Below are 132,971 nucleotides of genomic sequence, written 5' to 3'. Positions count from 1 at the left end.
GCTGGCCCCAAATCAAAATTGACTGGTTGTGGGGGCGATAATAGCAGAGTTCTGAAACGTGCCCTAAAGTAGGGCTTCAATACCCAAGGCTAAGTTAGGGAGAGAGGCGCACGCGCACACACACAAACTCTCTCTACGTGAACAATTAAAGGGTCTTGGGTGCGTATGTGAAAGTCCCTGCATTTTGGCGTGCTCATCTGCTGCATTTTGGATTACTCATCTGCATGTGGTATAATAAGCCACCAGTAACTATACTAAGACTGCAAATCCACATTGCAAAGCAAATACAAATTTACGATTCAAAAAGGGAAATGCTATCAGCACTCCTGTATTTTGATGATCGCAATCCTGACTTTATTAAAATGTAAGGTATGGCCCGTACCATAGGTTGATCCAAACCGTCCATTAGATGGGTCAGAGCATAAATAGGTTGTGCCCAAAAATCATTTTCATAAGTTGATCCTAACCCTCCGATCTATAGAGGGTTATGGTCAACCCTCTAATATTCAGTCCCTCTAATGGATGGTTTGGATCAACCCTCTAATATTCAGTCCCTCTAATGGACGGTTTGGATTAACCCTCTAATATTAAGTCCCTCTATAGATCGGAGGGGAAATGACTTTTGGGGCAAAACCTATTTTGGCTGTGGCCCATCATCTAATGGACGGTTTGGATCATCCTACGGTGTGTGCCATCAAAAATATGATTTCTAGAGCTTCTGGAGCTCTTTTTGATTCATTATTTTGTTCTTTCATTCTAGTGTACGTTATGCAGAAACAGAGGCTAGCCTTCTCATCAAGCTTGTGTAATTCAAAGGGTGATTTGGGTCCATCATCATTAATGCATTACGCTGATAGATCAGCCAATTATAGATAGGGCTGCAACATGTTTGGGCTCGGCTCGTTAAAAGCTCGGCTCGGGCTCGTTCGTTTACTAAACGAGCCAAATCCGGGCCCAAATATTAGGCTCGCGAAATAAACGAGCCGAACTTGAGCTTTTTAGGCTCGGTTCATAAACGAGCTGAGCCGAGCTTTAAAGCTTGGATTATGTTTGCTTTTTTTATATAAAATAAAAGAATGTGGGTTGTTTTTCACAAATGAAAGTTTGGTCGAGTGGTTAAGGCGCTAGATTTAGAGAGGGCTTGGGTTCAAATCCCACATATGTATGTTTTTATCATTCTTGAGACGAGCCGAGCTTTCTCGAATATTTTACGAGCTGAGCCAAGCCGAGCTTTTTCGAAAACTAAACGAGCCGAGCCGAACACGAGCCTTCATAAAAACTAAACGAGCCGAGCTCAAACACCTCAAAGCTCGGCTCGGCTCATTTGCAGCCCTAACTATAGAGGGTTAGGATCAACCTATGGAAATTATTTTTGGGGCACAACTTATTTAGCGTGCGGATCATCCTATTATTAAAGATTTTTCAAAATCAAGTGTTTTGTGGTCAAAACAAATTTTGGAAAATATTTTCTTTTAGTTGTTTTGGGAAAGGAAAAACTATTCTTTGAAAAAGTTGCATTTTGCTTTTGCTTTTGGAAAGAGTGAAGAAGTGCATTGAAAAGATAGTCCCACATTGCTCCGGAGAAAAGTTGGAGATGGGCATATATTGGTTCACCCATTCATTTCTTTTGTTTGTGTGCACGTGGGGTCTTAGCCATGGGTCGAACCGCAGGACGGCACCGTCCGCGCACTCGCGGCGTGGGCAATGGGCGATTGGAGCCTTTAATTTTTTCAGATTTGATCTCTACCGTTGGATCTAGACGATTGTGGATCGGTCTAGTGGGTGGGCTGAATAGGTCATAGGCCCATCAAGCCCAGTGCCGAATAGTTTGGTTGGTTTGGGCTTTGATTCGAGCCTAACGGTCGGCCCAGCGGGCCCAGTACTCCAACGGTCAGTGGGTGCGATCCATTGGATTGTGTCCCTTCCCCCAACGGTCAAGAATTTAGGGGGTGCGATCTGTATCGTAGATGGATCATCTAACGGTTACAGGGGAGGATGGGATTTTAAATATCCCAGCAGTCACTCCAGGATTGATCTGGATCATTGAATCGGGTATGGGCGCGATCTAACAGCTAGAATTCAAACCGAACTGGAAAGACACTATTCATTTCTGGACAAATTCTAAAACTTCCAGCGTCGTCAAATATAGTAGGACATTCCTACTGGCTTCATTGTTATGTTCGCGGATCCCCTTAGCACACTTCTAGTGGGGGCGAAATATGTCTTAAGGAAAGCGATTTCGCGCCTTGAAGCAAACCGGTTACTATTCTTTATTCTCCAACAGATTCAAATTATCTCCAACACCTATGGTGCGTGCCACACCGTACTTTTTAATAAAGTGAGGAGTGCTATCATCAAAATATGGTTTCTAGAGCTTTTAATAAAGTGAGGAGTGCGATCATCAAAATATGGTTTCTAGAGCTTTAATCATCAAAATATGGTTTCTAAAGCTTTCCTTTTATTCATTATTTTTGCATTCTTTTGTTCTTATATTCTAGTGTACACTATGCAGAAACAGAGGCTAGCCTTGTCATCTAGCTTGTGTAATTCAAAGGGTGATTTGGGTCTATCATCATCAGTGCATTACGCCGATATATCAGCCAATTGTGAGGCCGTCATTGTATCTTGTAGTCAATTTTGTAGAAACCCAGTGCACACCTGTTTTTCAACTGATGTGGAGAAAAATTTCTTATGAAAATTAAAGCTACAATTGTAATGTGCTTATTCTACATCTTCATCCACCACAATTATTTTCCACCGAGAGAACCATCACCTTTTCATAAATAACCAAATGGTTACATTTGAAAGGGATGTAGAAAATATATGTTGAATGTTGACCAAAACAATCTTTTTAATGGTACACATTTATATTTGAGATTATTTTCAAATAAAAAACAAGTTAATTTTTTAGAATATTAACAACCTTTAGACGATAAATTTCATTCAAGAAACATTTTGGCACGTTGAGGAAGAGAAGAATGAATCATTATCTGACACACAACCTCCAAGTGACTAGTATTAGATCAGACACGAACAAAATGAGGTGCTACATTTCAAATCACAAGCAATGGGCCTGCGCCATTTGTACCTTATCAGACTCTGTTGAGCATTATATGTCAATGCACATGTCCAAGCTAGAAGACACAAACCTGATAATACTTGGCCAGTCTTTGGCCGTTTTGAAGTAAAACAGAGCTGAGTTGTTACATGGCCAAGGAAGACGTGCCGAATCTTTCAAACACAACCTATAATTAATAAATTTCAAACAAGACAATAGCATATAGCTAGTGGTCAACGATGGCTTATGTTTATATGTGGTAGGCGCATAGGTGTTGGTCAGATGTGCAAAAGGAAAATCGTGCAGATTAATGGTCACCTACCAATCTTTCGAGAAGATGATAACAAGGCCCACTAATACTTAGTGAGATAGTTCTAACTTCTAACCCCATATCTCTCTCTCTCTCTCTCTCTCTCTCTCTCTCTCTCTCTCTCTCTCTCTGCAACAAGTAGAAGAAAAAACTAAAGCATATTAAAGATGAAACGTGCAACAGTGACAAGTTTAAATGGTGTGATGATGAATCCTCATTGACGAAGAGGGAAATGGTTTTTATCCACGTTTTAAAGGTTTCTCTAAGAGGTCTAACATTGTCAGTAGAGGAGGGTTTTAAAATTACCCCAAAATCAACGAGATATCACCGTCTTAGCTTTTGTGATGCAACATGTATTTTGACTACGATATTTGAAGTTGATATCTCAGCAAGAAAGTCAAACCAACTTCCCATAAATTCACGTGGTTCGACTCCTCCTCTCATCTCCTTCCCACGAGAGTAAGGTATGAGAGAAAACTGGCTATCTTTATTAGGATCTTGATCAATAAGGAGATCGAGTTTACGAGAGCACTAAAAAAAAGCACCTTAATGTAGAACACAATTTTGAGTCCAATAATCAGTTTTTTAACTCATAATCAATTTTCAAGAACCAGCAGGAACATGCAGTATCACCTAATGAAAGATCATGCTAATAAATTAGGTGTTCAATCCAAGTTTGATAAAAGATTATATCTAAATACTGATACTCTGTTACGTAACAAGCTCATAAATTTAAGCACTCAATTTTTAACTGTCTATTTTTTTATCCCATAGTGGGATTTGCTAGCAGAAGCCATTTCGCGGATTGCCTGCTGCATTTGAGAGCAGCCACATAGGCTCACTTTTCAGCAGATTTTGTCTTCATTAACTAGGTGGCTGCTTTCACATGCAACCACACTAGCAAATCCCTCAAAGCACATATTATTGCATGAATCACGCTCACTGTTGCTTGTCAAGATTAAAGGGAATCTCTTATCTTTTTTCTTTCCTTTTTTGTTTTGTGAATGGTATGTTCAGAAATGGCAGGAAATCTCTCATCTTTATACTTGGCCATCATGGAATGTGATTCCATTGAAAAACCAAGAACTATTAATTGAGTATTTTCAATGACGTATTAGATTTATATTCTCAACTAAATATAAACACAAAACTATAGAGTTATCTCTAAAACGTAAAATATTAATTTCTTATGTCTAACAAAGAACTAATTTTCAGAAACACACACAAGCATGAGCCGGGTGGGCCGTGCCGGGTCTGGTTGTGGTTGTCGTGGGTGCAGGTGTAGGTGCCGGGTGTGGGTTTGGGTTTTCATAAAAAAAAAAAAAAAAGATTTTTCATAAAAAATAATTTATGTAAATAGTAGTAAATCAGAATTGTAAAGAGAAGTTTTGTTGAATCGACATTTCATTAGAATTAAATACCCATGAGGAGAAGACGATGTAGTTCAGAATACTAGTCTGATGGGTCCACCATAAATTATGGTGCACTATGTAAAGATCGATCAAGGAAAATGCTACAAAGAAAAGTCTTTGTTATGCTACTTCCTGAAAGGTACTTATTTCGCACAACTTCTACGTGATCATATCTGAAGGTGCACGTCTTATCGAATAGTGATAGACCATTATCCAACAAGCTAGGATTAGGGTTCTTTCTTCTTCTAATTTCTTTTGTTAAGTAGTGATTAAATGTCTGACCTCTACGTTGCCTTAACCAATCGAGCTAGAGGCTCAACCCCTTCTTTAAGGTTCTTCTAACAAAAGATAATTAAATTATTGATCATTTATAGCCCTTTATCTTATGCAGGGTGAGATCATGTGGGTCGACTCGTAATGTTCTATAAGATGAACCCTCTCAAATTTACGCACATGCACTCAAAAGTGTCTTTTACCATTGACCATAAAAGTGACTTTGTGTGTCTAGTTGTTCCCTCCACTCATCATATATCCGACTGGCACCATTGTAAGTGAGCAGTGTGGCCCACATCCATTGGACGGATTATGTTCACATGTCTCACGATGTGTACCAATATAGATTAATATTGTTAGATCATTGTCATCACCATCGTCATCTTTCTGGCCAACAACACATATAGAGGACATGGGCAGCTATAGAGAGGTAGAGGGTTTTGGCATGGAGAATATCCAGTGCCCATAAACTCACGTGGTGAAGATCAGCTGTCCAGTTCCTCAACGTGATGGAAATCCCATTTTATTTTTGCTGGGTATGATGTCGGCAACCCATCACAAATACCCAAAACCCTCCCTTTTTTCCCCTCACATAATCCACAGTGGTCTGCCTTTATTACCCATAGATTTTCAGCACTATTTGGGCTCCTAATAAATTAAACCAGTCTCCCCTCCATGTCGACCTGTCTACCTCAACAAAATTAAAAAAAACCCGACAAAACTCACTCTCTTAAGTTTGAACATTAATGAAAGAGAAAAACCCCACACACACACACATAACACGTTCTCCCTTTACGTCCTATTCACAGTAGTAGGAATTCAAAGAGAAGATTCTTCCACTGCCTTACAAACCTGAAATTCACACAACTCTTTTTTTTTTTTTACTATTTTAAGTCTCTCTTTTTCTCTCTCTTTCACATGTGTATAAATTGAGATGCATATTCAATAAGCTAACTATTATCGTACGCAAACGTACTTTTATTTGCATTCTTTCTTCGAAGCCAACACTTGAGATATGGATAGCCTACAAGATTGGCCTGAACCGATTATCCGAGTTCAGTCCTTGTCTGAAAGTGGCACCACTCAGATACCCAACTGCTACGTTAAGCCGATCTCTGACCGGCCGAAGGACGGTTTAAGGGACGGATTAAGTGGTGATAATATCCCACTTGTGGATCTTTCTGGTATTGATAGTGAGGGGATTATGCGTCAGATATCTGCGGCTTGCCGTGACTGGGGATTCTTCCAAGTGATCAATCATGGAGTGAGCCCAGACCTGATTCGAAGGACGAGGGAGGTTTGGAAGGAGTTCTTTTACCTTCCAACTGAGCAAAAGCAAGTTTATGCTAACACACCTAAGACTTATGAAGGCTATGGAAGCCGCCTTGGTGTGGAGAAGGGCGCTATACTTGATTGGGGGGACTACTACTTTCTTAATTTCCTCCCTCTAGCTGTCAGAAACACTGGCAAATGGCCTGCCATTCCTGCTTCTTGCAGGTGAATTGAACCTCCTCTTTCTCTATTTCTTGTATAATTCCTCTATGAGTAGGAGTTTCACATACTTTATATTGTAATCAAACGTATATCGATTTCCAATCCACATATGTGAGATTAGATTTGATTAAGGTGCTGGATTAACCAACTAGACTAATGGGGGACTTGGGTTAGATTAGTATGTTTCCATCTTTATCTCTTTCCACAATTAATGTTTATCTTTCTATGTTTATCCTTTGAGTGTTTGTATCATTAGGCTCATTGTAATTCATGCAAGATTAGTGCAATTCTCTTAATTTTATCATTTTTGAACTTTTTTTTTTTGCTTGACGAATTTAGATTAATCCATATGAAAATCATGGGGTGAATGATTGTAAAACTAGCATTTAGAATTGTGTTTGGATTTCTAGAGCAATTCTCTTATTGGGTTTCTCTTGTTTTGATTGATTCTTATTTTTATTCTTCATTTCAACGTCCCCCATTATCAAAATTCTGATTTAAGATTGGTTTCTTTGGGGAATTGTTTGGATACAGGGATATTATTGAAGAGTACAACCAGGAATTGGTGAAGCTCGGTGGGACACTAATGAAGTTGTTATCCAAAGGTCTCGGATTAGACGAGGGGTATCTGTCGAATGCATTTGGAGGTGAGGATGTAGGGTCTTGCTTTAGGGTGAATTTCTACCCCAAGTGCCCACAGCCCGATCTTACGCTCGGTCTCTCCTCGCATTCGGACCCCGGTGGCCTCACCATTCTCCTGCCGGACGACCGTGTCAAAGGCCTTCAAGTTCGAAGAGGCGATGCTTGGGTAACCGTTCAAACCTCTCCAAATGCGTTCATAGTCAACGTTGGTGACCAGATTCAGGTCTCTCTCTCTCTCTCAAGAGTATCTAGACCATAAGAAATGGGAGGCTAAGGTTCCATAATACATAGGAGATAATCTTTCTCACTCCCTCTCTCTATGTGTGTCTTTGTCGTGGGACCAATTGTAAACAATAATTCTACCACAGGTGTTGGGAACAAGCCAAAGAACACAACCCCTTTAGATCATCTTCATGTTATAAAGAAACTGCTGTTTTTTATTACTTGGGGTCGCTTTATATCAACTACCAAAAGCCAAGAGACAGGTCTGCATTAAAAACATATACATCCCTTCCATCCATTTCCATCCATATCTAGCACAGCCAACTGATCAATCATTTAGCCCACACATTTCCTTTGGGAGTCAGGAAATTTTGTCCTTTTATGTTTCTCTCATTTTTTGGGGATATTTTATTCCAACTAGTATGCTTTTGTCGACATTATTAACCCTTAATCTCTTGTCTTATTTGGGATATTTTATTCCAAATAGACTGCTTTTGTTTTTTCCCCCTCTCCAATTACTTCATTTCAATGTGAATGTGGACATGGGTGCATAGAGGACTTTTAGAGCTGCCCTCTTCTTATCTAGTATGAGTGTCCTTTTCGTTCTCTAGAAAAACAACACATAGACATTAATCTTTCATTTTCCCTCTTTCTTGTTTTTTGCTCATCCCTTTCAAATATCAAGTCAAGAAACAGGGTGGGCCCACAAATTTTGGGTGATCCTAAGCATTCATTTTAAAGGCCCATCATGGATGATCCAATGGAGAATGCCTAGGATCACCCAAAAAATGTGGGCCCACCATGTTACTTGTACTCAAGCGCATGAACTCTCTCTCTCTCTCTCTCTCTTATATATATATATATATATATATATATATATATATATATATATATATATATATATATATATATATATATATATATATACACACACACACATATATATAGATAACCTTTGCAGCTATTTTTATAATCCATATAGCCAAATTTACAAACTTTCTAGATTCATTTGACTAGTTCAAGATTAAGAAAAAAAAGGTAAAAAAGAGTTTATCTTGCTTCAATAATAACTAGTTTTACTTAATATTAGTGGCAGACACACATTGATTATTCACACAAAGGAATTCTTTATCATGTTAATGGGTAGTTAATTAATCACTAATTAGATTTGTGGCGGTTGTTTGGTCAACATCAGGTGCTGAGTAACGCGGCATACAAGAGCGTCGAGCACCGTGTTATTGTTAATTCATTCCAGGAGCGCCTATCCTTCGCTTTCTTTTACAACCCCAGGAGTGATCTACCAATAGGACCCATCCCAGAGCTCGTGACCCTGGATCGACCTGCACTGTATCAACCAATGACGTTCAACGAATACAGGCTCTACATCAGGCGTCGAGGCCCACGTGGTAAATCACAAGTGGAATCATTGATGGCTAGTCGTGAAACATCGTGACACATGTCTATTCGAGATATCGTTAACTAAGCTCTTTGTAAATCAGTAACAAGTCCCTTTTCATTTCTACAGTTGTAAACAACAGGTTTCATATTCATGTCATAGTAAGTGGCGGCATTGAATTTGGTGTGTGGTGAGTGAACCAATGTTTCAAAACACAGATGAGGGTCAGAATGCGGCCAAAGCAAATCCAAATCAACTTGGCACAGCACAGTCGAGTATTCGGTTTAATGCGGTCATAACACGGGAGAGTCAAAGGAGTTTTTATTGACTTTCTAGGACAAAATGCAAACTAGGACAAAAAATGTGGCCAAAGTAAAAGAATGCCGACTTGGGGGAGTTTTGAAAATAGAGTGAACCGCCCATGAAATAAATAAACCAATATATGTATTGAAGGGAATCAAATGTCTTTGCTAGACCTCTGTAATGGAATTTTTGCTTTGATTTTCTATGAATTTTCTCTTGCATTTTCCTTACAAATCTAAAGAAATGTCGTCCAATCTGTACTCTACAATCTGCTTCACTTAGAAGCTGTGACCCAAAGAGACATTATATATCTGCCCCTTTATTTACTATGGCCACGGCACTGCTTTGGATCCCCTATAGCCCAAAATACATCCGCACCACCCAATTTTAGCATAAAAATGGAGGAATGCTAAAGTGAAGGGTGCCTTTACAAAAACCCAGCTGCAAGGTCGCCCCATTGGATCTCTATCACCCAACTGCATCTATCATTTCCTTAATTTTGTGTTTTTCCAAGGAGGTTATAAATGTAATTGGGTGACGTGGATCCGATGAGATGCTCTTGCAACTAAGTTTTTGTGTCCTTCAGTCTACCATTTCTCCTTTAAAAAAACATGTGCGTATCACTTTTTGTTAGAAGTAAATGATAGTATACATCACCAGGTGGTTCGCATTGGTCAACTAACTATATATATTCTCTCTTGCAAAAGTTAGCAGCGAAATTGCTTAGCAAATCGCAAAATACTACAAGGACACGAGCAGGGTTAAAACTAGGGCTGCAACTTGGGTCGGGTTTTACCCAACCCGAAAGTAGGTTCATGTTTCCCGGGTTTCGGATCGAGCCGGGTCTACGATCCAAAAGCCCGCATGAATCTCGGGTCAAGTCAGGTTTGAAGGGGCCTGACCCGAGTTACTTAAGTTATTGTATGTATTTTTTTTTCCTAAAACTTTGTTACTTCAAAAGTGAAAACTTAAAAGTAAAACTCAAGCACGCACGCAATCACAGGAACTCTTTCCATCTTCTGTTCGTCCCCACCCCCTATAGCTCTAGGGTTTCAAGTTTCAACTAAATAGTTAATGCACTAAACAGTTTGTTGTTCATCTCATATGAGTATGATCATTTTCATTTGGTAATGCATCAATTTATTCTCTTTGGACTAGTTATTAGTTAATGCACTAAAGAGTTTGCCATGCTTGAGTTTTTCTACTTCTATGAGTTGAGTTGTCTTGCCAAACAAGAGTTTTCCTTAAAAAATTGCGTCAACGTAAAAAAACCCGATCCGACCTGACCCGAGATATTTCTCAGGTAGGCGTGGGTTCTTCAAAACCCGACCCACCCGACCCGAGTTGCAGCCCTAGTTAAAACAGGTACCCATATATGTATAGCCAAATTAAGCGGCGGATAAGCCTATATAGTTAGAGAAATGATATATTTGCCCCCTTTTCTTCCTAGGGCACCCCATATAGTGTAAAAGTAGTCATAAATACACTAGAGGGGCCTGGCTCGGGGAAGAAAAATGGGCGAATATGTCACTACACATAATTAATCTATAAATAAGTGGACCCAATGTGCTTATAGACATCTTTTGGTGAGTGGCTATAAATGGTGAAGAGCTTGTTGAAAGTTTTGGTCCGTTTGAAGTCGGTTTTTGTGAAAAAGAAAGAAACAAATTGGGAAAAATTTTAGTCAAACACGTGGGAAGTTATAATATTACGGGATTGTATTTTCCTTGAAAAGGTCACATAATTAAAAGACGCGAGCTGAAACAAAAAAATAAACAATATAGTGAGGCCCACCTATATAGAAATAGAGTTTTTATACGGTGCCCGACCGTAAAAATCTCAAGGGCTAGGTGGCAAACCACCTGCCCTTGGATTTTGATCCGGTCAAAACACCTTTTTTGAGTGTTTTGACCAGATCAAAATCCAAGGGCCGCCACCTAGCCCGTCTGATTTTTACAGTCGGGCATCATATAAATTCTCATAGACATAATCTAAACACACGCTCACATATCATAGAGACACCCGAATATGAATAGTAACACATTCTATAAACTAGAATAAGGTAAGGGGTTTTCATTGTTCATGGAGCATCTATGAATCTGTGGTTGGATCACCTGTCTCTAGATTATTCTATCCTCTTTAACATTTTCCCTAGTGTGATATAGCCCGTGCATCATCATCCTTTTTTTTTGTTTTATGCCATAGGGTATCCCCACCCCAGTTTTGTAGGGCGGGACTATTCCCTGGGGATGCGCGCAGTCACCCGGAGACCACGCGCACCGGGTAAACAAGGGGGATTCGAACGCTCGTCGCTAGGGAGCAAACCCATGACTTTACGAAAAAGAGCCACATCCTTCCGGGTTTGCATCATCATCCCTGAAGACCAGAAATATTATTATTTTGAATGAAAAGACCTAAATATATATTATTAATAATAATAAATAAACTATCACTCTAGACTATATAATGGGAAAACTTGAGTGGCACCAGAGGTCATTTAAAACCTTATAAATTTAAAATACCTTATAAATAATATAAATGAGAGTTGCAAGCAAAACAGGATCCCGTGCTGCAAAAAATGACGATGTCCTCGTGCAAACCAAAAGAAGAGTTTGTATCTCAGCAAGCTCCAAAAATCATGTGAAAAGTGCCTGATCAATATTCATTTCCCCCTTTCTTTCTTTCTTTTTTTCAGCACGGGATGCCGTTCCAGAAGTACAGTTTTCCAATGTAAATTTCATTGTATCAATTAAACACCAAACATAACAAGCAACTATATTGAATGAATCTATATATTTGTATATAATATATTATAATATGGTAATATGGTTTTTTCATTGACAAGGGCTTCTGTACCTCTATCCCCCACATCCTCTGTATTTTTTATGTGTTCCCATGACTGTCTCGGTCTTGGTTTTGCTTCAGTAAGAGAGTTGAATCATTTCAAAAATAAAGAAAATATTATAATATGGTTTAAATGTATGCAAATATTTACTCATAATCAAAATCAAAAGAAATTTTTTCAAAGGAAAAGAAAAGATCGAACAGGTGACTTTAGGACCATGCATGTCATATGTATACAACTAGACCGGTGCACCCGCGAGTACTATCGTATTGGAGTTGGTCTCACAATAATTGGCCGATCTTATAATGTTGGCCAAATTACGCTGTCCCTTGCAAAAGAATTGTTAAATTGTTAGGTATTGATCTTATACATGCAGTGTGCATGTAGCATCGGACCAATATTACATAGACAAGGTTAAACTTTGATGATTTTCTATTAATCTCGGATTATAGATCTCACACTCTAATAGGTCGGCTCATGGGGATCTGATATCATGAAAAATAATGCAAATTTCACCAATCTTGGAAGATTTTCATGAATCAAAATCAGTGCTTATAAAACACCAAAGAGATAAAAAGATAAGATTTTGGAAGATAAGGGCGCTGATATTTCCACACAATTCATTTGATGGGCCAAGCCTTTTGGGGGCACAACCCATTTACGTTATGGCCCATCAAATGGACGGCTCGGATCAACCTATGGTCTGGACGGTACACTTTATTTTCAAAAATATGGGTGGGGCCTAAATTGGGCCTTAATGTTACTATACGAACCACACCATAGGATGATCCAAAACATGGACGGCTTGGATCATCCTATGTTGTGGACGGTACGCTTCAATTTGAAAAAATATCGGTGGGGCCTACGATTGGGCCTTAATGTTACTGTACGACCAACTCCATAGGATTATCCAAACCATGGACGGCTTGGATCGTCCTATGTTGTGGACAGACCTTAATGTTACTTTACGACCAACTCCATAGAATGATCCAAACCATTCATTTGATGGGCCACAATGTAAATAGGTTGTGCCCCAAAAATCATTTCCATAGGATGATCACAACCCTACAATCTATAGAGGTTGCATAAGATGTAGTTTCTATTTAGATCGGAGGGTTAGGATCAGCCTATGGAAATGTTATTTTGGGACGCAACCTATTTATGTTTATGGCCCATCAAATGGACGGTTTGGATTATCCTATGGTGTGGTATCTGTTCCTGTTGTGTGTGGAGAGAGAGAGAGAGAGACAGGTCAAACGGTGGGAAAGTGGCATATACGTTAAATCCTAACTTTTAACGTTAGCCAGCCGTCAGGGGGGGCCTAGCCTACAGGCGGGGGGGATTTAACTTTTAACGTTAGCCAGCCGTCAGGCGCGCCGGGGCGGGGAAGTAGCCTACAGGGCGGGGTAGAAATATCAGCGCCCGAAGATAATCATAAACTAAGCTAGTTGTCTTGTCTAGTCTACTTGCCCCATCAAGCACTTAGGTGAGATCTCAATCAAACTAATGGTGAGCTTGAAATCTGACATAGTCAAACAATGATAACACATGCTATTCTATGTGGGGTCCATATATCGTTGATCATTGGCATCATGTAAGTTATTGTTTATTTTAGAACTACTAGACAAAAGTCACGAATAATGGTCAAAGACAATTTTCGGGTCCCACTAGGGAGAGGGTAGATCTGTATGTGAAATCAAGATTATTGACCTTGTAGGATATATGAAACTGAAATAGATCAACAGTCTCTAAAAGAGCTCAAGAGTGAAAAACTAAAATAACATGTTCTTAGTACATTCAGGTTGTAAAACTTGGACAAAATAGGAGAGCAACTGTGCGAATTGATTTTGACTGAAGCTTTGATGCATCTTCATTCTTCATCAACAAAATTAGAAGTTTATAAGGAAACATAAGTGAACATCTTTAGAGAATTGTTCACTTTTGTTTCCCTATAAATGATAGAGGGGGATTAGAAGTGACTTTATCTACTAAATTAATGATCATTTTCCATATTTTATTGAACATTTTGGGAGTATGATCTATGTCACTGTCCAAATTGGATGCGTGAAGGGATGGGTACCTAGCGTCACCACCAGGTCTTTGATGGTGGCACCGTGAACATACGATTGCACATGTCATGCCCAACAGACATAGTGTCCATCGCAGATGGTCTGTTGCATGCCAGACCAGCCACACAGGCTCACTTTACAACAGCTTTTGACTTCATTCATGAGGTGGCTCATCTGACATGCTACAGACCATTTGCGATGGATGCTAGCAAATCCCATTCAATTATGGTTAACACTTGTTATGCTGCTATATGATAGAATAACTTATCTTAGTCATTTAGGTAGAGACCTTAAGCAGACAGGTGGGTGTATATAACATGTATATACACATAATAGGTTCATATACATAGACCACCGAATTGGTACGTAGTTATATATTATTATAGGGTACAGATACTCTCTAAAGCTAAGAAGTCTACATTAATTATTATGTTATCTGTTATCAGTGTAAGTTTCAATTCACCAAAGAGTGCGGGTGGGATGGGGAACTATTAAGCATAGAGGGAAAGTGTGATTCGCTAGTGATAATGATGGGACCTAATGCTGTTCCTTTGAAAATGAGAGGGATACGTTAAGAAGAATGGGAACCTTAGCTTCTCTTTGGATTGCAAGAATTTTCTAGAAAATTTTGGAAAAGAAAAACTTCACCAAATTTTCTTACTTTTACATTGATTAATTAGAAATGAAGAATTGCTTGAACCACATCCAATCAAGTTTTATTTAAAGGGACTCTCAATTTATAATGCCTCTAAATAAGCTATAACTATGTCATTTCCCTCTAAATCGTGGAGACAAAAAAATCGTAGGAATTTTTTTTCACAAGAAATATTTTTCGTGCAATAAAAACAGACCCTAGTGAAATTTTCGTAATTCTCTAGTTTGCTGGGCCAAGGTGGATAGCATGTCGCGAGAAGCTAAACCCTTAAGTAGGGGTGCAACCTGATTTTGGCTTGGGTTAGGTTGGCATTTCCTTGGGTTGGGTTGGGAAAAGCCAACCCGGTTTAATTTTGGGTTAGGCTAGGTTTGAGGCCTTGGTAACCCGACCCGACCCTCCATCCTCTAATTTTATCTTTATTTTCTTTGGGTTTTTTTTTTCCCGTATTTTTCTGTTTGGCCTGAGGTGAACCCGAACCCAAACTAACTCAACCTGACCAGATTTCGGTTAGATGGGTTGGGTTAGGATTGAAAGATTTAGAAACGGGTTGGGTTAGGGTTGACCATCCTCAACCCGAGGCTTGGGTTGGGTAAGGTTAGGGTTGAGGGAATGCTATCTCAGGTTGGGCTAGGGTAGGCCTCAACTCGATCCAACTCGACCTGAGTTGCACGGTTGCACCCCCACCCTTAAGGAGTAGAGGCATCCACTCCGCTTTACCAGGAGTGCCCACTATGCAGGATGTCGTGAAGGTGACAAACAAGTGTGTAGTCGTTTGTCACCTTTTGATCGATCAAACAGTTGGGACGGACCGCCTTGTGTGCCATAAGATCTTTCTCGAGTTTCATGTCAATCTTTTTTAACCAGACTCAAGGTGGTCAAAAAGATTTTTTTTTTCTAGTATATAGTAATGGTTGTAGATGAATGCATCCACCCACAATAACACTGAAGTGGATGAATGTAAACGCATTCATTAGAGGAAAAAACGGCCATTTGATAATGTTCCAATTGATTGGCTCCAGTAATTTCTAAAGTCAATACACCTGATTACATGCATCTCTCAGACCTTGTTATACATCACATGTTTAATAGACTCTAGCTTTTGCCAACTTGTTGCCTTTATTATCTTTGAACTCGAACTCCTATGATTCCCCTTTAAAAAATTGTTGACAAGCCATGTTTATATCTTTTATTAGTAATTTTTTTTGGCCTGAGATGCCAAAGTTTCAACGTCCAGATATATATAGACTATATCTAGGGGTGTTAGTTGACCCAGTTGGTCAGATGGATCCAAAATGGACAGGATTTGGGCATGGTAGCTAAATCAGAAAGTGTCAATTGGATCCATATCTCAAGATCCGAAATTATTTTGGATTGTTACCTAGATGTAGCCACAAAGTCCGATAGAGAATCTTTGTAATATTCAAAACGGAAAAGGATATGGAGACCTAGAGTACCACCTAGCAGGGGACCTGCAATGAGAACATGACATGTGTTCATTTTTTTTTTTTACTTCTTGATGATTTCCCTAAATTTAAGGGCTGGCTTACATCACTTGTGATGTTGTCGTGTGAAATTATTTGTCCGGTCCTTTTTTAGGTCCTACTCTCGGTTTCCATAGCATTACTCATTTAAAAACCATCTCAACACTAGAAAAACCATTTTATTTATTTGTATTTTGTTTGGATGAAAAATCTTCTTCTTTTTCTTCTTCTTCTTCTCTTTCTCACAGTTTTTCCCCTACTCCCTCACCTAACCCGCGCTAATTGTGTACAAATGTAATGTAGGACCTAAGACGCTCTGAAGGACAGTCCTATTCAGATTGAATCATGATCAAGACTAAAAAAAGGATCCGAAAAGGACTCCAAAAAGGATTGGACCGATTAGGGATTCAAATAGATTGTGACCAAGATATAGGTGGATCCGAAGTAGATCTGTTGACAGCCCTAGCAATTTCGAACCCACCAAATATTCCACAATATTTTCAAATATTTAGGGGTGTTTATATCAATATAAATCGATATACTAGCTAGAGAAATTTAAAACCATGTATAGAAGAGGCAAAAAATGGTTCTTTTTGTTGTTTGAATTTTTGCAAAGTGAGTGTGTATATCCAAACTCAACGAATAGATTGATAGTATTCTTCTTCTTTTCTTCTAGAAATGAATATGTTATATGGCCACGAGGATTTTGATTGAACTATTAATTTGCAGGCCAGGCCAGGCCACATGCCTTACACACGCAACTGTGGGCCCACACAGGCCCATTTACTTGACATTATTGACTTGAGTTAGGCAATCCAGTGGACTAAGAGTCATTGTATTGAAAAAGATCAACGGTCTCAATCACTCGACAAATTTGTGCACGTGGGCAACTGTGATTACTCGTGTCTTGTCTATGTTTTAGTATACAGAGTTCTAGTGGGGGATGACCAAAACCTACATGTAGATGCATCCATTGTGGATTCTCTCTCGGACGCCCCTACCAATTAGAGTTCAGCCCTCTTTATTGGTGCTTCACTAACCTAAAGCATTTCAAGTGCATTTCTCAAGAATAATGATGTCAGTAGTACTGCTCCCTTGTTTCAATCACACCTCTCTTTGCTCATACTTGGAAAAGCTACAAGTTGCGAAGTGCCAACTACTACCAAGTTGGCAAGAAACTTGAAGCTTGAATTCTCAAAACTATCAAGTTGGCTACCAACTTTAAGTTTGAAAGATAAAAAGCCTACTGACCTACACAAAGATCTCTCTCTCTCTCTCTCTCTCTCTCTCACACACACACACACACACACACACACACACACACACACACACACCATAAGGAATTGGCATTCACTTTGGGGTGACCATTTCTTCTGTCAATCAGCTAAAGGTATAATTTCTACCTATTTTTTCTTTGTTAGGCATCCACTACCCTATAAGGAGATACCCACGATCCTCTAACGAGACACCTAGTACCCTTGAAGGAGATACCTAGTACCATAGGAAGAGGCACCCACTACCTTATAAGGAGATGCCCACTATCCTAGAATGAGACACCCACTACCTTAAAGGAGATACTAGCATTGGCGATATTGACCACCTTTCAGACACCCACTACCCCAGAAGGAGGCACATACTTCCATTCTTTGAAGGATACATTGCTCTAATAGGAGACTCAGAACACCCTGGAAGGACACACCCTAGGAGACTGTTGTGTATCAGACGACGATGCCTAGTTTTCAAACAATAATTGTTATCTCATATAGAGATTTTGATTTGTCTTTGTTTTTGGCGTAGTCTATGCAATGTTTCAGGGTAGTGGATGTCTCTTTCCATTCTAGGGTATTGTATTATCTTCTATTAGGGTAATATTTGTCAACGTATAAAGCAATGTATGTCTACTTTGAGAGTGTTGAAGTATAAAAGATTAAATAACATCAACTCTAATAGTTTAAGCTCTTGGATATGGTATAGAGATTGCCTCGTGACATGTCTTGGGTTCAAAACCCAACAACGTACTCCTTGATATTAAAAAAGGAAAAATTGCCAATGGAGGACATCAGAATACGAGAATTGCCAACAGAGGCACACTTTTGAAAAATTGTTAAAGAGGGACCAAATGGGGGTTATCAGGTCTCTAAAAGGAGTTATCAACCCTCTAAATGTGGTTATCGAACTCCCAAAACGGGGTTATCAACCCTCTTTAACAATTTTTCAAAAGTGTGTCCCCCATTGGCAATTTTTCCTATTAAAAACCCAACTACCCTGACACTATCCTAGGAGAAATGTTTACAGTTCGATATATCTTTGTCGCCTAGTGTTTGGCAGAAAGGTACCTGTTGAAGATACACACTACCTTGGAAGAACTTACACACTACCCTACGAGATTAGATACGGTTCATTTGTCTACGTCGATGACATTACCTTAAGATGTTCAAATCCAGCTCAAACCCTTTTAAGTATTCATCTTCTTTCTAAGAAATCTAACGTGATGAGTCTGGGGTCTTCCTTATTTTACTGGCACGCAGGTCTAGTAAGGCCGAGAGAGGTTTATTGGGATATTTTCTGGGGTATGTTATATCTAATGATGTCTGGATATCACCTTTGTTGTAAATAGGGCGTGCCAATTTATTCATGCATCTACCAATACCATGACTCACATGAAGTGGGTCAACTTCTTTTTGGCTTGGGTCCACTACCAACTTTTGATTATCTTTTAGGTGTATAACCTTACAAATTAGTGTACCAAAAATCAGCTGTACTGTCTCCAGGTCAAGTGAGAGAGTGTCTGGGTGCTCAATCTAATTCGAATTTTGGGTGCAATTTTTTGTGTAAACATGTATCTAAAATTGACAAAGAAATTACACCCACAATCTCATAGATTACACACTCAAACTAGCCCTTTGTGGTGCCAAAATCATGCAGAAAAAGCATGAGTTTAAATACATCTTACTAAGAAAGCATGAGTTTATATAGGACAACAATCTCAAATGAAGTATGTATAAAGATAAGTTAATAGATCTGAGAGATCCATGAAAATCCATCTCCGTCCAAGTTACCAGGGTTCAATGTCTTTGGATCAGACCCTTGACAGATATGGATCCAAGTCTGAGGCGAAAAGATATGTTCAGATTACAAAGCAGATGGATAATAATGATTTTTGCCCATAAATAGATAGCAGTTACTAAAAATCCGTGGTAATGAAGAGATGGAGCCATAATTTTCTGGTGCATGTTTTCATAGCAGTCTCACAAGCAGAGTGGTTACGAGAATTATAAGAAGCTGGACATTATAGGAGATTCACTGTTGTTAATAACTGGCCATGAGAACACACTTCCATGGTTAGAACTCGAAAATTGTCCTTTGGTTGTCTCTAAAAGTTTTTGCTGGTTAAATTCCAATCCATGTGACGGGACTTCTTCAAGCATCGGCTGGAAAGTCTTTTCGCCTACTCGCAGCCTCTTATGAGCTCGAAGTTCTTCAGAAGTTATATCTGTCTCTCTGGCATTGTGCAGGCCAACTACTGATGAATCCCCTAGTGACATCTGGGGACTTAAATTTCCAAGACTATAACTGTTTAATCTTTCAATTATGTCAATTTCTGACCCAGATCCATATTCCCTTATATTTGATTCAGATTCTTCACAAAGTGAAGGCAATGATATGGGAGAAGGTAACCTTCGAGGTTTGGAACCATTGCCAAAATTCCGATGTTCCTCTGCAATCTTCTCTAGGTAACTTCCTTGAGCTTCAATTCCAAACTTCAGATATTGCTGAACCTGCCAAAAATGATAAGCCAGTTATTCAACTCAAAATGCACCGAATAGTACGAAAAATATGAAATCATCATGCTGATGCTAGCATCTCAAAAATTTGGGTTTGGGTAGAAAAATTATTTATTTTTATTATTTTTTGAATCACAGGGTAGAAAATTTATCAGATTGGTTGTTTTGATTTATGGAAAATTTTAGCGATTTTTGTTTGAATCTTAAGAATTCGGCATGTGGTCCATGTGAAAAAGTGTACAGGGTTTTATTACCATTGAATTAATAATAAAGCACATTCCTTCAATTTATATGGTAGAAAGAAGAGAGATAGAGAGAAAAAAGCAGAAAGAGAGGGAAAAGAAGGGAGATGAAAGAATCTATACCTAACTTGGAACAAATAGTTCCAAACTATACATGGATATTTTTTTAAAACATAAATCTGATGTTCTCTTACTCTTCTCACGTTTTAATATCTATGTCAATGAGCCATCATGGCACTCATATCAAACAAATCAAAATGCAGTTTTCTTGTCCTCACACACCCTCTAGAAGTGATGGTGAAGGTGGGTACACCTCTCATACCTTCAAGGATTACTGCAATTTGCATGCTATTCTTCATCAGTTTTATTTCTCCCACACACTGTCTCAAAATGGCGTGACCAAATATAAGCACAAACAAGTCACTAAGACAGGCCTATCCGTGATGGTCCACTCTAGGACTCATTGACACCACTGGATAGAAGCATTTCATACAGCCACGCATGTCATCAATATCCTCTAATCATCAGTCCTATGGTTGTAGACTCCTACAGAACTTCTCATGAGACGAAATCCAAACTGTTACCTTCAATCATGGGACTGCATATGCTATGTTTGGGCACCTGCCTCTCAGCATAGGAAACTTTCTCACAAGGGTGTCACATGTATTCTAACCATAGTTGTCAAATTCTTACGACTTATACGAGTCAACTCCCGAGTCAAGTCGAGTCGTTGGGCTTTCGAGGCGAGTCGCATGGGTGGCCTCTGTTGAAGACTTGTCCGAGCCATCTGGTGACTTGAACAAGTCGCTGGGAGTCGACTCGCAAAATAAGACTCTTACGTGTCGAGTCGAGTCGAATCACTCGGCCTGGGCTTTATTGTTTTGATGGTTGGAAACTTGGAAGTTGGAACTAAGAACTTAATTATTTTTGTGCATGCAAGTTACAAGCACATAGTTTATTATATTTTTGGCAAAATGCTTTATCTATGTGCTATTGTGTTATATTTTTTACATGCTTCATCTTTTGATGGGATTTGCTAGTGTCCATCATAGAAGGCATTTCGTGGATGGGTTGTTGCATGTGAGAGTAGCCATGACGGCTCACTTTTCCGCATATTTTGTCTTCATTCACAAGGTGGCTGCTCTCACATGCAACAGCCCATCGGCAAAGTGCCTTCAGCGATGGACGCTAGCAAATCCCTCTTTTGATATATAATCATATTTTTTCTAACTAAATTTCCGGTTTGTCAAAAATCTTACGAGTCACGAGTCGAGTCGATCCATGAGTCATAAAATTAAGAAATCAAGTCACGAGTCGAGTCACGGGTTGACAACTATGATTCTAACAGTTACATGTGGTACTCATTTATTTGCTCTTAAATCCATTAATACTAAGACAATAGGAGTGCTACTCTGATTTCCATTCTCCTACTCTTACCTAAATGGAGCAAGCACATCAAGATTGACTATCATTTTGTGCACCGCCATTGCTAGACTGGGGTCCTTTTGTTGTGTTAGTTATGATCGAATCTTCAAATTATCGATCTCTATACAAAGAATCTACTACTGACACACTTTTAATCCATCCTTCAAGAATTCTAGATGTTAGCGTTTGATACATAATGAAATTTAGAGGGCAGGTGTTAGAGCAGAGGCATATATTGTTATATTATATATTTACAGGCTAGTTTTATCATTTGACCACTTAATGGTAGTATTCTTTAACCTTTTGTACGTAAGTACGAATGTGTAGGGCCCAATTGGATGGATCGATTATGTAGTGTTGTGATCATAAGATCAAGGTAAGGGAGATTGGGAGATACACAGCCAAAGGGCCCATGTAGAGCTCCACCAAAATACAAATGTTACACCAAAATAAAAGACTTTTTTATATATTTCAAAAACAACTTACAAGAGATTTGGCATTCTTTTCTCTTTTCCTTAGAATCTCTACACTTATTCTCCCTTGAACCTTTACGCTTGAAGCTTCTCTCCAAGCTTACTATCTCTGTTCTCTACACAAATCACTTCATTCTTAATAGACCCAAGAAGTCTTAAAATAGCTATCAAAAACAACTTACAAGAGATTTAGCATTCCTTTCTCTTTTTCTTAGAATCTCTACACTTATTCTCCCTTGAACCTTTACCTTTGAAGCTTCTCTCTAAGCTTACAATCTCTGTTCTCTACACCAATCACTTCGTACTTATAGACCCAAGACACTCTTAAAATAGCTATACACAAATCACTTCATACTTATAGACCCAAGACACTCTTAAAATAGCTAAATACATTAAACACCTCGTTGTAGTCCCCATCAATGAAGCATGGATACGGGTGCGGGTACGATACGATACGGGTACGTGGATATGTGATTTTAAAAAAAAATAGGATACGGGTACGCTAAATATAATATATTTTTATATTTTATTATAAATTTATAAAAATAAAAATATTACATATTTTGTTAAAGAATTCAAACAATTTAATTGGAGAACAATAAAAAAACAACACCACAACCAAAATCTAATATCACATCACCAAAATCTAATATTACTTCTAAGTAGGTTTTTAATTACGGGATATATATATATATATATATATATATATATATATGGGAAAGGTGTGCGTACTCGGTCGAGTAGATAAGCTTATCTACTCGGTCGGGTTAAAAACAGTGGGGGCCCACATTTTTGGGGTGATCCAAACCATTCATTTGAAAGGCCCTTACCTAGATAGGGTGTCCACAAAAGATCAGCCCCATAGGATCATCCTAACCCATGCAACAGTGGAGGGAAAAATGGGGAAAAATGGACAAACACAACATGTCCACAAATCTGCCCATTTTTCCCTCCACTGTTGGATGGGTTAGGATGATCCTATGGGGCTGATTTTTTGTGGACACCCTATCTAGGTAAGGGCCTTTCAAATGAATGGTTTGGATCACCCCAAAAATGTGGGCCCCTACTCTTTTTAACCCGACCGAGTAGATAAGCTTATCTACTTGACCGAGTACGCACACCTTTCCCTATATATATATATATATATATATATATATATATAGAGAGAGAGAGAGAGAGAGAGAGGAAAATGATTGTGAGCATGAAGCTCACATAGCTTATATGAGCTTGAGGGCCCAAACACATGGGTCCCACATTTTTTGTGGTGATCCAAGCCATTCATTTACAAGGCCCCATCATAGATAGGGTGTGTACCAAAAATCAGCTCCATTGGATCATCCTAACCCCTCCAAAAGCGGAAGGCAAAAATGGGCAGATTTGTGGCAAACGGTGTCTGTCCATTTTGCCCTCCACTTTTGGATGGGTTAGGATGATCCTATGGAGCTGATTTTTTGTACACACCCTATCTATGTAAGGGCCTTTCAAATGAATGCTTTGGATCATCCTAACAATGTGGGCCCACATGTGTTTGGGCCCTCAAACTCATATAAGCTATATGAGCTTCAAGCTCACAATCATTTTCCTCATATATATATATATATATATATATATAGAGAGAGAGAGAGAGAGAAAAGTGTAGCTACACATACGTGTAGCTAACTTAGCTACACCAACGGCTTAAAATACAGTAGGCCCCACATTGTTTGGGTGATGCAAACCATTCATTTGATGGGCCCTCATATAGATAGGGTATGCCCAAAAAATCAGCTCTATAGGATCATCCCAACCCTACGATTTGTGGAGGCAAAAATGGACGCGTAAAAACCTTCACAAATCTGTCCATTTTTGCCTCCACAGTTTGAAGGGTGGGGATGATCCTATGGAGCTGATTTTTTGGGCACACCCTATCAATGTGAGGGTCTATCAAATGAATGGTTTGGATCACCCAAACAATGTGGGCCCACTGTATTTTAAGCCGTTGGTGTAGCTAAGTTAGCTACACGTATGTGTAGCTTCACTTAACTCATATATATATATATATATATATATATATATATATATATATATATATGGGAAAGGTGTGCGTACTCGGTCGAGTAGATAAGCTTATCTACTCGGTCGGGTTAAAAACAGTGGGGGCCCACATTTTTGGGGTGATCCAAGCCATTCATTTGAAAGGCCCTTACCTAGATAGGGTGTCCACAAAAAATCAGCCCCATAGGATCATCCTAACCCATCCAACAGTGGAGGGAAAAATGGGCAGATTTGTGGACAAGCTGTGTTTGTCCATTTTTCCCCATTTTTCCCTCAACTGTTGCATGGGTTAGGATGATCCTATGGGGCTGATTTTTTGTCTTATCTACTCGGTCGGGTTAAAAACAGTGGGGGCCCACATTTTTGGGGTGATCCAAACCATTCATTTGAAAGGCCCTTACCTAGATAGGGTGTCCACAAAAAATCAGCCCCATAGGATCATCCTAACCCATCCAACAGTGGAGGGAAAAATGGGCAGATTTGTGGACAAGCTGTGTTTGTCCATTTTTTCCCATTTTCCCTCCACTGTTGCATGGGTTAGGATGATCCTATGGGGCTGATTTTTGGTGGACACCTTATCTAGGTAAGGGCCTTTCAAATGAATGGTTTGGATCACCCCAAAAATGTGGGCCCCCACTGTTTTTAACCCGACCGAGTAGATAAGCTTATCTACTCGACCGAGTACGCACACATTTCCCTATATATATATATATATATATAGAGGAAAGTGTTTCTACTCGGTCCCCTAGATAAGCTTATCTACTCCTCCCTTTAAAAAAATACAGTGGGCCCACGCTATTTGGATGATCCAAAGCATTCATTTGATAGGTCTTAACATAGATAGGGTGTGCCCAAAAAATCAGCACCAAAGGGTCATCCTAGCCCTTCGTTTTGTTGGGCACACCGTGTCCAAAATGGACGCATATAAACGTGGACGTTTATATGTGTCCATTCTGGGCACCACAAGGCACTACAAAACGAAGGGCTAGGATGACCCTTTGGTGCTGATTTTTTGGGCACACCCTATCTATGTTAAGACCTATCAAATGAATGCTTTGGATCATCCAAATAGCGTGGGCCCACTGTATTTTTTTAAAGGGAGGAGTAGATAAGCTTATCTAGGGGACCGAGTAGAAACACTTTCCTCATATATATATATATATATATATAATGAGAAAACGGTTTCTACACACAAGTGTAGATAAGTTATCTACATACTAGCTTAAAATACATTGCAGTCCCACATTGTTTGGGTGATCCAAACCATTCATTTGATTGGCCCTCACATAGATAGGGTGTCCACAAAAAATCAGCTCCATAGGATCATCCTAACCCTTCGAACCATAGAGGCAAAAAATGGACAAATTTGTGAAGGTTTATACACGTCCATTTTACCTCCACAAATTGTAGGGTTGGGATGATCCTATAGAGCTGATTTTTTGTGGACACCCTATCTATGTGAGGGCCAATCCAATGAATGGTTTGGATCACCTAAACAATATGCCCTCCATTGTATTTTAAGCTAGTGTGTAGATAACTTATCTACACTTGTGTGTAGAAACCGTTTTCTCATATATTATAGATATTTTGATCTATTCAAACCCCCCCTCCCCTTTGTTAATTGGGACAGCCCTTCTAATGTAAATCTGTAATTTTTTATTTAATTCAAACCGGGTGTGCACCCAATACGTACACAAACCCCCAAACTGAATTTTTGTTTTGTTTGATGTTTGAGTGCGCATACCTGGTACGCACCCAAAGAGTACCCAAGAGCACCCACACCCGATACACACCCGACACAGGTGCGTGGGCCTCCGGAGAGTACCCGTGCTTCTTAGGTCCCCATGAGTCCTTTAGAAAACCTAAGAAACATCATAGGAAGTCCACATTGACTCTTTGATATTATAGCCTAGACATTAAGGACTGTAGAAAACACAAAAGACTCTTACATTATCCGCACATTATAACTACCCTAGAAGTCTACAAAGACTTTTCACAAAACCATGCACATGGATTTTGATTTACAATCTCCAACACAATGTAATCAAGATTAGCAATTAATGAGATTCAAATTATTCCTCCCTAATAGTTTTAAATTTTTAATACCTTACTGAATATAAAACCTTCATATATAAATAATTACTACTTTAAGAAAACACATACAAACCCACTCAATTACATGAGCTGTTAATATGAAGAAAAGTTCATTTCATTCCAAAATAGTTGACATTTTTCAAAATTATTATTTTCTTTTTGTAGGATACTATCCAAGAACATAAAACGGGTGCATCGTTACTTTTAAAAGATTTAAAAATGCACATGTTTATGGGACTCACCTCAACTTGTTCATTTAATTGTTTCTGTATTTCCATCTGCATCTTTAAGGCTTCGTTTATCTGAACACCACTACAAAGAATATGGAAAACAGAATAAAAATCAAACATGAGTTAGAAAATAAGGAAATTTTTGGCATGGATAAAATATTAAGAATTTTCAAAAAACAGGATAATCCCAAAGCAGTTTCTACTGTTAATCATGGCAAACCAAATATTATGTACAGGTACGTACTGGCATGTAGGAGCAAGGCAACCAAACATACTATGTTCTTATCAGATACTCATGTGAAAAGATTCCAGCACCTCAAAAAAGGCAGCTCAAAGAATATGAATATATTGAAGTATGGGTACCATATACCATGAGTTCGATTCTTCATAGAATCCTCATAGAAAAAACCAATGTTTTGTACGATTAGTATGACCAGTCCAATGTGAAAAATCTAAAGAAAAAAAAACCTAGAGCAACTTCCCCAACCAGATCTATGAAAAAACAATTTCCTCGGTTTTTTCACAAAAAAAAACCCATCAAACTTCATTAAATAATTAAAAAAATCACGATAAATATCTATAAATGATGCTCTTTCAGATAGGTACTCCTCAGTGATCAAAACAACTTCATTTGTACTACTGCTGACCTCATTGTACGAACTTAGAACACCTATTTGACTTCTTTGCTCAATTAATACTTCAAAATGAAGATCTCTTCGAGGTGATAAAGGATTTATAGTTTGACTCTAAAATGAAGATATCTTCGAGGTAATGAAGATATCTTTGAGGTAATGAAGATCTCCTCTTAATTCATTAAATTAAGCCAATGAACATCAAATTACAAGGATGCTCCTTTAAATTAAACTTACAGTACTAACCCTAAACTAAGTATTACCGTACCATACACTCAACAGTTGAATTGCCTCCAAGTTCCACCAGCACTCTCTTTGAGAAGGATCAGTATCTAAAAGGGGATCACTCACAGTACCTGTGGTCTAAGAACCTAAAGCGGCATTAGCTCAGGAACATTTTGGGAGGCATAAGAAGGTAGAAGTGGAATGAATCATGAGGTAATAGTAATAGTCAGGAATTGGTAATCTCATGTACAGTATGCCTTTAAATGTGGCTATTGAGTTTCTTGCACACCTCACCTTAATAAAGGCCTAAAGCAATATAGCATACCTTTGAAAATTGTGTCCACTGATATGCTTGATTATAGGTGTTATTTTGCTGTGAATTTCAAAAAGGGTGCACAAATTCAAGAGTATTGGACTTCCCATCCCATGGCTGGTTAGGCACATAGAAGTTGAGATGGAATAAGCACAAAAAAGCAGGTTGAATTGGCTGAGACATAGTTGCAGAGACAAGAAAGGGGTGTGACTGTTGTCTTATGCCTAGGGATTCTAGGTGTTCATGTCTTTGTAAAACAGTAGTAGAGATGATGACAGGATTATCCAGATGTTTGCCAGATAAGTATCTATCTTAATATGACAATCAACTACGAAAAAATGGATAGATGTGAAGGTAAAAAATCTCATAATACTATGTATTATGGTAAATTGGTATTAACAAAGTACATAAAGATAGTTACTTATCTTTAACAAAATACATAAAGACAAATACACTAGAGAGTTACAATAGTACTCGTTGTTGTGAAAAATGAAAAATCGACAGAAAAATGGTAATCTATCGAAAAATGGCAATCTATCATTTAGTGGTATGAGTGTAACCAAAACAAATGTAGTTCTACGACAATCTTCTACTGAGGAAACTAAATCTCACGAGGTTACACTGAAATTGGGCAAAATTTCCGAAACCTTTCTCCTCTCAAGCCTTCCTCCTACAAGAATGAAGTTTGGGAAATGGTAAGATCCTGACCAGTCTGCATTAACTAGATATAAGTGGGAGACGTTAAGGCTTACTGTAGAAAGTTTCTGGAGTAAACATGGAAATCCTGTATTTCTGATAAAAAAACACAACATTAGTAAACACACGGCATCCTGAAACATAGTTAACAGAACCATTAACAGTCAACAGGTAAGTTTATGACATAGATAACTCCATAATGGATAAGGAGAAGACATTAGTAATGAGCATTGAAGTACCTGCAAGTGGCTTTTGACATGATAGATTGTCAATCCTGGCGTGGCCATGGTCTTCAAGATACCTTTAGGTGTTGCCCCTACCAAGCATTATAAGCATTTTGTAAGACTATTACATTTGCCCATGTATAACCAATGAGACAAAGGTTATGGGCTTTCTCAGATCCAAATTTAAAGAAATTTTAAGTAGCTTTAAAACCAGATCCAATTTTTACAAATATATCAGGAATCATAATAGTGATGCAAACTCATGCCAAATCTTGCCTTTAAAGGGACTTAAAAAAAGGTTGAGTTCATTACTTCAGTGTGATGTATGTGAACTGGCTAAACACCATCGTGTATCTTTCCATCCTAGTTTACAAAACAGGTTCAATTCAATATTCTATTATTCATACTGATGTGTGGGGACCCTCTCGTGTTACCTCTGTGTCGGGTATGAGAAGGTTTGTTGCCTCTGTGATGGGAACCGCCAGAGCTTGGAAATCTAAAACTAAACTTCGATGGGTCAAGCATTAGCAACCCTGGTCCAGTGGGAATAGAGGGCCTCCTTAGAGAAGGCCAATGGTTGACAAGATGGGCCTTCTTAGGCCCTATAGGGACGGCAGATTTGAACAAGGCAGAGATTAGAGAGGTCTGACAGGGTCTGAGGCTAACAGATAGCAGCTCAATAGATAGCAGCTCCTTAGATGCCCTGGTTGTAGAGGGGGACTCCCTCAATGTGATCAGATGGCTGAAGGGTAGTCTTTCCTCTCCTTGGTGATTTGCACATTAATGAAATCCAAGAGCAGTTGGCAGGATTGCCCATATCATACCAACATATCAGGAGGGCGGCTAATACTGAGGGCGTTAGGTTAGCCAGAGAGGGGATAAAAATGGGGAGGCTTGAGTTGTTTGACTTTTTGCCCCCTGAAAGCTTTCTCTTGTGTTCTTTCTTTTTCTTTTTCTAATGTATAGACCAGCTCAGTCGTTGGAGTGCTCCCTCTCTTGATTAATAAATTTTTTACCATTGTTGAGAGTCAGGGAGTGACACATCTTTGAACCTGTCATCATAATCCTCCACAAAATGGAATTATAGAAAGAAAGAAAAGATTATTTTTGAGACTAGTAAATCCCTTCTTATCGCCTTCATTGGTCTATATTGTTCTGTGACGAAACAGTCTAAACAAAGTGTTTATAACATGAAATGATACTCCTATTTTTAAATAGTTACGTAAAATTCCTGATTACCATCATTTTTTGTGGCCTTTGGCGGAGTTGCTTTGTATTACTCCCAAAAAATAGAAAAGATAACTTGGCTAATAAATCAGCTCAGTGTCCTTTCCTTTGGTATGCTCCTAATCAGAAAAGTTAATGGCGTTCTGATCCTGTCAAGAAGTACATGTTGCTCATCATGTTGTGTGTCTCTTCTAAGAAAATGTTTCATAAGTTTATGTTTTGAACCATGGCCCTTCTTTGGATATCCCAGTGACTTAGGTTTTGAATCTGCTCGTGATGATGTCTCTCTCACTTTAACAACAATATGATCACCTTTCCTTTCAACCAGTTCAACTGAAACATGTCATTAGATCTTAGCATAAGAACAATTTTACAGTGGGTGTTGACACATTTCTTTTCCTGTCTTGTCTTAAACCTTGTACTTAATCTCTCTTTATAAATATTCTGCGTCACAAACCCTACCTCATCTTTGTGAGAAAGAAAACTACTGAGAAGAGAAACGATTAGGTTTTACGTTCTGTGGCAGAGAGAAATTTTCTAAACATACAATCATGCTTTGACGAGCAAGTCTAGCAGATGGAAAGAGATGATTGAAGCACTGCACTGAAGTGTACTTTGTATTTTTTTAATATGAAACTAAACGAAAATAAAAATAAATACAAACGATTTGATTCAAATGTTGAGGGGGTAAGATCATTGTTCATGCTCTCAAGATGTGATTACTAATATCCTTTGACAGTCATATGGATCACATGTAAAACCATATGTCCGCACAACTGTATGGTTATGGGTTTCACCCCAAACAACAACATGTATTATTTTGATTGATGCTTGAAAGGGGTTCTTCCCATTATGTTAAACCTATTATGTTGGTGAGCTCCACCCAATGAATGCAAGCTGGATCAGGATCCCACTGCAGTGTTCAGTTTTCAAGTTGAAAACCGTAATTATATTTTACAGAAGAACTACTTCAATCTCTCATGTTAAATCTATTCAAACTTTCATTCAATGAAAGATTTTTGAATTCATTATTTTTTTAGAGTAAATGATTTGTGCATCAAGAAATTTTGATTTAATGCCCAAACTTTGCATCATCAGCAATATGCTTTCCAAAACTTTTTGATAATTTGAATCAATTTATCATGGTCAATAATCATATGTACGATCAACGGATGGAATGAGAAGTTTCTAAAAGTATAGCACCTTGGGGAATGCATGCAAGCATGTGATGATTCAGATGCGATATTGCAAACCAAGGGATGGAACGAAAAGTTTCTAAAATTGGTAGCACCTTAGGCTGTGCATGCTAGGTGAGTTTCCTTGCATATGCCTATTGCTGTGAGACTAATTTGGACAGAGAACTTCATTACCTAGTGTCCTCATAGGTTGGAATGTTGAGCTTTCTAGTTCCTTATGGAAGAAAACAGCATGCCTAGGTCTAAAAAGGGAAAAAAAACACCATCTTCCATCCAAGGCCAGGTTATCAAGAATTTTAGATCAGGGTTCAACCATATCAGAATTGCAGAAATAATTTAAAAAATGCATAAATTGTAGCAATAATATAGAATGAAAGAAGAAGAAAAATTCTTGAATCAATTGAACAAGAAGTCAAACAATCGATGATGGTCATAAACATATATTAGGACTCTATGAGAAATAGCTGTTGGATATGGACAGTTAAAGAGTGAAAGATATGCAAATTATAATTCACCAGAAACACAGTATTAGTCAAAAGCAGAGTATGGAAGGAAAACACACAGCCCCTGGAGCAAATCAAATGGGATTGAAGCTTACTATCAGCACCACCAAGCCGCTTTACAGCCTTCTCAAAACGATCACGTAGCTCATGTGTCCAACGCAAACGATGTTTCCCTGAATTTTCTAAATGACTTGGAACCATATCTGAATCAGAACTAACAACTTCTGAATTAGAAATTCCAATTTGGCTTAGACCCTCTGGAACATTCCTTTGAACACTATGTAGAACCATATTTGGAATTGCTAGATTTGCTTTAGAAGTTTCCAAGAAAGAGGAATTTCAGAACGCCGAATCAATCCCTACTCTCTTAGCAAGCCTGTAAATAAAATTGCCAGATTACAAAACTTATGTCCATGTTTTTATGGAGAGATCAAACGATAGGCATGATCAGCTAAAACACATTACTAGAAGAATATATATATTCACCAAAATGAAAAAAACTTCAGTTTGTAAGAAATGCAATTTCAGAAGCCAAAAGACTAGGTTTTTAACTTACTTTATTCCATTTTACCCTTGTCTAAGCCAAGAAAGAGGTCATTGCTCTTCATACCTACAGATAGACAGTACACAATCACAGTGTTTCAGTGTATATCATTTTAGTTTTTCACATCCAGTTAAGTCCCTCATTAAGGGAATTCTTTTACTTCTTTATGCTGATTCCCAATAAAAGTGGATGCCTCAATGGACGGAAGAACATAGAGATGCCTCTATGGTTGGGAGAACATGTCACGCTTTCTTTTCCTTCTTTCCTCTCCCTTCGTTTTACACGGCATCAAAGAACATCAGCAATCCCTAAGCCCTAAGGGTGAAACTCAAGATTAGGACACGGTACTTCAGATTTCTTTATCCTTTTTTAAACACTTTCACCTGATAAAGGTCACTGACTGGTTGTACGGCCGACATCATCATCTTTACGGCACAGCCCTTGAGAGGGCACTAAAACCCCTAGGGACTGGGTATATCTTGACTTTCCAAGTATTTTGGAGTTTTATCTGAAATTTTTCAAGTAGTTTTGAACAGCTGACTTGCTGATTAATTATTTTTATTGCCAAAAATTCAGATTCAATAGATCTTTGGATCTATACGCTCTTGGACATGAACTATTAAGTTTAATCCTCCTAGGAAGGATCGTTTCATATCAAAGAACCAAAGAAATATGGTCTCGCAGAGTTTGGATCAGATTTGAGACAGATGTGTTCCTCTCTCCCTTCAAAGTTGCCACCCTTCGTGCCGTTTGGTTTTCTAACACCCTTGTGATCCGTGTTATAAAGTACTATCCTTTCGGAGTTCTACCTACCAGTTCCTGTTTGAGAGGTAGGGGCAGTATATTGTTGTCTATAATGGTTGAAGACCAGTTCTCTAATGTCTCTTTGGATTCCCAAACATGAAAATTTTAAGCTCTAACTATTCAAAAAATCCTGGATTACTAACTACCACTATTTGATTGAATGAAATCAATTTTCTCCAATGGTCCAGAGCAGTGAATTTGTTTACTGGGAAACAACATTTTGTTACATTCATGGATCGATCAAAGCCCCGGTAGTTGGAAAATCCAAACATGGTAATTAGGAGTCCAATAACCTAATTTTCAAAAAAAAAAAAAAAGGAGTCTAATTAATAACCTATTGGACTATCAAGCCCCCGTGGGAATCTCAAGCTCTATCAACTCATAAAATCATGGATTACCAATATTCGGTTGAATGGAATCAATCTTCTCCAGTGGTCTAGAATGGTGAAGTTGTTTACTTTTGGGAAACAGATATTGGGTTATAACAACGAATCTAGCAATCCCTTGATTAGGAGTCCAATAACCTATTGGTTATGTCATGGATATTAAACTTTTTTTTTGAAAGGTGGGTATTGAACTTTATGGAACCTCGAGTTTCAGGGGGCATGTACTTTCAGGGTTTATCTGTTGTACTAGAAGATTTCATAGTTGCGCCAAGGTAAAAAAATCTATTCAGGAATAATATACGGATTTGTCTCGATTATGGGAAGAGTTGGTTTTCTATGAAGACGTGTATCTGCACAGGATGCCAAAAAACTTGAGAAACATCAAGAAAACAAAAGGATATTTGAACTATGTGCAAGCTTGAATGGGGAGTTTGAACCCATTCGATCACATATTATGGGAAATGATAAATGCGCCCCTTTTCATTACTTGTGACACCCAGCTACAGTGTATCTATGACTGCAAAGGGGCTGATGTACTTCACTTAAGGAATGAAGTGACCTGATTGCCACGTACATTGCAGCTGGGTGTCCCAAGTGATGAAATGGGGCGCATTTACCATTTCCCCATATTATTGGGAATCAGACATTACCCTCGATGAAGAGTGTGTATGCAATCCTCCAAATAAATGGACAAATGAATTGTGATGGATACATCTTCTATGAGTGATAGATCTACCCTAATCTATGATTTCAAGGGATCGGGAGGCAAATGAAGAGTGTGTGGAAGGAAGAATAACAATATAATCTATGATTTGTGGACACGGACACAAGTGTCGCATGTCGACACTGACATGGTGTCAGACGCGGCAAACTCCCAAAATTTAGAAACGGGAACACGGCTAAAATAGAAAGTATATGTAATCATAATTTGTCGATATGGATTCATGTGTCAAGTTTCAACACTGGATATGAGTTGTCTGACATGGCAACATCTAAAAATCTAAAAATGGTGACATATGCGTGCTCATAAAATTATTGATTATTACACAAATACGTGTCCACGCACCCACATTAACTCTAACACTAATAGAAATACATAGAAATACATTTAAAAGTGTCCAAAGGAGTGTGGACACGTGTGTTATGTCGGACACGGCAGGACACGTGTATCAACAATAAATTCAAAGTGTCGGTTAAATCATAGAATATAATCATGATAGTGGAGGTAGAGGTAAAGTTCAAGCGTTATGAGATAAGATGTGTTCCAAGTGCTTTGACAAATTTCCATATCATCTGTTCTTCTTCTCAAATGCCCATGGTGGCTTGGTGATGTATTCTAGGGCTAGTGACCATACGAGTGGTATGTCTCACCTTTTCTCGTCCCTAGAGTTCATGAAACATGTAACTAATGTTAGATTAGCTAGCATTATGACTTATGAGATAAGATGTGTTCCAAGTGCTTCAACAAATTTCCACATCACTTGTTCTTCTCAAATGCCCATGGTGGCTTGGTGATGTACTCTAGGGCTAGTGACCATATGAGTGGTACGACTCAACTTTTCTCGACCCTAAAGTTCATGAAACATGTAACTACTCTTAGATTAGCTAATGGAACCCTTACAAAAAATTTTGGTAAGGGAACCATTTGCATTTCTTCTCCACTAACTCTTTAGATTGTTCTTCACATTCCTAATCTATCCACTAATTTTCTTTTTATTAGTTCTCTAGCTAAAATGTTGAATTGTAGTGTAATCTTCTGCACTTCTAGCCGTGTATTCCAGGACCTATGGAAGAAGATGACAATTGGTGAAGAGAGTGAATTTGACAGACTGCACCTCACATTTTTAGTACATCAGTTGCTTTGCTAAGTAAAAATAAGGATGATCTCCATAGATGGCATTGCCAATTTGGCCACCCATCAATACTGAGTCTTATGTATTTGCTTCATAGTCTAACTCCAATTGACTGGGATAATTTTAACTTTCAGCCGTGTTTACTTTTAAACATCGTCATTCTAGGTATCCTAAGATTTTGAATAATTGTTGTCCTTTAGAATTTCAGTTAATAAATTTTGATGTTGATTGGAGACTTGGTCCATAATTTCGTACTCTAAATTTCTATAATAGTATGTGTGTTTCACTGATGATCCAATTCAAATGACATGGGTCATCTAATGAAAGATCAATTAGAGGTGCCAAACCTAGTCGAAAATTTTCAAGAATGGTTCAAAGACAATTTGGGTGCAACACCAAGATATTGCATTTTAATATTGGAGGTGAACACCTCTCCTGTGAGTTCCAAGTTTATTTGTGGAGTCATGGAATAGAATATCATTCCTCTTGTCAATAAATGGTGTAGATGTGAAGAAGCGATCTCACTTGTTGGATACCACTCACCTAAATGCAGATACCTTCCAATTTTGATACGGTAGGAGATTTGTAGATGCCCATTCTCTCAGTTGGTTGACATCTTCACTAAAGCACTTCCTAGGAACCAACATCGTTTCTTTCATCAAGCTAGGAATCCTCAACATCTATTTACAAGATTGAGGGGAAGTGTTAAGAGTGTATACACCACAATGATTCCAAGTATATCTTTTCAGTATTTCACTTTCATTTAAGTTCCTCATTAATGGCATTCTTGTAACTCCGTTCCTTAAGTTCATCACTCATTCTCCTACAGATTCCCAATGTACTCTTAATCATGAACTCCTTCCAACAATTTGTCACAACATTCTCTATCTTTGGTAGCATGTTTGATGCAGTCAAACTACTCTTAGTTGTTGAAGGCTTTGTCCGCCATTCTAAATGCTTAGCTTGGTTCCCCAAAAGTTCTTATGTTGATTTTCATCAAATTGAACCCCTTTTCCACCCCTCAGTTGGGTTGGTGCTTGAGTTCAACCTTTGAAAACTTTCAATTGATTGGTGGAATTCTCTAAAGGATTGTCTATCGGTGTGTCCTCAAGCAATCCTTGTTGCAAGAGCTGAATCTCGCAATTAACTCAGTCCATCTGTCTTGTCAAAATATCTAGTTGTGTTGTTAAGGAATTAACATTTTCAAAACATCGACTGACATTCTCTTGACCGCTACCAAATTTTCATGACCACGATTCCTCATAGCCATGTTATCAAACACAATTCCTAAGATTGAACTCCCTTACACGTTTTGAACTTAAATTCAACCCAAAATTACCTCAATAAATGACAAGGAGGAGAATAAGATGTAGTGTTGTCTCAAAGAGAAAACTGCAAAGAAATGAATAACAATCCTTGCATAAACTTCAAATTCGTAATTCATAAAAAACTCTCCTAAAAGAGTGTCTTACAACATATGTGTATATGAATGAGATATCATTTGACCATATGACTCAGTAAAGGAGTCAAGAAAGCGGTTTACACTTTAATAGAATATAGTCCGTCACCAATTGTACATTGATCCTCAACAATACAAGGTTCAGATTCATCAGGTCATCCATTATAACTCTAATGTGAATAAGGGCGGCCCAGTGCACGAGACTCCTGTCATTGCGGGGTCTGGGGAGGGCTATATGTATGCAGCCGTACCCCTGCTTTGCAGAGAGGATGTTTCCGTGTGAATATGATCATAAAAAAAATGGAATATGATCTCAAAAAATGGAAAATCATATAAACCATCATATTAACTCCAGTGCAGTGAGATGGGATCATAATATGATGAGGCGCACCTATATCGCACAAGAGAAGAGGGACCCATCAACCTAGAACTATGCAGTTGGATTGCCCTTGGGTGGAAATCCCCTCAAACCTGAAAATTCTCACCATATGATCATGAGCCAAAAGTAGACGGACCAAAGGGAATATAGACTGTCCACGTTAAATGGCCAAGCAAGCATGGATAGCATGGTTTAGGATCATCTGATATAGATGATTTTGGGGCACAGGCAATGCAAGGTGGGTCCCACCAGGAGACAACCCAGATCGATCAAAGTCAGGTCTCCAAACTCCAACCATGCAATTCAAGGCCTACCTCATTATATTCATTCCCCATCGAAAACCAAAATATCATGGTCAGCTATAATTTCTCCATAATCTAATACTACTATGAAATGAAAGACTATTTCGACTCTAAAATTCACAATCTAAAACACTAGAGCAATATCATCTCACAAAAACAAAATGGAAGAAAGTAAAGAGCTCATGTTCCCCATTTACAATTAACCAAGTCACACACCCACTCATGGTCCATTAAATATTATTGACAGAGCTTCAATCTTTGGTTTTAGAATTGAAGCCGAAAGTGTCTCATCAATTCAGAGAAGCTAACCAGGTTGTTGACTCTTTTGGCTAACCTCTCCCGTAAAGGAAAAGAGCACTATACATACTGGCATTGGAAGGACCTTCCTAGAAAGGTTAAGTCCACCTCAAGATGTGACTCTTTGGTCCTCCTCTTCTACTTCTTTTATTCATCAATCAAATTTCAGGTGTGGCCAGTTTCGTAGATAAATTCCGTGTAAAGAACGGAAAAACTAACAGGCCTACCAAAAATTAAAAACAAGTTCAAAAAAAAGAAACCCATTATGCAAATACGTGGAATACCTGGAACAGCCCAACAAATCCTGCAACAAGAGACAACCCCATCTTCACAAATGCCATGAAACCCAATAAGAAGAGCATGAAATAAATATTAGTACTAGTGTTGGTGGTGGAGGAGAGGAGCCAGCCTCCGTTGCATCCTAGAAAAGTTGCCAGCCTGTTCGTCGGGACTCGCTTTGATGTTGCCATCGAAGAAATAACTGTCGGATTGCCTCCTATTTTAACACTCTTAGCTTTCTTCGTCGAAGACTTGAATTCAAACGAGAAATTTATAGAAATTGTTTGGGTTTTTGTCGCGGAGAAAGAGTACGAGAAGAGGTTAACGATTCAGTGTGGGAAGCTTTTGTCTTCACTCGTTGCTCCTTTTTTCTGGCTGCATCTGTTTATATATAAAATAAATCATAAATCTTATAAACAAACTTACTTTGAGAACCGTTTATCTTCTGTTGATGGATCATCTATGTTGGAAAAAAATTGAGGGTACTGTTGTTGATAGAAAACATAAATTTGTTGTTTCAAGGCGTGATATCACTTTCCTTAAAGACAAGATTCGCCCCCACTAGTAGTGTGAAAAGGGGATCCGCGAATTGCCTCCAAGATACAATGAAGCCTAGTAGGGAAGCCCTACTAATGTTTGATGACGCGTAGCACTAGCGGAATCAAACCCGAAATACCCTTCTGAAATTTCAAGCCTTAGAGAAATTTCAAGATACTGTTTCTGCAGAAAAACAATATCTAGAACAGTAAACAAAAGAAAAACAATACGTAGAAATACTTGGGGATTTTGTAGGAGTGTAGAAGAGAGTGTAAAGTCTATCAGAATTGCCAATTCGTTTTCCTATATGAAATGACCGAATCCTGCACATTGTGTAGACCACCTGGTGTCTTTTCAGTGTGAAAAACACCTTTACAGGGGACCTTTCCAGAATATTTGAAATCTGACCGTTAGATCGCACCCATTGATATTGAACGGTCCTGATCGATCCTAGAGGTGACTTTTGGTTTGAGTAAAACCTCTCTCCAACCCAGTCATCATTAGATCAACCATCTATGGTGTGGATCGCACCCCCTTGGCACTTGACCGTTGGGAGAAGGGACAGAACCCATTTGATCACACTCTTTGACCGTTGGAGTTATGGGCCCGTTGGGCCGACCATTAGGCCCGAACCGAAGCCCAACCCAACACCTCTACAAGGCACCATTTCTAGATACTGTTTCTGTAGAAAAACAGTATCTAGAACAGTAAACAAAAGAAAAACAGTATGTAGAAATACTTGGGGATTTTGTAGGAGTGTAGAAGAGAGTGTAAAGTCTGTCAGAATTGCCAATTCGTTTTCCTATATGAAATGATCGAATTCTGCACATTTTGTAGACCACCTGGTGTCTTTTTAGTGTGAAAAACACCTCTACAGGGCACCTTTCCAGAATGTTTGAAATATGACCGTTAGATCGCATCCATTGATATTGAACGGTCCTGATCGATCCTAGAGGTGACTGTTGGTTTGAGTAAAACCTCTCTCCAACCCAGTCATCGTTAGATCAACCATCTATGGTGTGGATCACACCCCCTTGGCACTTGACCGTTGGGGGAAGGGACACAACTCATTTGATCGCACTCTTTGACCGTTGGAGTTATGGGCCCGTTGGGCCGACCATTAGGCCCGAACCGAAGCCCAACCCAACCGAACCAGTCGGCTTGATGGGCCTACGAACCATTTGACCCACCCATCCAACCGGTCCACCTTCATCTTGATCCAACGGTGCAGATCAAATCTGGAAAAATTAAAGGCTCCAATCGCTCCTCACGAGTTGCGTACGTGCAAAGTGCGCCTAAAAAAGCGCCACTATAGCCCATTGCCCATTGCCCATTGCCCACGCCGCGCGCGCGCGTGGGCGAACGGTGCGTTGCACCGTCCCGCGGGTCCAACCATGGGTTCAACCCAATGTGCAATCAAACAAGTATTAGAAAAGTGTAGTGCTCTATAAGCCCTTCTCTTTCCTTTCTCTCATCCGGTACGGGACTATCTTTTCAACTACACTTCTACATCCTTTTGTAAAAGCAAATCTTTCCGAGAAAACATTTTCTTTTTCCCAGACGCTTTTGATAAAACATTTTTCAAAACACTAAAACATGCAAAATACATGATTTTGAAAATCTAAAATCACTAACAATCTAACGATACTAGCTAGGTTGTGAAAGGGAATGTCTGAGGCAATTTCGCATAGTGCTAATTCTCTCATGAAAAAGGGTTCATATGAGGTGGCACTTCTCTCCCGAAAAAGAGGGTCTGCGCAAATGGCCTAGTTCAGTAGTTTGAGCTGGACTTACCTATGTCAGTTCGGATTTTGAATGAAATGTGTATTGGATCTTGCCCCAAGTATTTGGATCCAACCTAGATGCATTCTATTATCATTCTTCATAGCTATATCATGCTCATAGGGGCATGAACTATGTGTTTTCATTGGATTGGCCATAACCCAAAATGAACAAATTTCACAATGTTATTTTATGGCATTTCTTGCCATTGGATCTCTACTGTTACATGTTTATATTTTTCTACTTTTTAGATCTTAATCGGATAGGGATTAGACCATCTAAAGCGAGGTGTATCATATGAATAGGTTAGGTCAATCATGGTCAGCACTAAGAATGATTGTAATTATTAGGAAGCATGGTAGGTCATGTTTGGGTCCCTTAAAAAGTGTTAATTGAAAAAACAGAAATTATGCCTTTCAGTAACATCTATCAGTTATGGGAGAGAACCTTTTGTTATTGCTTTCTTTTCTTGTGTTTTTTATGGTCAGCAACTTCACTGCCAAGGTAACTTCTATAGGACCTGAGATAACCTTTTGCTTTTGGTTTCGTTCTTTCTTTTTTTCCCTCTTGTATCACAGAAAATTCGGAATAATTTCGGGAATCCACCACCTTGGTCTCTTGAATGATTCCCTCCTTTTTTTTTTTTTTGTGTTGCATTGGTTTCTTCCATAGGACACACGCTCCGCATTTGGGCAAATTTGCTTAATAGATTTAGGGACTCCTTAGTACCTACATTGCCCTGAATTAGACCAAGAAACTTTCGATATTCACCTCAATTTTCTTCTCAATCAATCTGCAGAGGTGGCTCGCACTATAAGGGTTCGGTTTCATCGTAACCATCTGATTGAAAAATGTCAGTTTTCTATAGGGAAATGATATTTTTCCTCCCCTTAAACGGATAAAATCCTCCCCCCCCCCCCTCTTACCTGTTTCTGTAAGAATGGTTCACGTTGAAGGGAGGGGATTTATCCGTCAGGGGGGGATATCATTCCCTTTTCTAAATACCATTAAAAAAAACAATAATAGTTTTCTCTATTTCTCATTGAAAATCGGTTACATCTGATGTTCCACGTCACCTTGTGTTTGCAATGGTAAGGTTCCTACTGAGCAGAAAGCATTGAAATGTTAGAGAGTATCCAGCAATTTCCACTGCATATTACTCAACAAAAGAGACCAATTCTCCAATGGAGCCAAGTCCATAATCTAACAAACCATACGAGCAACCAAGTTGTAACTATCAACGCATTTCAAAGTTTAGGGTGATTGACGTGGTGTGTATCAAGGACAGAATAATATTGTGGCAAACATACAATGCATTGTATTTACTCACAACATTGGAAGAACTAATCACATGTAATCATGGCTCCGAGAACATTGTAAGGCAGTTGAAAGGAGCCACTGATCAAACACCCATCTAAAACAATCAGGAAAAATGAGTCACCGTGATGATAGATGAACGAAACCCACCTTGCCTATTTTATCCCTCACTGCCCATATTTAGGGACCCGTCCTTCATCAATCTTATGCTGAGACTGTTAAACCTCCCTCTCGAGTAATGTCGAGAAGCCTTTCTCCAATCCGTTCCAGTTTTCATCATTGCTGCGAATTCATCGTAGCTAATTCTACCATCCTGCATTCCAAAACATCAACAAAACCATTAGTGTGTAGGTTTGCATGAGACAGAATTTGAAAGGACAATATCAAATGAAGATATATTATATGGTTCACCTTGTCAGTGTCTACTTCTTGGAAGATGTCGTCTGCCACGTCTGCAGAGTCGGCAGCTCCATCTTCCACCAAGGCTTCCCTGAGCTCTTCAAGCTCGATATAACCATTGCCATCTTTATCAAAGTATGAGAAGGCCTTGCGGAGATGCTCATCGTTGGCCATCCTCTGTAGATGAAGAGAAACAGCAATGAATTCTCCATAGTCCAGTGTTCCTTTCCCATTAGAATCTACCTGTTTGGAAAACCTTTGTCTGGTTAGAATCTGATCGGAAGGCTACTCAAACACTTGCCATTTGTTGTCAAGCAAGGAGTGTTTTTCAGATTCTAAAAGTTCGTAGAAATCTACAGATCTTTTTTTTTGAAAAGGTGAAATCTACAGATCTAGTAGACTCCAAATTCAATTCAGCACCACAATTACATGGATGAACCTTAACCAAATGAGAAGGGAGGAGTATGAATCCATATGGGCAGAGCTAGTCCAATCATGCTGACAAAATCAACCAGTCTAGCGCTCAAGGGGAAAGCTATGCATTCCCAAGTTCCTTGGAAATGCTGATAAAATCCACATGGACACCCTATGAAATACCATGTTACTGAGCGGTAGGTACCAAGTTTCAGGTCTAGATCAACCTAAACGGTAGCTGCCAAGTTTCAACCACTAGGACCAACTTGTTTAGGAAATTAAGGCAATAGATATGATGACATTGCAAAATTCATTACAATGGAGAATGGATCCTAGCTGAATTTGCATGCCTATGCACATGGATTTGTATTGTACAGAAGAGTATGCAGGGGGAAGTAGATTAACATTTGGCAAGCACCCACCAATCTGAGGTTCACAAAGAAATAAATTACATGATGCAAAAGCTCATGACAGGAAAACCCCATGCAGAAAGATAAATCTCCTTCAATTCTGTTCCAGTGGATAAATGACCTGCAGTTTTTAGTGGATAAACGACCTGCACAAGTGTGTGTTGGGGATCAATGAGAAATGGGATCACTTATTTGAAATAAAGAAATTTAGGGGGGCAAATAATTTAGAATTTTGTATGATAATAATGAAGAAACTGAAGGACGCTCTCCTCGTGCATGTGGGCAGGCGGGCGGGAGGGAGGGAGGCGTTGGGCGGGCGGGAGGGAGCGTGAATTGGCATCTTACAAGTTCTAATTTTGAAAACTGGCTTTGTTCAGCTATTCACTTCTAAGCTTCCAATTTTGGGCATTTATGACATCTACATTTTATAAATCTTATAAATTTGGTAAACCTTCTCACAGACAGCCAATGAAATTATAGATTCAAGAAGTCAAGAGGGTCAACCGGGCATGCTTCGTAGAATTGAAAACGGCATATGACCAGGTGGAGTGGGTTTCTAGACCATATCATGATGAGAATGGGATTTAGTGAGAAATGGAGAAGGTGGGTTAGAGAATGCATTTCACCTCCTCCTAGGGCGAATTTGGCAAGGCCTCTCATTCTCGCCTATGGAATCGGGTAGAAGCGGATTCACGAGAATCTGCGGAAGCGAATCTAAGTCACTCCGCAGAATCTCCTCAATTAGCCGTGCAAAAATGGGAAGTACTAGAAACGGACTATCGCGAGTCAAATATTTGAACAAGATTCTCGGAATTTTTTTTGTTTGTTTGTTTTCTTCATTTTTGCACCTACAAAATAGGTAGAATCCACTTTTAAGATGTTTGCCGAACATGCCCTTAGATGTTTGTAAATGGAAGCATGGTCAGTATCTTTGAAAGCACATGAGGGTTTAGCCAATGGTGGTGGATGACCTAAAACTTTGGATGAGCCAGGAAAAAGAATGTGATCTTGTAGAAGGCTTCAAGATTAGTTGGGCACTACTAATGACCTCAGCTAAAATTTCTGGACGACTTGCTGGATTTTGGTGAGGAGAGTGTGGATCAAGTGAAAAAGCATCCATATGAAATTGAGATTAGATGAGAAAGTGTTTGGGTTAAGATGAACATACAAAAAATTTAATTGTGGGACTTGATGTGGAGGAACCAATGCTAAAAGAAGAAATGGAGGACAAGGTTGGTTGCCAGGTTGATGGCTTCCCATTAATTTGAAAATCTTACCAATTGGGAGGTGTGTAAAATAAATAACAGGGAACAACATATTGAAGTATGGACATAGAAAACGGGTACATTGGAAAAGTGATTATGGGGACTTGAAGAAGAAAGGATGGCTAGCACAACATAATTCTACAAAGGGCATATGGAGAGGAGGATTGCAGGGCCTTTTCAAGAAAGATAGTCTAAGGGCATATGGTAGCATGATTCTAAAAGTCGGTCGAAACCGACTTGAAACAACTGACATGTTTCCGTTTCCATCCCCACCAAAACAAAATCCTTCGCTTGACATGTCTAGATTTTAGTAATGTTTCGGTCATGACGACCGAAATTTCGACCAAAGTTCATATAAAAGCTTATATGCACTTTGGGTTTCACATTTTTTTGCTTGGCAAGTGCTTATTTTATGTTTTTTGTTTGTTTCTTCAATTATGGCTCAAATGGATGCATTTGTACATGGATAGGAGCATGTATTTGCATCTTGATATATTTATGGTTTTGAAAACTGGGTAAAACAATATTTTCGAATAAAAACTAATCATATATGCATATTAGCTTCTCAGTTTATTATATCTTGTTTGATCAATCAATTGACGTAGTCAGATATTTTTTTTCATTTTGGAATTTAATTACTTAAGTATTTATGTTATAGAATCCTTTAAAAATAGAAAAAAACTATATTTTCAAAAAATTATAATATATATTTGTTATTATAGGTGCTACCAATCTTACCAAAAGCCATAGCTGGTGGAAAGGACGCAACCACTTTCTTTATAGAGTAGCACCATCGCAGGAAGGGACGGATTAATCGCACCCAGGTACGGTCTAAGCCCTCCCACAAGGGCCATTGTTGGCCCTAATAAGCCAACAATTACCCCCCCCCCTCCCCCCCCCTCCTCCTCCCACGATGACCCTAGTAAGTCTCGAACCTGCAACCTCACTCTGATACCACTTGTAGGATCGAGGCGCTAACTATCGAGCGCAACCACTTTCTTTATAGAGTAGCACCATCGCGGGACGGGCAGGGTTAATCACACCTTGGTACGATCTAAGCCCTCCGGGCACAAGGGGCATTGCTGGCCCCATAAGCCAACAATTATTTTATTGTTTATTAGAAAAAAAATCATCATATATGTTTGTTATTTTATTTTTTATTAGACTTTCCTTTAAATTCTGATCATTATATCATCCTTTCTTTATGAAATTAATGCATAGAGTGGTCTTTTTCCAACATTTTGGGTCATTTGAAGCATATGCTTAAGTGGTTATACATATTTCAGGTTAGAGTAGACCTTACTGTTCCAAACATGTACGACAATGTATGTCATTAGGTGTTTAATCTTGTTAAACCAGTATGGATTGTTGTATTGTTTATGTTATGATTTTTAAGTGTGTATTTGTACTTATTCTAGCATTTATGTAATTTCATCCTAAGTTTCTATCATTTGCATGCATTTCCATTAACACCCATAATTTTATAGGAATTCCACACAAAACTATGGCCGGAAACATTTCCATGGGGCCGACATGCATACCGAAACAGACATTTAAAACATAGTATGGCAGTCAGTGTATTCCACTTGTGACAAATCTTATGAGGCGATTATGTGGAGGGTGGGCAAAGGGTGGAGGGAATTACATTTTGGGCAGATGTAAGGTTAGTAGCAGTCCCATTATGCCACTCCTAAGCGAGCGTATATAACACAGTAGTTCTTAATCAGGGAAGGGTCAGAGAATGCTATATTTGTGTGGCTGGGTGGGTATGCGGGAGGTTGTAAGGGAGTTGAATGATTTAAGAACCTGAAGCAATTGGAGTTTGATTATTTGCCATTTTTATCCCCCATATCCATTGTGTGTGGTTATCGCCTTGTGTGCTTTCTATTAGATGATGACAATAAATTGAACATTGACAAGAAGCTAAAAGCATAGGAAGTTTAGACTTCCAAGTAAGATGCATAATGTTTATGATATGGAGGGGTCTGCAGATCATCTATTCATCCATTTTGTTGTGGAATTGAAGATTTGGTTGGCTATGTTTGAGTGTTTTGACATACATTGGTGGCACCTATTCTCTGTGGTTGAAAGGCTTCTTCGTAGAAAACAGAAGAATACTTGCTGGACAATTCCATGTAGTGTATGGAGTATTTAGAAAACCCCTATAGAACCCCCCACCCATGGAAAACTGACACTGGATGTTTAACTCTCGCGTATCGATTGGGCTTTAGTGAAGAAAGTCATATCTATGTGGTAATCATACTAAAAGTGGGTGGTAAGTAGGTGGGAGCTTGGCCCTTTAGGTGCCCTTCAAATAATGTTAAATTATTTTTAGGGGTAAAACAGGTCCAACAGGCATTGTTGGAGTTTCTAAGAATGCAACAGAGTAAGTAGTCAATGTGTATCCGGCTCGACTAGGATCCAAAACTCCAATAAGGTAAAATTCTATGCAATTCGACCAGCCTTCGAATTTTATTGGATGGGGACTAGCGGGCCAGTTATGGGGTATGATACCCACATACTTGTGTAGACTCTACAGCAGTGTTTAAAAATGCGGATTTGACACGGAACGCGGCCAAGAAAAATCCTTGTTGACTCGGCGCGGACGCGGCCAAGAACGCGGTTAACACGGTTGACAAGGTCATAACTAGGGAGAGTCAAAGGAGTTTATTGACTCTGTAAGGCAAAACGGTGAACGCGGATGTGGTGAAACGCAGAATGCGGCCGAGGTAAAAAGGAGTCGACTCGGGCGAGTTCCTTGCCGAGTCAAGGAGTTTTTAAACACCGCTCTACAGATACTCAAGTTGGATACTACATTGATACTTCTAGGGGTGCGACTCTGGTCGGGTTGGGTCGGGTTGAGGCCAACCCGAACCCCAACCTGACCCCAGTTCCAACCCGACGAGGTTCAACCCGACCCGACCCGAGGAACCCTTTTTGCCAACCCGACCCGACCCGAGCTCAACCTGACCGACCCGAGATTTTAAGCTTAAAAAATAAAAAAATATTAAAAATGCCGGGTTAACTCGGGTCGAGTTGCCCAAGCCCTCAACCCGAACCTGAACTCAACCCGGGTTGAGAAAACTCAACCCAACCCGACTTTTTTCCCAGAACCCGTCGGGTTCGGGTTGAGCCCGCCCGAGTTGCACCCCTAACTTCTCGTGGTCATAGTAAATGCCATGCTTCAAATGTGTCACTCTCTTCGAATTAACTATCAATACTTTGCTTGGTAATGTCACATATTTGCAATAATAGATTTGAGTCGGTGAGTTTTTAGATGCTATAGTATTAATTCCATCTTTAAGTTAAAACCTAGCTAAGTTTTTTTGTTTTTTTATGACATAGGGTCTCCCCACCCCGCTATGGACGGGACTAGTCGCTATGGATGCACACAAGCACCCGTAAACCACGTGCATCAGGTAACTCATAGGGGACTCGAACTCGGAACCTAGCTAAGTTTTATAATGCTTTATTTATGCATGTCTTGGGTCTTCATATCTCATATATGTGTCCGAGATTTAAGAAAATGTCGAGTTTGTATCTGCATTCCCACATTCATGTCTCTATCCATATTTGTAACTGGTATCATAGGTTATGAGTGTGAGGAATTAAGAAAATCTGCTCGAATGGTCAAAATCTAGCCCGAGTATCCAATTTTGGGTCCGTGGATCCTTGTTGTGAGGTAACCCTATCCCTTAAGCACACACCAAGCAGAGCTGATGAAATGATGGATAACCTTGCTAGGGAAGGACTTGACCACCTTAGCTGTCTGCTGAGAGATATTGATTGTAGAAAGTTAAGATGCGGAGATTTTAAGAAATGCAGTTGGTTTTTTACTGTTTGTTTAGTTTCCTTTGTGTATCAGAGCATCTTGTCACAAACTTATGAATTTCATCTATTATAATAATATAATCACCATTACCCTCTTAAAAATGCATCCGCATAAATCTTTCATGACTCATAGGAAAGACTCCATCCTCTCCCACGCCATGCTTCGACTTCTTATCTGTTCATGTTATCGTAAACCTATAAATAAAAATAAGAGAAGGAGATGTAAAACAAAAACAGCCCAATGCAAAAGTGGCAATACTACACCAATGCTCAAAGCCTCCCTAGCAAGACCATCTGTTGCTTCATTAGCACTTTGAGAAACATGAATGAAGGACAGAAAGTCTTATATTAAATCAAGGATCCCTGTAAAGAAGCTAGCTAATTTCCAGGGGGTAGCAATTGACCTTGAGGTATATTCTATACATCTTTTCTTCTTCCAAAGATTGACCTCAAAAGGCCATCCAATACAGTGGCTATTGTGGATGAAGATATCAACTAACGGAATACGGTGCACAAGATTTTTGGGTCAACTGTACTCTTCACCTTGTAAATGTATTATTTTCTGGAATCAACCAACCAGTTTCAAGGAGGTTTAACATTATCCTAGAATAGTTAGGTGTTTATTGGTTGTTAGAAATGGAGATAAGGTAAAGAGGAAGAAGAAGAGGAGTGGAAAAGATGGAGAGCGTCTCCACAAGGGCGCTCCCATGTAATATGGTGTATATATAGGTCCAAGTAGGGCAACATGATACAAAGGCTGTAATACCCCTCACAATAAAAGTAATAACTAAAACACGCTTACACACTCTTCAACACTCCCCCTCAAGCTGGTGTGGTGAATACATAATGAAAAACATAACAAAAAAAGAGGGCAATGGCTACAATGAATAAACAGCAAGATCAGTGGCCATCAGAAAAGAACAGCTCCCCCCTGAATCTGCACGACTGCGAGAGTGATCACAGCAGGGCCTCCTCCTGAATCAGTGCACGGATGACAAATCTGCATACCAAAGATCGAACAGAGACGCCTCGGTAGAGACAGCATTGAACCTCGAACAAAATAAGCACGCCCAAGGCGCTCATAGCAAAGAACGACGAAGCACCAAGAGCAGAGAGAAGGTGTACAACACATAGCTAATAGAAGGACAACCACTAGAAAGGTGAGAGATATCCAACCAATGACGGTGGACAACACCCGGAGAGAAAACAACCAACAACGGGGTCACAGACATCTGGAGAGACAACCAACCAACGATGGCAGAAAGCACATCGCCCGGAGAGACAACGGACTAATGATGGTGGACCGACCAACGACGGTGGAGAGCACGTCGCCCGGAGAGACAATCGACCAACGACGGCAGAGAGCATGTCGCCATGGTTTTAAATTTCGGATTTCGGTGGAGACCTTAGTTATTAATTCCGTTCCAGTGGGAACGGACTGGAATTCAATGGGTATATTTTTCGTTCCGGTCGGTTCCGGCCGGAATTCCGGCAGAAATCGGAATTCCGGGCAGAATAGGCGGAATGCCCTATTCCGGCCAGAATGGTCTGGAAAGGCGGAGAAATTAAAAAAAAAAAATCAAAAAAATTACTAAAATGCCATTAAGGCCGTTGGGGAGTGTATTTTACAGATTTGCCCTCGTTTTATGACCGTTTTATAGTTGTTGGGAGGGCATTTTTCGTCTTTTTCTAAAACAAATCGAAAAAATTACATAAATTCATTTATGGCTGTTGGGGAGTGTATTTTATACATTTGCCCTCATTTTGTGACCGATTTATAGTTAGGAGGGCATTTTTCATCTTTTTGCAAAAACAATAAAAAAAATTAAAAAAATCCCAAAAATTATAGAAATGCCATTATAGCTGTTGGGGACTGTTTTTTACACTTCTACCCTCATTTTATGACCATTTTATTGCTGTTGGGAGGGCATTTTGCGTCATTTTTCACCCCAAAAGCTATAAATAGCCCTCTAACCATTGTTTTTTCACAACTCATTTCCTCTTCAAATCTTCTCCTACAACTACAACTCTTTTATCTCCTACATTACATACAACTACATCTACTCCTCCTACAACTACAAAGATCATCTCAAAAGCTTTTATTATTCCAATTCCACTACAAGCTCAAGAAGATCAAAGGTTTTTTTTATGTCCTGCAACAACAAGCTCTACTATACTAAAGACAAGGGCTTCTCTTCTACAACCTAAGGCTTCTTCAACTTATTCTCTCATCCAAAAGGCGAAAGGAAAGTTAAAGCTTTATTTGATTTAATTTCCTTTCATTCCTTATTCTCTCTCTCCATTTCAACTTAAAATATGAGTTCTTCTGGAGGAGCCTCATCTATTGGTTCCGGACCCGCTAGATCGGATGACCCGACATGGGCTTATGGCCTAGTGATTCCGAGTAAAAAAAACTGTGTTAAATACAGCTTTTGTGAAAAACTCAAAAAGGGTGGAGGTATAACCCGGTTTAAAGAACATCTAGCGGGTGTTCCTGGCGATGTAGCAGCATGTAAAAAAGTCAATGCCGATGTAGAGAATGGCACAAATGTTAGGCGAAATGAGAAAAGAAAGGGCTAAGAAAAGTGCATCAAGGGTAGAGGGGGGTAGTTTTTATGCCACACCAGAAGAAGAAGATGTGGAGGGGGAGGGCGATGAGGACGACGAATCGATGGGACCACCTCAGCCTAGGAATAAGGGGAAAGCAGTTGTTGTAGAACCGAGTGGGGCAAAGAGGAAAAAGAAGGGTCTTGTAAGGGGTTTAAGAGATTTCTTTGCACCACGAGCAATCCCTGGATCCCAGCCAAGCATTAAGAGTGCTTTGACAACAAAAGAAACGCTTGATCGGACAAATATGGCAGTTGGCATGCTTTGTTATGATGCGAACCTGCCTTTCAACGTTGCTAATTCACCATATTGGCAGCCAATGTTTGATGCCATAAATGCAGTAGGCTCAGGTTATAAGGCGCCTTCTTTTCACGATTTACGGGGGGGGATATTGAAGAAAATTGTAGAAGATGTAAACAACTACTTAGGAGAAGTTAAGAATTCATGGAAAACTAGTGGCTGTTGCATTATGGCCGATGGATGAACAGACACCAAACAACGTGCCTTAATTAACTTTTTTGTGTATTGTCCTAAAGGAGTAGTTTTCCTTAAATCTGTTAATGCATCTAACGTAGTGAAGAATGCTAAGGCATTGTTTGCAATTTTTGATGAGATTGTTTTGGATGTAGGTCCGAAAAATGTGGTGCAGTTTATAACTGATAGTGAGCCAAGTTATAAAGCTGCTGGGAAGAAGTTAGAAATCAAATATGGCACATTCTTCTGGACTCAGTGTGCGGCCCATTGTTTAGACCTAATTTTAGAGGACTTGGGCAAACTGGATGTGTTTCCTCTCATAGGAAGCACAATTGACAGGGCTCGGAAGATTACGAGGTTTATCTACAATCACGCAGCTCTATTGAACTTGATAAGACAAAAATTCACGGGTGGGAGGGACTTGTGTCGTCCTGCGTGGACTAGATTTGCTACCAATTTAATTAGTATACAAAGTCTGGTGCTTCATAGGAAAGCCCTACAACAGATGTTCGTGTCTAATGAGTATGCTGCTAGTAGGTATATTCGACATGGATTGAGTGAAGAGATCGTGAGTACAGTGTTTGATAAACAATTTTGGGACAACTGCAAGCATATTCTAAACATCAGCGAGCCATTGGTGAGGGTGTTGCATTTGGTAGACCGGCAAGACAAACCGGCAATGGGTTACATATATGAGGCCATGGATAGGGCCAAAGAAAACATCAAGGCTAGGCTAAAGAACAAGAAGTCAGATTATACTCCCATCTGGAGGATTATTAACCAAAGATGGGACAAACAGCTTCACAGTCCCCTCCATGCAGCGGGATACTTTCTTAACCCTGCTCTCTTTTTCAGTCCTACTTTCTCCAAGCATCATGAAGTCACCCGAGGTTTGATTGAATGTATTTATCAACTAGTACATGATGAAGTTACGCAGGACACCATCACCAGTCAGATTGAGAACTATCGGGAGTCCACGGGCATGTTTGCAATGAAGATGGCAATTCGCCACCGAGGCAGATTGGGACCGGGTATATTGGTTTGTTCATTTAATTAAGTATATTTTATTTAAAATTTCCACAAGTAAATGCTTAACTATTATTGTTTACTTTACAGTTGCATGGTGGAATCAGTTTGGAAATGACGTCCCAGACTTACAAAGTTTCGCCGTCAGAATTCTCAGCCAAACCTGTAGTGCTACTGGATGTGAAAGGAACTGGAGCACTTTCGAGCACATCCACTCGGCAAAAAGAAACAGGTTGGAGCACCAGAGGTTGAATGACTTGGTATTTGTCCATTACAACCACAAGTTTCGAGAAAGGTATGCTACTTAATTGAATTGGAATTAATTTTCTCATATTTCACCACGTGCCTTTAAATTTTAAGTATTACTTACTAATTTACGTTGGACATTCTTTTCAGGGACTTAAACAGAAGATTTTCTACCACTAGCGGCCCACTGAGTATAGATCACCTAGATGTTATGATGGATTGGGTTGCGGAAGATGAAGATGTCATTCTGACGCCAGATGACATTGGATGGGAAAATATCGAAGCGCCTTCTAGAGTTGATGCGGCCGACGACGACGATGAGGACGCAAACCTTGAGGACACTCCTCCAAGAGGTGGTGGTGACGGCGATGATGAGGGCTACCAGTCGGTTGAGTATGATCATCCTCAACCAGATTCACCACCATTTTGATTTAGATTTAGAGATGATATGAGATGTGGCTAGCACTATGTATTTGGCTTTTGTTCTTCTATGTTCTACTTTTTTATGTCTTAGTTGTATTAAACTTTGGTTTTTAAGTAATAAATATGTCTTTTAGTTCATTTAAGTGTTTCTTACATTTTCTAACAATTTTTAATTTTTTTGAATTTTTTTCATATTTTTAACTATTTTTTTCGACCGGAACGGAAAGTTTCAACAGGAACGCCGAACGAAATGGCCGAAACACGGGCCAAAACGGGACGGCGACCGGAACGGAATTTATAACTAAGGTGGAGACTGAAACCAAAATTTGGTGAAATCCGGAATTTCGAGAATTTCAGTCCGAAATTTCGAAATAAATTAAATAATCTTTTTTAATTTTTACCAAATTTCGCCAAAATTTCGGATTTCGGTGGGCTCCGAAATCGGTACCGAAACTGAAATTTAAAACCTTGCATGTCGCTCGGAGAGACAACCAACCAACAACGGGGGACAACATCATCTGGAGAAAGAACCAACCAATGATGGTGGACAACACGTCGCCCAGAGAGATAACCAACCAACGACGGGGGACACCACGTCATCCAAAGAGAACGCCAACAAACGACGGTGGACAACAGGTCAACTGGGGCAAATAACCAACCAACGACCGGGGATACCACATTATCTGAAGAGAAAACCAACCAACGATGGTGGACATCATGTCGCCTGGGAAAGATAAGGCCGAAAGCAATGCTATTGACTAGGCATATAGCCGGACAATGAGAAGTGGATTGCAATGCAAACCACGATAAATGCGTAGAACTAAGCAAAGCAACAACACACACGTGTAGAAGCACCAACCAAGAACATGAAGAATGGACTAACCATAGAAGGAACTGCCAACAACACGCCAACAAAGAGGGCGAGACTACATCAACCCGGAGACGACAACAAGACAACAACAAACACCAAGCGTGGAAGGGTAACTAACAACAGGAAGAAACCGACCGACAAACCTACCGACAAATAGGGCGCTACTACAATAGCCCGAAGACAACGACAAGACAGAGTAGGAAGAACAACCACCAACTATGAAGACAAAATTACATCATGCAAGATACGACAACAAGACAACTCAATAACACTCCACCCATATAACTACATGAGGTCTACAACACTCCTCCTCAAGTCGAGGCCGAAGGCCTTCAACTTGCAATGAAAGAAGAACTCTCAAGGCATCATACCTCTCTCGGACATTTCATCGAACACTTGGTGTACACATTTGAGATCAAGACAAACGCCATAGAATACAAGGAATCTAGATAGAGAGAAACAAAGATTATGATGGAGTTGATGGGGAGATGAGATTAGGGGTTTTGGAAAAGTGTGGATGGAGATTTGGGATATGGAAGAATAGATTTGGAATTGAGATTAGGGGTTTTGGGGTATTGGATGGAGATTTGGATGGAAAAGTGTTAGGGATTAGGGTATTTGGGAATGGGAGTGAGGATAGATTTACAATGGGTTTTTGGATGGAGGGGTAAGGGATGGAGCATACACCAACAAGAGGGGATTTGGGGGTCTTGGATGGAGAGGAGGGATGGGATTTATGTGAATGGGGGAATACGGCAAGGAGAGAGGGGATGAGGGTTGCGCATGGGAGAGGAGGATTTTGTGTGTGTGTGTGTGTTTGTGTGTCGGGGGGCTGTTACCGCCGCAACAGCCGAAATAGGGTTTTATGCAAGGAAGGAGGGGTGAGGTTGTTTACGGCAACCCAAAAAAGAGGGTTGGGTGGCGCAACACTGATGAGAGAGAGAGAGAGAGAGAGAGAGATGCGCACAGAAAAATAGAGGGGAGAGAGATTGTAGGAATGAGAGAAAGATGAAGAATGGAGATGGACTCTTCTCCTTTTTCTTCCTTCCTAGGATCTTTGCTCTGATAGCATGTTAGAAATGGAGATAAGGTAAAGAGGAAGAAGAAGAGGAATGGAGAAGAGGAAGTGTCTCCACTAGGGAGCTCCCATGTAATATGATGTATCTATAGGCCCAACTGGGGCAACATGATAAAAAGATTGTAATACCCCCACAATACAAGTAATGACTAAACTACCCTCACACACGCTTCAACATTGGTAAATGTACTTCTTGGAAGGTCCCAGCACCCAATGTAATACTGACATTCCATTGAAGAAACAGCTGAGTTCCTACAATATACCTAGCATAGAAGACATGGCATCATCCTAGACACTATTCTGTTAAAGTATAAAAGATCAAATAGCGCCTTCTCCAATAGCTTATGCTTTTGGACTAATTGGTTGTTTCACATAGTATCAGACCAGTTCTGAGTTCAAATCTCCTTGATATTAAAAATCCACAGGTAATGGTCAACCAAAAAAAGAGGGGCCACATGTGCCACGTGTAGGCCAAGCCTAAAAAGGGGGGCCACACGTGAGGAGTGTTAAAGTATAAAAGATTAAATAATGCCTTCTCCAACAGCTTATGCTTTTGGGGTAATTGGTTGTTTCACATATTCAAAAGAGCATGACTTATTTTCTGGAACCATTTATGAATAATGAAACTTACAAAAATACCCTATGGTATATTATTCCTAGGATGAAGAATCACTGAATCAGACTAAATGAAAACATTCCATGAAAATTTGAACCGTGTACAGTGATGTATACAGAGTTAGATGGAATATACTCACAGCTTCTATAAACATCTGCACTTCAGACTCTGCAAGGTGGGAACCAAACTTTTGAAGTCCGGATTTCAGTTCTTCAAAGGAAACAACACCATCATTATCTGTATCCATCATCCTGAACATTTCTTTGATGTCTTCTACTTCTTCAGTCGATAAATGATCAGCTATTACCTATTAGCAAGTATCATTAGTAGTGATATTTCAAACACAAAATCCAAAATCACGTAAGCAGAAAAAGGTACACCACATGACTGGTCAACTGACCCTCAAAGCTCTCCTTTTGAACCTGTTCATCATTGAAAACTGTTTTAGTCTTGACTTGACAACATCTCCGAGAGGAACATTTGAAGCTTTCTTGGCATTTTGAAGCCAAGGGTGCTCTGCAGGTGGCAAAAGAGAATGCATTAGAGGAAACAGTATCTATAAGTAAAATTCTCCTGTATAACACATTATTGAAATAAACAAATTGGTGCTAATGTATATCACTAGTTCACGACTTTTTGTAGATCCATTAGGTATCAAGGACATTAATGTCATGTCTATACATTGGAATACGTTGTGGTCATCTAATGGATTCAACCATATTTATCAGGATGTTATATGGCTAATATTGTGGTCATTAAAGGAATCAACCAAGCTTATCAGGATGTTAGCTTTCCTTTGAATGCTATACTTGTTAATGCATATGGAAATCTTTCTTTTGTTTATATGAGTTTTTATATGGTAAACTCATGCACACGCGTGTAGGGGAAAAAAAAAACTAGTTGGGCCCCGACGTAGATAGGCCATTCGCCAAAAATCTTCTACATAAGATGATCTTAACCCACGGATCTGTGGAGGTTTCTATGGATCGGAGAGTTAGGATTATCCTACGGAGAAGATTTTAAGGGGCACGACCTATCTAAGTTGAGGCCCAAATTTTGAATGGTTTAGATCATCCAACAATGTGGGCCCCACTAGTTTTTTTCTACACTCGCATGTACGCGAGTTCACCATATGAAAACTTTTAATTATATATAAATAAGCTTATGTTCTTTGTTCCTAAACTTTACCTGAGAAATAGTAGTCTATTCTCTCTGAGTCCAAGCATAAAAGTCGCATTGTTAGACCGTTAAGACTCCACTCGTCAATATGTGTCATTACAGCTTCAAGTTTTTTTATTTTTTTGAATGGTAGCAGCTTCAAATTTTAAAACTCAAATCTGCCAAAATACACGGTTCCTGAAGAAATATAGGTTGGTAGAGCCACAATTACCTTGTACTCTGCTTCTGCACTGACCCTTGTGAATGTTGCATCCATGGTTTTAAATTTCGGCCGAAACCGAAATTTATACAGAAATTTCGGTAATTTCGGCCGAAATTACCGAAATTTCAAACCTTGGTTGCATCATTGTTTTCAATTATATAGGTTGCAATCATAAAACATCATCCTGAAACTGATCTATGTTTACATGATGTATTCAAATTAATAAGAGTGTGATAGCATTTACCTTCTTTGTTTTCACAAATTTGTAACCCCTTTACTGTAGCACGTATGGCATACATAGAATTCTCCTGGTTAGTTTTCAATTTTTTATAGTCAATGTGTGTATGATTACAAAATTTACTAGAAGTCGACAAAATCTCTTGCCTGAAAAAGGCATGACACCGAACATCTCCAACCAAACTTACAAAACTTTAGTTTTGGATTGTTAAGGAGATTAATACGCATTAATTTACTTCAAAGTTCAAATGCCCTTCTAAGGATGCTTTTTGGTCTCTCTAATTTCATCAATAACCACTAATGGTTTGTCAACAACAAAGTGCAAGCCAGTATAGGAGGCATGGTTTCCACACCATCAAAAGGTTTATCTCAAATTATGTTTTGATTTTTAGGACATTTTAAGAACAGAAGATACAGAAATAGAAAAAAATAAGGAAGATGCAACTCACAAAAATGTTGCATACGAACGAACATGTCCCCCTAGCCACAAACCATGGATCCAAAAGGAAACAGTAAAAGTAATGGCAAATGGGGCTATTCTTCAAACATGATTAATAGTATTTGCATGCACAAGGAACCCTCTTTTGCACAAGGAGAGGCTTTGCTAGGTTTTTGACCTCTTCATTTGATTGGGAAGTTTAAATAATATGCCCTTAAGTCATCGTAATTTTCATACTAAAATATGACAAGTAATTAGAGAAAAAGGAAAGATAGCAAAGAATGACTTGTTAAAAGCTAATCTGTTCTGTACATAATGCTTTGTTCCGAATGGAATGGGCTGGATAATATAAAAAAGTGGTGCATGGTGTTATATAGGTTTCTCTTCAAGTTCCTTTGCCAGTACAGAGCATTCTGCCTACCCGGACAGAAATGGATGTAATTGACAACGCATGACAGTGAAACTGCAAATACGATTTCAGTATGAAAACGAGCAAGTGAAAGAGACGAGCAATACCAAGCACTTGCTTTGCAGTTAATCTGAGTTTTGGGTCAGGCTCCAACATCTGTCGAACTAGATTCTTGGCAGTCTCTGAAATGCTGGGCCATGGATCTCGTTTAAAATCTATAAGTCCGCGAAGAATGGCCTGTGCGACACCTTGTTCTGATTCTGCATTTTAAAATCATAAGCTTGCCTCAGGAAGAAAGAAAATCATTTATTGATGAACAATATATATATATATGGGAAAATTGTTTCTGCGCTCGAGCCTCAAAAAAACAATGTGGGCCACTTTTTTTGGACGATCCAAAGCATTCATTTGGATGGTCCAAAGATAGATTGGGTGTGTACAAAAAATCAGCCCCATAGGATCATCCTGACCCTGCCACTTGTGGAGGTTAACATCTGTCCATTTTTATCCTCCACAAATGGCAGGGTTAGGATGATCCTATGGGGCTGATTTTTTGTACACACCCTATCTATGTAAGGGCCTATCAAATGAATGCTTTGGATCTATCAAAAAATGTGAACCCACACGATTTTTTAAGCTCGAGCGCAGAAACAATTTTCCCTATATATACATATTAGCCTACGCTAGAGCTTACAATACCCCATCTCCCATAGCTGTTTGACTCATCCAACCCATTCATTCTATAGCACCTCACATGGATAGGATGTTCCTAAGAAACCATCTCCATACCATAATCCTAACCATCCGATCTATAGGAGTGTAATTTCTAGCCATCCATTTTAAACCTCCACAAATCATAACCCTAACCATAACCCATAATCCTAACCATAACAATAACCATAATCCTAACTATAGCCTATAAAACTAATGGGTTGGATGAGTCAACCAACTATGTGAGATGGTGTTTGTGAGCTCTAGCTCACAAACAATATATATATATATATATATATATATATATATATATATATATATATATATATATATATATATATATATATCATTGAAGGCGAGATGATCCAAAAAAAGAAAGTACATGTAGTTACTAGAAATCCTAGATAGCATGGAATGGGAAAAGTAGCATCACAAAGGGATAGATGATAGCTTGAATTAAGACAACATTACCAGCCCAGAATGGAGGAACCCCGCATAATAATATGTAGAGAATAACTCCTGCACTCCATATATCTATTTCAGGTCCATAGCTCCGCTTGAGTACTTCTGGAGCCATGTAGTATGGACTTCCAACAATTTCAGAGAATCTTTCTCCTAGAATGTTAAGGAAATAAACATTAGAAACAATAACGTTTTATATACGATTCAACTTTCAGACTAAAAAATGCATATCAAAGAACAACCTCAAAAGGCTGTCAACAAACCGAATCAAACAGGAAAGCTAGTTAAGTCCAATATGAAGGTGTTGAGAAACAAATACAACTACATCATTGGGGATTGATATTCACATGCCCGTCATTCAATAACGTGGGAGCATGCCCACGCTTGTTGTCTTACAAGTTGTCATGGGTGGGGATGATAATATCTTCTGCAGCTGGTTAAAAAGTACATATCAAAAGATAAAAACAAAAAACAAAGAAAGGGCAAAACAAACCAGATCGTAGGATCAACCATGCTGACGAGATGATTGTCAGGTCAATCCCATACATCTCTCGTCTTCCTGGTTACAAAAGCCAATTCATGAGTTTCTCACAGAGTTGTGACTTCCCAAAGTGTATGACCTTTCTGTGAATCGGCCAAATTATGAAAAACATACAGACCAGACAATCCTAAGCATCTGACCGATCGGCATTTTTGACCCATTTTGTTTAAAACCGTCCATTTGATTAATAGAATTGGAAGGCGATAAAGAGACTTAAAAGAAAAACATGCCAAGGTCTTTCTGAGAAGAACATCTGGCATGCTCAATTATGCTTGTGAACCGCCACCCAATTACTTCAACCAATGCCTAGCTCTACACCCTGAGCATGCATCTTCAGTTCATCGAGGTCGTGAGCACCTTCACCCTGCTTGGCCCCCAGTACGTTACTCCCTTCCTTGGGAACTCCACTCTATTCGTTTCAGAGTGGATATGCAATACCTTGTAGGCCTTGGGCGAAGGATGTAAGACTAAGCACCATGCATGGAAGAAGCTTACGGCAACAATAATCTTTATAAGTTTTGTTTCTTTCTTTCTTTTGTTTCCTTTGCGTAAGAGTTTCTGACGTGAAGGCATAGAAAAAAGGACAGAGAAACATATTGTCAAATGGATGAAAAAGGATGGCAATTCTTAACATCCTCAACAACTTTCAACTTTCCTTAGTCTGCTCTCTTTTCAAGGCTAATATGTTGGGGGTTTTCTTTTTCCATTCATTTGGGTTGTATTGATATGAGATTTTTAATTTCATGTAGGTAGCATTGATTTTCTTTTTCTTAATTTGAGTTTCAGGGATATAAGGTCACCTATTTTCCTTTTGTTTTCTTATTTTCGAATCTTCTTTCCTGATTTCAGCTATCTTTGTTTTGGATGTTGTTGATTTGGATCTTCTCATTTGCATCATTTCTATTTACTTTGTTCTTTTTGTGTTTTAACATCGAACCTGGCTCCCTGAGCATGGTGTTTAAGCAGCAAGTTCAATATCCAAGATGGCATAGGTATCGACGCTCTAAAACGTTTTAACGTATTTGCAATCGCAGTAGGGGCAGTGGGTGGAGTGTGGCATTGAAGGTCGAGAAGCCGCCAACGGATGTACGTCACAGTAAGGTTGATGGATGAGAAGGCCAGGCCTCCCAACTGGATGTCAATTGCCTGCATGGATATAGTTTCCAATTGTGACATGTGAGCTTGGCCACAACTCCTGGGGCCCAAACGATCAAGTTACTCCTCTGCAAAGCAAAGGCATCTACCAGTGAGGCCAAGAAGCACCAAAACCATCACCACTAGTTTGTCCAACCATGGTTTTAAATTTCGGTTTCGGTTTCAATCGGCATGGAAATGAAAAGGTTTCATTTTAGGTTGGAAATTTCAGTCAAAATCATGTAGAATCGCGTAAATGTATAGAAACATATGAAAATGATAGACATTTACGATGAAACTTTAGGAAGTGATAGAATAAGCTGAAATACACTCACAAAACATCCCACAAGCAAAAAAACCTACCCATAATGGTTTAACAACATTGAACAACTAGTGACATGTGCAACACTGATGATTCAGTATAGAGGACATTTCACATGTAATTCATATATATATATATATATATATATATATATATATATATATATATATGAGAAAACGGTTACTACACACAAGTGTAGATAAGTTATCTACACGCTAGCTTAAAATACAGGGGAGGGCATATTGTTTGGGTGATCCAAACCTTAGAAGCAGGAACCTTCTCTCGGGGTGCCGCTCCCACCTCCGAACCTCTATAAGTCCCACTACCACAAACTTCCTTACATCAAACTCTTCCAACTCTTTAAAGACGCTAGCTTAAAATACAGGGGAGGGCATATTGTTTGGGTGATCCAAACCTTAGAAGCAGGAACCTTCTCTCGGGGTGCCGCTCCCACCTCCGAACCTCTATAAGTCCCACTACCACAAACTTCCTTACATCAAACTCTTCCAACTCTTTAAAGTACTTCATTGGAGCAAGCACAAAGGCTTGTTCATCTTCAGAAGGCACGACGAACGAGTGCACACAAATGAAGATGGTGAAGATGGTTAGAAATTAGCTTTTAGATGTACTCAAATTTTGAAAGATACATATCAAAATGGTTAGAAACTATTATTTTTTGATGTACTTGAAATTTGAAAGATATACAAAAAAAAAAAATATTACAAACACGCTCCCATGGCGCTCCTAAACTTAGACTCTTCTAGACCCCACGCTTCCCCGCCCCCGCTTCGTGCTTCTAAGATCCAAACCATTCATTTGATTGGCCCTCACATAGATAGGGTGTCCACAAAAAATCAGCTCCATAGCATCATCCCAACCCTACGATTTGTGGAGGTAAAATGGACTTGTATAAACCTTCACAAATCTGTCCATTTTTTGCTCCACGGTTTGAAGGGTTAGGATGATCCTATGAAGCTGATTTTCTGGGCACACCCTATCTATGTGAGGGCCCATCAAATGAATGCTTTGGATCACCCAAACAATGTGGGCCCCCACTGTATTTTAAGCTAGTGTGTAGATAACTTATCTGCACTTGTGTGTAAAAACCGCTCTCTCTCTCTCTCTCTCTCTCTCTCTCTCTCTCTCTCTCTCTCTATGTATATATATATATATATATATATATATATAAGAAAACGGTTTCTACACACTAGTGTAGATAAGTTATCTACACACTAGCTTAAAATACAGTGGGGGCCCACATTGTTTGGGTGATCCAAAGCATTCATTTGCTGGGCCCTCACATAGATAGGGTGTGCCGAAAAATCAGCTTCATAGGATCATCCTAACCCTTTGAACCATGGAGGCAAAAAATGGACAGATTTGTGAAGGTTTATACATGTCCATTTTACCTCCACAAATTGTAGGGTTGGGATGATCCTATGGAGCTGATTTTTTGTGGACACCCTATCTATGTGAGGGCCAATCAAATGAATGGTTTGGATCACCCAAACAATATGCCCTCCACTGTATTTTAAGCTAGTGTGTAGATAACTTATCTACACTTGTGTGTAGAAACCGTTCTCTCTCTCTCTCTCTCTCTCTCTCTCTCTCTCTCTCTCTCTCTCTCTATATATATATATATATATATATATATATATATATATATATATATATATATATAGAGAGAGAGAGAGAGAAAGAGAATGATTACACACACACACACACACACACACACACACATATATATATATATATATACGAGGAAAGGGTTCCTGCACTCGAGTGTAGAAAACAAGAGTGGGCCCGCATTTTGGGGGTGATCCAAAGCATTCATTTTGAAGGCCCCATCATGGATGGGGTGTGCACCAAAAATCGGCTCCATTGGATCATCCTAACCCTTCCATTTGTGGAGGCAAAAATGGACAGATATTGATAGGCTTATCTGCGCTCGAGTGTAGAAAACAGGGTGGGCTCACATTTTGGGAGTGATCCAAAGCATTCATTTGGAAGACCCCATCAAGGATGGGGTGTGTACCAAAAATAAGCTCCATTGGATCATCCTAACCCTTCCATTTGTGGAGGGAAAAAAATGGGCAGATACTGATAAGCTTATCTACGCTCGAGTGTAGAAAACGGGGTGGGCCCACATTTTGGGAGTGATCCAAAGCATTCATTTGGAAGGCCCCATCATGGATGGGGTGTGTACCAAAAATCAGCTCCATTGGATCATCCTAACCCTTCCATTTTGGAGGGACAAAAAAGGGCAAATTTGGGTCAGGATTATCTAATGGAGCCGATTTTTTGTACACACCTCATCCATGATGGGGCCCTTCCAAATGAATGCTTAGGATTCCCCCCAAAATGTGGGCCCACCCTTGTTTTCTACACTCGAGCGCAGATAAGCTATCTGCACTCGAGTGCAGGAACCCTTTCCTCATATATATATATATATATGAGAAAACGGTTCCTACACATATGTGTAGATAAGTTATCTACACACTAGCTTAAAATATAGTGGGGGCCACATTATTTGGGTGATCCAAACCATTCATTTTTAAGGCCCTCACATAGATAGGGTGTCTACAAAAAATCAGATCCATAGGATCATCCTAACCATTCGAACTGTGGAGGCAAAAAATGGACTAATTTGTGAAGTTTTAAAGACATCCATTTTACCTCCACAAATCGTAGGGTTGGGATGATCCTATGGATCTGATTTTTTGTAGACACCCTATCTATGTGAGGGTCTTTAAAATGGATGGCTTGGATCACCCAAACAATGTGGGCCCCCACTGTATTTTAAGCTAGTGTGTAGAGAACTCTCTACACATATGTGTAGGAACCGTTCTCTCTCTCTCTCTCTCTCTCTCTCTCTCTCTCTCTCTCTATATATATATATATATATATATATATATATATATATATATATATATACATACTAGCTCCATACCATAATCCTAACCATCCGATCGATAGCACCGTAATTTCTAGCCATCCATTCTAAAACCTCCACAAATCATAACCATAACCCATAACCATAACCCTAACCCTAATTATAACCTATAGAACTAATGGGTTGGATGACTCAAACAACAATGGGAGATGTGTTTCTGAACTCTAGCTCAGAAACCATTTCGCTAAATATATATAGAGTAAAATGATTGTGAGCTTGAAGCTCATATAGCTTATATGAGCTTGAGGGCCCAAACACATGGGTCCCACATTTTTTGTGGTGATCCAAACCATTTATTTGCAAGGCCCCATCATAGATAGGGTGTGTACCAAATATCAGCTCCATTGGATAATGCTAACCCCTTCAAAAGCGGAGGGCAAAAATGGGAAGATTTGTGGCAAACGGTGTCTGTCCATTTTGCCCTCCACTTTTGGAAGGGTTAGGATGATCCTATCGACCTGATTTTTTGTACACACCCTATCTATGTAAGGGCCTTTCAAATGAATGCTTTGGATCATTCCAACAATGTGGGTCCACATGTGTTTGGGCCCTCAAGCTCATATAAGCTATATGAGCTTCAAGCTCACAATCATTTTCCTCACATATATAATATATATATATATATATATATATATATATATATATATATATATATATATATAACAATGTAACAAAATTGCTATAGCATACCACTAATACACTTACAACTTAGGTTTCGTTATATGTTTCAATTTCGGTATGCGCTTCGGTGGGGATGGAAATAGAAACAATTTCAGTGGTTTCATGTCGGTTTCCATTGAAATTTAAAACCATGTCTCCACTGTTGTCTCCATCCATAGCTCCTCCCTTCCACACTGTCCTCACGCGACCATAAGCCGATGCTGACAACAGTACTCACTTCGTTGAAAAAACAATCGAGAAAACAGAGAAATTATCATTGCCTTGCATTCATGTTTTGTAAAAATGAAATAAAGGAACGAGAGAGAGAGAGAGAGAGAGAGAGAGAGAGAGAGAGAAGTCAGGAGAACTAACCTGCTCTGGCAACTAATATCGCCCCAGCACGTGGTACCTCACAAAATGAAAATAGAGTTCATGAAGTTATTGCTGAATGGGAATGGGAATATCAATCCCAATATCATATTGTCAACAATTACTTTCTTACACCATTTGTTATTTGAATCCTTCTGTGTCTTGTGATCTACATATATCAGGGAATTTTTTTTCATATTCCATTCAAAAGGGAGAGAAAGGAAAAGCAGAGACTTGAATCATATAAAATGCACTAAAGACGAGAATCAAAGATTGTTACGAAAAGAAAGTGATGTTAAAGAGAGGTGGAGAAGTTGCTTCGATAAGTTGTTTAATGAAGAACCCGTAGCGAATTTGGGAGAACTTGATAATGCTTTTGATGATACAAACCGAAGGTTTTCGTAGAATCCGAACATCAAAGGTAAGAGTAGCTACGAAAAATATGAAATTAGGTAAGACTATGGGGTCTGACGGTATTCTTGTTGAGACTTGGAGATGCTTAGGTGATGTGGGTTTGGTTTGGTTAACTAGATTATTTAACAATATTTTAAAGACTAGGAAGATGCCTGATATGTGGAGGAAGAGTACATTAGTACCTATTTATAAGAATAAAGGGGATATTCAGAGTTGCACCAATTACCGGGGAATTAAGCTAATGAGTCACCATGAAGCTTTGGGAGAGGGTAATTGAGCATAGACTAAGAAAAGAAACTAAGCTGTCAGAGAATCAGTTTGGCTTCATGCCCGAACGATCGACTATGGACGCTATCTTCTTGATTAGGCAGTTAATTGAGAGATTTTGAGAAAATAAAAAGGACCTTCATATGGTTTTCATTGATTTGGAGAAAGCGTGTGATAGGGGTTCCCAGGAGTGTTATGTGGTGAGTCCTTGAAAGGAAAAAAATGCCCACTAAATATGCTGATGTGATTAAGGATATATACAATGGAGCAGTAACTAGTGTCAAAACTACGGATGGCACATCTAGTGAGTTTCCAGTTATAATAGGACTGCACCAAGGATTAGCTCTAAGTCCTTATCTTTTTACACTAGTTATGGATGAACTTACGGAGGGTATCCAGGATGAGGTGCCATTGTGTAATTTGCAGATGACATAGCTTTAATTGACGAAACCAAAGCAGGAGTTAGTGCTGGGTTAGAGTTGTGGAGAACTACTTTGGAATCCAAAGGTTTTAGACTGAGTAGGACTAAGACAGAGTATATGGAGTGCAAATTTAGTAATGTAAAGAGACGGGACGAGGATGTAGTAAATATGACTGGACATGAGGTACCTAAGAGGAATATCTTTTTTGGAGATGGACCTAAGAGGAATATCTTTCGCTATCTTGGTTCAATCCTACATAAGGAGCGATTGAAGAGGATGTTAACCACATAATAAGAGCAGGAAATAGAAGCATGCTTCAAGAGTTCTATGCGACCGTAAAATACCTACCAAGTTGAAGGGAAAGTTTTATAAGACAATTGTGAAGCCAGCCATGTTGTACGGCCCAGAATGTTGGGCCACCAAGAAACAACATGTGCATAAGAAGAGGCAAATCAAGAATGAAGGTAAATAGTAAAATACCTTATTCTTAAGAGAGTATTCTTGTAAGATTGGAATTACTTTTCTTGTAAGCAAGGAAAGGGGACCATGGGATAAAGGGGGTGAGGTGTAAAGCTTGGATTAGCTAGAGCATTCTAGGTCTTTAGAACTTTTAAGATGGAATTAGGGCTGGGGATAATGGATCGGTGGTTGAGAATAACTCAAGTAAAAGAATAAAAGAAATATGATAAATGGAAGGTAGATATTAGCTAGAGGAAAAACCCTAACTATATAACTCCCAAAAAGAGCTCGTGGGCAGGGGAGAGAGCTTCTCATTGGAAAAAAGAAAAAATAAATCAAAGAAGAGAATGGAGAAAAAGGAAGGAGTTAATACAAAGGGGAGAAAAAGTCAGAGAGAGAATTGCATCTCCACCGAAAATTAGGCCGGAATTCCGGCCGGTCATCTCCATCAGCGAGATCCTTTCCTCTGAGTTCTACCACTATAACTTTGTTCTTCCCCAATCCCATCTCTACCCAAACCAACCACCATAAAACCCATTTCACCACTATAGACCCCATCATCAGTGTTCTACCACTATAACAAAAGAGGAAAGTTATGGTGGTAGAACTCAAAGGAGGAAAGGATCCCGCTGATGGAGATGATCGGCCGGAATTCCGACCCAATTGTCGGAGGAGATGCAATTCTTTCTCTGGCTTTTTCTCCCTTTTGTATTAACTCCTTCCTTTTTCTCCATTCTCTTCTTTGATTTTTTTCTTTTTTCTAATAAGAAGCTATCCCCCCTCCCACGAGCTCTTTTTGGGAGTTATATAGTTAGGGTTTTCCTCTAACTAATCTCTACCCTCCATTTATCATATTTCTTTTCTTTTTTTACTTGGGTTATTCTCAACCACCGATCCATTCTCCCCAGCCCTAATTCCATCTTAGAAGCTCTAAAGACCTAGAATGCTCTAGCTAATCCAAGCCTTACACCTCACTCCCTTTATCCAATGGTCCCCATTCATAGCTTACAAGAAAAGTAATACCAATCATACAAGAATACCTTCTTAAGAATAAGGTATTTAATATTTACCTTCATTCTTCATTTGCCTCTTCTTCCCATTAATGGGCACTCTCATTCGACTATTTCACCCCCCCCCCCCCCCCCTCTTGTTATGTAACAAAAGAAATGACACTAGCCACGCAAGCTTTGATAATTGCACTATCCAGCTTGCCCTTTCCTTATTAATTGATCTTTAAATTAACCTAGGCACTCCTTGCCTTGATAATGCACTATTCTTCTGCGAATAATAAATGATGTCAGTACGACTACGATTTGATAGTCGCACAAACTCTGCTTGTCCTTTCCTCCATTTCTTGCCCGACTCTTCTGAAAATTTGCAGGGATACTCTTGGGGATGTCAACAACCTTCCGGGGATTTTGTACCTAAAACTGAACACAACGGGTGGGTAAACATTCATATCCTCCTCGCATTAGGGATTGGTTTAGGGATTTCGGAATTGGTTTTAAGACTCGAAGGCTTCGGAATTTCAATCGATTTTGGGATTTTACTCAACTTCAGGTGCAGACCGAAAACAACTTGGGTAGAAAAAGTGAGGAAAGACTTGATGGCTAGGAACATAACAAAGAACATAACCCTGGATAGGAGCGAATGGAAGAAAATGATCCATGTAGACGAACCCAACTAGTGTCAGGATTAGACTTAGTCATTTGAGCCGGGTAGATTCATCCACATTCTTGATGAAAATTTTCTAAAGGATTCATTAGCCGACCCCAACTAGTTTGGGACAAAGGCTTAGTTGAGTTGAATTGAGATTCCATTCAAAAGGGAAAGATCACTCATTATTTATCTTCATATATCATTGCTGATCACTATGCTGTCTTTTACTTCTCTAGTTCTTTAGTTTTGCAAAGACAATATTTTAAATGCGTAATATTTACATTAAGCATTATCGAAACCTATTGACAACAACATCAAGAAAAGCAGTAAATCATTCCAAGTTAGCTTGCTGGGTCACTCTAAACTAATCTTAAACCACTAGATTCAACTACAATTATGCAAAATATCACAAATCAAGATTTTGTTTGTTTTTGTGAGTTCATTCTTGAAACCCATCCAAGCAACAAGTAAAAAAGGCTATACATAAGATAAAAAGAGAGGGCCAAATCAGAAGTTGGACTGACCTGGCTTGAAGAATATGGAGAGGCCAAAATCAATAGCCTTAAGAGGCGAATTCTCCTTCTTATTAGCAAAAAGAAAATTCTCAGGCTTAAGATCACGATGAATAACCCCATGCTTATGGCAAAGCTGAACAACCTCCACAATAGTCCGAGTAACCGCAGCCGCCGCACGCTCAGAGTAATGACCACGAGCCACAATCCGATCAAAAAGCTCACCCCCTTCACACAACTCCATAACAAGATGAACAGCATTATCATCCTCACAAGCCTCTTTAAAACTAACAATACTAGAATTATTAGGAAGATGTTTCATAATCGCGACCTCTCTTCGTACATCCTCAACATCTACAGAGGTCCGAAGCTTCCTTTTCGAGATTGATTTACAGGCAAGAAGTTCACGAGTGTCTCGATCGATGCAGAGATAGGTTACTCCGAATTCACCTCGCCCTAATTCTCTGTCTACTAAGTACTTATCTTCGATCCCTAATTCTCCTTGGATTCGATTTTCAGTTAATACGGTAAGGATCTTTTTGGGATTGGGATTTGTGCTGTTCTTCTTTGTGTTCTTGTTGTTGTTAGAGTGAATTCCATCTTTCTCCTTTCGATTCTGATCGTAGTGATTTGATTTCACATCTTCTCGAGCTACAGCGGCAGGAGATCGGCAGCAGTTTCCCATCTTGGGATCTAGGGTTTTTACATCCTATCTTAATCTTACTAACTCGATCTTCTTCTCTCCACGGAAGAGGAAGAGGACAGGGAGAGGGTTTTGAGAGAAAAAGACAAAAAGGGGTGTGGGAAGTAAAAGTAAGGGAGAGAGTAAATGATAGCTGTAATTACTGGTACGATTGTTGGTCAGGTATGTGATTTTGGCGGTGTGGGGTTGATTGATGTAGAGTCTTTTCTTCTTCCGTCTTTTTTGGGTGATGGTAAATTCGCACCCACTGTTGGATAATTCGCACCCCTGTCAACGTGATTTGACGTCAAAAAGCATTAAAGTATGCCACAATTCACGTTATGAGGGGTGCGAATTAACATCAAGGGGTGCGAATTGTTCTTTTTCTCTTTTTGAGAATTTCCTTTTTTTTTTTTTTTTTAAAGCTGCTGGGAAGACACGCCTGTGTCAGCGAACTTCCGAATCGCGAATTTTGTGACGAAATGCAGTCTATATTTAATCAAATGACAAAAATACCCTTGTATAAGATTCACAATGGAATACCAGTAAAAGACCCCGTGCATACAGAGAATTGTACGGACCACATCATAGGTTGATCCAAACCGTCCATGTGATGGAACACAACAGAAATAGGTTGTGCCCGTAAAATAATTTCCATAAGCTGATCCTAGCCCTCCAATCTATAGAGGTTTCCATAATTATTGTTTCTCTTAAAGTGTCCAGAATTCGTCAATATTTTTACAGGTGTCCTGCATTCGTAATATCAACATTTTCATAATTTGACCCTCACATAGTGAATAAGGAAAAATAGTTTTTTCGTCATCGTCAGGGGTGTAACTTGGGTGTCAACCCGACCCAACCCGAGGAACCCATATTTTCCAACCCGACCCGACCCAACCTGATTTCCATCCCGACCGGGTTCAACCCACCCAACCCGATTTCCAATTCGGATTGGGTTGGGTTGACCCGATTTGATATGATACCAATTGTTGACCACCTTAACTCAAGTCGGGTTGTTTTGGATTTTGAGAACCTATAATCAGTTTTTAACTCACAATCGGTTCTCAAAATCCAAATCAAACAGGGACTAACAATTAACAAAGGGAAATGTTATCCGCACTACTATATTTTGATGATCACACTCCTCACTTTATTAAAGTACAGTATGGCCCGCACCATAGGATTATCCAAACCGTCCATTGTGAACTGTAGAGACTATTTCAATGTTGAAAAAGAAAAATACATATACAGAACTTCTTCAGATGGAACCCAAATTTGGGTTTCGGGTCTGGTCGGGTTGCCCGACAGCCCAACCCGACCCAACCCGATTTCCAATTCGGGTTGATTTTCCCAACCCAACCCGATTTGCGAAAAAGCTTAACCCGACCCAACCCAAATTCGGGTTGAACCCGACCCACGTGGGAACATCCAAGTAACAATGATAGTTTCAAATTAAATATAGTGCTAATGTCCTCACTACCATATTTTATAATGGCACTACTCACCGTATTTTGCTAGTCGCACTCCTCACTTATTAAAATGTACGATATGGCCCGTACCATAGGATGATCCAAACCGTCTATTAGATGGGCCACTGCGTACATAGGTTGTGCCCCAAAAATAATTTTCATAGGTTTATCCGAACGCTCCAATCTATAGAGGGTTAAAGGTTAATCCAAACCGTCCATGTGATGGAACACAACGTCAATCAGTTGTGCCCGTAAAATCATATTCCTAGGTTGATCCTAGCCCTCCAATCGATAGACATTTCCATAATTGTTGTTCCTCTTCAGGTTCCCCGAATCCGTCAATATTTTGCAAGTGTTCTGCATAAGTAATATAAGTAGTTCTTTCGTCATTGTCATATGTCTTTACCTCTTCTTGGTAGTTTTTTTTCCACATGTACTGTATCGGTACTTTTCATGTGTAGATTACGATTTTACTCTCAAATAATTTCTCATAGAGATAGATGTTAGATATCAGCAAAGGGGTTAATGGTAAAAGAGTAATGCTGACGTGTAAATCCTAGATAAGAAGAAAAGAAATTTCTTTTTCCTCTAGCTAGATTGTAGTAGATATTGGGATCAAATGACAAAAATACCCTCGCGTAAGATACACAATGGAATATTGAGAGGGCTGTTTGAGAAAACCCTGACACAAGCGTGTCTTCGTATCATGGGTTTTTATCGAATATATCACGTCCCTTTCTTAAAATTATTAGTAGTATACCCTTCCATTGTCCACACATTGTTGTCACTTTCTTTTGCTAGAGCATGTACAGGTGAGATGCTCTTGATTTGTTTAGCAAATTGTATTATAGGAGGAAATTGACTAACCCAAGATGATATAATCTAGATTAACAAGAACGGTCCCTAAAAAGAATCAAAGGGATAAAAGATATTGAAAGGGCACCTCCCCCAGATCAAGAGAGCTACGATCATATGTGGACCTGCTGGGCACCCTTGGCCTTGAGCCTCTCTCACTTTTGCACAACTTTGAGATTCCGATTCTTCTCAAATTTGTACTCTATGATATGGGTTGCATCACTTTCACATTTAGGGTGGAGTTGTGATGACCAACAAGGTGACGAGTCCTAACCCATTACACATGGTGGTTTCATCATGTTGTGTCTCTTTTCTTAACGATAACTGAGATTGTTGGCTTGTATTTGTAGTATGAAGATCAGGACTGTTGATCTCGATCAACGATGATGAGCCATAGCTCAAATGTCACTATGATCAAATGAGATGAGTTGGTTGATTGTTAGATCATTGGCAATTTTTAAGGGATTGGGGGGAAGAAAAATTAACTTTGATTGTAGATCAGTTGCCTTTATTTTATTCGACTTTATATTGTCTCTCTTTTGGAGTTGAGCTTTAAACATCGAATTGTGAGTAGAACGAAACTTTTTTTGAATCCCATCTTTAATGTGAATTTGAATCAGACAAAGCTCCAAATTGTTCCATGTTAGAAGCTTTGGATCCCATCTCTATTGCAAATTTCAATGACTCAAGCTACAAAGCTACTCCAAGTTAAATTTAGGGCGACGATAAATTCACACCCCCTATTGGATAATTCGCACCCCTTTTAAGATGAAATTGGGGCAGCCTGTAACACTTTTTCACATTAGAAGGGGTGCGAATTTATCATCACCCTAAATTTATTGGTCCTCTTCCATGTCCATGGTTGCTTTTTTAAAATATCAACATTGAACGCCTGTGGTGGCGGTTACAAAATAAAATCAACTTTTCTATTCTTGCTTAATTTCTGTGCATTGATTCTTCCTTATTTGTTGAGGAAATAAATTAATCTAATTGCCTTAGATATAAATTTCTAGTTTGGAAATCCTATGATCAAGATATAAATTAGCTTCTTGATTGATCATCGGATTAAAGATATGAGATTGAAGAATTCCTACAATTTCTTCAAACGTAAATTTCTATTCACCCTTTGTCCTGTTTTGTGAACATCAGATTATCCTTAGGTGTTGAGTTCTGGAAATATGTTAAGCCAATTTTAACTAATTTCTAAATACATTCCAGTAAGTTTTGTAATTTCTAGCGCATCCATATACTTTCTTGAATCATGTCACCTGTCTCCCTGCTTGTTCTTCATCAGTCGGTAGAAGTGATTAGGTACTTAAATCTTAATGTCTTCAAATAGGGGAGAAACTCGAGCCGGGTTCGTTCAGGTTAAGGCCAACCCTAGCCCCACCCAGGGACCAAAAACAACAACCCTAACCCGATCCAACCTGAGCCTCGGATCAAGGACGGTCAACCCAACCCAATCCTCCTTTGAATCTCTCAACCCTAAATCAACCTGATTTTCTAAAATTAGGGGGACGAGGTTAGGTTGCCCAAGGCCTCGATGCTGGCTTTTCCTAACCTGACCCAACCCAAAGAAATGCCAACCCAACCAGTTGATTCCCATCTACACTGGCAGTTACCAAAAACTGCCTGTCATACGTTTAGCCATGGTAGCTTCATCGCCGGTTGTATGACAACCGCTGGTGTATATTTCATCGGCGGATATAGACACTCTCAAAACCGCCGAAAAAACTTAGTTTTCTTGTGGCGGAGCTCAAATCGGGTTTAAAGTGCCGTGTTCTTGTTGTCCTCAGTCCAATTTGCACCCCTACCTTTAGAAGGCAATATGATCTCTATAGGAAAGGTGGTGTATATTCGACCATGAAGCCATGTGATACATTTAATTTTTGAGAAACCAAATAACGGTAACCATGACATGAATATCGAGGTTGAATAAAATGCTATATCATATTTACCAGATGCTAACAAAAATGAAGAGGATATTGTCCATTCAATGTCCAAAAATGATAATTTAGTGGTTTTCAAGGTATTTAGCATACCTGTGCAGAAGTGGTATTTAGCATAATATAAGTATGTACATTCTGATGGTCGTTCTTTGTTTTTCGATTTTTGTAGACTTCTGATTTGAAGCTTCAATCTGGCCTTCTCTTTCTTGCGAACCTCTGAGATATGGAATCCCACTGCTTCCTTGCAACTTGAAAGCCTTGAAGGAATGAAAACATGGTCCGGAAAGAGGGACCAAACTGTACTATACAACCCAAAAAGTTTGATTGGAAGGGCACTAAAACGGTTAAAGTTCTAACATAAAATTCATGTCATCATGTTCATGTAAGCATTCATGAATCATCACCACACACTCTTATAGAAGATGAGGAAAGAAGGTGAAACACCCCACCTTACCGAAGTATGGTCGGAAGCCCTTTACGTCGATCTCACTATTACAAGACTAGGTATTATATATCCAATTGTTTGATTTCTAGATCCACATATACAGATCATATATCCCACTTGTCTGAGTTCTAGTAATTCATACAATGTCCTACAGACAAGTTCATTTAGTGGTGCAAAATAGAGTATTGTAGGGAATGATCATAATTGAGTAAGACAGAGACCTATCCGATCACTATTAGGAAAGTTCAAGAGGAGCATTCTTTTAGGTATCTACCTACCAACTTGTAGGGCAGCTCAAAAACTTAACTACATGGAAGTGATTCGAAGCAAGTTAACTTGATAAAATCGAGGTTGACGTACTAAAAGTAGAGTGCTATATTAATATACCTGTCATATTTATACAGATACATATATTATACCTATATAAATGTATGCACAGGTATATGTGAGTGTGTATGTGTGCATATATACGTACATATATTTATATATATATACCTATACATATATACATTTATACATGTATACACACAGGTATATGTTTATATACATCCATCGCAAAAGGCATTTCACGGCTGGTCTGTCTCATGTCAGACCAGCCACCTCGTGAATGGAGACAACAGCTTTTGTCTCCATATATTCATGAGGTGGCTGGTCTGACATGCGACAAACTATCCGCGAAATGCCTTTTGCGATGGACGCTAGCATTTCCCATATATATAAGAGAGATGATATTTTCACCCCCTCTACAGTTTGCATTTGTAACCCTTATAATGTGAACAGTGGGCAACTTTAATGCTTTTTGACATCAAATCACATTAAAAGGGTAGCGAATGCGTACTGCATGGGGGTGAAAATATCATCACCTATATATATATATATGTAGAGAGAGAGAGAGAGAGAGAGAGAGAGAGAGAGAGAACGGTTTCTACACACAAGTGTAGAAAAGTTATCTACACACTAGCTTAAAATACAGTGGAGGGCATATTGTATGGGTGATCCAAACCTTTCATTTGATTGGCCCTCACATAGGTAGGGTGTCCACAAAAAATCAGCTCCATAGGATCATCCCAACCCTATGATTTGTGGAGGTAAAATGGACGTGTATAAACCTTCACAAATCTGTCCATTTTTTGCCTCCACGGTTCGAAAGGTTAGGATGATCCTATGAAGCTGATTTTTTTTGGCACACCCTATCTATGTGTGGGCCCATCAAATGAATGCTTTGGATCACCCAAACAATGTGGGCCCCCACTGTATTTGAAGCTAGTGTATAGATAACTTATCTACACTTGTGTGTAGAAACCATTTTCTCATATATATCTGTGTGTGTGTGTGTGTGAGAGAGAGAGAGATATTGGGGACTAGTAAGATACATAGGATGAATCACCATGTTTTACACTTTTTTAATTAACCAGCTGACGAAAGCTATATATACAGTATTAATAAATCTCACAAGTCCAAAAAAAAAAGTTATATATATATATATACAGTATGGCATGAATGAGAACTTGCGGGAGCCGTGTTTAAATGACCTTGCTCCAACATCAATATTCCTTGGTGCACCGCCTTCATCTCTGCCTTGTTTAAGCAGGATACCCTAATCGGGTTCAAATATGCCCATAGAGTATTCCCTTCCACATCTCTAATGATTCCACCAACCCCCACCGGTCCAGGATTGCTCAAACTTGATCCTCCAAAATTTAACTTTAAGAATCCGCTCCTAGGAGGCTCCCAAACTTAGCAAATTGTCAGTCTTGCCACTTGGCTATCACAAATTAACTAATAGCCAACCATGCCATACTTCTAGAGCTGAAACAAATAAGAAACTTGGCAAAGCTCTCGCCCAAGCAATGTGAGAGCAATGGCCTTATTGTAATTAAAATGAGGGGATTTCACCCACCCTCTTAACACATGTGCATTCCACTCCTTCCATAGGACCCAAATTACCGCTAGCAAGGTAATATTCCACAAAATCCTCCCTTTACTCCGCTATGGGGCTGACACTCACCCTTCTACTAGCTCTAAGAGTTTGGCCGGGAAGGCCCGTGAAATTTCAAATCTACAAACTTCATACATACCTCGTCATTTACAATGAAGGAAGATATGGTCCACAATTTCTACCGCTTTAATGCAAAGCGCATGGTACATGACCTGATGGAGCTTCAATTTTAATTTGAACATTTTCATTACATTTAAGATACCACAGAGTCTCTAGATTAGTCAATCAAAATGCTTTCTCCTTGAATCAACTCAATTAGAATGCTTTCTCCTTGAATCAGCTCAATTAGAGTGCTTTCTCCTTGAATCAACTCAATCAAATTTTAAGTTGACTTGTCAAGTTTTAATACTCTGATTTGTAGTTCAATCATCAGTAAAGAAAATAGTACATTGCAATATATTGCAATCAACTACAATGAAATAGCTTTGGGATTATTTGACGGATCAAAATTTTAGAAACAGGAAGACCGCCATGATGGGAAGAGTTAAAGGCAATGATGGTGGCAAGCCAAGATGGCAATATCCTCCACGAAATTCTATCAGGAGGAATGTCGATGTATTGCTTCAATTTAGCTGGCATGGGTGGAGTTTTTCACGATAGTGATTATTGTAGGCTTCATTCTTTTTTGAGGCTGATAGGTCACGCGGATTCATTGGAGGCCTAAATTAGAGCTATGCAGTTAGGAATTTTAGTTTTTACTAGACAAATGGAGAGATATTGGAGGTTGAGAGTGATTCATTGAATGTCATCGTAGGTGAATGGGGAGAGGATAGGGCTAAGGTGTTTTGCGAGGTGATGATAATCATGAGAGGTCGAGGGATAGATAGATTGTTTTGGCACATCTAGATGAATGCGAATGGTTTAGCTGATGGATTAGCTGATATAATATGGGCATGCACATGTAATCTTCTTTTATTAATAAAGTTCTTGTTATCTTTGTCAAAAATCAACATATATATCAAGTTTATTAGATTTGAAGAGTAATGGAATAAATCAACTATTTTCATGGCAAGAAATCTAGTGCTGTTCACTCCAATAAAGCAAATTGTAAATACACATCATTGCATTAGACAAACTATGTTGAAATAATGAAATTAAACTGAAATATCCTTCAGCTAAAAGATTCCGGACATCCTCACAAAGAAAGACAGAGAAAAGTTTCAACATGTTAGAGACAACTTCAGTATAGATGGCTAAGGAGTGTCATGTTCTTAATGCACTATTTTTTTGCTTGTCCCAAAGTTTGTTGCAACATTTTACCCCAAAAAAAAAATATAGAGCTAGCGAGAGAGCGAGAGAGAATTCTCTCATTTTCTAAACCCAATAGAGTTTAATTTCTTGAGATTTCTATGTTAGAAGGTAGGCTTTTGTTTGCCTTGATTATTCCAGACAAAGCCAATTTGGTCACCTAGACTAGATATTTGTAGTTTGACACGATGTAAAGCAAGCAGAAAGATGGCAGCAGAAGATCTCATTAACATCTGGGTTCTAATCTCTAAAACATCTGGATTCTATTCTCTAAGCTTCAAACTCAAAAAAAAAGGGAAAATTAAATAAACCTGTGCTTGCTAACATGGCTTTGAGAAATCTTCATGTATGAGTTTATTCAAGAGAGTTGTAAGGAGTGCATCCCTCTTCTCAGCCCTAGCTTCCTGCCTCAACCACCTCTGCTCTTCCCTCTCTCTCCATCTTCTATCCATCAAAACCCTCTCCTTCTCTATCGATTCCATCGTCATTCTCCACTCTGTCTCTTTCCTCCTCCTCTCTTCTTCCCTCACCTCCGCCACTTCTAACCACTTCACCTCCATCTTCATTTGCTCCCTCATAAACTCCTCCAACATCTCTTTCACATCACCATTCGATTCTTTAACAGGACCTTTATTCTTTTTCATTCTCTTCCTTCTCTCACTCTCATCATTAGATTCATCTTCCTCGGACGAAGATCTAACCATCGATTTTTTATTAGACGGTCCACCTTCGCGTTCGGGTTCAAGCCATAAGAGTCTTTGCATCCTGGCCGCAAAGATGGCTCGAAGCTCGTCTTGGAAGGGGAACTGACGAGCGATTTCGGGTTCCATGGCTTCTGTTCCTTTGAAGCGAGTGACGAGGTTCTTCCACTTACACTTGCACTGATGTGGGGTTCTGTTGTGCCCTTTTTCTTTCATTTTGGATGAGATCACATCCCATAGAAGTTTGTTTCGTTTAGTGTCCATGAAGGTCTGGTCTAGCTCGGCTCGGATCGTTATGAAGTCCCTTGTCTCGTTGAGACTCCATTGAGAGAATCGGTCTGATGGGTCTGTGTTCATTTTAATGGTGTAGAAAGAGACAGATAGAGAGGTTTTGATATAGAGATAAAAATATATATAGAGAGAGAGAGAGGTTTTGATATAGAGATATAGAGAGAGGGATAGAGTACACAAGAGAGGGAGAGAGACAAAGATAGAGAATTCTAAGACAAGAGGGTAAGAGAGAGAACTCAGAGATGAGTCAATTCAAAGAGATGAAGAGAGAGGTTTTGATATTTGTATGTGGGGTGGGGTGGGGTGGTGTGAACGGTGAGATAATGTGGATGGAGTGTCAAAGGAGCGTCGCTCAGTATGAAGACTCGTTGTATCTATCTGTCTACGCGGAAACGCATCCTGTTTTCCTTTTTTCTACCGACTTTTTATAGGGAGATGATAAATTCGCACCCCATGTAAGATCATTCGCACCCCTTTACTTTGAATGAACGTAAAAAAACGTCAAAAAACGTTAAAAAAAAGTTTGTGGCGGACTTTAATGCTTTTCTGACGTCAATTGACATTAGAGTGGTGCGAATTATCTTAGAGTGGGTGCGTATTTATAGTTGACCTTTTTATATTGTTTTTTCTTCACCTTCTTCTTAATAACGCAATTGCGTTTGAACACCGTCATGCTTACGACCCTACGACTCATTTGAAACTTGGTTCTTAAGGTTCTACGCTGCCTCTTCTCTTTCATATGTGCAACATATGAATATATGATATTTCCACCACCTACTTTTCCACCATTTCCCACCTCCTTTCCTTTGTCGTTAAAATTGATTGCGTTACGTTTACACTCTTTTTTACATTGTCTGGAATGGTTAAAAGGTGTGAAAATATCATTTCGCACCTGCATATTGAAATTCAATACAAAGACAAGAGAAAATGCTTGGCAGTATGGTTTCTTTTTGCGTAATAATAGTACACTGGGACACGTGTCCATAAGAGAAGGGGGGGGGGAGCTTTGATCTTGTAGGCCATTACTAGATCGTACGCATGAGAATCCTGGGTCCCATGTAGAACAGATGATCTCAACGCTACATCTAAACTGACTCTTTCAAGGGGTTTTGAAAATTTTGACCTAGCAAGAATCAATACATTGTTATTCAATAATCAGTATGGGGGGCGTCAACGGATTTTAATCTCCGTTTTGCAGGTGTGTTAGTCAACTTTTTCTATTTAAAATGTTATTTATAGAGAAATAATATATTCGTCCCTTTTTTTTAACTTGGGACACCCCTCCAGTGTAAAAGAGCAGTCATAAATACACTAGAGGGGGCTGTCCTAAGTAAAAAAAGGGGCGAATATATCACTTCCCTATTTATATTTTATTCTTTGATTTAGTTTATGTATTAAAATACAGTACTCAAAAAAAAAAAAAAGTAAAAATTGCCAATGGAGGACATCAAAATATGAGAATTGCCAACGGGAGACACTTTTGAAAAATTGTTAAAGAGGGTTGATAACCCCCTTTTGAGAGGCTGATAACCCCATTCCGTCCCTCTCTAACAATTTTTCAAAAGTATGCCCCCCGTTGGCAATTCTCGTACTTTGATGTCGCCCATCGGCAATTTTTCCAAAAAAAAAATCTTCTTTTTTGACGAGTTCCCCAGTTTAAGTTAAACTAAGGAAAGCTATTGCCTCCTGATGTCATGGCAATAACTGATTTCCCCAGTTTTCATGGCCCGGTCATAAAACGAATTCTTCTAATAGAGATTTGCTAGGGACCATCGCAGAAGGCATTTAGCAGGGTGGCTGTTGCATGTGAGAGCAGCCACATAGGCTCAGATTTTGTCTTATTCACTTATTCATCTGAGGTGGCTGCTCTCTCATGCAACGGTCGGTCTGCAAAATGCCTTCTGGGATGGACCTAGCAAATCCCCGCCTAATATTGTTCTACAATATATGTAAAGGAAGTAATAAATTCGCCCCCTTAGATTTTCTTCACCAGGACAGCCCCCTCTACTGTATTTATGATTCTCGTTTTACACTAAGGGGTGGCTTGGAAAGAAAAGGGGGTGAATTTATCATTGCTCTATCGTGATGGGCCATGGCCCCATAGTGTATGTTGGGACCCACTAGCAGAGATACGTAGATCTTATCTTTGAATCACAGGTATTTGAAAATGACCAACGTACTTCTACGGATTATCTTGCTGAAAAAAAATCAAATGATCATTAAATCCCTGTTTGTTTTATATTTTGAGAACGGATTGTGACTTCCAAATTGATTACTGGACTCGAAATTATAATTAATTTTGAGCCCAGTAATTAGATTTGCAATCACAATTGGTTCTCAAAATCTAAAGGCCCTGTGTGCTTTGAATTTTGAGAACCAATTGTTAGTCCAAAACTGATTACTGGACTCAAAATTATATTTGGGCCCTTTGAGAACCAATTGTGAGTTCAAAACTGATTATCGGACTCAAATTTACTCAATAAATAATCAGTTTTGGTCTCGCGATCGGTTCTCAAATATCAAAAATAAACTTGGCACAAAGTTGAGTCTAATAATCAGTTTTGGAATCACAACCGGTTCTCAAAATCCAAAAAATCAGGACCAAAACAAACAGGGAGTATGGATTTCAAAAGTAAATTATTGCTGACGTTTTTTTCTAGGGAAATGATAAATGCGCCCATTTTCATCACTTGGGACACCTAACTGCACTGTACGTTGCAATCAGGTCACTTCGTTCCTTCAAATGTGAAGTACATCAGCAACTTTGCAGTCTTAGATACACTGTCGCTGGGTGTCCCGAGTAATGAAAAGGGGCGCATTTATCATTTCCCTTTTTTCTATTTCAAAAGTATTTGCTTGGATCACAGTGGGTCTTCAAAGACTTCAGTTAAAATAAGAGAAGTCGGTTCTTAAGTCTCTTGGATAGTAAATTATCACTCATCTAGTGTTTATAATACGGCTACAGTATCCAAAATAATAGCCTGTGAATATATGTATTGTAATATGAGCCCTATCCAAGGCTATTACTGTCATGTAATTATTTATTGTATATAAATAGCAACCAAAAGTCATAACGGACTAAAGTTGCAGATTCTCTCTCTATCATCAAATCTCTTCAGGGTATCAGTCTCCGGGTAGATCTTCCACGCAAAATTCTCTCTTCAACACCAACATTCTTTCTTTTTAAAAATATCCCCCCTATCAATCTTCTTTTACGCCTATAATAATCTCTCTTTAACGCCATTTTTTTCTCCTCAAATCACTTTCTTTTTCGATTTCTTCAACGCCTATTTTTTAGATTTCTCTCTTTAATTTTGTTCTTATATTTCTTTAACCCCCTATGATGGCTTTTCCCACAAACGCAGAAACTGTTAGGCAGGGCCCTTTAAGCCTGTCACATACCAAGCGGGTCCCACCCAGTCCCATACCTAGACGGGCCCCACTTAGGACCATAACATACAACCAGGCTTCTTCACCCGCCGTCCTCGGCGGCCCACTCTATGACGGCTTTCAACTCTGGCCTTTTTTTCCAGGTAGCCCTTTTCACAGGTCGCCCAAGCACGGGATGTGGTGGTTGCTCTGATACCAAATGTTAGGTACCTTAACGATACGCCAAAAGCTCCAGAGCTGATGGAACGCATTAGGCAAGGCCCTTTAAACCTGTCCCATACCAGGCTGGGTCCCACCCAGTCCCATACCTAGGTGGGCCCCCACTTAGGACCGTAACAGAAACTTCACAACTCGACCAAAATCCCCCCCATCTTCTGTCACTTCTTCTCTAACCTCTTCTCATCATGTTTTCAAAATTACAAATATCAAGTCCCTTGTTAATGTCAATCTTGATCAAGAGAATTTTATTCTCTGGCAAACAATATTTATTCCAATCTGACAACCATTGTAACCGAAACTGGCGAAACAATTATCAACCCTGAATTTCTACTTTGGAAACGAATTGATGACGGGATTGTTTCTTGGCTAAATGCCACTCGATCTTTCGACAGATGTACTCAAACACATCCTAATTCCTTATCAATCCTTAACAACGACACAAACTTTGACTGCCATTGAAAAGTTTTTCCATGATCAAGCTAGCGCTCACTACCTCCAACTAAAAATGGAATTCAATGATCTTAAGAAAGAAAATAAAACAATGGATGTGTTCCTCCAAGAAATTAAAAACATCTCTGATTCTCTAACAATGATAGGACATCCTTTAGATGATGCTGATCTCGTTATGCAAGCCTTGAATGGCTTACCTTCGGAATATGATAGTTATGTTGCTGCAATTACTGCTCACCCTCCATTACCAAAATTTGATCAAATACAACCTGTTCTTTTGGCTCAAGAGCATAGAAAAACAAGAGCTCACCCTCCATTACCAAAATTTGATCAAATACAACCTGTTCTTTTGGCTCAAGAGCATAGAAAAACAAGAACTCATCCTTCAACGCCACCATTAGACAAAGCTTTTTTTTATTAGTCGTGGCCATGGTTACCGTGGAGGAAGGGGTGGGCGTGGTCGTGGTGGACGTTTCGCCTACAACACCCCTTCAACCTACGGTCGTGGAAGAGGTAATCAAAACCAATCCTTCCTTTATCGTGAATTACATTAGTCAAAGAACTTGCTTCCTCCTAATTCTACAACCTCTTCACCCAGTATACTTAGTCGTCCTCCTATTTCTACAACTCCAAATAGGGATATATGTTAAATTTGTAACAAGCCTAATCATGTAGCGATTGACTGTAAAAATTTCTTCAACCAGGCTTATACTTCTAATCATCTTTCCTCAATCTTTTGCTGCTATGAACATTAATACTAATTCAAACCAAATCTGGTATCCTGACACTGGTGCAACCTCTCATATGACTCCATTAGAAGGTAATATCTCAATTATAACTCCTTATCATGGCTCAGATCGAATTTATGTGGGAAATGATCACTTACTTATCATTTCACATATAGGGAATTCGACACTAAAGACAAAAAATTATAATTTTAAGATGAAAGATGTTTTAGTTGTTCCATCTCTGACAAAGAATTTACTTTCCGTACAAAAATTTGCAAATGATAATAATGTTTCCTTTGAATTCCATTCTTCTGGTTTTTGTGTCAAGGATTTGGCAACAAAGAAACCCCTCCTACATTGGAGTAACCGTGGTTCCTTATATCCGCTATCTCATCCACTTGCTCGTGTAGAACCCGCAACAGAAGAAGCCCTCTCTACTACGAGAGTTTCACCGACTATATGGCATAATAGACTTTGCCATCCTCGCAAACCTTCACTTCAATTTATGTTTCATTCTGTTCTATTAGATGATTGTTCAAAATGTACAGATATTTGTAATGCTTGTGAACTTGGAAAAGGTACAAGATTGCCTTTCTCAATCTCTCCTTCTCGTTCTAATTTTTCATTGGAAATAATTCACTCGGATGTTTGGATGTCACCTGTAACAACCTTTTCTGGTTATAAATATTATGTATTATTTTTAGATTACCATTCCAGAATCCTGGGTGTATCTTTTGAAACAGAAGTCTGAAGTCTTTCATTATTTTAAAATTTTCAAGGCTAAAGTTGAAAATATTTTTCCCTATAAAATTAAATTCTTATAGTGTGATGGAGGTGGAGAATATTTTAAATACTAATTTTCGAGAATTTCTAAATGCAACGGGCATTCAAACTCGTATTTCTTCACCATGTACTCCTCAACAAAATGGAGCTTCGGAACGAAAAACATCGTACTCTCCTAAACATGGTTCGTTCCATGCTATTTCAAACAAATTTGCCGTCGTCTTTTTGGGCAGAGGCATTGATCACAGCCGTTCATGTCTTAAACTTGTTACCTTCTTCAACTTTGAATTTTCAAATCCCATATTTTATTCTGTTTAACCAATCACCTAATTATCATTCACTTAGAGTTTTTGGCTTCCTATGTTACCCTAATCAAACGTCTACTACCCTATCATCAAATCTCTTCACAAAACACCCTCACAATGGCAGCATTTTTAGTGTCACAGCTATGCTCACAAGTCCCACCTTAAGGGACTTTTTTACACTACTTTTTGTACAAAGACAAACCTTAATAGATCTCCACCCTTGATTTGATAACCCAACCTCTAATCTGGACCCTAATACATTTTTGGCAGCAAAAACTCACTAAAAGACTAACATAAAGTAATCTAAGTAGAGGGATTTTATATGTTGCGGCACGAAGAAGTCCAGTATTTTTCGAAAGGTCATGTGATTCGCTCTTTGTAGGATGATCTAAACTGTTCATTTTAAGAGGAAAAATATTTCTAAAATGTCCCACCGTTTTTAGAGAAAAACAGAAATAACCTGAACCAACCCTATTCCATTTTTACTTAGATGAACTTTTAACCTATGATAATATATATCCCTCTACATTAACCACAATCGCATCATTCACCTCTAGATCGTGCAAAGAAAAATTCATCATCAAAGTTTATCTTGCAATTCAAACAGGGCCTAAATTACCAATGAATTTCTAGTCATGATTAGAGGCGATTGTCTTCAGAATGCCACATAATTTAATAAAAGATTGGGTTGTGTAAAAACAAGGGTTTTGGGCATGTCCCTTTGATTTATGATATTTATGCATAACTTTGGCCAGTAAAAACTAATAATTACCGGTAGTCACTGGTAGACCGCCGGTAAAGATTGATAAAACACCTGTAAAACCGACACTAATCTATTGTAGTGCTACATCAATACCTTCCGTGATCTTGAACACAGAGCAGACTAAAAACATATATCTTGCACATGAAAGTCATCACAAGACTCATTCTGACCACATTCTAATATTCTAACCATATGCTACAAAAGTCAAGGATCAAGAGCCCGGACGGGTGTGGGCTCTTCGACATAAGTCTCGGGTTTGCTCCCTGGAGACGTGTGATCGAATCCCACCCGGGCTTACCCGATGCGCGTGGTTTATGGGCTATTGCGCGTATCTGTAGGGAATAGTCCTACTTCCAAAGGGGGTGGGGACACCCTACGTCACCCAAAAAAAAAAAAAAAAAAGTCAAGGATCATTTTCTATACAGATCCTTGAAAATTTTGCTCAAATTCAATAACCTTGACGTATATAGTACGTAATATGATTGACCTTGGACTCAAAGCATTAGGTATGTTTTTTTTTTTTTTCTATATACCTTAGGCCGAATAAAAAAATAAAACTCATGTGAATACCACAACCATCTTCCATGTCGATGGCTCAAAGTATGTTTACCATTAGGGAAGTGATATATTTGCCTTTTTTTCACTTGAGACACAGTCCCCTCCAGTGTATTTATGACTACTCTTTTACACTAGAGGGGCTGTCCCAATTAAAAAAAGGGCCCTTACAATAATATATTTCAATACCCCATCATCAGAATTAGGAATAGCCACTCTATCCCTCTGTATCCACTAATGTCACAGCTTTTGAACTATCACATAAATCTCTTGTGGTATGCTATATTCAAGGGTGCCCTTGCAAAAATGGGCTGAAAGGGCAACAAGGTGCATTTAGTACTCTTTGACTTCAACCATCATTGATGCATGATGGTGAGGTGCAGCCAATGGGGCACCTTTCAGCCCATTTTTTCAAGGGCACAGTTAGCATTCCTCAGATCTCTCTTTATCATAGGTTGAGTGCTCCTTTATCATTCAATTTATTATTATTATTATTATTATCGAAGAATGCTGCATGCATTATTGCAATATAAATTTATAAGGGATTTGATAGGCAATTTTGCATGACTTTTGCATGAGAGAACAGCCACCTCAGATGGTTAGGGATCCTTGGTGGGAAGTGGACGGTTATTTCAATGCCGTAGGGAGTTTCTCATTCTAATCATCTCTAATATTAATCAAAATTCAGTACTATGCCACATCTACCATTTGTATGCTATGCTGATGGTCTCGAATGCAAAACAAACCGTGATATCCATAATTGAAGAGCCATCTAAAGAATATGCCATTGATGTGGTTTTCGTACATAGTTGGGAAGGCTATTTTGCTAGTGGCCGAGGTTAGCCACCCTGATGAGTGTATGGAGGCAAGATGTGATGCTGGTTACGTACAAATTTCTTGGTCAGATAGAATTTCTAATTCTAGATAAGTTAGAATCCTTATTGGATTAGGATTAGTTAGTATTTTAGTTGAGAGAAATTAGGAAGCAAGAAGAGCTTCTATAAATATGGACGAATGCTGTATATTGGATATCTTTCATGGAATAATAAGCTTAGTTTTAGTTTTTATTTCTTCCATGTAGATTCAAGGGTTTGTTTTATCAAAGAAGACGATGTTCTTCTTCAACGGATTGGAAGTGGTGATCTTCGCCTTTCATTCCATACGCTTCGTACATGTCATGCCCACATTTAAGTCTCTTTAATTTCCTCTTTCTAAGTAAATTTTCTCCAAGCTTAAAATCTTGCCCAACACTTAATTGAAGGCCGCCCTTGCAAAAATCCACTGCAAAGGCGCCCCCATTGGATCCACGTCACCCATTTAATTTATATTTTACATTGCCCTTATTAATGCAATTGGGTGATGTGGATCCAATGGGCCCCCTACCCTCTGCCCAAACGTATTCCAATTAGATTTGTAATAAATGAGCACATGTTAGGGAACTTTATAGTGCAAGGGTGCCCCATTGGATCCCGTTAACCATTTAATTTATATTTTTCAATGCCGTTATAAATCCAATAGGGTGACGTGGATCCAATGGGCCCCCTTTCCTCTGCCTGAATATATTCCAATTATATTTGTAATAAATGTGCGGAACATTAAATTAATGAAGGGTTGTATAGGGACAGAAATCAGTTAGATAGTGTAATGGAAGATTTTAAGGAGAGTGAAACAATTAACCGAAAGAGAGAACAGATTGAAGGAGAGGTTGTCTGGATGCATGGGTAAAAAAAAAAAAAAAAAACGGACCAAGGGACATATTGATCCCGAGAAAAGTGCAAAGGAAACGACAATCATCAATCGCTATGAGAATAGATTTCACAACTACAATCTACCACATATGAGCTAAAAGAACTCAAATCAACTCAACTCAACTCAACAAAGCCTTTGTCCCAAACTAGTCGGGGGTTGGCTAAATGAATCCAATAGAAAAACTTTCATAAAAAAGGTGAAAGAAATCTACTCTGCTATGATCCTGGCTCTAGTTGGGTTCGTCTACGTGGATCATTTTTTTCCACTCTATCCGATCCAAGGTCATGTTCACTGTTATGTTCCTAGCTACCAATTCTGTCATCATTGTTTCTACCCAAGTTGTTTTCGGTCTGCCCGTACATCTTTTTACTCCATCAACTTGGCACAAGTCGCCTCTTCTCACTGGAGCTTCCAAAGGCTTACGTTGGATATGTCCAAACCATCTTAAGTGGTGCTCTCTCATCTTCTCCTCAATTGGAGCCAGCCCCACTTTTTTACGAATGTCTTCATTTTATAATTCTATCTAACCTTGTGTGTTCGCACATCCATCTAAGCATTCGCATCTCCGCTACACTCATCTTATGCACATGCTGCTTCTTGGTGGCCCAACACTCTGAGTCATATAGCATGGCTGGCCTCACATAATAATTGAAGGTTTGTCAAAACACACAATAATTGCTATGAAAAACATCCTAGGTGACATCAAAAGCAAGTTCTTACACTTGAAGTTGGATGACATTGGCAACCAAAGGAAAAGAGAACTTGAGGCAAAATCTAGGATGCGCCATCCTCTCGAAGGAGCCAAAGAAGAAAATGTGAAGATTGAAGAAACCTGAAAAAGGAAGTTTCAAAATCTAACACCGAGGGGTCCCTCTTATAGGAAAATGCAGTTAGAGGAGGTATCATTCGAGACTCATTTGGAAATATAACTGCCATGTTCTCTATTCTTGCAATGCGATACCATATGGAGAACTGTAGATTGAATAGATTCAGAAGTCGAGGTTGTATCATTAGAAAGGAAACACGTTGTCCATGGATAGAGTTAACCACACTTGCAAATATTGAAGAATCTCTACAGAAGTTCAAGAAATGGAAAATCTGTCACATATGGAGACAAGCAAATTCTGCCGAGGTATTCTTTCTAAGTTTAGCACACTTAAAGGAACCAATATTCCCAATTTCCATTCACCTCCCAGTCCCACTGTACTAAATATTGTTCATCATGAAACTGAAGGGAAGGATCATGTAAGCCTATAATGTTTATCTTTTCTTTTTTAATACATCCGCTAGGGGTGTGAAAAACCTAGCTTACCTATTGAAAAACTCCATGGAAAATGATTTTTCCAGCATTTAGCAAAATTATTTTTCATGAAAAATCTTTTCCAAAATCGAAAATTTACCCGGTTTTTGGAGGAAAATTGGAAACCTACTAAACCTAGAATTCCTTCACATGAAATACTATTTTCCATAGAAAACATTTTACTTCCCTAACATCAAGAATGGAAGGCCAAAAATACGACCATGAAAGATCTAGTCATTTATGTTAGAATATGTGAGATGTTGGATTGGGTTGAGGTTCACCGTTGGATTGTCTTGGTGTAAATTAGGCAAGAAGGTTAAGAGAGGTAACCTAGCTAGTGATTGAATTAGAAATTAGGCTAGATTTATAACAGTATATGCAATTGATATCTTCAGTCATATGATTGATAATCACACTAAACTTTAGGAAGGGTGTTTGGCAGCTATGAAAATTATTTCGTGGAAATTGTTATAAAAATAAAAGTTGAAAAAGGAGGGAGAAAAGAGTTGAGTGAACATGAGCAGAGAGAGCATGAGAAATTTTTAGGTAGGAGTTAAATTTTTAACTTGAGGGTGTAAATAATACTTCACCAATACACCAAATGCTTGGGGGTTGATTGGAATGCGTTATGCTAGGCTCTTTAATCTTGTCTCATACTCGTCTAGGTCACACCTAGTCCCATACTTGGGAAGGGCCCCACTTAGGACTGTAACATTCACCGCGCTTAAGCACCTCGTCGTCCTCGATGTGGCGGCTTTTACTTTGGTCTTTTTCATATGGCCGGTTCCGCAGGTCACTCCTTCCATGACTCGATCACATGACGTGGTGGCTGCTCTGAATACCAAATGTTAAGTAGCTAATCAATAGGACAAAAACTTCAAACCTGGTAACAAATTAGGCTAGGCCCTATCCGCCTAAAGGAAAAAAAAATACTCATACTCTAATTCAAATCGAATATTTTTCTTGTTTTCCAGGGATTTTCATGCTCCATCACTAATTCAAATCGAATATTTTTCTTGTTTTCCAGGGATTTTCATGCTCCATCACGCCCATCCTTTCAAAGTCTCTCCCTCCCTTCCCATTACTCACAACTGGCCTCACTAATATTCCTTGATATGGCCTTAATCAATCTACTTCGATTGCATGTTAATAGCTTTTCCCAAACTGCAACAAATTTTCTTACATACGAGGAATGGTAAACTGAAGGGTGCCCTTGCGGCTGGGTTTCCTTGCGCAAACCCAGCCGCAAGGGCACGCTATTGGATCCACTTTACCCAACCGCCTATCAGAAGAGGGAGTGCAAAATTATTTCCCCAGATATGTATGTATAGGTCTCATTATTTCCACAGATATGCATGTTAGAAGAGTGTAAATCCTCAAATTGTCATTATCATCAGGCCCTACATAATCCGTTCTACCTTATCATCTTTGTCTGAAATCAACACTACCATTCTAAAAGCATCCGAATTGTAGAACTACCATTCTAAGAGCATCAGCTGTAAGCATTAAATTCTTCTCTGGTCCACAGATGATTTAGTAGATATAATAACAAACAAAAGAAGACTGATATTTCCTCTAATACAGGTGGATGAACAGCATTTATCATCAATGTGCTTGGTTCAGTTTCAACTCCTGTTCACTTCATTCAATTCTAATTTCTCTTAACTGTTCAATTCATTCAATTCTAATTTCTCTTAACTGTTCAATTCATTTAATTCTAATTTCTCAATGTTCTACTCTTGCCGGTTCAATTCATTCAATTCTCATTTCTCTGACCAGTTCAATTCATTCAATTTTCATTTCTCTATGTTCTCCTCTTACCACTTCAATTCATTCAATTTTCATTTCTAGATGGCAGTTGCTTAACCCACCAACCAAAAACAAAGAAAACACATCAGCGCCATCATACTTCATGGAAAATGCATTGCCACACATGAACAGCAAGATAGAAAAGAAAGTTTTTCCCCTTTCAATTATAGATGTATACAGCCCTTAACAATGGAAGACACTTCATCTGTTGCGGTTACAACACAAGACCCATCTCCACCATTTTCTACTTTTCTTATACCTAAAATACCTCGTGAAAAAAAACTAAGAACTTGCTAACATATATGAATTTCAAACAGAATGTTACTACTCTGCAGAAGCTCTTTTTTCACCTTACCTCCATATAACAAAGAAAACAAAAGATTAAAAAAATGACAAGAAATTTATCAGGTTAATTTGATAGGGATGATGGTGATGAGCTACTTCAAGCCACCATCTGCTCCTGCTCCATATACATCTGCTCAGCCCAAGGAGACATCATCTCTGAGGGATGAAACTCGCCGTTGAGATGATGATTATACTGCTGGGATGGATTTTCCTTCACCAGAGAATGCACCCAAGAAACATCGGGCTCGTCGATTGTTGCCGTCGGGGCATTCGATGCTGGCGGAATGCCACTGTTGCGGAATGCAAAAGAGGCAGATTTCTTAAACTTGTTCAGCTCTTCCCCTTGAATTCCCCAATCCAACTTTCCATTAGGCGAGCTCCAATCAGACATCATTGCTGAATTTGGCGCAATACCCGGCGGGCGATTCACTGTGCTCCTGTCAATGAAGCTCTGGCTCCGTTTCGCAAACGCAGCAGACCTCGAGTTCATGACAGCCGCGGCCGCCGACAAAGACGAATCAAGGCCAAAAGAGGAAGGTGTCGACACCCTCACCGGAGAAGAAGATATGCCCCCATAGCCGGAATGGCGAAGGGGGGATTGGAATTGAGCTGATTTCAGTGCTTGTAATTGCGAAATTGAGGAAGGATCAATAGACCCAAATACATCTTCAAGGTTGGACGGAGTTAGCAGTCCACCAGAGGCGGCTCTGCTGAATTTACCACTCCGACTACCCGCCGAGGAGGCAAGGGCGGCCGCCAGAACATTCGCTCGGCCGGAGAGATTCGAGAGGTTCGAAATCTCATCAATCAATTGCTGCTGATGGGCAGATTCCAATCCAGCAATATCCATCTCCAAATCAAAATCCCTAGCACTCAACGCCGTCTTAAGCCTACTACCCGGAAGCTGCAACGCCGGCGGGATTCCATTCTGCCATAACGCGGCCGCTCCTCCATTCGAAGATGGTGACATAGGTGGGGTTGAAGTTGGAATCATCAGCATAGAAGAAGAGGACGCAGACCCAGGAAGAGATAAAGATAAAGGACCCATAGACCCCAATTCAAAAGAACCAACAGGCGAAGACGAAGATCTAGGCGAAGGTATAGCAGACCCAGTAGAGGCATAAAGAGGGCGAAGCTCATCAGGCTTATGTGCAAAAAAGCAGACCCTTCTAGTGCATCCAGTTTCATCCTTACATAGCCTAGTTCTATACTGTGCCGGGTGAAGCCAACACTCAAACACCCCATGTGCATAATCACAAGCATCCCCTTGTCTACACGCCCCCTTTCGAAATTCAGGACATGGAACACAGCTGTAATGATACTTCCTCGGATCCCTTCTCCTCGCATTCTCACCAGGATGTACAAAAGGGCACTCAGTCCAGTCATGCGAATACGCCCTAGAACAAGGTTTCACCTTGAATGAATACATCCTAAATTCATCAGTCCCAAAAATCCCATTCTTAATATCAGGCATTGAAGGATCAATCGGATACTCTTTCTTCTCTGTAACCTGCTGATTGTGAAGTTCTTCACAATCAGACGAAAAAAAATCAAATTTTTCTTCTCCTTTATTCAATAACATATCCAGAATCTTCATCTTTAACCCACCAAACCGCCTCATCGCAGGCGAAATCACGTCTCCAGGACGGTTCCCATTAGCATCAACACAATTCACATCGGCCGAGGCGTCTAACAACAGTTTTACAATCTCCGGCGAGGCCGGAGAACCTCCGGCAGCGGCCAAGTGGAGGGCGGTGACGCGGTCAGAACCACAGACCCTATTCACATCGATAGACCCATCTCTCTCAATTAGGTATTTCACCGCAGAAATGCTTCCAAACATGGAGGCAATCATCAATGGTGTCCTTTGCTCAAAACCCATCTTCTTTGATCCGATACAGCGGCCGTACCAGAGACTTGTCTCATCAACGGCAAGAGATTCTTCTTCAACGGTTCGTTTGAAGGAGATTAGATCATCTGAGGCTGAGAATTCGAGCAAGATTGAAGAACCCTTTTGGGTTTTAATTTCACAATCCATACCGAAACCAGGTGGGACTAGTTTCCTCTTGTTGCTCTCTGGACCAGTACACATCTTCTTTCTCTATCTGCAAAAATGATCAGAAAGGAAATAAATTCACGTGTACTAAAAAAACTGAAGAGGAAATAGAAAAAAAGAACTTTTTTTATCCAAGCCCAGATTTTTTAGGAGAAGGGTTCTTAAAAAAAAACCATATAGAGACAGATTCATACCTAGGGTTTTACGGCAGGAGGAAAGAAGGGTTTTTTTTGTTGTTGTGAGAGAGAGGAGCGAGGGTCGAGGACGAGTCTCTATGTGGGGATTTGTGGGGGTTTTGTAGGGAAGGAGGTAGTGGAGAGAAGGAGGGAGGAAAGAGGCAAAAAAGAAAAGGACAGAGAGAGAAAAAAAGGAAGCTCCAATGAAAGTTTCTTCTTTCTCTCTACTTTCCTTTTTCCCTTCTGGTCAAAAGCCCACCACACCCATGACCTTTCTTTCCACAAATTACAGCTAAATTATATCTAAATGACATTCAAATGCGCATTATATAAACATGTTTTGATAGTGCCACTCCTCTTTGATTTTTTTCAAAGTCTAGTGATCTACTGTTCTGTCTTACATGAGATTAGGGCTTATAAAATTCAACGCTTTAGATGCTATAGATCAAGGGTGCAAGGATCATTCGACTAAGGTGGTCTAATAGAATATGGACTGAGAATGCTAAAAAGAAAGTCAAATGTTAGACACTTTTATGTGATGGTATTCACTGGTCCAACATGCAATCCTAAATCTAGGCCAAATTCTAGTAAGAACGCCTTGATCCAACGTCCTTAATCTATCAAGCCTCGTTTAGACTCCATTTGTTTCGGATTTTGACAATTGATTGTGTTAGTGCCCAAATCTACTTTGCTCAGACATGCTTCGGTAGAGGCTCGACCTATGCTCAAAGAACCCTCAGAGTTTGGACTTCAGATACCGAAGCACGACCTGTGCTCGTCCTACGCTCGAAGAACACTCGGAGATTGTACTTTAGAAGACCACTCTAAGAAATCGGCACACAAACAGAAAGTGAATTGTTGAAGATGTGTATCTTCGAGCGTGGGGGTCTTTTATAGATCAAGAGTCCTACGCAATTTAGAGTAGTTGCCTCTTTGGGAGTCTTTTTCTTATTAGTCGAGTTCCCTGTGAAGTAAGTTTATAGGCACCGAGTTTTCTCATGGAGGTCGGTTTCTATTTTAAACCAAATACTTTTAGGAAAGTTGTCGTGCTAGGTTCAGTCTTTCCCTAGGACTCTTTCCTATTTATTCAGAGTTGCTAACCATAGAGACGGAGAGTCCTTACCCTTGTTAAGGTTTATAGGCTGTTTGTTTTAGATTTTGAGAACTGATTGCGAGTCCAAAGGATGATTATTGGACTCAAAATTAAACGTAATTGCGATTCCAATAATCATTTTTGGGACTCACAATCAATTTTCAAAATCCAAAATCGTTAATTTTTGTTCTCCTTTTATCAACGACAGCGTTGAGCATGAGACTAAGATCGTACGGTTCTGACTCCTAATGTTCTACAAGATCAACGGTCCTTATTTTCCCAATTGGAAATTGAGGAAAGTAGAAAATGCTCTTTCCACTAGGCTCTTTGGAGCCATCCCAAAAGGCCAAAAAAGTTGGATGAAAAATATCACACTTCTACTGACACGTGGCGGTGTACAATTGACACGCCTTTGACCGAGGTTACAGAGAAGGAAGATTCCAGTCGGTCATGGCTTGCGCGTTTACTGTACAACGCTGAGGTGGCGTGTCGACAACCGTCAGCTGTCCCCACCTTGACACCTTCTCGATAGCTTCTATCGCCCCCATTAACAAACAAATACTCGCCTCTACATTATCTGCTATCCGAGACACAGCCCAACATTGATAGAGACCCCACAAGGCCACAAATAGAGACTTGAGAGGGCCATAATCTTCCAAGCTTAATTATTAAAAAACCCTTCTAAAAATTATTCACCCCATAGAGACTTGTGATGGCAGTATTCTTCTGGGGTTATTATAAAAAACCCTTGTAAAAAAAAAATCACTCCACAGTCCACAAACTAATTTTTTTCCTGCCTTAAAAAAAGAAAAAAAAAAAAAAAAGTCTCTTGGTAGGTAGGAAAAAAATAATTTAAGACCATGTTTGGCAACCTTGAAAAAAATATTCCATTGATTTTTTATCCAGCCAATTGTGAGAGATGGGCCGGGGAGGGAAGAAGTTGAGAGGGTGGGAGCATAGTTAGCAATTTTTTTTGAGAAAAGCACATTTTATCGGTTTGCCGTTTAATACTCCATTTTAAAACTTTTACCATAAAAGCACCTTTTTTAGCCGAGGAATTCTAGACCGAAGCGAGCCCTTGCAAAAAAGAGGTGAAAGGGCTCTCCTATTGGCTGCACATCACCATCCTGCATTAATAACCGTTGAAAATTCAAGCATGATGGTGATGTGCAGCCAATGCAGGAGCCCTTTCACCTCTTTTTTGCAAGGGCTCCCTTCAGTCTAGAATTCCTCTTTTTAGCAAAGCATTTAAAACACGTTTAAAATGCGTTTTAAAATGCATTTTTAAGGTCAACTTTACACCTCTATTTTGTAAATGACAAACTTTTTAACACAATTTTTTGTGTTCTCTTTTTTTTACTATGTATTTTAATCCAATATGTATTAAACTTGAAGTTTTCCATCCCGGCTTTTTTTTTTTTTTTTTTTGTGTGGGATGAATCACGCTTTTCTAACCATGGGTGGGAGTGAGGGGAGCATGAAAATCTCCTAAAAATCTAGAAAAGAAATATATTTGTAGGTATTTTCTTTTCGCTATTTTAAAGAGATTTCTTATTCTTTCTCAACTCCAGCTAGCTCAAGTCCCTTCCTACCCCCTTATCTCTGACCATATCACACACTAGGGCCCACCAATATTTCATGGAATAATTTTTAATGGTTTTCAATGGTCTGAATGTTGATTTTTGTACGCCTTAATCTTTCATATGGATTGTTCATTAGGCATGGAGATCTTCTACCGAATCATTCTATCCATTTACAGTGAAATCGTACTACTGTCCGTCTTTTCTTTTGTAAAAATATGTTTTGTTTTGCTTGGAATTCTGCTTTAACTTCTCTACAGTTGAAAAGTCGAATAATTCAAGTACAAGGTGTCCAGTTTTTTAAGTGAAGAAGAGTTATACGAGAGCCAGTTAAATACGTAGAGTTTATGCTCACCTCTTGAGAGTATTGTTAAGACCAATACTACTTCAAACATCTTTATTGTAGTAGATAACAATCTTGATGTTGGAAAAGTTGCCTTATTTCCACACCCTATGGGTTGTTTAGGCGAAAGGCGAAAGGCGAAAGGCGAAAGGCTAAAGGCGAATTGGAAGTGGTTTCTAAGTCTGATTTTTTTTTCTTAGGAAAGCTTAAGATTAAACCTCTTGTTTGCAACTGCCTTAAAGGAAAGCAGCGGCAAAGCAAGAGGCTTGGCTGTGAGAAAGGCAAGAACGTGAGAGAGGGAAGAAAAGAGAGGAGAGAGGAGAAGAAGTTGATCTTCTTCTTGGATTTTCTTGAGTTTCTCTTGGGTCCTCTTCTTTGGTTTTTTCTCGGGTTACTCTTGTGTGTGTAAGATCTTGATCTGAGAGAAGCAAGGAAAGGGTTGCGAGTTTAGGGGTTTGGGTTCAATCCATTCAAATCCTTGTATATTGTTTTTTTTTTTTTCATAGTGGAAGATCGTGTTTCTCGTCCGTGGATATAGGTTTAGACAAACCACGTAAATCTTAGTATTCATCTTGTGGCTTTATTGTCTACTTTTTATTAATTTGTGCACGATAGGTTCAGATTTGCCAGCAAGATTTTCTCAACAAGTAGTATTAGAGCGAGATTGTAGCAATCGTCGAGGTTGGATGGAGTGATCGTGGGTGTTGTGGTTGGATCGCGGTTAAAATGATCGTTGAATGGTAGAAAGATTGTCTAAAAAATTCTCTTTTGAGGTGGAGCGCTACACCGTGAAGTATGAAGTAATCTGAGGCGGCAACAAAATCGAGTTCTACCTAATTCAATATCGACAAGTTTAATGGAAATGACAGCTTCACCCTATAGCAGATGAGCGTGAATGACATCCTAATTCAACAAGAATTGGATAAGGAGTTGAAGGAAAAGAATGGAAAGCCGGAAAAGATGACAGATGTCGAGTGAGAAGATATTCTTCATCTTAAGGTTTAGTCCCTGTTTGATTTAGATTTTAACAACCGATTGTGAGTCCAATAACTAGTTTCGGACGAACAGGGCCTTAGGAAAATGATATTTTCACCCTTTTTCGTTTGTTTGTCTTTTTCTAGAAAATGACCACATTTTCATCCCCTCATGTTTCTTCTTTTCTTGGAAGTAAAATCTTTTTAAGAAGCGACAGACAAAGAGACGGGGCGTATCATTTACCTAAGGTTTAAAATTAAAATTTTAAAAATTAGAGGAGTGTATTAATTATCAAAACAAGGGATGACAACAACTCTATATTTTATTGTCATTTACATAATTCATTACAAATTTAGAATACGTACATGAAAATCACGACAATGGCATGTAGCGGGACCTATTTTAAGGCCTATATGCATACCTCAAAGACTATTTGTATGCAATCTTATAGTGCATGCTATTGAAGTTAAATAAGATTATTTGCAAACAAACAAGTAAAAAAATTAGAGAGTTGCTGAGAAAATGGGAATGTGCCTCCCTTAAAAAATCCCCAAATATGTGTGTGACACGTGTAGATAAGAAGAAAGAGGCCGGGCCAATTTTGGCAGAATCCAACTTTCAACACCAGAGAACTACTACCCCCTATCTTATGGGTAAATTTACACATTGCCTGCATTGGCCATTGGAGGGGAGTGGAGTGCTTACTAACTATCTGGAATTTTGGTTGAAAATTTGAAATTTCCAATGAGACTCCTTGAAACATAGGGATTTTGCAAGTCATTGGAGGGCCGTGGCCACCCCCATGCTATATTTGCCTCGCCCCTGTGTGTAATTACCTGTAACCATGGGCATCGTGTAAGCCTAGGGGGATTTGAATTCACGTCAATGGGGAGAATACCCATGACTAAAGCCAAAGAGCCACAGGACCCCCTCCTTACTGATTTTTAGCATAGAGAATATGGATGGTATTGGTATTATCTAGGGCCTGTGACAGCTTTAGTGGTGGTCACATCTGTGCTACAATTTGAAGCCTGGTTTAATAAGGGGCCTACCCTAATGTGCTCCATCAACCTGTGGGCTTTTGGCATATTGGTTAAGTACATATTTGGTATGAGAGCCAGCACTAAATCTAGTGTTCTGAGTCAGAAATGAGGGTACATGTGAGAAGGCCTACACGGAGCAATAGTATAAAAGTTCATAGAGTGGGTTCACCTGGGCGAAGGGCGAGTTGTAAAGGACTACTCTGGATGAATCAAAGAGGACTTAGTACCCTACTCTCAATAAGACTGTCTTAAAATCTGATAACACAAGGAAATGCGTCTACGCGGTTATTTTTAATAATGCCACATCTGCAGCTAGTCAATTGGACTTTGATAAAAAGGAAGGAGTGTCGTTAACAAACCAAGGTTATAAAGTACGAAGTTTCATTGTCAAACAAAGGTGTCGGTATTATTTTCAACAAGTCATATATCTTTCCCCCTTATTTACATGGGACAGCCAGCTGGAGAGGGGGCTGATGTACTTCACATGGAAAGGATTCAACGGACATGATAGCCACGTACACTACAGCTTGCTGTCCCTAGTAAAAAACGGGGAGGATGTATTCTTCATTTTTTTTATATGGGAAGTGACATGTTTACCCCGTTTTCTTACCTGGGAGAGCTCCCTCTGGGCCTCTAGTGTATTTATGACTACTCTTTTAAGTTGGAGGGGGCTGTCCAGAGTGAAAAAAATGGGCAAGTCTTGTTGTCACTACCCTGATCACATCCACATATCAAAGTGGGGCCCAAAAGTCGTCGTCAAGAAAGAGCCTAGCAAGCAAGAATTTTGACCAAGTTGTGTTTTTAATATCTTCCAGTTTTCTTATGTTCGGGCATGCAGTCTCCCTTACCATTTCGATTTCGGTGGTGTTTGATTGCATAAGCGTAGGAGACCTTCGTTGGGGGATTTCTTCAAACTCTTTGGAGGGTTTGTGACTTATTCATACGGTTCTAAACCTCTCACCTCTCATTCACTGTTCCGATATGTTTTGATTCATGTAAATCCTTTCTTCCTGGTTTCTTCCTAAGACTGTATTCGGCATATCTTTTTTTGAGAGGCATTAATGTCACTGTTCATAAAAAATTACAGAATCCTTCAAAATATCCGGAGAAGAAGAACCAGTGTGTTCAAGGTACGACTCTTCTATCCACGCTAGCGTAGCTAAAAATCTATCAGAGAAAAGAGCCTCTATTTCGAAGTCAGGTCTTCTAGCACTAGAAAAGAGAGGAAACGCTATAAAAAAACCCATTAAAGATCAAACAAAACCCTAACAAGTAAAGCAGGAAGTAATGTGAAGGGAAAAAGTTGCAGAGAAGAAACCCCAAAGAAAACCATAGCAGAGAAGAAATAAAACTAAAGATCAGACAAAACTAAAACAAGGGGAAAGGTTGCAAAGAAGAAACGCTAGAAAAACCCGAGCGAGTAGAGATAAAAAAAGCTCTTGATGAGAGAGAGAGAGAGAGAGAGAGAGAGAGAGAGAGATTTTTTCTCCTCCAAATCGTTTGAGTTTTCTCTGGAATCAAGGTTTAAAATTTCGGTTTCGGTACCGGTTTCAGACCTTGAAATTTCGAAATTTCGACCGAAATTTCGGTCGAAATCTGGTACACAAATCGAAACCAATATTTTATTCAATATTAAATTTCGGTGAAATATTAAATTAATTTTTAAAAAAAACATATTTCTTGGGTCAAATTTCAGCCAAAATAAATGTCCATTTTGGTTTTGGGTGGTTTCAGTATCGGTCTGAAATTTCGGATTTCTGTCGAAATTTAAAACCATGGTTGGAATCACAATACCACCTACCTCGGGCAGTAATGTAAACCGCTCGAGATTCCACTTCGTCATTCCATTTACAGCCCGTATTAGACCTGGCAAAAAGTGACCCGGACCGCCCGTAATTTCCGGGTCTGGGTCCAATAGAAGTGACCCGTTTAATTTTGGCCCGCGGGTCTATCCAGCCCGTCAAAACTCGGCCGGGTAGACCCGAAAGAAAAGACTTAACATGTGGTGGGAAAAGACTGTCAGTCATCTCTCTCTTTGACTAGAGACAAAACAACAGGTAGAAAAGAAACAGAAGTTGGAAATATAATTTTTTGAAACAAGGTGGAAATGTCATCTTTCTCTCTTTGACTAGAGACAAAGACTGTCAGTCCTCTTTCTCTCTTCTCCGGCAAGAAACAAGAGGTGAAAATATAATTTTTTGAAACCGCTTAAATCCAAAACCGTTCACGGGATTGCAAAAAAACACATGAATACAAAAAAATTCTTTAAAGCTCTGTTCACTTGCCTTCTCAAGAAAGGCATAGAAAAGAAAGTACCCATTTTTTTTCTTGAGAATTGGGTTTTCTCACTGTTCTCTTCATTTCTCGGGAAAACTTCAAATATTATGTGGCTTTTAATTATACTGACGTGGAAAATCCACTTTCTCGCCAAATACGAGATTCACTTTCTCGCCAAAATAGAAAGAGAAGCATTTTCCTTTCCCACGCGAGAAAATTCATCGGGGCTCACTTGAGTGAAACTCGTTTTTTAAGAAAAGAAAACCCTAAACCCACATCTGTCTTCTCCGGCCAACCTCTCTAGCGATCGCCTCTTCTTCGGCCAGACTTCTCTCCGGCAACATCCCCTCTCCCTCGAGACCGGTTTCCGTCAGCAGGTACTCCCCCTCTCTGTCTATTGGACTATTTCTCTTTCTCTACCAACACATTTTTTTCATTTTTTTCCTGCAAAAATGGGGGATCTGCTTCTCCCTCTCTTTTTTGTTTTTTGGAAATCCCTTTTTTCATGAAAAAAATGTAGTGTTTTTCCAACACAATTTTTTTCCCATAAAGTGTGTTTGAGCTGCTACCTCCTTCAGCCTTCAACAATGGCGGAAATGGGGTTTGAGCTGTTGGGAAGAAATGGGTTGGTTCTATTGGGAATAAATGGGTTGGATCTGTTAGGATGAAATGGCTTGGTTCTATTTCAAGAATGGGTGACTTCTTCTTAATGGCAGAAATGGGGTTCGAGTTGCTGTCTCCTTTGGTAAAAATGAGGTCCCTCACTGGTTAAGGTACGTTTTTTTCTGAAAAAAATTGAGTCTTTTGAAAATCCGATTTTGCAGCAAAAATGGGGTTTCCTGGGCTCTGTGACTTTCCAACAGATCCAACCTTCTTTGCAAGAGACCCATTTTTCCAACAGACCCATCCCTTCTTTCTTTTTTTACAAAGAATGGCGTGGATCTGTTAGAAAAAAAGAGTACTTGAATAATGGGTTAAATCTACTGCATAAATGACTTAGATCTTATGTTTTCCTACAAAAAATGGGTTATTTCTTGAGGTGTTGGAAAAACAGCATAATTATCAATTTCCTACATATTTTCTCTTGCTTTGTGGGCAAGTGAACAGCGAGAAAACAGGTTTCCCGTCACAATTTCTTTTCTTTTCTTTTCTTTTCCTGCAGCGGGAAAACAAGTGAACAGAGCCTAAAAAAACGGGTGACCTGCTGGTTGACTCGGCCCGTGAGGGCCGGGTGCGGGTCCAAGCTTAGTGACCCGTAAAAGTTTCCGAGTCATTTGACCCGGAACCGTACGGGAAGGGTCAAACCCGGTCCGCCCCGCCCAGTTTGCCAGGTCTACCTGTATGACAAACCAAACGCCAAAATTGGCGCAAAAAGAATCAAGTGCCGATTCTTGTTACCGATTCCAGTAATCCAAACGCGCCCTTAGAGTTTAGAGTGGCGTTGTATAATAAAAAGACTGTATTGCCGACCATTTCTTTATTTTTTTCCTAGTTTTTTTTATCTTCACTACCGCCGACCATTGCTGATACTTGGAAGCAAGGTTTTAAATTTCAGCCGAAATCCGAAATTTAGGATTTCGGTCAAGACCGACACCGAAATGTCCGAAATCCGAAATTGGTGAAATGAACCAAACGGAAATTTCAGTAATTTCACCGAAATTTCGGAAAATATTAATTTTTAATCCTTCACCAAATTTCAGCCGAAATTACCGAAATTTCGCCCCAAAAAACCGACATTTCGAGTCCCTTTACCAAATTTGGGGCTTTAGGCTGAAATTTCGGTTTCGGTGGGGACCAAAATTAACCCCGAAACCGAAATTTAAAACCTTGCTTGGAAGGTGCCGGAAATAATGAAAAATAAGAGAAAAAAAAGAAGGAAAAAAAAAAAGAATCGACACTAAAAAAGAAGAAGAAGCCGTTTGAAAATAAAATTGGAAGTTCTGGAAGAATGAAAAAGAGGAGGAAGGAGGAGGAAGGCGGAGGGAAAGAGAAGAATTTGATGGGAAAAATATAAAAGTTAGGGTCAACTTGGAAAAGTTGGAATTAACTCACTGTTTTAGAGTCTACTTGTAGCTAGTTGGTCCCATCTTTTAACGAGTTGACCCTAACTTTTCTAATTTGACTCCATCTTTTACCAAGTTGATCCAACTTTTCCAAGTAGGAAGAGAGAACTTAGGAAATGTGTGTCATGGAGTGTTTGCAGCTATCCAAGACACAATGAGATAAAAAGAAATTTCGCAGGAGGCAGACCCCTACTTGCATTCAATTGAAAATGAACATCACAACCGGGGTAGCAAGAACCACTACAATTATTTTTAACAATTACATCAAGGGGGGAAGGAATAAAGGAGAGAGGAATGTCATCCCCTTTAATTCGGCAATCGAACTTGGACAAGTGATCAGCAGCCACATTAGCTTCTTGCCATATATGACTAATCTTCCAATTCCCGAAAAGCTGGAGAGTATCCCTGATAGTTTGACAAGTTGGGATTTTCTTCCAAGGGCATTTGAACTCTCCTAAGCTAACTTTGACGGTGACCATCAAGTCCAATTCTATCTAATGACAGTTTATGTCTGCTTCGAGCCAAATTGATTCCTTGAAAAATGGCATCTATTTCGAGTTCATGGATGTTGGCAACTTGGGTGCTAATTGAGAACAAGCCAATAACCTCTCCATTCGGGGTGCGTAATACACCTCCAATTGCTGCTCCAATGCTTGTGAGAGAGGCGTCTGTGTTTAATTTGGTGAACCCATCAGTCGGATTGATCTAGCTGAACGATTACCGACTCCTGGGTCTGTGGAACATCGGGAAGTTCAAATTCAGAGCAATTTGAGTGTTTCTTGGAGTATCCTCATCTAGTAATTTTAGCTAGAGAACTCTTGTTCGAACAGCATTGAGTATGTTGTTCAGGACCATTTGCTTATGATTCTGGTTTGGCCATGGATCCTTCCATTTCTCTCCGCCCATATGTAGTAAATGGATGCCCCAAAAGCTTTTCTTATAGCAATTGCTGGTTGACCTATCCTTTTAAAGTAATCCCTCAGCCATTCTTCTTCTTCAGTGAGACTTTTCTTCGGTTTTCTTTGGTGAGTAAACCTCGAAAGAACGGATCTCCACATCCACAAAGAATAAGAGCAAGAAAAGAAGAGGTGGTCAACCGTCTCTCTATGCTGGTTGCATGGGGCATAGAGTTTCATTAATAATCCTCCTTATTCTGAGAAATTACATGGTGTCCGACCTTGAAATCACAAGGGCAGAGAAAGAGAGAAAACCTTCCACCTTGATTTTTATCCAAAGAAAAGTAAAAAAAAGGGGGGCTTTTGATAGATTTAAAACCAAGGGAGGGGGTGTTTTCTCTACCATATAAAATCTCCCTTATTCTAGGCTATCTTTTAATAACATGTGCTACCAATAGCTATGATTTATTTAATAAGCATTTTTATCTTTTTTTATTTCTTTCTCACGCTTGTTAAACCAAACAACAGAAAATTATTTCTTGAATGTTTTGAGAACCCGATTGCTTTTGACAAACCATTCCTAAAATGGCTCTCACTCGCTTAAAATACCCTCCAAAATAACTAAATAATATAGTTTTGCTGATATGGTTTTCCTCTGCTCTGTTCATCCTCCCACCTACCTTCAATCTTTTTTGAAAACACAAAAAAGTGAGCTAACCCTTTCCGTTAAGGCACGTTTCAGATTAGGATTCGGATTGGATTGAATTTCTGGATTGGGATTTCTTTTTGGTCTTATTGGTTTTGGGTTTGAAGCTGAGAAGCCCACGAAATTGGAATTGGGGTTTGTTTTCTCGAAATCATTCTCTTCTTTCACAAAACCCTACCACCATTTTTTTTCTATTTTAATGGCAGAAGTACTTTTGTTGAAGTTGGTTTTTTCTGTCCATCCTCTAATAGTATTTATTTTTCATTTTTAATACGCAATTCAGGTTTTTCCAAGACTATGTTGCATGCAGCTGATTCTCTCTATTTTCTTTTTTTTGGGGGGTATTTTAGATGTTTATTGTTGTGAAATTTAATTCTAATGGAAGAAGTTGCATGCATGCAGTTGTGTTTTCTCATAGATTCTTACCCATATCCAACACTCACATATTGTATCCTAAGATTATAGAAAGTCTATCCAATAGATACACTTGCTTTCATCTCAAAAGGCAACTGATCTCAACTTAAATGTTAAAATTCAAGTCACCCGAATCCTAAGTCCTAACATACTAATAATCACTACTATGATTTAGTCCACCACACCACTTTTATCCAATAAATGATTCTGTCTAGATCAGCTAGATCTATGATTGTGGCAAAGCTGTATTTTCTTATGACGACATTTTGTCATAAATTAGTTTTCCCTGCTTGGGGAAAAACTTAAATTTGGAGTGAGTGATTTTTAAGTTATGCAATATTGCAATGCCTTAGTATCAGTAGAACATGAATTTCCCCTGCTCTGAAGTGAAGGAATGGTCTTTCCATTGGTGCTTTTCTTTCTTTGCATCTGTTATTCATCTTGGATGTTTGGAGCAACCAAGGCTACTTATGGTCTCACATGACATGGTATCGTTTTCAGACTTACAGACAGGATGGCTTCCATCTTCAAGAAACAAGCCTTGTATGAAGACAGTAAGGATCTGCATGATATCTCAGTCTTCTGAACTATCATTAGATCAGAAGGGCCTCGGAAATACTAATCCTTTAGTTAAGATGTGCGGCATCACATCTGCTAGAGATGCAGCAATGGCTGCTGAGGCTGGAGCTAGTCTTATTGGGATGATTCTCTAGCCGGAGTCGAAACGTTCAGTATCACTCTCGGTGGCTGAAGAAATTTCAAAAGTTGCAAGGGAGCATGGGGCACAGCCTGTTGGAGTGTTTGTGGATGATGATGTCAGCACGATTTTAAGAGCTTTTGATGCCTCAAACCTTGAGTTTGTGCAGGTAAATATCGGTGTAATATTAATAATTATGTGCCGTCACATGCCCCCTATGATCATGACAAGTTGAGGTTGTGCAGCTTCATGGAAATGCCTCTCGGGCTGCTTTTCCAGTTCTACAGAAAGAGAGCAAGATAGTATATGTTGTGCATGCTGATGAAAGTGGAAATCTCCTTCCTCAGATTACGAACGAAGAAAGTTCTTTAGCTGACTGGCTTCTGGTGGATAGTACGACAGGTGGCAGGTCTGAAATATTTATCTGTGTTTTTGGTTCCACTATTTAGTATGATTTAGATGCCCATACCTGTATAATGTTCCATATTATGAGCTTGCTCTTAGCACATTTGTATACAGATGTCACATGTGCATTCTGCAAGCAACCTTTGGTTCAAAAACCCATGGACCTACAAATTGAATTGGTTTTTCAGTGAATGCTTGCCATGCTATTCTCCACTGAGCTTGTTGGTTTTTTCTTATTACGGATAATGTGATTTAGTTTTAAACTTGATGGATCCTGGGTGTCTCAAAGTTAGTTTCCTTTCATCCTATTTCCTGTGGTATATGCGGGACACATACAATTTTCTTTAGTGTTTTTTCAATGCTTGCAGTGGCAAAGGATTCAATTGGGAGAGGTTTAAGCTGCCTTCTATAAGAACCAAATATGGATGGATTTTGGCGGGAGGAATCCATAGCGAAAATGTTTGTGAAGCCATTTCAACTCTTAAACCCAGTGGTGTTGATGTGAGCAGCGGCATCTGTGCCCCCGATGGGGTTCAAAAGGATCCATTTAGGATATCTGCCTTCATGAGTAAGGTGAAGTCAATACATTATTGATCATGTGCAAAATGATTTAAACTGCTCTGAATTTTAAGGTATGATCAGACTCCTTGCCCAAATGGCATTATTACAAAATGATTGAAACCACTCTTTGAATTCCCACTTCCTTTAATTTCACTATTTGCATCATCACTCCGAGATTTATACAAATCTTCAGGTTCTATTCCTTAAGTAGTAATTGCTTAGCAGGTTGTGCATCTATTTCCCCCATTTTTCAGAAGGCATATTTTTGCTGCTTCCATTTGGCCTAAAATTACCATTTTTTATTGAGTTCATGGCTGGTTTAACTTTATTTTCCCCCTTTTATCCATATCTACAATGCAAAGACTTGTTTTTTTTTTTTAAATCTTTGCTCTTTTCTGTTTTGCTTCTACTTGTTTCGACCTCCTGGTAATTTTTTCTCTCTATTTTGGTTTTCATGCGAGAGAGCATTAATATTAGGCTCAGAGTTGTCTATTAGTCACTGTTAGATAAAATTCCTTTCATATGCTAATTAGACATACATGTGGCAAATGTTTGCTCATTCGAGACCCACTACTGGACGGAGCACACGGTGGACGACTCTTTGTCAATCAGGCAGCACTAGCCTTCTAATCAATGATTTGCAATTGGTTGGAATTTATGTGTCCACTGGTTCACATTCAATACTATTGGTTGGATTGTTATTGTCGTCCGACCAGAGTGATTACTATGAACCATTCAAGGTGTACTTGATCCATTTTAGGTCCTAAATGAGCAAAAATGTGCCATATATATATATATAGTTTTTTGGTGGTTCACATTATTTTTCTAGGGAGCTGCATTTATTTTCGTTTTCTTATCTTTTTATTTTAAGATTTGTAAGTCACATAATTTCTTTCCAAGTTCATTTTTCTATGTTGGCCATGGCTATGTCATGGGGTACCAATAGGACACTTATTTTCAGGCAACATGTCCCCCTTGTGATGCTGTTGTGAACGTAGATACATAATTTTCCAACTTTCTGATTTTTGTTTTGAGAAAATCACGAATTTTTGTACCCCATTCTAAACTTCAGAAATTCTAGAGTAATTTATAAGTTCTCTTATTTTCAAATTTTCTGTGAACTTTTCGAATTAAACACAAATTTCATGAACAATTTGTTAATCTCTCATATATTGTTTGTAAATTTAAGGAGAAATTCAAAATTATTTAAAATGACTTCATAGTGGGCATTGAACCAATTCTAATCTACTGAACACATGCACTAAACCATCTGTCCATGATTTTAGTATGTTTTATTTAGAAAAAATAAGTGTATGCTTAGAAAATATCTCAACTCAACTCAACAAAGCCTTTGTCCCAAACTAGTTGGGGTCGGCTTATGTATAGAAAATATACATGTTATAAATAGAAAAACATATGCATTTTTTCGAATCTATCCTGACTTCTTCCCAAACAAAACTTTCGAATAATTGCCTTATTGAATTATTCCTGAATCCCAACTCAGTAGCTGTGGTTAGCTTTGTACCTATGATATACAGCTAGAGACCTATAGGTTATTCCCTCACATCTTTTGTATGCATCCATGCAAAATTCTTTTATATCTTATTGAGGTTTATGACATATAGTGCCTCAATATGCCTCATGGCCTCAGGTGTATGCCTCAGGAGTATTGCGCCTCTTCTTCTATGGCTTGGGGTATTGTGAATGCCTCTTGCTTGGAGGTTTTCACCTCTAATGCCTTTGAAAACATTTGATGGTAGAGGCGCAACCTTGGGATGACTTATTATTTTTTGACCACATGCCTTGGTTGCTCATTAAAGAAACGAGGCTTGGCTAGAAAGCATTTGCCAAGACAAGATCGTGTCCCCTTGCTATTCCTCTATATCCATAGCATAGTTTTAAAATAGGGTTCTTTTTTACCCAGTCTCTGTGATTCCTTCTTCTGCAACTAGGGTTTTCCCAAATCTATGTGACCGTGTTTTTCTTCTTCTTCACAAGCGATTTTGATTTCTGCAACTCGTCTCTAGATTTATCTCTTAAAACTTGATCTCAGGATTAGTGTTTTCAATCTCTGGCGACATCGTAGGGATGGATTGAATCGAGGTATTTTCATCTTATCATTCTTTTTTCTTTAATCATCGTTTTTTAGCAATGACAGATTCTATTGTAGAGCAGGTTGTGAAACTGTTGAGGAGATTAGGGAAGCAATTCAGTTGAAAGATTTCAAAGGTTGGGATATGTTAGACCTAAAATCGGTAACAGGTACAGCAGTGGCGTAAGAACTGAGAGCGAGTGACGAGGGAGGTTGAGTATGAGTCCTGTGGTGAGTGCTTAGTCCTGCACAAGGCAAACGAGGTCAGAAGACCAGACCGGATTTTACTCCGGACAGGTCCTTCGACACTCAAGTCAGTATGAGCAAGAGTGAAGGGAAATGTCAGAGTTTTTAGGGAGAAGAGGGTTTTTAGCATTACCCATTAGTCTGAGCTTTAGTCCCCTATTTATAGGGAAGATCTGTTGAGGTGTCCTGGACAGGTGTCCAGGACAGGTGGTGGTCTGTGAGAGGCTGGATCTCACCTACTCTGGGACAGGTGGCAGCCCGTGAGAGGCTGGATCTCACCTACTCTGGGACAGGTGGCAGCCTGTGAAAGGCTGGATCTCACCTACTCTGGGACAGGTGGCAGCCTGTGAGAGGCTGGATCTCACCTACTCTGGGACAGGTGGCAGCCTGTGAGAGGCTGGACCTCACCTACTCTGGGACAGGTGGCAGCCTGTAAGAGGCTGGTGTTTTCACACCCCATCAGTTGCCCCCCAGTTTTCCAAGTCATGGAGGGACTTGGGAAAGTGTAGTCGGTTGTTTTTCCGGATGGGCGGACGCTGTTCGGAGGTGAAATGGAGAGCCTGGAGTTCGCAGTCCGGAGCTCGCAGCTCGGAGATCGCAGTCCGCAGTTCGGAGTACGGCTTCAACCGGACTGGCTCTTGACGCTTTTCAGAATGCGCCGTATCCAGTCCGGAGGTCGCAGTACGGAGATAGCAGTCCGCAGTTCGCAGTTCGGAGTACGGCTTCAACCGGACTGGCTCTTGACGCTTTTCAGAATGCGCCGTATCCAGTCCGGAGGTCGCAGTACGGAGATAGCAGTCCGCAGTTCGGAGTACGGCTTCAACCGGACTGGCTCTTGACGCTTTTCAGAATGCGCCGTATCCAGTCCGGAGGTCGCAGTACGGAGATAGCAGTCCGCAGTTCGGAGTACGGCTTCAACCGGACTAGCTCTTGACGCTTTTCAGAATGCGCCGTATCCAGTCCGGAGGTCGCAGTACGGAGATAGCAGTCCGCAGTTCGGAGTACGGCTTCAACCGGACTGGCTCTTGACGCTTTTCAGAATGCGCCGTATCCAGTCCGGAGGTCGCAGTACGGAGATAGCAGTCCGCAGTTCGGAGTACGGCTTCAACCGGACTGGCTCTTGACGCTTTTCAGAATGCGCCGTGGTTTTTACCGGACTGTTTTTTGTCGTCTTGCGGCCAGTTCGGTGCGGACCGGACTGATTTTTGTCGTTTTGTGAGAACGCGTTATATCCAGTACGGTTTTTTCCGGACTGAGTTTTGTCGTCTTGCGGCCAGTTCGGTGCGGACCGGACTGATTTTTGTCGTTTTGTGTTAACGCGTTATATCCAGTACGGTTTTTTCCGGACTGAGTTTTGTCGTCTTGCGGCCAGTTCGGTGCGGACCGGACTGATTTTTGTCGTTTTGTGAGAACGCGTTATATCCAGTACGGTTTTTTCCGGACTGAGTTTTGTCGTCTTGCGGCCAGTTCGGTGCGGACCGGACTGATTTTTGTCGTTTTGTGAGAATGCGTTATATCCAGTACGGTTTTTTCCGGACTGAATGCGGAGTGCGGAGTGCGGAGTGCGGAGTGCGGAGATCCATTCTTGGGACGTGAATGTTTACGCGCGTGCTTGATCGTATTGATGGTGGGAGAATGTGTCCGTCATAAATAGGGGACACGTGGCGCAATCCGGATGACCTCGAGATGCGTGCATCGCATTTATTGCCCCACCGCCTCTTAAAAACTATATATAAGGAGGTTTACCCCCCTTCACTTTTTACTTTTTACTTTTCATCTTTTTCCTCTTCTTGCTCTGGGAGTTTCCACTTCTCAGTTCGTAGCTCGCAGTCCACAGATCGCAGATCGCAGTTCGCAGCCCGTAGCTCGCAGTCGCATTCCAAGATCTTTACGAGCTCCACTCACCGATATTCCTCTCAGCCCTTCCTTTTACTATGTCTGGTAGTACTTCCAATTCCGAGTCCGGTACGGGGTCCTCCACTAGCAGTAGTTCGGAGTTTAGGATGTCTCAGGAGCCTGTAGTGGCTAGGGCGTCTGATAGGATAGACCTTGTAGATAGTGACGACGGAGGGGATAGGGATGAAGTGTTCTTAGATCTGAATGCCACTCCACCCTTGACTGGCAGTCTCCCGCGAGCAGGAGGGAGTGTTGAGAGCGACGTTGCTGAAGCGTCCACAACATTCCTTCCTGGCCGGGCGGTGGAGGTGATCGCTAGAGCGCGGATGGATGCCGATCCAAAATACAACTTGCGAGCTCTAGTCGAGGAGAACTACCTCACCAGGTCTATGCTGAGAGATATCAGGGATAAATACTGTGTGCCCCCGAGATTTGAACTGAGGGCAGCTATAGAGGGAGACAGAGCCTGCAACGAGAGCCAGGACCTCTGTATTTATGAGGAGTCACTGAGGGCAGGACTCCGATTTCCGTTGCACCCCTTTTTCTCAGCGGTGCTACGATACTACGGACTAGCCCCGGCCCAGGTAGCTCCGAACTCATGGAGATTATTAGTTGGGTTTTTATACCTCGTCCACGGTCGGTTAGAGAGGAGCGTGACTTTGTCACTGTTCCGTGCTTGTGCACACCTGAAGAAGCATAAAGAAGGGGGCTGGATCTACATTAGCCAGCGCCCTGAACGGAAGATAATCACTGGCATTCCTTCGTCGATTCACTCGTGGAAGAATAGATTCTTCTATGTTGTGGATCAGGAGGCCAGTGAGCCCTGGTCCGTCCCTCTAGTGTGGGACACTCCAGATACCTCAAAACTGAGTCGAAAGCCGCTCCTCGAAGGTGAGGACAGGATAACATTCGCCTTGATGCGGAAGGAGATCGAGCAATCGGGCCTCATCCGTTGTAAGGAGTTTTCTGAAGAGGCGATTCTGGTCGGGCTGGGCGTGAGTGCCGCGACTCCAGAACGTATGTAGCTAGACTTGTCTATGCAATCTGTTTATTTTTTATATACTTGCTTCTGACCGTTAGCTGCTCATTTGTCTTGCAGAGATGAAGAAACAATCAACCGTCGAGAAAATCAGGCAGGGAGCTCACCCGCGGGCACAAGAAGGTGCTCAACAGCGTGTGGGACCCGATCCCGCGAGAGGGGTGGTGGCGCGAGAGCCGCCACGCACTATCTCTTGGTCTCTCGTACCCACGCGATTGGCGTGTGCCTTTTATTATTAATTTTAATTCATCTTTTATGTGAACTTGGGATCATTAAGGCAATCCGAATTCCACACAAAAGAGACTGACAGAGTCGCCACCTAGATGTGGGATCTAGGACCCATAATTAACCAGAAATCTAGACTCGCTACCTGGTTACAAGAATGGAAGGTATGGGGATTTATCCACCACATGCACCATTCCTGCCCGATAATCGGTCTTCAATTCCAAAAGTTAACTCTTTTAAATTCATTTTTAATGGCTCATTCAACTCTCTGTTAATGTGCTATCTATGTGACATGCATCCTATGATCTAATTTCAATGTGAATCCTAAATGTGTATCTTGATTTCTTAATTGGTTTGGATTCAATCTAAGTGAAAGTTCTCCTAAAATTCTAATTTCATGGAAAATCCTAAGTGATTTGATTGTTTCAACAGTTTTAAAAGTGATTAGCCCGAGTCCTCAGATGATCTGGTATTCATCCAAAGAAGCCTACGTATCCCCGCCTCCACGAGAATCAAGGCAACGTAGTTCTCCGCGCCTATTCTAAGCTAGGATGCCTAAGACACCTAGACTTCTATCCTAGACTCGATCTAAAAGACCGAACCGGTTATTAAAGTTTCTTGTACGATTATTTAAATTTCAGTGAATTGTGGATTTTATGACACCCTATATGCCCTAACTAAATGCAGATTAGCCCTAAACTAATGCAGGTGGTTCTTACAACCTATGTGTGACTAGGCTGTATTTCTTAAGGAAAACCAAGGGTGGACTAGCGTATCATACTCTAGTCATCACTCGGCGATATGGATCGCCGACTGACCGGACGGAGGCGCTCCTATAACTCTAGGACAGACCCCTAACTCTAAAAACAAGCACACAACAAACAAACAATCAAACAACCTATCAAAAGAAAAACCCTAACTCTAAAACTCTCTATCTAGGAGAAACTCCTAACTCTAGAAGAAGATCTTTTGAAAATAAGATTTTAAAGGTTTTTGAAGAAAGTTTAAAACGTTTATTTACAAAAAAAGTTTGGCTGGACTTGGGATGTAAATCCCAAGCTGCACTACGTACCTCGGAAGAGGATCAAGCCAACGTAGTTCGAAACGAACTCTCAAACTACGCTTCTAAAAGAAACACTCACACTTCAGATTTTTTAAGGTTTTTTTATATTTTCAAATGTTTTTGATATTTTTAAAGTTTTCAAATGTTTTTGAGTTTTAAATTTCTAATGTTTTTGGATTTTAAAGCTTTTCCAATGCTCAGGACCTTTAGATGTTTTCAATCTTAAAGGGAACACGCAAGAACAACCACAAACTAGGGCAAAGCCCTAAATCCAAAAGGGGAAACCCCGAACAAACAACTAACGTCTCAAAGAGACGAACCATAACAAGAAAGATAGCGTCCCAAGAAGAGAGAAAACGATCCAAGATCCCAAGCAAGCAAAGCTCTAATAAGACTGAGTTAGCCTCTAATTAAAGCGAAGTAATCAACAACTCTAAAGGAGAAACTCCTAACTAAAAATATTAAAGAAGGGTACAAATGAGCAAATGAGTCAATGACTCTCTAATAGCGGTGGAAAAACGAGTCAAAGACTCCACTGATAACAACTAAAGGATAGACGAGTCAAAGACTCCCTAAAAGAGATGGAAACACAAGTCAAAGACTCACTGACAACAACATCACACAAACAAATGAGTCAAAGACTTTTATATGAGGCAAAGCATGCCTCCTATGGGTACACCAATTTCGGCCCAGAATGGCATCCAAGGGAGGGAATCGTGCGCTCTTTCCTTGCGCAATTTAATACTTAGGTTATAGCATCTTATTGCCTGGCAGATCTCAGGATTTCCGTGGACAGTAACCTCGGAGCCAATAACATGTTATAGCTTAAATATCTAAATTGTCAAAGATTGGTTGCAATTGGGATACGATTATGGATGCACTGGCCATTTTTCGAGGGAAATCTAAAGACCCTAAGATTTCTGTTTCAATGGATTAATGAGTTAACATGTGACAGAGATTTAAGGTTCTTTAGAAATTTTCAGATGATTTTCAATTAATTTCGGATTTTCAATGGATTTTATCAATTTTAAACATATGAGTGTTTTTACAAGTGAAACTGTAGCAAACGAATTCGAAATGAATCAAAATTTCTACAGCAGTAAGATGGGTATCCATGCAGCTTACGGGATGAATTTTGTGGATTTGTACATTAAGCTCATATTTAATTTTGATTTAACAACAATAAGACCAGATTACAAAAATAACACAGAAACTACTAGAAATAGAAATCTAAATTCCATGAAATTTCTACATTAGTAAGATATAAGTGAAAATAGCATGCTGTAAGATTTCCATGAATTTAGAAAACTATTTACTATCAGTTTCGGATTTTTTAAATTTCAAACCAGATTATGAATTAACACTACAGCTCATATGAAACAAGATCAAAATCACTTGAAAATTTTACAGAAGCAAGAAGTATAGAATTTAAGACTACTGTAAAAATTTGGAGAATTGTATCTGTGATTTGACATCAGTAACAATTCTCCCAAAATCTGATAATTTTCAAAGAATGCATAAAATAATATACCAAACAAAATCCAAAAATTCTCACAAATTCATGGTAGAATGTATCATTATCATATTATTTTCCCACGAAATTTCATTATTTGTGGAATCTGTTTAGTATATCTTTTAGTTTTCTTTGTTAAAAATCATGCAAAAATCCGAAAATATACCAAATAATTCTAAAAAATTCCGAAAACAGTGTACCTACCTGTGATGAGTTCCTCGCCGAATCCAAGAGCCGAAGAAATCCAAAAATCCGGCCGACGTGCGATCCGCTCCGCTTCCTTCTTTGTTTTTATATTTTCCTCTCTCTCTTTCTCTCTTATTTTCTCTCCCTCTCTTCTTTTTTTTTTTTTCCTTCTCCTCTTTTTTTTTCTCTTCTTTTTTTTTTCCCTCTTCCTTCTCTCCTTTTTTTTTTCTCTCCTTCTTTTCCTTCTCATCACCTCTCTTTATATAGTGAAAAACTTAGTGGAGAGGTGGAAATAAATAATGAGAATGGTGGGTGTGGTGGAGAATAATGGAATATATAATGGTAATGGTGGGAATGGTGGTGGGAATAATGGAATATATAATGGTAATGGTGGGAATGGTGGTGGGGATAATGGAATATATAATGGTAATGGTGGGAATGGTGGTGGGAATAATGGAATATATAATGGTAATGGAGATAATGATGTTATTTTAAAGGGAAAAATGAAGTTAGTGGAAATGGTAGAGAAAGTTAAGTCATGCTAATGGTGAGTCCCACTTTGTGGGTTCCGCACAAGCGGGTCCCACATCAGCGGGTCCCACACAAACGGGTCCCACACTAGCGGGTCCCACACAAACGGGTCCCACACCAGCGGGTCCCACATTCTCTTTTGCTCGGATTCTTATGAATAACCCTTCTCAATACTCAACGGAAAAATACGAAACATGACGGAAACGACCAAAAATATTTAGAAATGTAACAAACGGACGCGGGAAGGAAGGACATTGGAAAACCGATGGAAAAACCCTAATTTCTTAAGGCAGAGCAAAATGGGGTGTCTACACGCCCAAGCATAGCGAACTTGGGTCCGGTCAAAATGGGGTGTCTACAGATGCCCCTCTTTGGCAAAGCCTGTGTAACACGCGAATGGCAAAGCTGAACAGACGACACATTTTGGCTGACCCGAAAGCAAAGCAATTTTTTGGGTTTTCGGGTTCTAAGGATGGTATTCACAAGGGCACACAACAAAGTAACATTAAGAGACTCATAAACAACAAGCAAATGGGAGATAACCTCTCACCGACCCATAACTCGGCAATCATGACATCTCAGTGAGATGGCTTCTCTCTAATACTCACAACTCAACTATTTAAATCAATACGCAAAGACTCTATTAAAGCAAACACAAACATACTCTTTTATAACAAAGCTTTTAAGAAAACGAACCCAATGAAATTACCTCAAAGAAAGCAGACCACTATCGATGCAGACGTAAATCAACCCTTCAAAGAATATCAAATCAAATTACTCAAAGAGTATGTAACACTCATAGAGTCTCAAATCAATCACTCAGAGAGCTTCAAACACACAGAAATCTTTATACTCAAAGAGCCTCAACTACCCGAAGAGTCTGTAATACTCAAAGGGCCTTAACTACTCAAAGAGTCTCAAATTAACGCGAAACATTTATACTCAAAGAGTCTCAACTACCCGAAGAGTCTGTAACACTCGAAGGGTCTCAACTACTCAAAGAGTCTCAAATCAACACAAAACATTTATACTCAAAGAGTCTCAACTACTCGAAGAGTCTGCAACACTCGAAGGGTCTCAACTACTCAAAGAGTCTCAAATCAACACAAAACACATTTATACTCAAAGAGCCTCAACTACCCGAAGAGTCTGCAACACTCGAAGGGTCTCAACTACTCAAAGAGTCTCAAATCAACACAAAACACATTTATACTCAAAGAGCCTCAACTACCCGAAGAGTCTGCAACACTCGAAGGGTCTCAACTACTCAAAGAGTCTCAAATCAACACAAAACATTTATACTCAAAGAGTCTCAACTACCCGAAGAATCTGTAACACTCGAAGGGTCTCAATTACTCAAAGAGTCTCAAATCAACACCAAACATTTATACTCAAAGAGTCTCAATTACCCGAAGAGTCTGCAACACTCGAAGGGTCTCAATTACTCAAAGAGTCTCAAATCAACACAAAACATTTATACTCAAAGAGTCTCAACTACCCGAAGAATCTGTAACACTCGAAGGGTCTCAACTACTCAAAGAGTCTCAAATCAACACCAAACATTTATACTCAAAGAGTCTCAATTACCCGAAGAGTCTGTAACACTCGAAGGGTCTCAACTACTCAAAGAGTCTCAAATCAACACAAAACATTTAATACTCAAAGAGTCTCAACTACCCGAAGAGTCTGTAACACTCGAAGGGTCTCAACTACTCAAAGAGTCTCAAATCAACACAAAACATTTATACTCAAAGAGTCTCAACTACCCGAAGAGTCTGTAACACTCGAAGGGTCTTAACTACTCAAAGAGTCTCACATCAACAAAGGAATTGCTAAATTATCTCATAAGACCCCAGATTTATATGCCCGTGGTGTAACACGGTTCCATATAAATCCAGATTTGTATGCCCGTCATGCAACACGGATCCATACAAACCCCCTCGCAGGTATGCCTGACTCCCAACTTGTTAGGTAGGGACACACTGCGGACACTTAAAAAGTCCCAAATGTCACACTCAAAGAGTCATTCTTATTATTATTATTTTTTATTATTTTTATTTTATTTTTTATTTTTAGAGATTGAAGCTTTACCAAAGCAACACGAGCCAAATACTCGACAGGAGAGCTTGAACAAAAAGAGCGTGTTCAAACTCTCTAGTCTCTATTTGAGGAGAATGTCCATTTCAAATATCAATGTGTATTTGACATCTTTTATGACGTGAGTCATAAAAGATGCCCCTAGTATGATTACTTCCATAACAAAATTCATTTGGAGAGCAACACAAGAAAAATGGGCCAAAGGCTTTCATTAATGTACACTTGGGGTTACAAACTTTTCTGATGAACACTTGGGCTTATAAGGCTCTTAAAAATACAAGAACATGGTTCTGCTCAAAATCCTGCTTCATCACTACCATCTGCTAATGCTGGAATTGGGCTGAAAGCCTATCAACCTCTGAATTGCTCTGCTTTGCACTTGTTCACAGGGGCCATAAATTCTCTGCTTCTCTGAGAGTTCTGCTTTCCCTCCTCTCTCTTTTTTTTTTTTTTTTTTTGCCACCCCGGCTTGGGGAGGAACAGGACTCTGAAGAATTGAACTCGACTTGACAAAGGAAAGACTTTGACAAACAACGAACGAGGACATTGACGGACACCTGACTCAAATACCAAGATAGACTGAAATCTGCTTCTTAGTCTGATAGGGTTTTTTTTTTTTTTTTTTTTTTTTTTTTAAACAAAAAAAATGGTAAAAGCCACTCTCTTAGAGTCTTTTGAATACCGTGTTTAAAGGTGTTTCAACCCTCTTTTCAGGATTTCTGCCATGGTTATCCTCCCTTCAGATTGCTCGATTTCAACTTCTCTGGCTCAAAGAGTACCAAAAGAAGTCTTGATGGTGCTTACTTAGACTTTGAGAAGGTGCCAGAGAAAATCGAAAGTTTAGCTGGCTTTTTAAAGCCTTGTCCTCTCTCCATGAAGTCACTGCCATGACCAAATCGCCTTTTCAGGTTTTCGATTCGGCGGACCATATGCCTTAATTTTTGCCTGGACTGTCTGCCCTTGCAGATTTTCCATCCAGCAGGCTCAGCACCCTGATTTTTGCCTAAGCCGCCCTTTCGGGTTTTCAGCTTAGCGGGTGAATGACCCTAACTTTTGCCTAGACCGCCCTTGCGGGTTTTCAGTCTAGCGGGTCTAAGACTCCATCATTTTTCTTTCTTTCTGTTTCTCTACAAACTTGGGCCTGAGTACACCAGAAGGACTTTCGGGTGGGCTTAGGTTCAAACCGGTTAGACTTTGGTATGTTTGCATGTATCTGGACCGAATCTGGATCCTCCAGACTGCCTACGTATCCTTAAAGAAATTGGGAATCAGGTCACGCGTAGTTCGGGTTTAAAATCTTTTATGACGAAAGTCATAAAAGATGCCCCTGGTTTAAGTTTAACAAAGAAATTTTGATTTTGCTTTTGGCTCACAGGTTCTTTTAGCGGAAAGGGGTTTCATTATTCATTTTTTTCTAGGCCCAACGGGTTTGCAAATAGTTTAAAACATTTGGGTATTGGCTTGAAGCTCAAATCGTCCAAGGATGGCCTCCTGGTGTACTTAAGCATAATATTTTTTTAATTGATCCAGGTTTGTAGGTTCATTTAATTTTTCTCCATTTTCATTGAGCAGTCTTACGGCTTTTCCAGGCAGGACTTCATCAACAATGTAAGGACCAGACCAGTTTGGCCTGAACTTTCCTCTTGGGTCAAATACCGGTGCCCTGTAGGACTTCAATACAAGATCTCCAGGCTTCAAATCTCGGACACGAACCTTCTTATTGAAAGCTCTCTCAATCCGTCTCTGATATCCTTGGATATGATATAAGGCTCTCAGCCTCTTCTCATCTATCATCTGTAGCTCATTGTGTCTGGCCTTCGCCCATTCTGACTCTGGCAGATCGGCCTCCACCATCACTCTCAAAGAGGGGATTCTTAACTCAACAGGGAGAACAGCCTCCATTCCGTACACCAAAGAATACGGAGTCACGCCTGTTGAAGACCTGATCGATGTTCTATAAGCCCATAAGGCATAAGGAAGTTTGTTCGACCAGTCCTTATATGTCTCAGTCATCTTACTGATAATGACTTTGATGTTCTTATTTGCTGCTTCAACGGCCCCATTCGTCTGCGGCCTGTAAGGAGACGACTTGTGATGCCTTATCCTGAACTCTTCACACAGGTGTAACACTTCTTTCTTGAAATGTGATCCATTATCTGAAATCAACTCGTGAGGTACTCCGTATCTGCAAATTATATTGGTACGGATGAACTTCGCAACTGTGTTCGAAGTGATGGAAGCATAAGATGCAGCCTCTATCCACTTTGTGAAATAATCAATAGCCACCAGAATGTACTCATGTCCGCTCGAGGATCTCGGATAAATCTTCCCAATGATGTCTATTCCCCATACCGAAAACGGCCACGGCGAAGTCAGGGAGTGCAACTCCGAAGGAGGAACATGAATAAGATTCGCATAGACTTGACACTTATGGCATTTTCTTACAAATGCGAAGCAGTCTGTTTCCATTGTAGGCCAATAGAATCCAAGTCTAAGGATCTTTCTAGATAGCATCTTCCCGTTCATATGAGGTCCACAAACACCCTCATGAGTCTGCTCAATAAGTTCTGCAGCTTTATCTTCATCAACACAAAGGAGTTGTATGCCATCAAATGACCTTCTATATAGCTCTTCACCGCAAATGATGAAATTCGCAGATAACTTCTGGAGAGTTTTCCTTTCCTTGCTTGAAGCTTCCGGAGGATGACCCTTGCCTGAAATGAGGTTTCTGATATCTGTGTACCAAGGCTTCCCATCTGGACATCTAGCTGAAATCTCTATAGCATTTACGTGCGCAGGGGCCCATTGCAGTCTGATGGCTAACGGTTGAACTTCCATTGTAGCGGAGATATCTAACATCGAGGCCAAAGTGGCCAAAGCATCAGCAAAATGATTTCTGGTCCTTGATAAGTGAGTAAATGTGACGCTCTTGAATTTTTGGACTAGAGATTCCAAATACATATTATAAGGGATCAATCTATCTTCTCGAGTTTTCCATTGCCCATTAATCTGGTAAATGATCAGGATGGAATCCCCGAACACATCAATATCTTGAATCTGCAATGCTAAGGCTGCTTCAAGTCCGGCAATACAGGCTTCGTACTCTGCCATGTTGTTGGTGCACTCGAACTGCAACTTGATGGAGATAGGAATGTATTCTTTCTTCGGAGAGACCAAGACTGCACCTACTCCTTGCCCACGACTGTTTACGGCTCCATCAAAGTACATTAACCACTTGGTACTGAGAACCTCTTCTTCTTCGATATCCATAATTTCTTCATCAGGGAATTCGGCTCTTAGAACAGCATTCTCCTCAACTGGAGCATCGGCCAATTGTTCAGCTATAACCCGCCCCTTAACTGATTTCTGAGTGACATAACTGATGTCGAACTCAGACAATAACAATAACCACCTTGCAGTCCTTCCTGTAAGGGCAGGTTTCTCAAACAAGTACTTTAGAGGGTCCATTCGTGAAAGCAGAAGAACCTTGTTTGAAAGCAAATAATGTCTAAGCCTCTGGGTTGCCCAAACTAATGCGAGACAAGTCTTCTCCAAAACAGTGTATTTTAATTCATACTCTAGCATCTTCTTGCTGATGTAGTAAATGGGTCTTTCTTTCTTAGACTCAAGATCCTGCTGAGCAAGCATGCAACCCATCGCTGTATCCGTGATAGATAAGTACAACAGCAACGGCTGGCCTGGAATAACTGGTGAAAGAACAGGGGGCAAGGATAGGCATTGCTTAACCTTTTCAAAAGCCTCCTGACACTCTTCATTCCACTTCTTCGAGGAATTCTTCTTCAGAAGCTTGAAAATGGGTTCACACGTCATCGTCAGATGTGCTATGAACCGTCTCAGATACTGAACTTTGCCAAGGAAACCTCGGATCTGCCTTTCTGTCGTCGGCGGCTGCATTTCTTGAATCGCCTTGATCTTTTGCGGGTCCACTTCGATCCCTCTTTCGCTGACCATAAACCCCAAGAGTTTCCCTGACGTAACGCCAAATACACATTTACTCGGGTTCAGACGAAGCTGATACTTCCTGATCCGCTCAAAAAACTTTCTCAGGGCAACAGTGTGCTCAGGCCGAGTCTTCCCCTTTACGATCATGTCATCAACGTAAACTTCAACCTCTTTGTGAATCATATCATGAAGAAGAGTCGTGGCGGCTCTCTGATATGTAGCACCAGCATTTTTCAAGCCAAACGGCATCACTCTGTAGCAATATGTACCCCACTGAGTGATGAACGCTGTCTTCAACATGTCTTCAGGTGCCATTTTAATCTGATTGTACCCTGAGAATCCATCCATAAAGGATAAAAGAGCATGCCCAGCAGTGTTATCCACCAGGAGATCAATGCTTGGAAGAGGAAAGTCATCTTTAGGACTTGCTTTATTTAAATCTCTAAAATCAACACACATTCTGACTTTCCCGTCCTTTTTGGGCACCGGTACTATGTTAGCGAGCCATTCAGGATATTCCACCACCTGGATGAATTTTACTTCTAACAATTTCTTCACTTCTTCATAGACTTTCAACTCCCATTCTGTTTTGAGCTTTCGGAGTTTTTGCTTCTTTGGCTTAGCACCAAGGATTAAGGGTAATCTGTGCTGGACGATTTCCTCACTTAATCCTGGCATATCATCGTAAGACCAAGCAAAAACTTCTTTGAACTCTTTAAGCAGGGTGATCAATTCCTCGCGTTCTTCAGGGGATAAAGTTTTGCCAATCTTTATTTCCTTAATTGAGGTTTCATCACCAATATTCACAGTTTCAACTTCCTCATCAAGTGGTTTTGCTCGGCGACTCTCCTCCTGTTGGATCATATGTCTGATTTCAGGGGGAGTTTTGTCGGCATCCTCATCAGAGGGGGAGTCTTGATTGTTATTATTAAGATTATCAGATTTTATAGCAGATTCAGCAGATGAAATAGAGACAGGAATGTACTCAAAAGAAGAATCCTTCATTTCATTGGAATTTGAATCATATACATCAACAGACGAATTACCCTCATCGGGGGGTACAATGAACTTTGGACTCATTTTTACAGACTCGATGGAAATGTTGACACCTGCGTCAACTGACTCAGAACTATAAAAGGAAACAGCAACAGATGCTTTATTATGAACAGACTCCAACTCAATCTCGCTTGAAAAGGAAGAAACGTCGCCGATCTCAGGTGAATGGTCCTCTATGGTACCTGCATCAAAAGACTCATTAGAAGATATAGACTCTGAATCAAACCCGGAGACTGACACGTATTTATGGACGACTGACTCTTCTGAAGGGATTCGTTTGTACTGGAAAATAACCTGGGGTAGGACTTGAGAAGTCCAGTTAGTCAGAGGTTCCTCAGCCGGGGTGATAAGACGAGTTGGGTCAAGTATCAGCGGGCTCCTGCCAATCACGGCCACAGTCTGTGACCCTTCTTGGAAAAGTGAATTCAGAAGACTCGGCTCTATGTGCTCTGTCCAATCAGCCTCAGACTCTGTCTCTACAATCTGCATACCCACTGGCTCATCTTCTAGCTCAAGATCGAAGAAAATCTCAAACCCCGGAAGCATCTGACCTGTGCTCTCATCCAACCAAAACTCTGCAAAGCCACAGAAAGGAAAGGCTGCGCCTTCTTTTCGGAATCGACCGTTCATTTTCAAATCAATGGGTGCCATTGGTAGCCCCAAGCCCCGACGACGGTTTTCTGCCCATTTCAGCATCAACTGCTTCATCTCTACAATTTCCTTCTTTGTAGGCTTGTAACCCAGTCCGAACAAACCATTGAATGTTTTGAACACAGGAAACTCGGTCAAACCTTGATGATATTTGCCTAACCCGGCGCCTGGCATATAGCCCTGTCGGCGAATCATTCTGATGACATTCGAATTCGTACTGGTCAGGAAACAAATTTCCTCATTCAAAGCCTCTTTGAAAGTGATCGTAGTTACCTCTAGTGAAAACCCCGTCAAATTGACATCTTTGGATCTTTCCCCAGTTATGTCCGGAGTGATCTGCCCTATCTCGAGATCAGGATCCCCCTTTACTGTTATCACTCTGTTCCTGCGAATGAACTTCAGTTTTTGGTGGAGAGTAGACGGAACAACCCCGACCTTGTGCATCCAAGGACGGCCAAGCAACAGTAAGAATGAAGCCTTAATATCTAAGACTTGAAATTCTACCTCAAAGTCTTCTCCGCCAATCTGTATCTCAGTGACCAAAGTCCCGATTACATCTCGGCGAGTGCCATCATATGCTAGAATACCCTGCTCGGATGGAATAAAATTCTCAGGACTGAACCCCAGGGTTGCTGCGGTGCTTAATGGGCAAACATTCAGTGCAGAGCCGTTGTCAACCAACACCTCTGGCACCTTCTTCTTGTTACAGAAGACTGTGATTTTAAGAGGCTTAGTATGGTCTCGGCCCTCAGGAGGTAAATCGTCATCAGCGAATGACAATGTTTTCGCAGCTCTGGCCATGGCTACGAGACTGACAAGCTCGTCAGGTGAGGTATTAACAGAAACTTGTGCTGCATTAAGCTCTTGAAGGACTAGCTTTCTGTGCTTCGATGAGGCCATTAGTAAACCCCATACCGAGATATTAGCCTGAGTCTTCTTCAGCTGCTTTAACAGGCTCTCATCTTCTTCGTCTGCGCTCACTTTATTCTGCCTCTGATTTTCTGAGTTTCTTGCAACCCCTGCCGGGTTTTCTACACTCAATTCTGGTGGTTTGAACACTCGCCCACCTCGGGTCATGTGACGCATCTCGTTACACTGATCATCCAGCAATAGCAGTTCGTCTTCGTCCGTTCTGAAAACATAAGGTGCATTACTGACATCCTCTTCAAAGTCCTCCATCCTTAGAACATAGGTGGCTTCCTTTGCTTCTTCCAGACCAACATTCTGAAGCGCATATGACTGGGCTGAAGATGACTCAGCGAGTTCAGCATCGTCAAACGACAGCACATAAGGTTCTTTTTCTCTGAATTCTCTGAGCTCTTCATCGTCAAAGTTCAAAACATATGTTTTATCAGATGTAATAGCGCAAATGAGAGCAGAGGGATCAAGGATGGGCTCATCTACAAAGATAGCGTTTGTAGTGGGAGGAGCAACAGCACGGTGGTTGGGGAGAGGATTCTGAGTGATATTCGGCCTTTCAACTGCAAGCTCATCTTTATCGATCATGTTCTGAATCGCGTGCTTCAAGGCCAAACAGTTCTCAGTCATGTGTCCCGGGCCCCTGTGATATTCACAGTATTGATCCCTTCTCCAGTTTCCGGGCAGCGGATTAGGTACAGGTTTGACATCCGGAAGTCTGATCTTCTTGTCTCTGATCAACTTCTTAAGTATCATGGGCAGTGGAAATGGTAATGGGTCAAACTGCCTGAACTGCTTCGTCACCATTGGTCTAACAACTTCATCAACAGGCTTGGCCACTGGTCTGGTATAACTGACTGCTTGTACTTCCTTCGGTTGGATCATAGGCCTCTTCCCCTCTCGGACATCAGATAGCGTTTTGGCTCGGAGGCCCTTAGCAATAGCATCCTCGATCTGGGTGCCGGTCTTAATCAAATGATCGAAATTCTGATAGTGCTGCGGCGCCATGAAGTGAAAGTACTGCGGGGACAAGCTCTTGAGGACCAACTTTATCTGGTCTTCCTCTGACATTCTATGGCTCAGTTGGGCAGACTTGCGCCTCCAGCGCCTAATGAAAGATGTGAATGTCTCCTGAGGATTCTGCTTCAACAGCTTCAGATCTCTTTTAGTGACCTCGATCCCTTCCTCCATGGAGAATTGTTCTACGAATCGGTTAGAGATTTCTTCTAATGTCCTAATCTCTTCTGGTTTCAACCTCAAAAACCATCTTTTGGCTACCCCTATAAGAGACATAGGAAACAAATGAGCCATCTGCTCTCGACTTAAGCCATGCTGCTGGGAAAGAGTGATGAACCATCTGACGTGGTTTCTCGGACACCCAGTTCCATCATATTTGTCATAGTCTGGTGCCTTGAACTTAGGCGGGAATATGGCATTAGGGGACATCAGAAATTCAGAAATATCGAATCCCTTGGACGCTTGAACCTTCATGCTCTCAATGTCACGAGCCATCTTCTCATACTTATCGAACAACTCATTCTCCTTGTTAACCGGAGGGACAAAGTATTCCCCAGCATATTGCTCATCTTTTAGATCGATCTCTACGGGAGAGATGACTGGTCTGGTGAGGTTAGGAGATGTGGCCGGAGGAGGCTGAATGGCGGGATCTTTAGAAGTAGAGACCTTTTGAGTACTCTGGTCTTTTAGATGAGTCACCTCATCTTTCAACCCTGCTATATCTCGACACATATTTCTCAACATTTCCTGTATAGTTATCATGGGGTCCACTGGATCATTAGCCATTTGGTTGACTTCAAAAGAACCTGACAACTCTGGTGAAGATGGTAAAGGTGCTGTTGGTGACACAGTGGGATCAAAGTGACGAACAAGTCTAGATATTGAGGTAGGTCTAGACCAGGTAGGTTTAGCTTGGGTGCCCTTTTTTGAAGCGATGGTTGCTATCTTTCAGAATCCTGATTGGAAGTTAACATACTAGATCAATAATCATGAGATAAAGATTCTGAACAAATAGAGAAAAGAGTAATCTTGAAATACATCAACGGGTATGTTAATTTGGAAAGAATCCTCAATCTATTCCTTAAGGTGTTCTTTGGGTATAACCGTTCTTCTTTTGGGAATGAAAGAGTCAGGAACGATAAACATCCCTAATCAAAATAAGTTTCGATCTCAGCAACGATCATGCACTCAAAGAATACAGGTGAGATCAAACTTTTTCATCAATGATTTCGATATGATCCAGGGGTAAAAGATATATGATAAACATGGATCAATCAATGGCTCAGATAATAGACCATGGCCATAAGAATGACAAAAGTCGGGTCAAGGACCAGATCTAAAATCTGAATGATGGATATCAACAACAAGATGAGATCAAGATGAGATGAGATAGCATAAGATTGCTTTCAACAGATGGATCATGAATGACTAATCCTATGAGATCTTTGGAAATGAATGGGATTTACATCCTAACCCCAAAGGAAAAGTTTTTTAATTTTCGCACATTTTATCAGTGTTACCTGAAGGCATCAACCCTAACCCTAATCTAGCGGAGTGGAGAGAGGATCTCGACTCATGACTTTGTTTGTGTACCTAGGACCGATCGTAGCCATTGAAAGATGGACTACGGCCTAATCTAGACACAAATGGGTAGGATATCCTAAACTAGGCTCACACACACAATTGGGTAAGATATCCTAAACTAGGCTCACACACGTGATGCACATGTGTTCGTATACTACATGCATGTGTGGGTTAATCTAGGGGTAAGGCCAAGAGTTCCCTTAGCGCGAATCCATGTTCGATATACTGTACCAGTGTCCGGCGTATCAGTACGTGAACAAGAGATCCGTTTACGTACCATAAAGGTACTAGGCTAAGGGTGGAATGCTTCTCTAGCACAGAGGCACCAGGTGATGAAATCCCAGTCAACCATGCTAGATAACACTCCGGGTTCCTAAAATAGGACGTGTGTGCATGTGAGATGCAGGGGTTTAGATGAAAGTGATGTAAGTGTGTGCAATAAGTTCGCGCAATCTATGATGCCTTCAGGTTTTGTTAGATTAAGTTTGAGTAAATGTGATGAGAAAATAAAGCATACAAACTAATCTAACAAGCATAAAAGAGATAGAGTTTTCATGAGCCAGTTGAAATAGATTCAAATGAGTTATCCTTTGGAATTGTAATGAAGTTAGGTGGTCCCCAGCAGAGTCGCCAGTCTGTGGGACCCGATCCCGCGAGAGGGGTGGTGGCGCGAGAGCCGCCACGCACTATCTCTTGGTCTCTCGTACCCACGCGATTGGCGTGTGCCTTTTATTATTAATTTTAATTCATCTTTTATGTGAACTTGGGATCATTAAGGCAATCCGAATTCCACACAAAAGAGACTGACAGAGTCGCCACCTAGATGTGGGATCTAGGACCCATAATTAACCAGAAATCTAGACTCGCTACCTGGTTACAAGAATGGAAGGTATGGGGATTTATCCACCACATGCACCATTCCTGCCCGATAATCGGTCTTCAATTCCAAAAGTTAACTCTTTTAAATTCATTTTTAATGGCTCATTCAACTCTCTGTTAATGTGCTATCTATGTGACATGCATCCTATGATCTAATTTCAATGTGAATCCTAAATGTGTATCTTGATTTCTTAATTGGTTTGGATTCAATCTAAGTGAAAGTTCTCCTAAAATTCTAATTTCATGGAAAATCCTAAGTGATTTGATTGTTTCAACAGTTTTAAAAGTGATTAGCCCGAGTCCTCAGATGATCTGGTATTCATCCAAAGAAGCCTACGTATCCCCGCCTCCACGAGAATCAAGGCAACGTAGTTCTCCGCGCCTATTCTAAGCTAGGATGCCTAAGACACCTAGACTTCTATCCTAGACTCGATCTAAAAGACCGAACCGGTTATTAAAGTTTCTTGTACGATTATTTAAATTTCAGTGAATTGTGGATTTTATGACACCCTATATGCCCTAACTAAATGCAGATTAGCCCTAAACTAATGCAGGTGGTTCTTACAACCTATGTGTGACTAGGCTGTATTTCTTAAGGAAAACCAAGGGTGGACTAGCGTATCATACTCTAGTCATCACTCGGCGATATGGATCGCCGACTGACCGGACGGAGGCGCTCCTATAACTCTAGGACAGACCCCTAACTCTAAAAACAAGCACACAACAAACAAACAATCAAACAACCTATCAAAAGAAAAACCCTAACTCTAAAACTCTCTATCTAGGAGAAACTCCTAACTCTAGAAGAAGATCTTTTGAAAATAAGATTTTAAAGGTTTTTGAAGAAAGTTTAAAACGTTTATTTACAAAAAAAGTTTGGCTGGACTTGGGATGTAAATCCCAAGCTGCACTACGTACCTCGGAAGAGGATCAAGCCAACGTAGTTCGAAACGAACTCTCAAACTACGCTTCTAAAAGAAACACTCACACTTCAGATTTTTTAAGGTTTTTTTATATTTTCAAATGTTTTTGATATTTTTAAAGTTTTCAAATGTTTTTGAGTTTTAAATTTCTAATGTTTTTGGATTTTAAAGCTTTTCCAATGCTCAGGACCTTTAGATGTTTTCAATCTTAAAGGGAACACGCAAGAACAACCACAAACTAGGGCAAAGCCCTAAATCCAAAAGGGGAAACCCCGAACAAACAACTAACGTCTCAAAGAGACGAACCATAACAAGAAAGATAGCGTCCCAAGAAGAGAGAAAACGATCCAAGATCCCAAGCAAGCAAAGCTCTAATAAGACTGAGTTAGCCTCTAATTAAAGCGAAGTAATCAACAACTCTAAAGGAGAAACTCCTAACTAAAAATATTAAAGAAGGGTACAAATGAGCAAATGAGTCAATGACTCTCTAATAGCGGTGGAAAAACGAGTCAAAGACTCCACTGATAACAACTAAAGGATAGACGAGTCAAAGACTCCCTAAAAGAGATGGAAACACAAGTCAAAGACTCACTGACAACAACATCACACAAACAAATGAGTCAAAGACTTTTATATGAGGCAAAGCATGCCTCCTATGGGTACACCAATTTCGGCCCAGAATGGCATCCAAGGGAGGGAATCGTGCGCTCTTTCCTTGCGCAATTTAATACTTAGGTTATAGCATCTTATTGCCTGGCAGATCTCAGGATTTCCGTGGACAGTAACCTCGGAGCCAATAACATGTTATAGCTTAAATATCTAAATTGTCAAAGATTGGTTGCAATTGGGATACGATTATGGATGCACTGGCCATTTTTCGAGGGAAATCTAAAGACCCTAAGATTTCTGTTTCAATGGATTAATGAGTTAACATGTGACAGAGATTTAAGGTTCTTTAGAAATTTTCAGATGATTTTCAATTAATTTCGGATTTTCAATGGATTTTATCAATTTTAAACATATGAGTGTTTTTACAAGTGAAACTGTAGCAAACGAATTCGAAATGAATCAAAATTTCTACAGCAGTAAGATGGGTATCCATGCAGCTTACGGGATGAATTTTGTGGATTTGTACATTAAGCTCATATTTAATTTTGATTTAACAACAATAAGACCAGATTACAAAAATAACACAGAAACTACTAGAAATAGAAATCTAAATTCCATGAAATTTCTACATTAGTAAGATATAAGTGAAAATAGCATGCTGTAAGATTTCCATGAATTTAGAAAACTATTTACTATCAGTTTCGGATTTTTTAAATTTCAAACCAGATTATGAATTAACACTACAGCTCATATGAAACAAGATCAAAATCACTTGAAAATTTTACAGAAGCAAGAAGTATAGAATTTAAGACTACTGTAAAAATTTGGAGAATTGTATCTGTGATTTGACATCAGTAACAATTCTCCCAAAATCTGATAATTTTCAAAGAATGCATAAAATAATATACCAAACAAAATCCAAAAATTCTCACAAATTCATGGTAGAATGTATCATTATCATATTATTTTCCCACGAAATTTCATTATTTGTGGAATCTGTTTAGTATATCTTTTAGTTTTCTTTGTTAAAAATCATGCAAAAATCCGAAAATATACCAAATAATTCTAAAAAATTCCGAAAACAGTGTACCTACCTGTGATGAGTTCCTCGCCGAATCCAAGAGCCGAAGAAATCCAAAAATCCGGCCGACGTGCGATCCGCTCCGCTTCCTTCTTTGTTTTTATATTTTCCTCTCTCTCTTTCTCTCTTATTTTCTCTCCCTCTCTTCTTTTTTTTTTTTCCTTCTCCTCTTTTTTTTTCTCTTCTTTTTTTTTTCCCTCTTCCTTCTCTCCTTTTTTTTTTCTCTCCTTCTTTTCCTTCTCATCACCTCTCTTTATATAGTGAAAAACTTAGTGGAGAGGTGGAAATAAATAATGAGAATGGTGGGTGTGGTGGAGAATAATGGAATATATAATGGTAATGGTGGGAATGGTGGTGGGAATAATGGAATATATAATGGTAATGGTGGGAATGGTGGTGGGGATAATGGAATATATAATGGTAATGGTGGGAATGGTGGTGGGAATAATGGAATATATAATGGTAATGGAGATAATGATGTTATTTTAAAGGGAAAAATGAAGTTAGTGGAAATGGTAGAGAAAGTTAAGTCATGCTAATGGTGAGTCCCACTTTGTGGGTTCCGCACAAGCGGGTCCCACATCAGCGGGTCCCACACAAACGGGTCCCACACTAGCGGGTCCCACACAAACGGGTCCCACACCAGCGGGTCCCACATTCTCTTTTGCTCGGATTCTTATGAATAACCCTTCTCAATACTCAACGGAAAAATACGAAACATGACGGAAACGACCAAAAATATTTAGAAATGTAACAAACGGACGCGGGAAGGAAGGACATTGGAAAACCGATGGAAAAACCCTAATTTCTTAAGGCAGAGCAAAATGGGGTGTCTACACGCCCAAGCATAGCGAACTTGGGTCCGGTCAAAATGGGGTGTCTACACAGCGCAGCAGGAGCGCCAGAAGAGAAAGGCGACTGTACTGGGGAGTCCGGCCCCGTCACAGGGCACTCCTCCCCCATCCCAGAGGCCCAAGACTACGGTGAAGCTAATAGGCCCCTTTGCTCAGGGCGGTGGCTCTTCTAAGTCCGGTGGTGCTTCTACCGGAGCTGGTTCTGGGGCTCGTCCTCCTACGGGGATTAGTGAGCACGTCTTTCGACCCAATTGGGCCGTTCTGAAGGATGACACTGCCCTAGGCGAGAGCCGAGTAGCAGCAGAGCTCATGAGCAAGTGTTTGCTGCGGAAGGACAAGCAACAGATCCTTTACGAGCCGCCAGCTACAGGAGAGGAGGCTGTGCTATCCTCAGCTTACCAGGTAAGGAAGTGGTGATCCATTTGCTAACTTTCTGCCCATTTCTTCTTTTCACCATACTGATGCCTGTTTCTTTCTTCAGATCTTGCTCTACTATAATGACCTCAAGGAGAAGAGTAAGAAGTTCTCCCAAGCCATTACTGCATCTGAAGAGGTGAACGGAAAGTTGGCCGCTGAGGTGCAGGAGCTTCAAACGAGCATCGGGCGAATAGAGGAGGAGAGGAGGTTGTTGAAAGAGGATCTGGCCGCAGAGAAGAGGAAACTGGCCAAGGCTCCTGAAGCCATGGAGGCTCAAAGAGGAAGAGCTACTGAGAGGCAGGAGAAGGCAGTGAAAGAGGCCACAGAGGCAAAGGAGGCTGAACTTTTCACCCTGTCGAGTGAGGCTTATAGTCTTGGATACTACGACTGCCTCCAGGAGCTCCAGGCCTGCAATCCAAACTTATTGATGCAGAACATGACTCTCCCTGCCAGGCCGAAGATTACTGATGAGGAGCCAGATACTCCTGCTGATGCTCCTGCTGACATCACCTCTCTTCCAGATGCTTAGAATTTTTTTTTGTTTTGACCTCTTTTTGTAATGGTCCTTGAGACCCTACAGCTCTTACCAGCATTTTTAAAGTGAATTTTGTAATGGCCCTCGAGGCCCCACATATTCTGATCAATGAAATCACATTTGTCTGTCTCTGATACTTCTTAACCGAGTGATTTGCTTGACTTTGTCTTTTTAATTTTGATAACCTGGGAATGAGGCTGTTGGTAGTCGAATTGTGACCAAGTACCCAAGTTTTGTGAACAGGGTTTCCAGTAAGTACCCAAGTTTTGTGAACTGGGTTTCCAGTGAGTACCCAAGTTTTGTGAACTGGGTTTCCAGTGAGTACCCAAGTTTAAGAACTGGGTTTCCAGTGAGTACCCAAGTTTTGTGAACTGGGTTTCCAGTGAGTACCCAAGTTTTGTGAACTGGGTTTCCAGTGAGTACCCAAGTTTTGTGAACTGGGTTTCCAGTGAGTACCCAAGTTTAAGAACTGGGTTTCCAGCGAGTACCCAAGTTTTGTGAACTGGGTTTCCAGTGAGTACCCAAGTTTTGTGAACTGGGTTTTCAGATATAAAAGTGACACTGAATTTGCAAGAAGATTATTTATTCATAACAACAAATATACAAATTTACAAGATCACCTTTTCACGCCGGATAATTCGACTACTGATAATATTTCCTGAGGTTTTTGGAGTTCCATGCGTGGGGTAATAGGTGCTCCTCCAGTGTCTCTAGCTTGTAGCTTCCTGGCCGGATAACTTCCTTCACTCGATAGGGTCCCTCCCAAGTTGGGGAAAGTTTCCCTACTTTCGTCGGCTGGGAGACGGCTGCCTTTCTCAGGACCAGATCCCCTGTCCTGAATTCTCTGGGGCGAATTTTGGAGTCGTGATAATTCGACACCTTCTGCTTATAAGCGGCGACCCGGATTCGAGATTCCTCCCGAATTTCTTCTAGTAAGTCGAGATTGGCGCGGAGTCCGTCGCTGTTCAGTTGCTCATGGAAACTGATGACTCTGGGAGATGGGGTGCCTATATCAACAGGTATCACGGCTTCGGTTCCAAAAGAGAGGTTGAATGGTGATTCACCAGTCGTCGTGCGAGGAGTGGTGCGGTAAGCCCACAGAACATGGTAGAGCTCATCTGCCCATCGGCCAGCTTTTTCATCCAGCCTCTTCTTTATCCCTTGAAGCAAGATCCTATTAGTTACTTCCGTTTGCCCATTGGTCTGGGGGTGAGCAACCGAAGTGAATCTCTGTTCAATCTTTAGGTCAGAGCAGAACTTCCGAAAGTTCCGGCAGTCGAACTGTTTGCCGTTATCTGTGATTAAGGCACGGGGAATCCCAAATCTGCAGACCACTGCCTTCCAGAAGAAATTCTGTATATTCTGCTCAGTGATCTGGGCTAGAGGTTCTGCCTCCACCCACTTGGTGAAGTAGTCGATCGCCACTACCACGAATATGCGCTTTCCAGAAGCCGGCGGAAAAGGGCCCAAGATGTCCATCCCCCATACTGCAAAAGGAAGTGGACTGATAATTGGGGTCATCGCCACAGCAGGCTGGTGGATGGTGGGGGAAAATTTCTGGCACCTCTGGCACTTTTTAACCAGATTCAGCGCGTCTTGTCGTATGGTGGGCCAATACAATCCTCTGAGGAGTACCTTTATTGCCAGGGCTTTGCCCCCCAGATGTTCTCCACAGATTCCTTCATGAGTCTCTTGCAATGCGTACGCGGCGTCGCTTGGTCCCAGACACTTTAGGTACGGGAGAGTGTAGGACCTTTTATACAAAATGTCACTGCTGAGGGAGAATCGGGCAGCTCTCTGTATCACCTTACGGGCTTCCTTCTTATCTTCGGGAAGCTTTTCGTCCCGTAAGTAGTGAATGATCTCG

At 39.9% G+C, this 132,971-nt stretch overlaps 6 protein-coding genes and 1 pseudogene across 10 annotated transcripts; 2 read left to right on the top strand and 5 right to left on the bottom strand.

Moving 5' to 3' along the window:
• Nucleotides 1-5,999: 5,999 nt before the first annotated feature.
• On the top strand, nucleotides 6,000-9,344 carry LOC143848324 (jasmonate-induced oxygenase 1-like). 2 transcript variants are annotated; one of them, XR_013235369.1, is made up of 3 exons: nucleotides 6,000-6,550; nucleotides 7,082-7,674; nucleotides 8,607-8,732. XR_013235369.1 is itself a non-coding variant. In XM_077357238.1 (3 exons), exons 1-3 carry the CDS (start codon nucleotides 6,069-6,071, stop codon nucleotides 8,862-8,864), a joined length of 1,071 nt encoding a protein of 356 aa, XP_077213353.1. In that variant the 5' UTR covers nucleotides 6,001-6,068; the 3' UTR covers nucleotides 8,865-9,344. The 2 variants fall into 2 exon arrangements, 1 of the variants encoding a protein (XP_077213353.1); XM_077357238.1 differs by having other exon boundaries at nucleotides 6,001-6,550; nucleotides 7,082-7,412; nucleotides 8,607-9,344.
• Nucleotides 9,345-19,139: 9,795 nt separating this feature from the next.
• On the bottom strand, nucleotides 19,140-38,117 carry LOC143848747 (myb family transcription factor PHL7-like). Of its 2 annotated transcripts, none has more exons than XM_077357777.1 (7): nucleotides 37,768-38,117; nucleotides 31,555-31,835; nucleotides 28,549-28,625; nucleotides 28,366-28,405; nucleotides 28,226-28,283; nucleotides 26,456-26,525; nucleotides 19,140-19,939 (listed from the first exon to the last, which is right to left on the bottom strand). In XM_077357777.1, the coding sequence occupies exons 2-7, from the start codon at nucleotides 31,748-31,750 to the stop codon at nucleotides 19,433-19,435; spliced, it is 948 nt and encodes a 315-aa protein (XP_077213892.1). In that variant the 5' UTR covers nucleotides 31,751-31,835; nucleotides 37,768-38,117; the 3' UTR covers nucleotides 19,140-19,432. The 2 variants fall into 2 exon arrangements, with proteins under 2 accessions (XP_077213892.1, XP_077213893.1); XM_077357778.1 differs by lacking the exon at nucleotides 37,768-38,117 and adding an exon at nucleotides 32,016-32,755.
• Nucleotides 38,118-41,214: 3,097 nt separating this feature from the next.
• On the bottom strand, nucleotides 41,215-69,254 carry LOC143848746 (calcium-dependent protein kinase 13-like). 2 transcript variants are annotated; one of them, XM_077357776.1, is made up of 7 exons: nucleotides 68,422-69,254; nucleotides 58,707-58,850; nucleotides 57,632-57,784; nucleotides 55,459-55,574; nucleotides 55,198-55,365; nucleotides 41,810-41,974; nucleotides 41,215-41,711 (listed from the first exon to the last, which is right to left on the bottom strand). In XM_077357776.1, exons 1-7 carry the CDS (start codon nucleotides 69,092-69,094, stop codon nucleotides 41,559-41,561), a joined length of 1,572 nt encoding a protein of 523 aa, XP_077213891.1. In that variant the 5' UTR covers nucleotides 69,095-69,254; the 3' UTR covers nucleotides 41,215-41,558. The 2 variants fall into 2 exon arrangements, with proteins under 2 accessions (XP_077213891.1, XP_077213890.1); XM_077357775.1 differs by having other exon boundaries at nucleotides 41,810-42,040; nucleotides 68,422-69,251.
• Nucleotides 69,255-77,251: 7,997 nt separating this feature from the next.
• On the bottom strand, nucleotides 77,252-78,307 carry LOC143848681 (trihelix transcription factor GT-3b-like). Its single transcript, XM_077357673.1, has one exon. It carries the CDS (start codon nucleotides 78,112-78,114, stop codon nucleotides 77,377-77,379), a length of 738 nt encoding a protein of 245 aa, XP_077213788.1. The 5' UTR covers nucleotides 78,115-78,307; the 3' UTR covers nucleotides 77,252-77,376.
• An 11,929-nt stretch (nucleotides 78,308-90,236) lies between these two features.
• LOC143848078 (zinc finger CCCH domain-containing protein 29-like) lies at nucleotides 90,237-92,918 on the bottom strand. The gene is made up of 2 exons (XM_077356876.1): nucleotides 92,695-92,918; nucleotides 90,237-92,549 (listed from the first exon to the last, which is right to left on the bottom strand). The coding sequence occupies exon 2, from the start codon at nucleotides 92,534-92,536 to the stop codon at nucleotides 90,542-90,544; it is 1,995 nt and encodes a 664-aa protein (XP_077212991.1). The 5' UTR covers nucleotides 92,537-92,549; nucleotides 92,695-92,918; the 3' UTR covers nucleotides 90,237-90,541.
• A 9,230-nt stretch (nucleotides 92,919-102,148) lies between these two features.
• On the top strand, nucleotides 102,149-107,965 carry LOC143848773 (N-(5'-phosphoribosyl)anthranilate isomerase 1, chloroplastic-like; annotated as a pseudogene). Its single transcript, XR_013235469.1, has 4 exons — nucleotides 102,149-103,654; nucleotides 104,568-104,932; nucleotides 105,009-105,172; nucleotides 105,537-107,965. The product of XR_013235469.1 is annotated as an N-(5'-phosphoribosyl)anthranilate isomerase 1, chloroplastic-like (transcript).
• Nucleotides 107,966-116,247: 8,282 nt separating this feature from the next.
• LOC143848390 (uncharacterized) lies at nucleotides 116,248-129,880 on the bottom strand. Its single transcript, XM_077357328.1, has 2 exons — nucleotides 129,312-129,880; nucleotides 116,248-125,178 (listed from the first exon to the last, which is right to left on the bottom strand). Exon 2 carries the CDS (start codon nucleotides 125,006-125,008, stop codon nucleotides 118,118-118,120), a length of 6,891 nt encoding a protein of 2,296 aa, XP_077213443.1. The 5' UTR covers nucleotides 125,009-125,178; nucleotides 129,312-129,880; the 3' UTR covers nucleotides 116,248-118,117.
• Nucleotides 129,881-132,971: the final 3,091 nt, after the last annotated feature.

Source organism: Tasmannia lanceolata, unplaced genomic scaffold, assembly GCF_043159265.1.
Source record: "Tasmannia lanceolata isolate RefF3 unplaced genomic scaffold, GAP_Taslan_0.1 ptg000016l, whole genome shotgun sequence".
NCBI lineage: Eukaryota > Viridiplantae > Streptophyta > Magnoliopsida > Canellales > Winteraceae > Tasmannia > Tasmannia lanceolata.
Note: the sequence above shows the minus strand (reverse complement) of the source record. Positions and strands in the feature narration are given on the sequence as shown.

Excerpts from the sequence above, each read along its gene's own strand:
- LOC143848324 (XM_077357238.1), top strand. The coding sequence starts at position 6,069 with ATGGATAGCCTACAAGATTGGCCTGAACCGATTATCCGAGTTCAGTCC. Across the intron at positions 6,551-7,081 it reads GCCATTCCTGCTTCTTGCAG|GGATATTATTGAAGAGTACA; the intron begins GTGAATTGAACC and ends GTTTGGATACAG. Across the intron at positions 7,413-8,606 it reads ACGTTGGTGACCAGATTCAG|GTGCTGAGTAACGCGGCATA; the intron begins GTCTCTCTCTCT and ends GGTCAACATCAG.
- LOC143848747 (XM_077357777.1), bottom strand. The coding sequence starts at position 31,750 with ATGGTTCTACATAGTGTTCAAAGGAATGTTCCAGAGGGTCTAAGCCAA. Across the intron at positions 28,406-28,548 it reads ATGTCAAAAGCCACTTGCAG|AAATACAGGATTTCCATGTT; the intron begins GTACTTCAATGC and ends TTTTTTTATCAG. Across the intron at positions 19,940-26,455 it reads AATTAAATGAACAAGTTGAG|GTTCAGCAATATCTGAAGTT; the intron begins GTGAGTCCCATA and ends CATTTTTGGCAG.
- LOC143848746 (XM_077357775.1), bottom strand. The coding sequence starts at position 69,094 with ATGGGAAACTGCTGCCGATCTCCTGCCGCTGTAGCTCGAGAAGATGTG. Across the intron at positions 42,041-55,197 it reads TGCAGATGTTTATAGAAGCT|GTAGATTCTAATGGGAAAGG; the intron begins GTGAGTATATTC and ends TTTTCCAAACAG. Across the intron at positions 41,712-41,809 it reads AAGAAGTAGACACTGACAAG|GATGGTAGAATTAGCTACGA; the intron begins GTGAACCATATA and ends TTTGGAATGCAG.
- LOC143848681 (XM_077357673.1), bottom strand. The coding sequence starts at position 78,114 with ATGAACACAGACCCATCAGACCGATTCTCTCAATGGAGTCTCAACGAG.
- LOC143848078 (XM_077356876.1), bottom strand. The coding sequence starts at position 92,536 with ATGTGTACTGGTCCAGAGAGCAACAAGAGGAAACTAGTCCCACCTGGT.
- LOC143848390 (XM_077357328.1), bottom strand. The coding sequence starts at position 125,008 with ATGGCTAATGATCCAGTGGACCCCATGATAACTATACAGGAAATGTTG.